Below are 121,896 nucleotides of genomic sequence, written 5' to 3' on the forward strand. Positions count from 1 at the left end.
CAGCTCCACGGCATGTGGAATCATCCCGGACCGGGACACGAACCCGCGTCCCCTGCATCGGCAGGCAGACTCCCAACCACTGCGCCACCAGGGAAGCCCTAGAATGTTGTTTTTTAAAATCAATTTCAAGAAGATTACAGATAATATGATGCTTTTCTTTATAAAACTCAAAAACAAATAATACACCACTTGGACATGGATAAAACAATTTTTATTTTAAAAGCAAGTGAATGAAAAACACAAAATTTGGGATAGTCATTACCTCAGGGGGCGGAGAGGAGGAATAAAGATTAGAGTATATTCATAGGTGTTCATTATATTATTATGCTTTATAAGTTACATATATGTCATATTATTTTGACATATATAAAACATAATAAAGAAAATAAAATATAAAAATTAAAATAATACTACATAGCACAAAATCTTAAATATCTTAAAAAATACACGTATTTATAGATGCAAAGAAAAAAAATCTGGAAGAAAAAATATCAGAATGTTAAGAGTGGTTATTTCTGTATTGTGGAGTTTGGATATATTTTTTTCTTTTTGTATAACTGTATGTTTTCTACATAAATATGCAATGCTTTATAATTAGACAAGTTTGTTTCTTTTTATCTTCAACACATATGGGATTCAACTTGCTGTACTCAGTTAATCCCCAAACCCTCTGTTCATTTCTGCACTGCCTCAGTACAAACCTTTAAAAGGATCCATTTCTATTCTCTAGAATATATGTCTCAGATGTCTTTTCATATGTTCATCAATGATAACAGTAACAGTGATAGCTGACATTTATTAAGCACCTACTATGTGCTCTTGCGTTCTAAGTATTTAGTGAATAAGTCTGGTTAATCTTTACAAAAACCCAAGAAATAGGTACAATTATTTTTCTCACTGTACAAATGTAGAAAAAGAGGTACAGCACCTACTTAAGTAGCCTGGATAAACTGCTTGCCCAAGGCCACACAGCTAAGAAGGTGGTTTCCCATGAAGAGCAGTAAAGAGGAAAGCAACATGTTAAGTCCTGTTTTACATCCTGTTTTAGGGCCCATCTTCTCAGAAATAACTTGGTGAGATTATTCCACATACCAGCAAAAAGTGGGGAGAGGACTCATGGAAAATTTATTAGATTTCCTGTTCTAATAAATCTAAAAAGCAATTGTAACTACTACTGATGACAGAACTTCCTGGCCAAAATCAATATCTGTCTAATGGGCCGTGTTTGGCTATTCTCAGTCTAATCAAGACAAGCAGAAACCTGGACGACATCAGCAGTGGTCAGAGTCAAAGAGCCCACAGCTTCATCAGGCCCTGGGGACTCCTGCAGTTTGGTTCACCTTCCAAAGAGAAGAGCCCAAAATTCACGAGCTGTGCTGTTGACTGCTAGAGAAAGTTTCAGTGGTGACTTCCTTCACTGTCCACGTGCGTATACATTTCATCTTTCATGGGGAGATAGTCAATCATCTTACTTGCCAGGTACAATGGAAAATAGATGTTATTGGGTTTTTCTGGCAACATCATGCTGGGATACTGAGGCCATATCAGTCTTTTCACCAAAGATGTTGCCTTTTCACCAAAAGTGGCCTGAGTCGTCAATCGCCAAGCAGCTTATTTAATTGTATTCTAATAAAATCCCCAAATACATCACTTACTCTACCCAAGCCTAGTACCAAGGCTCTTGGGGGCTTCATGTTTCTGTCTTCTTTTCTCTATTTTCACCTTCCTTATACCTCAGTGACAACTTAGAGTCATTGAAAGCCCCAATTTCTGTCCTTTTAAAAAATGTCTATTTAGTTTCAATTTTAAGAAAGTAAGAATGCTGTTAGAAAACCCAAGATCTCAAATCTATGACGGTACAAAACATGGGGGACAGGCTGAGCACCCTGAGTTTGGGTCTGACCAGGCCAAGAGTGACTGTGGAGGCCAGTGGCTTGGGTCAGCTGCCAGGAAGGGCAGAGCCACACCCCAGCCCAGCACCTGAGGGCAGAGGATAGTCTAGGCAGAGGAAACAACACCCAGGGAGCCCAAAGTATTTGCAGGGGTCCTTAAAAGTAGAAGAGAACATTAGAAGAGGGAGCCAGAGAGATCGCAGCATGAGATGGACTCTGCCTGATGTTGTTGGCTTCAAAGCCAAGGAGAGTGGGCAGCCTCTAAAAGCTGGAAACGGTAGGAAAATATATTTTCTGAATTGATTGTTAGGCTCTACTTACAAATATAATCCACATCCTCTTGTGAGCCATGCACGCAGCCCCTCCCACTCCCATAATTCTATTTCCTGTAGTTTTATTGTTTCTCTATTTCTCCAGATAGAGCAGCGCACAAAGGCCTTGGTGCAGCTGTTGGTACAGGCCACGCCTACCCCTCAGGGACCCTGGAAACACAACATACCCTTGGCCACGTTCTGAACTCCAAAACCCAGGGATTCCTCAACTATTTTGTTTCTCTGACTTTGAAGAACCTTAAGCCATTTAAAAACATTCTCTCCTACAAGTATTCATCGCACTTCTCTCATGTTCTAGGCATTGTGCTTATCTCTGGCAATCCAGTGGTGAGCAAGATAAACACTGTCCTTGTCCTTGGGAAGCTATTGAGGGAAAAAAGTAGTAAACGGTCAACCACATTTTTTTAGAAAAGCCAACACTTAAATAGACACAAATAGGTACTTAACACACATTAACATTTTATCTTCCCAGCAATCCTAAAGGTTGTTATTAATTATGTCCCCATTTTACAGATGAGAAAAATGAATTTCAGAGGGGTTAAGTAATTTGGCCAAAGTTATCTATCTAAATAGTAATAGAGCTAGGATTCAAACCCAGGCCATCAGGGCCCAGATTCTATGTTCTCAGTCTTTTCAATACATTATCTCTTTGTGACTCTGTGAATAAAAATATTCCTTATACTACCCATTTTTATTCTGTAACAAGATCTACATTATCTAGAGGGACAGACCAGAAATAAGATTGCTGAAAAGCAGGGCAAAGAAAAATATGATCATGGTTAAATGCCTGACACCAAGCTCAGAAGCCCAGTCTAGTTTTGGAGGAACTTGTTGTGGTCCAAGAAATTATGCCAGTGTTAGATCTCGCTAACCAGACAGCAGAACTCTTTACTATTCACAATGTCCTTGCCCCAGAGAAGTATGACTGTGCTGCAGATAACAGTTCTGGATAAGCCTGCTCTGGCCCCAAAATAGATCCCTGACTTTATCAAAACCAGATTCCATCTATTACATTCTCTCCTAGTGCAACAGCCTGGATCTCTGCCTGAGACTTCGCCTACAAGGAAATGCAACTGCATTACCTGTATACAATCACTAAGAAACCTGCCCTCAGCCGAAAACCTCTTCCCCTCCTTGCAAAACTCAAACATGACCAGCTCCATGGTGGGTACTTCCCAGCAGCATCCAGCTGCAAGTGAGATTTGAAGTGTCACTGTGAGGGGTCTCCCAGTGAAGGAGGAGTCCCACTCTTTGTGTAGGACTTTTCCTTGAGGATATACCCAGCTCAGTCTGAAGAATACACCAATGTGTGTCTAAGAAGGAAAAAGGGAATGAGACCCCTAAACTCTCCAGCACCTGCCTCCTAAGGTCAAAGAGACCCTAGCTAGATCCCTGTAAAAGATATGAACATACGGGATAAAGCCAAAATATTTAGTACTACCAGACAGAGCTTTGCTCCCCATCTTCTCTAAGGAACACTGGATGAATAGACTGGACCATATTTCAGAGGGTCTTGCTTTGGCTGGTCTAGATTGATTGATTGAGCAGCCTGATTCAAAAACCATTTGAGTGGCTTCCTTGTTCCACTGTCTCTAGGTCTGTACCCTCTCTTAGTTCTGGAGATTTCACCAGGGTGAAAAGAGACAGGGAAAGATAAATCTATGGGAAAACACACCCCAAAGAGGGGAGTCTTTCCCTAAAGGTCCCCAGTATTGGCCTAAAGCTACCTACCTAGGAGAGAGAGGAGGAGGAAGCCTCCCAAGGGGCAGAAGTCTCCAGATTCTCTCACTGCATTAACAGAGGGAGCATTCCAAAGGAGACAGCTCCAGCTAGAACACACACGGGGGGAGAACAGGCGTCAGTCTCATGGGGAAGATTCAGGAAGGAACACACCCCCTCCCCAAAGGTCTTGAACAATAAACAGGAGTGATGACTTTCTTATTTTCTATTTTACTTAATTTTTATGAAAAATAGTAATAAAGTTAGAAACAAAAAACTTTTTAAAAAAATTTAGCATCTAGGACAGTGCTTATTATTCAAATATTTGTTGGGTGAATGCATACTCCCTTCTCCCAACCTAGAAAAAATTGCCAGACTTCCAAAACAGGTTCAGTATCCTATAACTACACACTGGATCCAAAAGGCTAGCAAAATTTTGGCACATTTAGCCTCAAGCTTCCCTGCCTGTTTTGATATGGGACTTCCCATTTGGGAGTCTACCTCCAGACACCTCCAGACGCCTCCTTCTTGCTAAGAGGGCAGGAGTGACCTGACAGTTCCTCAGATGCAATAGTGAAACTCCTCCGTTATGTCCCACAATGTCTGAAACAAATCCTATAGAAGCCAGCCACAAATTCAGAGCATAGGAAATGATGCAGACTTTCCTTTATTCTTTGGAGTATTGAATATTTATGGTGTTCAGGTACTGTTCATACATTTAAACTCACTTAGTCCTCCTTGGGTCAACAAGGTCGGATCAAATGGGGGAAAAAAACTGCCTTCTTAGAGAGCAGGTATCATCATCTTAACAGGGCATCAGTGGCTTTATAAGACTGTCTCGGGGCTTCCCAGGTGGCGCAGTGGTTGAGAGTCCGCCTGCCGATGCAGGGGACACGGGTTTGTGCCCCGGTCCGGGAGGATCCCGCGTGCCACGGAGCAGCTGGGCCCGTGAGTCATGGCTGCTGAGCCTGCGCATCCAGGGCCTGTGCTCCGCAACGGGAGAGGCCACAACAGTGAGAGGCCCGCGTACCGGGAAGAAAAAAAAAAAAAAAGACTGTCTCATTTTAAGAGCGCTGTGTCCAGTTCCTGGTGTCACATTTTTAAGAAAGTCTCCACCTGTACTAAGAAGACGCCTCAGTAGAGGTGACCCCAACTCCTAGGTGAGAGAATAGACAGACTAAATGACAGCACATTGACATTGATATTCAAACAGTGATCCTCACCTGCTTCACTTTATCTTATTACGCCTACTTTCACCTCCTCTCTCTCTATGAAGGAAGAGTTCAAAGGAACTCAAGGCAAATGCCCACATATTTATGAAATACGACCTGTCTGCACTGAGCCTGGAGGGAGAATTACTTTTCCCTTTTCCTGAGGGACATCATTAGCAGAGTGATAATTAATGAAAGGCAGCAGCCAGAGTTTGGTAAATTATTAATGGTTTCAATCATCCAGACGGCAGACAGCCCCTGTGTGCGGTTGTCCTTGGCGACAGTGTGGAAGTGCTCTGGGGAAACAGGGATGGTGGACAGAGAACCAGAGCCGTGTGTGTAGCTCTGCCTTCCAGAGTCTGTACACACAGATTCAGCCTCTCTCAACCAGGCAGGCTGGGTTTTCACACAGAAGTGTTCAAGGATTACGGCTGGGAGCAGGTCCCTCTGGCAGACAGTGGATACTATCAGATTCTCTCTATAAAATGGCTACGTGGGAATTAGGCCTGGTCCCAGGGACCTGTTAGAACATGGTGGGGAGGGAGTAGTGGGTCTTTTACAGCAACCACAGATATTGGGGGCCAGAGGGTAAAACTGAGAACTGCATTAGGAAATCAGTGCCAAAGTGTAGCTGAAGAGTGTTTCAAAGAGGGTTATCAGAGCCAATGGGTTGGAAGCTGAGATACACAGACAAAAGGAATTACAGGGGGCTCCCCTGTTGGCGCAGTAGTTGAGAGTCCACCTGCCAATGCAGGGGACATGGGTTCATGCCCCGGTGCGGGAGGATCCCACATGCCGCGGAGCAGCTGGGCCCGTGAGCCATGGCCATGGCCGCTGGGCCTGTGCATCTGGAGCCTGTGCTCCACAATGGGAGAGGCCACAGCGGTGAGAGGCCCGCATACTGTAGAAAAAAAAAAAAAAAAGGAATTACAGGCAACCTGGGAAAATGACAGGGAAGAGAACCATGTAGGAACAGGTAAAAGAAAGATTATCAGGACAAATTCCCAGGGGAGAGGGATTCAATTCCATAGCAGGAATCTTTCTCCCTCCCTACGTCCACCTGCATGGGTCCCACTTAAACAGGGCCTTCTATTACATAAAAGCATAAGCTCCTTGAGGGTGGCAACTTGAATGTTTTCATCTCTGCTCTATCCTGGAGCCTATCACAGTGCCTGACACAGAGCAGGTGCTCAAAAATGTTTGTTGAAACAGACTCACAGATATAGAGAACTAGGGGTTCCCAGGAGGGAGAGAAAAGGGGGCAGGGGCAAGATAGGGGTAGGGATTAAGAAAAACAAACTACTATGTATAAAATAAATAAGCAACAAGGATATATTGTACAGCACAGGGAAATATAGCCAATATTTTGCAGTAACTTTAAATGCAGTATAATCTATAAAATATTGAATCACTATGCTGTATACCTGAAACTAACAAAATATTGTAAATCAACTATGCTACAATTAAAACATGTTTATTGAATAATGAGTAAAGGGATGAATGAATGGATATAGCTATCTTATCATGCTAGCTATTGGCTAAAGGAAAGAAATATTGATAAGCATTTTTTTCAATGAAACCACATCAATTGTTACTTTGAGAAACAAAGAATTTACTGAAGAATTCATTGGAGAGCAGGAAGAAAGGTTTCTAATATACATAAACATACAGCAAATAACTAGATAAATGTTCATTAGACATATATTTATGTTCTTCCCATAGATTCCTCTTCCAAATGACTTCTTTTTCAACCTTTCCCCAACACAGCACACAAGCGTTCTCCCTCTCTGTCTCTCCCTCTCTCTCCCCCAACCCTTACTAAGTGTAAAATAAAAACAGAAAGTTCTTTCCATATTGCATGGGGTTAAGAAAACCACTCCTCCAATCATGATGTGATTTGAAGAATGAGAGGTGCCACTCCCACATGCCATCTTGGAGCCCTTGGTACTCTTTTTCCCTTTGGGGGTGTGTGCTGAGCCTTTGAGATCTCCAGCCAGGCTTTAGCAAAGTGTGAAGCAGATAAAGCTAGTCCCAGTGTCTCCCTATGGGGCCCTGATACCTCAGTCTTTCTGCTGTCACCAAAAAAGAGGCTGTGGAAAACCCACCCTAACATAAGCATGAGTAAATGAGTGGTCTGCGTCTTTCAGGAGTATTTGCTTTTTACATCAGAACCGCAAGAAAAGGGCGTTTGGGGAAGTTTCCTTTGTGGGGACTGATCTACTGAACAGAAGATGAGTTAACTGAATAAAACCAAGTTATGGAGCTTCCCTGCTGGTGCAGTGGTTAAGAATCTGCCTGCCAATGCAGGGGACACAGGTTCGAGCCCTGGTCTGGGAAGATCCCACATGCCGTGGAGCAACTAAGTACGTGTGCCACAACTACTGAGCCTGTACTCTAGAGCCCACGAGCCACAATTACTGAGCCCGCGTGCTGCAACTACTGAAGCCCGCACGCCTAGGGCCCGTGCTCCACAACAAGAGAAGCCACCGCAATGAGAAGCCCGCGCACCGCAACGAAGAGTAGCCCCCACTCACCGCAGCTAGACAAAACCCACGCACAGCAACGAAGACCCAAATTATGAATTAGAGAACCACCTCAAATGTTTTCCCCAGGACTCAGAGGGAAAAGGTCAAGGTAAAAAGGAGAAAAGATATAGTTCACATAAACATAGATATAAGAGATTCTATATTTATGTAAAAGAATCACAGAAAGAGAACTAAACATACAGCAGATATAAGAGATTCTATATTTATATAAAAGAATCCCAGAAAGAGAACTAAATGTACAGCAGAGAAACAATAATCAAAGAAATGAGAAAAATATCTTTCACTTAACCCAAGAAAATCTAGAATCTTTCCATTGAAGGGGCTCAACAAGATTCAGGCAAGATTATGGAGACAGACCTATCCCAAGATACCCTGAGTGACATTTCTGAAGTACAAGTATAGGAAATAATCTCTACTCAGATACTGAGGGAGAGACAACACTCCAACAACAACAACAAAAAAATGACAATTACAGTGAAAGATTTCCCTTACCCCAATGCCAGAAAACGACAGACCAACAGCATGACAGGACACTTCTACATCAATTACTAAAAACTGTTTTTTGAAAAAGCAAAATAAACACAAATTCAAGTATGCGAGGATTCAGAAACACAATACCCAAGTACCCAGTCCCCAGAAAGGCGCTCGAAGAAAGATTCCCATGAATTGGAATAAAGAACTCAAAAATTGAGACAATGTTAAGAAGAGTCAATGATGAGCAATACCAATAAAACTTAGAATTAAGTCAAGAAAAGTGTTACTATTGGTTGGGTAGTTTAATGCAAATGTTAACATATTACTCCTAAGGTAAAAATATAGAAAAATTCAAATGTTAAAAACCTGGATATAAAATACTAGATTATTTTAAAAGAAACTAGAAGGTACCAGTTATGAGTTTAAGATTCTACTACACAACCCAATAGAGCTGCCGTGAGGGGTCAGGAAAAGGAGTAGTTGTAGGAGTAGCACTGACAGGAGAGGAAAACCTGGAGATAGAGGTAAACTGAAAGAAGAAAAGCTATCAATAAATTAGAAAATCTATCAATAAATTCACCATGTCAAGCAGCCAAGGTGAAGGACCGGCAGCAAAAACAGAAAGTCTAGAAAAGCACTGTTGGGAGAAATTTGTGATGGGGACAAGAGCAGAAGCAGGTATGTGGTTCTCCACTGACTGCCCAGGGTATAGAAGAATCAGATTGTAGCCTCTCAGAAAGGGATCCAGGCCCTCAGGCTGTGAGAAGTATTAGCTGCTCACCTGGCAGGATCAAGGGCTATGGCTGTAGGACACGGCGGAATCTTAGGCTCCAATCCTGATCTTTCCACCTTAGAACTCCACCAAGATTGATTGCTCAACCACGAGCATGTATCCGTGGAGTCTGCTAGAGGCTGACTACTTCTCTAGGATGTAGATTAAGTCAGATTATTAAAAGGTCAAGTAAAATATTAATAGATTAAGTAAGATAAAATGATTATTTCAGTAAATGCAGAAAAAATTCTTTGAAACTCAATACTCATTTATTTTTGAAAAAAAAAAACACATCAAACCAGGAATAAAAGTAAAATTCCTCAGTCTAAGAAAGAGTATATATTTTAATACACACACACACACACATTTCCTGTTACACTTAAGAAACACTGTCGCTGAAATCAAGCATAAATAAGAATGCCTGCTGTCACGTCTATACCATTGACACTACACTGACAGACCCAGTCAATGTAATAAAACAGTAAGAAAAGGATAAGAATTAGAAAGGAAGCGAAAACTATCTTTATTTTCAGATAACGTGATTGTCTACATAGAAAATTCAAGAGAATATATAAAAAGTACTTAAAACTAACTAATGGGAAAGTTAGAAACATTACAGGATCTCATGTTTATACATGATATGTAACATTCCTGTATAGCAATAAACCAGTTATGAAACATGATAGAATTAAAAAACATACATACTTGCCACAAAAAGATACCAAATAATAAATCTAAAACTTGAAAAAATTCTAAAACCTAGTAAGTCCAAAACCTATACGAAGAAAATTATTAGTTATTTTAAAATCCAAACTTAAATTGAGGTGATTTTAGGTTTAATCTTTCTTGTTAAAGCCTGTAGTTCAAGTAAAGTCAAAACCAATTTGGACTGAGGCATATTTGCTTTATTTCCCAGTTGCTCAAACATAGAATATTAGATATGATCAAATAAAGTAGAATTCAGTCTCCAAATACCTCACCTGGAAGGGGAATCTTAGATGTCAGCCTGTCTGAATCCCTGCAAGGCTACACAGGTAACGAGTGGCAGAGCCATGACTAGAAACCAGGCTTCCTGCTTCCACTGCAGTGCTGCCCTGCCCTTACCTCCATTCTGGTGAAACCACACCTGAACCGGAACCTAGAGCAAATCTAGAGAAGCTCCAGGTTCCTTAGAGATTCAAAACCTCACTCCTCCCCGCCCCCTGCAAGCATCTCTCCCCATGTCTCCTTTCTCTGGTATCTACCATCCTCCCAGCCTTTCAGATTCCTCATTTCACAAGTCTCCAGGAGTTCAATGGCTTAAAGATTTCCAGATTTCCAGATTTTCTAGACCAAATTTCCCCCCAAATTCTGGCATCTGAAAATAGAGATCCCAAATTTTGTTTTGTTAATGGAAACATTAGGAAAACAACCATCTATTTCCACTATCATTTCATAAAAGAAAGAACATTTTATAGAGAATGTACATTTCAAAAGGATGAATTTTATTGTGTATAAATTATACCTAAATAAAACTGACTTTTTAAACGCAAGTATGCTAAACTTTGAATTAAAAAGTTAGACATTGGATATATCTAGCTTTGGTATCCCAACTTCCATACCACTTCACCATAGAAGATAAAATAAAACACCATCACAGGGCTTCCCTGGTGGCACAGTGGTTGAGAGTCCGCCTGCCGATGCAGGGGACACGGGTTCCTGCCCTGGTCCGGGAAGATCCCACATGCCGCGGAGCAGCTGGGCCCGTGAGCCATGGCCGCTGAGCCTGCGCGTCCGGAGCCTGTGCTCCGCAATGGGAGAGGCCACAGCAGTGAGAGGCCCGCGTACCGCAAAAAAAAAAAAAAAAAAACACCATCACAAACAGAAGAGTTTTGGGAAACTACCGCTTCAGACTTCTCCTGAACGATGTCTTCTTTGTCACTCTTGTCCATCCTTACTGCTCTTATCCATCCAGGCCCTCATCACTTTTTTTCTGGACTTCTGCAATATCCTCCCACCTGCCCTTTCTGTGCCCATGTCTCCCTCTCTGGTCCCTCCATCAGTGTGCTATCAGAGAGCTTCCTAAAACACAGCCCTGATCATATCACTCTGCTACCAGGAATAAAGCCTTGGCCCCTTACCCCGCAATCTGAGCCAAACTTGTCTCCTTCATCATTTTACACCACATGGACCCAGTGCTCAAGTTATTTCTAACTGCATTCTCTTTTCCCTGCGTACTTTCATTCACACTACTTCCCACACCTTAAACAAGTTTTCCCAATCTTCACCCTTTGAAATATTACACACTCTTCAAAGAATATTCAAATACCACTTTGTCTACAAGCCTTGATAACTCACCTCTTGTGCCTTCTAAGTTGATTTTTCTCTCTGTCTAGTATTAGACGTATCATGTCTTATGGTGAAACTCTCACTTTATGGCAGAGACCTGGCTATCATCAATTTCTTTTTTTTTTTTTTTTTTTTTGCGCGGGCCTCTCACTGTTGTGGCCTCTCCCGTTGCGGAGCACAGGCTCCGGACACGCAGGCTCAGCGGCCATGGCTCACGGGCCCAGCCACTCCACGGCACACGGGATCCTCCCGGACCGGGGCACAAACCCACGTCCCCTGCATCGGCAGGCGGACTCCCAACGACTGTGCCACCAGGGAAGCCCTCTTTTTTTTTAAAATTTTATTTATTTTTTTATACAGCAGGTTCTTATTAGTTATCCATTTTATACATATTAGTGTATACATGTCAATCCCAATCTCCCAATTCATCACACCCCCACCCCCACCCCACCCCTGCTTGCCCCTCTCAGTGTCCATACGTTTGTTCTCTACATCTGTGTCTCAATTTCTACCCTGCAAACCAGTTCATCTATACCATTTTTCTAGGTTCCACACTGGCTATCATCAATTTCTATATGATGTATATATAATTATTGAATGGACAATTTGCTTCTTCTCCTCCTCAGCAGATGACTTTATATCCTACTTCCCTCAGAAAACAGAAGCCATAAATAACCACCCCAACTTCCTGCCAACACACCTACAAATTCACCTGCATCCGTGCACAACATGTTCTCCCACCTTCCCACTCCTCCTTCAAACTAATCTTTTTCTTGGCTCTGAATCCCATCCCCTCATCCCTGACAAGAGCCTTGCTTCATCAATTATCTCCTCTTTCTTCTAAATTTGTAACCTCTTCCTTTCTTCTGACTCCTCTTCTCAATAGTGCAGGGAACACCAGCTAGAAATATTTACATAAACTATTTTCAAGCCAAAAAATTTTGCTGATAGACCCTCAAGACTAGATACCCTGAAAAAAGCACACCCACACTTAGGAAGGTAAAGGAAATAAACCATAAACACACATTAGCCAGGCAAGAGAGAATTATATTCATCCATCACTGATACAAAGAAGATTAAAAGTTGATGTCAGGACAACCACCCTCCTTATTCTCAGTCCTACTTTCTCGTGAGAAATTCCTAACATATGAACATCTGTTAATTTCACCTGGCATCTGATTAAGGCAACTGTGTACACCCAACGGGGCCCTAAGAACTACTCACAGGGGTAGCCACTTGTGCCTCTCCTCATGGGGCATTCATCTGCTAAGAGTCCTTGGTCTTCTTTCAGCTCCTCAAGCATGTCGACATCTATCCTGCCTTTGAACATGCCAAACCCTCTGCCTGAAGCCCTTGTGGCAGAGGACTCCAACCACTCTGTCTTTGACATGACTGGCTCCTTATCCTGCAACTCTCAGCTCATATGTCACCTTTCCTGATCACTCATTTGATACCACAATGTCCTTCATAGAATTTCTCATGGCTTGTAATTTTTGTTTATTAATTTTCCTCACCACTAGACTATCAAGCACTAGACTATAAACTCTATGAGAACAGGAATTATGTCTATCTTACTTACCATTATGTTCTCAGTACCTAGCACATGGAAGGTAAAAAAAAGTGTGGAATGAATGAGTTATATTAAAAGCTAGCTCAGCATTGCAGTGGTTCTAGAACAGGAAGCTTAGCAGAACCACCTGAGGATCTTATTTAAACTAAACAATCCTAAACCCCCTTCCCTAACTACACTTCAAACTGTCAAAGAAAAACTATAGCTAGACAGTAGTTAAAGCCATAAAAACAGATTTTATTCAGGACTGTTGCAATAATGGAAAAGAGACCTCAGTATAAACAGGCTCAATTCCAAATACAGCATGGACAAGTAGTAACTTATGGCCAAGGGACAGGGTTGGGGGGTCTATGAATGGAAAGTTATTAAGAGGTAAAAGGGGAGATCCTGGCTAAACTGATCTAACAGGATCTTTGCTGAAGGTGGGCCAGGGTGATCAGACATCACCTCGGGGGTGGTGGAGGGTAAGGAACTTGATCATATTTGGAGAGTAATCACATGTCCAGGGTGGGAAGTTCTTGATAAACTGACTTAGCAGGGTTCTTGCTAATACTATATTTTACAAGGAAGCACACAGATGGGTCTAGGACAAGGTTCAGGAAGCTGACTAAAGTTTGGTCAAGCAAAGAATCTTTGTCAATACCTAGAGTCAGATGTGCCATTTTCAGGATTGGGAGAGGGTACAGGTACACAGGTAGACTATGTATCCCTCGTAGCCCTCCAGATTCTGGCATAGGGTGAGGGGTATAATAGGTGAGGGGTATAATATCAGTAATCACCATGGGAAGGGGAATGCTTGTATGCAATTGAGAAAAGTCCTCCAGTAACTTTCTTTTTTTTTTTTTTTTTTGCGGTACGCGGGCCTCTCACTGTTGTGGCCTCTCCCGTTGCGGAGCACAGGCTCCGGACGTGCAGGCTCAGCGGCCATGGCTCACGGGCCCAGCCGCTCCGCGGCATGTGGGATCCTCCCGGACCGGGGCACGAACTCGTGTCCCCTGCATCGGCAGGCGGACTCTCAACCACTGCACCACCAGGGAAGCCCCCTCCAGTAACTTTCACACATCATCTCCAGGCCCCTGTGAGAAACACTGCTCCATTCCTATGCCTTGTAATATTATTCCCCAGATCTTTAGATCGAGCAGCTTGTCAACTTTCAGACCCCTGATCTTTCAGCCAATCTCAAAAGGTCTCTAAGGCACACACATGGAAGCCTCCATATGGGCGACAACTTTTCTCATTTAAACTTTCTCGCTCTTTAATATTCTTGTCCTCTACCAAAGGGACCTTCAATCATTAAACATACTAAGACATTCTATTAGAAGAGGAGCTCTAATACTGATAAAATGAAAAGGCAACGTTACTCCCAACAAGCCACTTAAGATTAAATGTTGCCATCGTTAATGTAAAACGTTACTAGCACTATGAACTTAAAATCTGGGCACCCACACAAAATTTCTGGAAAAAGCCTTTTCATACCAAGCCCACAGATTCTCCATCATCAATCCTCCATAAGTCCATACTCTTTAGTTGTATTAAACAAGAAAGGAGGGATGATATAGTAGGGGTAGGGGTGAGGGGGCAAGTTAAAGGGGTTTAGAGAAATATTCTTATTCTTCTCTTTGAACTACAAATTCCTCCAACACTTCTTGCTTTTGGGTGAAACATTCCAGGGTGAAATAGGAAGCAGTTCTAAGTGTTATCCCTGAGGGTCCTATCTGTGCACTAACCAATGATGAAAGCAATTTCCTCATCTTATTTATGTAGGACTGACATGAATGGGAAGAGTTAAGGTACTCGAGAAGAAAGACAGAATTTCAACTGAAATGCTTTCTGGAAAAGCAGTGGACTATGAAACTATTAAATAACTCTTTTCAGTTTTTAAAGATTAAAATGCAACACATTTCAATCACAACTAAAGCCTGGAATTCAAATGGAAGTGTGACCCCCCAAAATACATTGGCATCCCAATGAGCTAATTTCTACTAAAGAAAGAAGAGCTTCTGGGGAATTCGGGAGTCCATACAGCCTGTTCTGGAGTGACATGGAGAGAAAAGACAAATCTCTGGTGTCGGAGAAATTAGAGCTGAGATCATGATTTAGGACTGGGTAACGTGAGCTGGTTCTGTCTCCTCTCTTGGTGTCTGTTTTCTCCTCTGGGGTGGGCGCAGAGGAGTGATAACAGTATCTTGCAAGATTATTAGGAAGACCAGCCATGATAACAGTAACAATAACACTGAAAAAGGCAGTTGTGTATGAAAATATTTTTTAACACCATACTCTAGGTCCCCAAGAATCAGTGGAGGGTCTTTATTTTTAAATTCTACTACTATGCAGGTGCCTCCTGAGTTTGCATTAGGAAAAAGCACCTGTTCCTCTCATGATGCTTCTACCTAAATGTGACTTAGTTTGGTTTAAACCCCCAGAAATGTGACCTTGGGTAAGCACTCAGAAATATTTTAAGACTCTTAAACTTTACATTTAAGATTTTTGTATTTCTTGAGTTGAAGCTGCCCCCATTAATTTTCACTTCTTGCCCTCAAAACTATTTACTGAAATGACTGTTATTCCTTTGAAGTGAGAATATTTCCAGGATAGTGTATTAAATAGTGCGAATGATTGTCTCACATCCTTAGGGCACCTGAAGTAGCTATTTACCTTCCTTTGGACAAACAACAACTCCCAAAGAGCCCACTTTTTTTTTTTTTTAACCAATGCATATCTTCTAACAAAGAGGTGTCAAAACAAAAGTCCTACTTTTTCAAATTGCTTTTAATGTGGCTAAAGTATGAGACAATTTCTCTTGTATTGGTCTCCCTGTTAAAATTAAGTATTCTAACTAAAGCGTTTAATAAACAAAATATATCAACTCAACTCCAACCATCTTCATTTTATTTCATCTCTCTCTCTCTCTCTCTCTCTCTCTCTCACACACACACACACCCCACACCACTGCAATCAAAGAAATATTGTGTACAAAAGCTTGTGTGGCAAACTCCTAATTAATGATGAAAACTCCTTGGAGCCCCGGTGCCGTTTTCCCAATAGACAGCTATTTTAAAAATATTTCTCCTTGAAAACAACAGCATGATTAATGCCACCATTCCTGTTGAAATTACTTATGCAGAAACAACAAAGTACTATGAGCAATTATGAAAAACACTTTATTACGTATAATTTGTACATGCTTCAATTTGTGATGCTTGGGGTGATTTATTTTCCAGGTTGTGATGTCATCTACCAGATTTACCTGATCTAATTTTCATCCTGTCATGCCACCTACAAAAATACAATTTTCAAAGTGAAGTTTTCCTTCTTTACTTAAATAAAAAGTAAACGCTTTTTATTTGAAAAAGCTCTGAAAAGCTTGTCAGACAGATAAAATAAGAATAGAATGCTTTGCACACGTATGAACACCATACAAGGCATTACCCTTCACACGGTAACACCTAATGTGTTCTTTTATTTGGAAACAGCAGGAAAAGAGCCCCCTTTTCCTCAGAGGGAGATGCAAACTTTGCTGCTAAAGCCAAACTCTGGGGATGAAGGTGCGGTCCTCTGGGGAAAGTGGGGGCAGGGGGACTTATGGAGAAGGGTGGACGCCTCATAAGCACTTCAGGAGGAAGGAATTGCAGGAGGTTCCTCGGGGACAGTCGCACAGCTTCCCGATCCTAGCTCCTTTTCGCACGGCGCACTGCTCACCCGCGTCACACTGCGAACAACACAATGTGTAGTCATCCTGAACACGCATGCCCATGCTCCCAACAGGCACGTCTCCCCATCAACACAAAGCCTGCCTCATGGGAGAGACAGATGAACCCTACCATCACCACCATGGGTCTAAGTATAGTCAGGCCTGAAACGAGGAGAGCCTTGTGCTTATAATTTCTGCGTGAGAACATAAAAAGAAAGAAATTTAAATTATTGAACCCCTCTTACTTTCTTCTACCTTTTGTGGGGAAGCTACATTTCCTGGCTCCTTTAATTGCTCATCCAAAAGAAAAAAAATCAACAAGACCTTTTTATCTAAGAGAAACACATTCTCACAACCCCTGCTCCGTGTCCGCCTCCTCACCCCAAGAAGAAAGATTAAAGTGTGTGTGTGTGTGTGTTCTTCAAGGAAGGTGACCAGACCTGAATCAAGATTTTTGACCCTAGAACTTAGATTCTTTAAAAACTGGCAGTGGTCCGGAAGGCAGGAAGAAAATTAGAGGAACAAGCACTGACTGGATTTAAGGGCTCTTCCAACTCAGAGAATTATTTGTGAGGTGAAAAAAGCACATTTTCAGGAAATACTGCTTTCCACAGAAACCCAAGGGCTGATTCCTGGCACAAGCTGTTCAGTCCTACGAAATGGTCGATCTACTCTTTAACCTCAGAGACCAAGGGGCAAGGGCTGATGGTAGAAACAAAGGGGAGCCCACAGAATTCTGCAAACCCATTATCTGAATTATTAGCCACATCCTGGAGAGAAGGTTGTGTAAAAGACTCCAGGTGGTGTATTTCCTCTTGGAAAAGCATGGGGAGGGGTGACCCCAAAGCCTTACCATGGGGACTTGGCCATACTTCTTCTCATAAATCGGAATACGTTTACTCTTGAGCTTCTTCAGAACTTCCTGCAGCGCTTCGATCTGCAACACACCGCCCGCAGAGCCCCAAGTTGCCGCCTTGGCTGTGCGCCCAGCCCCGGTGCTCTCTTCCAGCCCTAGTTATAAGGAACCCCGGAGCCACACACACTCCTCCCCTGGACTCCACAAAGAGGGATGTTCAAGGGGTGGAAACTTAGCGAGCGCTGTTCCACGAACTGACCGCAGGTCCAGGAGCCTCGGAGACTCCTGTTGCTCCGAGGAGCCGGGATCAGGGATTCGCTCTACAGACTGTCTGGAGCCCGTGGGCTCAAGACGTTCTTCGGGTAACAGCGGGAGCCGGGAGTCTGCGCCCACCTCCCCGGGGCCTGACTTAGGAATGGGGGTGGGGAGGCAGGGAGAGAGGAAGGACGCGCACAAAGGAAGGAACCTCGCGGCAGCCCAGGGGAGTCTGGAGCGGGCGGGGGTGGGGGATACAGACCAGCTCCTTCTCATGGGAGGCATCCTCCACGGCGGAGGAGATGTCCAGGGCTCGCGGCTGGAGCTCGGCGGCCTCCTGGGCTAGGGTGCCCAGCAGAGGTAGCAGCAACAGCAGGGCGGCACCCAGGAGGGGCAGCAGCCGCAGGCGGGGGCTCTCCATGGTGCTGAAATCCGGCGCTACGGGGGCAAACCGCGCTCCCGCCTTTTATAGCGAGCCTGAGCCTGGGCGCAGGGAAGAAGGAGGGGGCGATGAAGGAAGGGGGTGTGGAGGAGGGTCCGGGTCAACCGTCTGTAGGCAGCGCTTCGCCGCCGCTTGACGTCAATGCCCGCTGGGCTCCAGGCGCCCCGGAACGAGGCTCTGCGCACAGATGGGCAAGAGCGCGGAGAACAGGGACCCCGCGCCCCCAAGTGCTTGTCAGCCCCGCGGCAAGGGACGCTCCCCAGGGGCCTGAGCTGAAGTCGAGGGGCAAGAGGTGAGGGATGGAGAGCGGGAGGGGACTAGGAAATGGAAAATGCCTTCGAGTCAAGGCACAGACAGAAGAGTCCTTCCCCATCACCTAGCAGCCACAGCGGCGGCACGATCCACCTCCCAGCACCCCGTGCTTCTTATCCCAGCCCCATCTGTGGCAGCAAGAAGACGGTGTTGCCTCCAGGCAGGCGTGTTTGCTGAGCACCTTACGAGGTACTCTGTGGTGGAGAGGAGGCAAATCTAGTACGTAAAAGAAAGAGAAAGCACGGCCTTTCTCATGCTGGGTTCTTTGGTGGAGGCTGTGTGGTAATGAGAAGAGAAGGAAAACAGAATAACCCCAGTTCAGCGGCGGTGTGGAAAGTGCAGAGAGCCAGATTCTGGTTTCAGTCCTGGCTCTACCACTTACAAGCTGGGTGACTTTGGACAACATAAAGAACATATCTGAGCCTCACCCTTTTCTCTTGTAAAACTGGAATTTCAAAAGGTACTTCACAATGTTTTCAGGAGAATGGAATGACAGATTAGATATGTAAAACCCCTTAGCACAATGAGCACCAAGCCTCTCCTTTGAACTTTGAGGCTGACCAGACAAGTGGCTGTGTGTGCAGTATCTCGGCTTTTCCTCAGGGCAAATTCAACCATCCTCAGAACCCCTCCTACCCACTGCCCACCCCTGATATCTAAGAAGGCTAACTAGAAGGTAAGAAAAAAGAGGTGGAAAAAAATGCAACTTCCTGATTATGGAAATATCTCCAAAGATTAAAAGTCAGTGGTGAGCAAGCTCTTCCGTGACTTGTGAAGACTGTTTTTTCAGAGGTTGGAGCCCCTACAGCCTGAAGGCAAATGAAAGTTCCTGTAGGGGAGGCAATGTTTTCCTACTTAGACCTAGAGGCTTATCCCACCGGCCTGCCCACCTGGCTTCTTCTCTCACCACACCCTCTTCTTCTCAACTGCTCCGGAATCCATCCACTCTCGTCCATCCCCATTACTACCACCCCAGTCCTGGACAGCTGCCCCAACCTACTTCTTGCCTACCCCCAACTCCCACCTCATCTTTTCTTGCTTCCCTCTAATCCATAAGTCACCCCCAGCCAGAATGTTTTTCCCCTTAAAATACACTAATGGCTTCCCATTACTTCCCATACTAAGCAATGAATCTAAATTCCTTAACCTGACTTACCAAGTACTACATGATCTGTACCCCTGTGCAACCTCATGTCCTACCATTCTGCCCTCTCCAATCCCACCTCAGTAGCCTTCTTTTTGGTCCCCTAACAGGCCAAGCTCATTCCCACTTTGAGGCCTTTACACTTACCTTACCTAGAATGGTATTCCTTCATCTCCAAATGATTGACTATTTCCTGTCATTGAAATCTCAGTTTAAATGTCCTTGACCACCCCATCTAAAGTATCCACTAATATATTCTCCCACAGATTTATTGTTTAGCAGATGCTTTGTGTCACTGGGATAGTTAATGCATAATATGTGTCTAGTTATTCCATTTATCAAGTACTTAATTGTTACTCAAATGCACACTGGGAAGCAATTCAAGACACAATATCTCAAAAGAAAAAAAGAAGTAATATCTCCTCTAATAACTGGCACGCATATGAACAGCATCAAACCATTTTCCTTTGGGATAAATGCAACTTGAAAATTAATCTAGCATCTCCCGTAGCTCTGCCCTTCACACATACCTTGCAATTCTATATAATAAAACTTCAGTAGCAGCACATATTGCCACTCAAACTTTACAGACGCATGTTGGCACTTGTTGCAAAACCCATCTCCAGTGATAAAAGTATTCTAAGCTTTAGAAGAAAAACAGTCCCAAATAAGATTTTAGCCCATCCTTCGGCAAAGATGGGGATATTCCCAATGTAATACTTCCTCTCAAACTGTGATCTATCCAGACACAAACAACAGCCTTTCCTTTGTGCCACTCCTATTGGAAAAACAGCTCAAAGTTCAAGTCCTGCTGACGTTTGGTTGGTGCTATCCTCTTCATGGAAGGAGGACACCACATTTAGTTGAGGGGTTGGGAAAGGGACCCTTGGACATTCCTGTGAAGCAAGCCACAGGTCATTTACACGCTGCAATGCTTTTTTCATCTATGAATAGAATGACTTGATAACCTATCATTAGGGATCATATGGTACAATAAGATTTAGACCATTTTATTCCCAAAGATAACTTATGTAAGTTATAACAAGGGAGGGCACAAAAGCATGAGATGTTCTGCAGTCTGTATACCATGCCCTGGCAGGAGAATTTATGTATTCTTGCTACTTTCTAATGACTCCATTAGAAAGAAAAAAAAAACCACCTTTGATACCCACAAGCAAGTAAAGTCATAAGTGGATTTAATCACTACTTATCATCTCAGATATAGAAATGGGACTCAAGCCACATCTCAAAAGAGAAGCAGTGACCAGGATGTGTCTACGGAGATTTACTGTAGACAAATCTCTCAATCACTCCTCCTAAGATAGAGCAGGTCTCCCGTTCTGCTCTTTGAAATAGCTCAAGAAGAGAAATCTCATCAGCAGAGAGCTGAGAAACTAATGCCAGTAAGATCTACTTATAATGTACTGCTATCCAAATTAAAAAAGATTGGAAAAACCTCTTCTGACCGTTGTCTATCTCTTGGAGTTCTAAAATTTTCACTATAAAAAATTAATTAATTAACCCATTAATTGATTTGTGACTTGGCAAGAGAAGAGAGTCTGGCTCTGGTCTAAAAGCCCTAAAAATATAGGGGCTGGTCAGTATTACTAAATGATAACTCTGGAGCCCTAAAGTGATAAATAATGAGAAGACCATGGAGAATCAGACACCAAAATGACATTCCAAATTCCAGTACTTCCCTCTCCCTCCTTCTTTCAAATTTTGAATCATTTCTTTTCCTATATGGCCCGCAATAGCACCAGCCTTTTGAATTGTCATATTGCTCAAATGTCAGAATGCTTTGTTGTCCATTAACGCCCTCTCTACCCCCCACAACCAAGTCTTGCTCAACAGTAAAACTTCCTCAGTTTCATTAACTTCTTTTTTTTTCAATTAATTAATTTATTTATTTGCTGCGTTGGGTCTTTGTTGCTGTGTGCGGGCTTTCTCTAGTTGCGGTTGAGTGGGAGCTACTCTTCATTGCAGTGTGTGGGCTGCTCATTGCGGTGGCTTCTCTTGTTGTGAAGCACGGGCTCTAGGCATGTAGGCTTCAGTAGTTGCAGCATGCAGGCTCAGTAGTTGTGGTGCGCGGGCTCAGCTGCTCCGCGACATGTGGGATCTTCCCGGACCAGGGCTCAAACCCATGTCTCCTGCATTGACAGGCGGATTCTTAACCACTGGACCACCAGGGAAGTCCCTTAAATCCTTAAATATGTGTATTTAAGATTGTTTCTCTTGACCTGTGTTTGCTGCACTTTCCCCCCAAGTTAAACATCATTCTGTCTCCTTTGGTACACGTTTATACTCTCTCAGGTGGCACACTTTCATTTCTACATTGTCTGCTCTCCACCCTCCCTGCCTCTGGAGGAGAGATTACTTTCCATTGGCATTCATCTTCTGTTTACTGACTTTTAGTCCAGAGCCTTCCTTCCAAAGGAACTGATGTTCACTCTGTTCTGACTAAACATCTTTATCACTATGTGAAAGAAAATAATCTTTCAGGGAAGGACATTTGGTGTTGGTGCTAAATTGGGAGGTGTTGGAGATGTAGTAGGGAAGAAGATGTGCTTTACAGGCAGCCTCCGAAGGAATAAAGCAGGGGAAATTAGACAAAGCTTTTCATTAATTTTTTATGCTTTCAGTTAAAAGGCTTTCAATTTCAAGGTTTTCAATTTTTAAAAATATGAATGCCAATATGTTCACAACACTGCTAAGTCCTAGGAGGACTGCTAAGATAATCAAGACAAATTCTTGCCCTTGATCTTTGGGTCTGGTCGTGCCCACCAATACCCATAATATAAAAACTCAGTGAACTTAGGGTCCTAATAGAGAAGGAGAAGCCCAGAAAATTCAGAGATTAATTCCCTCTAAAGATAGGAAGCTTCACAAAAAAATGGCATGTGAGCGGGTCCTAGAGGGTGGGTAGAATTTCAGTGATACCAAACATCCCACTCTGGGGCCTCGGGTATGAGTAGGCTATGTAAATGAAGTCACAGAGGCAAGGACATCTCAGGGAACACTGACTGATCTGGTTTGCTGGTGAGTAGGCTACATGGAGAATCTGAGAGGTGGTAACGTGTAATAGGAAACATGACTAAAAAAGGAACTGTAGAACAGAAAAAGAACATCCAAAGCAGCAATAAATAGTTCCAATTTTGGATCCAATGAACAGGAAACACAAGAATAGATGAACCCAAATAATTCAATTTTTAAAATACACTAAAAGCAAGCTTCTTGATCTGAAAGGTCTAGCCTAAGAAAAGTAGGATATAAGGAGGAATCACTGATGAAGAGATACTTGTCCCAGGACAAAGCAAGCAATCTTTCTCTGGTTTCTTTTGCATAGCACACCTGGAACAGAGCAGATGGAGTGCCACACCTAGCCCACACTCCCTGCGCCACATCTATCCTGTCTTCTCCTCTAACTCTTCTGGATCCAGATCTCCTAAGCTTACAGGAAGTACAGGGTTAGCACTAAAGCAGTAGACTAGGATGCTCCAAGAGATGAACTCTATGACTTAATAGTGAGCAATTTGAATCCTTCAACGGCTGCTCGTTGCCTATAGATTCTAGTTAACTTCACAACAATAGTGTCAAAGTTTCTCATAATTTGGTCCTGATCCATATTTCCAATCTCATTTTTCTCCATTCCCAACAAGTCCCAGCAGATATCTTGTATCTTATTTTGCAGGCACACCATACTTATTTCTTAATTTTGCACTGAATTAGAGAAATAGACTAGGTTATGCTAAGTAACTAACAATCAAAAATCTCAGTGACTTGAAAAAAGCAGGTATATTTCTTACTCATGTCACATGTACATCCAGGGTTGATGGAGGGCTGTGTTCATGATGGTCAGTCAAGGACCCAGACTGACAGAACATTCACCATGTCTGATGTTTCTGGTTGTGTTCCAAAGGGAAAAAAGAGCTCTGGACAGTCTTAAACAAGCTATTCAAAGCTTTGGCCCAGAAGTGATATTTCACATTTGTTTCCAACTCACTATCCTGAACTAGTCACATGGCTCCACCAAGGTAAAAGGGACAAAATAAGAAGTACAGTGTTACCAGGAACCTAGAATGCATTAATGACTAGCACATGTGCTCTGCATGTTTGTACCTCTGCCTATGTCCTTCCCTATGAACCACACCTTGAACATCTAAAAAGCTCATGCTTCAAGATACATCTTACCTGAAGCCTTCCTCATCTACTGTTCCATCACACCACCAGGTTTGCCTTGCCTTTGTTTCCATAGAGCTTTGTACATATACTTATTAAAACACCTAGCCTGTATTACATAATATTATCCTATGTCTATCTCATTTTCTAGACAAGATCTTTGAGGGCAGAGAATATATCTAGTCACCTATGTATTCTCAGTATGTAGCATGGCACCTGACACAGATGAGGAGGGGAACATTAGTTGCTATGAAGTGAAAGATTACCTTTAGACACTAACAAGATGACCATCCAATAAGGTACACAATCTATTACAGAATAGCTTCATCCAAGCAGCTTAAAAGTACTACCAATTTACTATCCAGAAACACCACTGTCACCCTTGTGTGAGGGGAAAAAATGTGCCAGAAGGGGTAAAATTGTTTCACAGTAGTCAATTTCAGAAGTAGGATTTCTGAGGTTCAGACTATGGCCTCTCTCAACATTTCCTCCAATAACTCAGGGCATTTCAGTTGCAAAATGGAAAATTTTTCTCAAATGCAAAACTTGCTTTGTCACTAGGAAGAAGGATATTGTCTCCATGCTCTTCTGATAGATTTCTACTTCATTGCTTTCCCCTCACACTCACCATGGTGCAATATGGAAAGAAAACTGGAATAGGATCAATCCTAAAAAAATTCTTATGAAGTTTAAAACCTGTCCCTGATCACCAATCTCCACATCAGGGAGACATGAAGAAATGACTTCTGTGCTGGAGAGGGGTTTGGCTTAGACGGCATCTAAGGTCACTTTAAAAACGACTAGTCTGGGACTCTTCTATGCCTCCTTCAGAACTCATCAAAGTGAAGTTTATTTCTTTTGACATAAACTATAACCTCAGGAGAAACAAAATACCATCTGGCATGATCCAAAGAGGCAGGGCCTGAGGGCAAAAGTATATTTTATAAGAAGAAAGATTTTCAACAAGTTTCTCCTCTACTTTTTAGAAGCTCTCTGGCCCTGACATTTCTCCACTGCACATCAACAGAATTTTAATCTGGTTCTGGTTTTAACAGTACATTCATCACATTGGCTTGGCTTACCAGCTAAGTCAGACCCCACTTTTCCTGTTCTGCAAGCTAGATGTATTGACATTCAGGTCTCTGTTCTTCCCAACAAACTGCCTCTCTAAAGCCAGACTGGCAGCCTCTGAGATGGATGGGCTAGCAAGCGTTCCTTAAGCTCCTCCAACATTTGCAGGACGTCCACAGGGACTGTGCTTATTACTCAGGAAGGGGAGATTAGAGTGGGCTTTGAAAAGACTGCAATCCAGAAAACGCCAAGCTTGCCCAAGGTAACATGTCAACATTTTCCTCTCCTATTAATGATTGCTGGAAGACAGTTGTTTGAAAACCCAGTTTAACTTTATGAGCAGTATTATAGACACGGAAGGTTCTTATATTTCTATACAAAAGAAGCTTAGAGACTTTAGGGAAGGCAATCCAGTTAGAAGAGTGGGGGCAGAGAGGCGTGTCTTAAAGCTGCACTTGCCAGAGAGCTGACTGCTTTAGGGGGATGTTAGAGAGGTGAAAATGAAGATTATAGACATGCTTAAAAACTTCTCAGCTTTCTACACAGACCTACTTGAGAATGGACTTGAGGAGATGGGGAGGGGGAAGGGTAAGCTGTGACAAAGCGAGAGAGAGGCATGGACATATATACACTACCAAATGTAAGGTAGATAGCTAGTGGGAAGCAGCCACATAGCACAGTGAAATCAGCTCGATGCTTTGTGACCACCTAGAGGGGTGGGATAGGGAGGGTGGGAGGGAGGGAGACGCAAGAGGGAAGGGATATGGGAACAGATGTATATGTATAACTGATTCACTTTGTTATAAAGCAGAAACTAATAATAAATAAATAAATAAATAAATAAATAAAACTCCTCAGCTTTCTTCAGTGCCCCATATTCCCTTACTTTTCCCCCCTTCTCTGGAAAAGAGAGCTCTTTAATAGTACTCTCCTCTCTTAGGCTCTGGGGCCTCTACGCCCATTCATCTGAGGATGTGAGCTATTCCTTCTCTTTTCTGTATATCATGGCAGTCTGTGGCTATCCCTCTCTCTGATGGTATATTATACATTGTGTTCCTGTTCATGATTATTTAGTGCTCCACCCTGGGGTAGGATTATACTTTGGGTCCTGTTCAACTCATACGTGACCACATGACTTGCTTTGGCCAGTGAAATACTAAGCAGAAGTATGATGTGTTGTTTTCATGGGGAAGGTTTAAAAGTCAGTACATACTTGGCCCTGCTCTCTTTTTCCTCTTCCATGATGACTGGCAATGTTCCAAAAAGGAGCGGCTCTGTCAGCCTGGGTTATGGAGAGTTTTGGAGGGAGGAAAATATTGAGCACAGCTACAACCAACCTTCAGTGGACACAGAGTGTGATCAAGGAATAAACTTTTGTAGATATGAGCCACTGAGCTTGGGGGGTTATTTGTTACTGCAGCATAATTTAGCTTAATCTGACCTGTTCAGGTAGACAGACTACCATATCCATCAACACATCTCATAGATAATATTAGTTATCTATTGCTACATAACAAATTACCTCAAAACTTAGTGGCTTAAAACAATCCATGTTTATTATCTCACCATTTCTGTGAGTCAGGAATGCAGGTGTGGCTCAGCAATGCAGGTGTGTCTTAGCTAGTTCCTTCAGGGTTTGTTATAGGGCTACAATCAAGGTGTCAGCCCAGGGTCTCTCAGAAGGCTGCAATCAGAAGAAGTTGAGGCTGCCGTCATCTCAAGGCTCAACTAGAGTAGGATTCACCTCCAAGATAACTCAGTGGATGTTGGTAAGGTTCACTTCCTCAAAGACTATTTTACTGAGGCCTCAGTTACTTGCTGACTCTTGACTAGAGGCCACCCTCAATTCTTTCCAGGTAGCCCTCTCCATCAGAGCAAGCATGTGAGAAGAGCCTGAAAGAGAATGCCAACAAAAGAGCAGGCCCAGTCTCTCCTATCCTAATCACAGAAGTGACATCCCATCATTTTTGCCAAATTCTATTCACTGGGTCCTGCCCACACTCAAGGGCAGGGGATTACATAAAGGTGCGACTATCAAGAGGCAGGGATCATTGGGAACCATGTTAGAAACTATCTACCACAATGACTCTGTCAAAAAAGAAAAAAAAATGATTAACACAAATTGTGCAAGAATCTAGGCTTGACTGGTGAGGTAAAGAAGAGAACTGCAGAATTTAACAACTGGGCTCTGAAACCCAAGAAGTCTAAATATCTTGCCTAAGATATACAGTTAGAAGTCAAGCCAGAACTAAAATTCATATCTGTATTATTTCCACTAGACAGAGATAAGTGAAATATTAAATAGCAAGACAAACTGCATTCAACTGAAACAGAAGCTAGCCATCAATTGCTAATTGATTGTCAAATAAATCATCTAGACAATGAGTGAATAAGAAGTGCGCGGAAGGAAGACAAGCTCTTTAGGCTGGAGCAATTGGAAAGGTAGGTCAAGGAAGGATGGAATGTTTGAGCAGAGAAGAGGGGAAAGTGTTCTTGGCAAGGGGTTGGTCAAACTGAGGGTTCTTCAGGGAATGCTAGTGTCATTGGAAAAAGTTGCCCCAAGTGATTCTGATATAACCTGAATGATATAACCCCCTGGTTGAAGAGCATTGCTCAGGGGATTTTTGCATCATCTAGTGAGGTGTCAGGAAGCACGCTTTGCCCTACAAACATCTCCAAGGCCAAATCTTTTCAAGATTCCAATACACTTTGTTTGCAAAACATGAACAGCTATATAGACTCTACCCAGTATAGATGGGTAGAGTCAAGTCGCTGCCAGTTCAGCAAAGACTTCCATGGCCCCCTGATCTAATGGATCATGAACACGTCTCAAGGGGCTTTCCAAGAGCTCCTAGCATGCAGAGATAAGCCCCCAAAATATAATAAGTAATTAAACCTTGAAGAAAGACTTATTTATATCCACCTTGAGCAGATAGTGTGTTCCCAACTCTGTAGGCAATAAAATTGATAATTTAAGTTACTGGATCCAGGTCCCCAAACAAGTGGGAAGGAAGTTGGACCCAAATCCTCTGAAAAACTAGTGTTTTCTTATTTATACCTTCCTCCCATTTTATTTAATCAACTTGGTCATTTTTGTAAGGGGGTTAGAAAAAAAGAGGGAGCAAAACAGAAGGAGAAAGTAAAACTTGAATTCTAAAATAATTTTTAAATACAGTAGAAGGCAGTGCCTAATGGTCAAGATTCCCCCTTGCTCCCTAAAAAACCAACTCATTTTCCACTGGAAGCTGAAAAAATGGCAGGTTAAGTCTCCAAGTGCAAGCCTTGACTTTCAAAATGTGAACTGGGACTGGCCATGTTATGACAGAGACCTTAATGTCAGGTACACGAGAGGCCTTAGGGCCTTTTAGCCGTTGGAAGAGCAAAGATCTCAGCCTCTGAGGACACAAAACCCCGCATGTCTGACTAATGAGGAGGGGGCCCTGCGGAGCCACAGCGACAAGCATTTCTGATGCTTTGTACCCAGATGCAAATGTCGTTTTCCGCCATTTGCACTCTTGGCCAGGGTAGCCCTGGATGAAGACATCGCTGATGGACATGGCCTTTGCCCAGTGCCCTGCAGTGAGGGCTGGAATGGACAAAATCTGGAGCTTTGCCCACAGCAGCCACCAGATAACCACAGAGACCAATGTCCTCCAGTGTTTGCTAATGAAATTTCTCCTTAGCGGATGAAAAGAACTTCAAAGAAACCTGTCCAGTTTATTGTATTTTTTTATTATTATCTTTTATTTCTGAAGCCAGGGTGAACATAAAAGAGCAAGTAGCTTCTAAATGCTTCCTCTTTCCTAGGAATCTTAATATTTGCCATAAGATAGTCTTGATATTTGAGCATTTCAAAGGAAGACTCTGAAATAATTCTTTGTTCCTTTCTCATCTTCTCTCTTTCTCCAGAATTCTATAAAATCTTAGCACTGGAGGTGCAAACATAAAAGTCAAAAGAGCCCAGTTACACGTGAGTATATCAGGATGAGGTGAACGGGGCTGCCCCGGAGGTGCTGGGAGACAGGTAAAAACAGCAACTTTGATGCAAGATTTCATAAGCCCATTTCTCTGACATAGAGACCTGAGGCTGGAGTGCTGCTTATGGGCAAGCCCTACTTATTGTTCCTAACTTGGCTGCAGATTAGAGCCACCCTGGGAGCTTTTCTAGTAATACCTATCTAGGCTCAGACTCTGATTCAATCAGCCTGAGGTAGCGCCCAGGCAAGCGCCATTTAAAAGCTCCCCATTCATCTGTCAATGGACACTTCGGTTGTTTCCGTGTCTTGGCTGTTGTGAATAGTGCTGCTATGAACATAGGGGTGCATGTGTCTTTTTGAATTATAGTTCTGTCTGGATATATGCCCAGGAATGGGATCACTGGGTCATACGGTAATTCAATTTTTAGTTTTCTGAGGAACCTCCATACCGTTTTCCATAGTGGCTGCACCAACTTACATTCCCACCAACAGTGTAGGAGGGTTCCCTCTGACATTTGTTATTCGCAGAATTTTTTTTTTTTTTTTTAGCTTGCAAACTTGTGTTTCCAATTTTTTTTTTTTGCAAGACATTTATTGAAGTAAGAGCTTTGGGGGTTTTTTGTAGACGTTTTAATGATGGCCATTCTGACTGGTGTGAGGTGGGTACCTCATTGTAGTCTTGATTTACATTTCTCTAGTAATTAGCGATGTTGAGCACCTTTTTGTGTACCTATTGGGCATCTGTATATACAGAATGGATAAACAACAAGGTCCTACTGTATAGCACAGAGAACTATATTCAATATCCTATGAAAAACCATAATAGAAAAGAATATTTTAAAGTAGACATATATATATGTATAATTGAATCAGTTTGCTGTACAGCAGTAATGAACACAACACTCTAAATCAACTATACTTCAGTTTAAATAAATAAATAAATAAATACTCCCCAGGTGGAAGCCAGACATATCTCACTCTTACAATGATCAGATGGCCTTCTTGGTGCCTACACTGAACTAGTCTTTGGGTCAATTAGCTTTGTTCTAGCCTTGGGGCTGCAAACTCAGATATCTAAGAGGGCCAGTAAGGTAAGGCATGAAGAGGGCCATATACAAGGCAATAGAGAGTGGTAGAACTTCTGGTTTTTCAATAGATGGAAATTTGGATTTTTACATGAAACTTCCTGATTTTAAAACGTTGACAACTGATTTCACATGAAAGTCTTTTAAGGTACACAAGGCAATAGCCTTGGTTCCCCTTCACAGCAGTTCCTACAATGGGTCCTCAGATGATCTGGTTACCTCTTTCTTTCCAGGATAAACTAACAAAATTAAGGAAAGAGAGAGCAGGTCTACAGAGCTTGATTGCATGACCTGGTAAACACTGGCCCCCATCAATATGGGGAAGAGAGGTGGGTTCTCATTTATACCCTTGTACCTTTAGTTGACATTTAATAAGACTGTGGTTACAGAGGAAGCACAGGAATATCCCCATAACCAAGAGGGGTACCTCTGAGCCCAAGGCTAGCCCTTAGGGTAACCCTAAGCCCAGGCCTTAGACAAGGAAGTGCCACTGGGTCCAGGACTTCAGAAGAAACTCAACAAAAATAAGATGGGGAATAACTGAACCCCCAAAAGATCATTGTCGAGCCTTTTTGTTAGGATCACCAATAAGAGAGTGTGATGTATAGGAAAAAGCACAGGCACTGAAGCCAGACACTTATCCACTGTATGGCACTAGACAAACCAAACCATCTACAAGACTCCACATCCATAAAATGGGCATAAAAATACCTCCCCCATAGAGCTGTAATGATGACATAAAATGAATGTAGGGCACTCAGCACAGTGCCTGGCACATAGAAGGCACTCCATAAATTCCCAGTCAGAAAAGGCAATGATTTTCATCCCTTCGTAATCGAATTAAAGCATCTCAGAACACTTACAGTTGGAGAGCTCTTCCAAACACCCAATTTAATTCTAAATTCCTTTTGTTTATCTGCAACAGCTGGCAAATACATGTTCCTTCCACATATGGAACACAGGTAACAAATGTCCCCTCCCTTCACAGCTCTTTTCTCCTTCCAGCATTTTCCCAAGCCTCTAGTGATTCCTGTTGCCCTCTGAATTCTGCCTTCCTTCCCACATACCTCAGGTACGTCACGTATTACTATATCTACTACAGCACCTGCCAATCAATTCACCAGGATGTGAAAATGCCGCACTTTAGCAGTCTGCATACAGTCTCCCAACAGAATTAACCTTAGGGGTAAGACTGTGTGCTGTTTACCTTTTCATCCTCTTCAGATACAGAAACATCACCCAGGAGACCAAAAACGTCACCCAGGGCACCTTCTCCCAGCCTCTTTCTGCAAAGCCTTATCTTGCCTCCAGCACCCACAGCCAGTTCTGAAATTACATTTTCCATCTTGGTGGGTTTTGCATTCCGCAAAGCAGCTACATTCATGGTTCACAACCTTCCACGAAATCTGTTTACATACAGTTTAATTTACAAACATGTAGTGACTTCTATCTCCAACCACTCTACTAAGGCCTTGAGGAGGACAAGCTGAACAATACAGAGTCCTTTACCCGAGCTCCCACATTATAGAACAAGTTTTCTTGAGGAGATGACATCCCATCAGTGGTTAGGCAGCTTTTTATTAACACTTCTCTGCTCTGTATCTCTTTACCAAGATATCCACCTCTGATTCAGATTCCCTGGCCCAGAAGTGGAGTGGGTATGACTACTAACTAATATAACTGATTTTTTGTTAATTTATTTTTATGAAGGTGACACTGGTTTGCAACATTATATAAGTTTCATGTGTACAATGTTATATTTCTATTTCTGTATACGCTACAGCATGTTCACCACCAAAAATTTAGTTTCCATCCATCACCACACAGTTGAAACCCTTTAGCTATTTTGCCTTCCCCACCCTCCAACTTTTCCCCTCTGGTAACCACTACTCTGTTCTCCATATCTACATGTTTGTTTTTGTTTGGTTTGGCTTATTCATTTATGTTGTTTGTTTATTTTCTTTATATTCCACATGTGAGTGAAATCTTACAGTATTTGTCTTTCTTTGTCTGACTTATTTCACTTAGCATAATACCCTCAAGGTCCATCCATGTCGTGGAAGATGGAAGAGTTCAGCCTTTTTTATGGCTGAGTAATATTCTTTCTATATATACCACATCTTCTTTATCCATTCATCCATTGATGGGCACTTAGGTTGTTCCCACATCTTGACTATCATAAATAATGCTGCTATGAACACTGGGGTGCATACATCTTTTTGAATGAGCTGTAACTGATTATTTAAAATTAAGAGATTTCGGGCTTCCCTGGTGGCACAGTGGTTGAGAGTCCGCCTGCTGATGCAGGGGACATGGGTTTGTGCTCTGGTCTGGGAGGATCCCACATGCCGCGGAGCGGCTGGGCCCGTGAGCCATGGCCGCTGAGCCTGCGCATCTGGAGGCTGTGCTCCACAATGGGAGAGGCCACAGCAGTGAGAGGCCCGCGTACGGCAAAAAAAAAAAAAAAAAAAAAAAAAAAAATTAAGAGCTTTCATATGCAAATTGATCTGGAAGGAGGTCAGGGTATGCTACCCCACAATATGCCACTTTAGCATAAGGATTATTTTGATAAGAATTTGAGCTGAAGGCAATTGAGAATCAATAAACACAGAAAGAGTTCTCTGCCCTCCCCTTATCTGCCTATAAGCAGAAAATAATTTTTTCTTTGTGAAGGTATCCCCCCTCCTGTACCAGAAGAGGAGAGTGACCCTTATCACCGAAGACAGAGACAGCAACAAGTTTTGCAGAAACAAAGCTTACTAAAATAGCCCTCCTCTTCCATTAGTTTCCCCCATGTATTTCCTTGCAATTTATTTTCACCTGAAGCTCAAACCCTCTTTCTTTTGTTAAGAAGCGTATATAAGCTCCCAAGTCTAACTGCTTCTTTGAGTTTTCACTTTTTTTTCTGTGAAGTCCCATGCATGTAAATATTAATAAAAATTGTGTGGTTTTAATCCTGTTAATCTAGCTAATGTCAGTCAGATTTGCAGGTCCCCAATCACTGAATCTAAGCGGCTGGAGGGGGCTTCCCTGGTGGCGCAGTGGTTGAGAGTCCGCCTGCCGATGCAGGGGACACGGGTTCGTGCCCCGGTTCTGGAAGATCCCACATGCCGCGGAGCGGCTAGGCCCGTAAGCCATGGCCGTTGAGCCTGCATGTCCGGGGCCTGTGCTCCGCAATGGGAGAGGCCACAACAGTGAGAGGCCCACGTACCGCAAACATAAATAAATAAATAAATAATAAAATAAAATAAAACATAAGCAGCTGGAGGAAAAGATTTTCCTCCCTAACAATTTCCTTCAAAGCAGACATTCTTGGAGACAGTATACTTACACTCCAAACCTAAACACCTGCACCCCCTTCTTGGAAGATTCACTGTAGTTTATTTAATAAGCAAACAACTGTTGAGCCCTTATGCATTCAGGGCTGATGGTGGAGAATTATAAACACTTAATGGCCCTTAAGCCATGGGTAAGCTACTGGAGGTGGGATGAGGGGACATCGAACAATTCCAGTACAGTGTGAGATGAGCTATAAAAGAGAAAAGCACAGAACACTCCAAACTGGAACTCGAAAGCTGTGCTTCTAGCTCCTTCAAATCCCTTGCTCCATCATAGCAGCCATAGTGATCTTTTTTACACATAAACTGCGTCTTGTTCTTCCCCTGCTTAGAGCCCTTGAAGGCTTACTTTGCAGTTTGAATTCCTAACTCTTTTCATGGCCTACAAGACGCAGAGTGATCTGGTCCTTGCTGCCCTCTCCACCCACATTCACCGGTTCTTTGAGCATCTACTAGGCTGTGGGCCTCCGCTCACCTCATTTCAGGCCACTCCCCTCGACCCGCACCTACTCCTGAGTGGTCTCTTCTCATCCTCTAGGTCTTTTGCTCTAATGTCACCTCGACAGCCACTTAAAATAGCTGCCCTTTGTTATTCTTAATTACAGAACTCCATTTCCTTCAGAGCACTTATCACTATCTGAAATGAATTAATTTGTTTCCTTGCCAAAGGTTTATTTTCCTCCATAGATTGCTAACTCAGTGGGACGAGGTTCTGGTCTGAGTGAACCAGCACCAGGCACAGAGTGTCTCAGGAATGAACAGTTCTTTTTCTTTCCTATAAATTTAGGTATGTATGTATGTATGTATGTATGTATGTATTTATTTTTGGCTGCGTTGGGTCTTCGTTGCTGCGCGCGGGTTTTCTCTAGTTGCGGCGAGCGGGGGCTACTCTTCCTTGCAGTGCGCGGGCTTCTCATTGTGGTGACTTCTCTTGTTGCAGAGCACGGGCTCTAGAGCATAGCCTCAGTAGTTGTGACGCACGGGCTTAGTTGCCCCGCGGCATGTGCAATCTTCCTGGACCAGGGCTCGAACCCGTGTCCCATGCATTGGCAGGCAGATTCTTAACCACTAAGCCACCAGGGAAGCCCCGGAATGAACAGTTCTGAATGAGGCAACAAGCGGAAGGTCAACCTTCTGGGCAGCCCCACGCCACCCCCTCCCCTGCCATGTGGAGCTCATGCTATCTGCAGTCAGCCATGCTTCACCTGCCCACGGCCAAACTGGTGCGAATGCTCCCACACACCTGGCACGTCCAGCAATATCTCGGGGCCCCTTTGCAGCTGTGCTCCTGGTTTCCTTCCCCCTCCCCACCCCCGCCCCAGGAAAGCCTTTGGAAAGCAGACTGGATGGAAATAGAAGCCTGTGCCTCCCCCTCCCTCCTCATCACACCTCCCATGCAGGCACTGTCACTCACGCACTCACATGCACTCACACGCACACGCACACACACCCAGAGAAGCATGACTAGGTGTCTACAGAGGGAGACACAAACTGCACAACTGGTACAATTCTGGCTTTCTTCTGAGACCTTAAACTCCTGGCCCCTCACCCCCAACTTTCTTCCCAAAGCGAGTCTTTGCTGGGTCTTTGCTCTGGGGCTCCTGCTGAAACCCACCACAGGTCAGCCTCAGGGAAGGCTTTGCCGCTGCTGCCCAGGACATCCAGCATGACCAGAGTTTGGGACGGTGCCAGTCAGTGACTGTGGGCACTGGGTGACATCACACATGACCTGGCACTGGACTTCCAATGCTGCACAGCATGAACTTCATCATAAGAATGGGAAAATACTGGGCTTCCCTGGTGGCGCAGTGGTTGAGAGTCTGCATGCCGATGCAGGGGACACGGGTTCGTGCCCCGGTCCGGGAAGATCCCACATGTCGCGGAGTGGCTGGGCCCGCGAGCCATGGCTGCTGAGCCCGCACGTCCGGAGCCTGTGCTCCGCAACGGGAGAGGCCACAACAGTGAGAGGCCCACGTACCACAAAAATAAAAAAAATGTTTAAAAATTAAAAAAAAAAAAGAGAATGGGAAAATACCGATTTGATGCCTCCAGAAAGAAATGGCTAGGATCTCTTTTCCTAGGGATCAGACAGATCAAGCTGAAATGGCTGTTGGTAATACCCACTGACTGCATCATCTCAAGGGCCATTTCCCTGAACTAAGCCTGGGTCTTGTCGTCAGACAGCTTATTCCTTTATAGCTGCATCTGCTGGGAAAATTTTAGTTCTAAAATACATTGCATTAGAGAAATGGAAAAAACCTTTTACAATTTTGTAGTGAAGAGGAGGGGGGCATAACAACCTAATTAATTTTTAGGAGAGCATAGAGCTTATTGAAGAGCAGCTCTGAAGACAAGATGTATTAGTGTCTTAGGGGATACACTCAATAGATTTTGACATCAGAACCCCGCCATGTATGCTAATGGAGCCCTTACTCTGGGCCAGGCACTGAGCAAAGCACCTGACAGGCATTTCTCATTTAAACTGAGGATCAGGAATTATTCTCCCATTTCCACATGAGGAACTTCAGGCTCAGAGAGGTTAAGTAGTCACACAGCTTGTGAGTGGTGAGTCTGCCATTTGCCACATGGCTCCATCAGTTCTTCCTGCCACCACCTCTGTGCTTTTGAACTCAAGGGTCAGTGAGAAAGCCACGGGAGGTAACCAGCTTAAAATCCACCATCCACTGCCACAGTGTCCACTTCCTGTCCCCATCTAGGTGGCCTCATCACCAGCCGCCTTAGGCAGACGGCTCTCAAGGCTGTTGCTTGGAAATTGGACCTGCGGGAGCAGTGAGGAGAACAAAGGGCCGGAGGGCAAAAGCCTTGAGACCCTCTCCTGCCACCTACTCACACAGCCCCCAGTCACCCACATCCAGCTCCCACACCACACAGGATACTGATGACGTGGCTTTCAAACAGTAACAGTGCTCAGCGTGAGTCACCACATTTCTGCTGAACCTGAAAACAATGTGCTTTCAATAAGCTGCTCTTTCAAAGCTCTAAGACAGAGCTGAATCTAGTGGGTGCCCTTTAAATATAATCCAGCATATATTTCTTTCCTGATAATTATTATTAGTATAGAATTATTATTATAGAATTTTCGTAGAATTATATAATAATAGTAATAAATGGCTACTGCTTACTGAATATCTACTATGTGTCAGATGAATGACATAGATATTTCTCTTAAATAGCTGTATCATGAATAACGTACACTGTACTAATATTTTAAGTTATTAATTTAATAGTTATTAATAGTATCTAATAGTATGAATTTACTATTAAAGTATTTTATTTACCCACTTTAAATCATTTGCAAAGTTAATAATTTCATTCTTTCAGACTTTTATAGCAATTACAGTTTAGAATAGGGCAGGCCCTATAAAGATTAATTCATTTAGTTCTTCTTAACAACACTATATATTATCCCATTTTTTTGCAGATGAGGAAACTGAGGCCCAGAGAGAGTAAGTAATTTGCCCAAGGTCACACAGCAAGTAGGTAGCAGAGTTGAAATTTGAACCCTAGCAGTCTGATTTCAGAGTCCAAGCTTATGGCCTCTACTCTTTGCTGCTACAAATGAGCCCAATGGCTAAACTCTTGAGAGAGCAAATGATAACTACATAAAACTAATAATTGTAAAAAAAAAAAAAAAAAAGGATTAGTAGATTCAGACGAGTTCATCCTGTGACAGAGTCAGAATCACATACATTTCATAGAAACAATTTTACACACTGAGTTGAGATCACAATAAATAGTAAGTGCTTAATGTTACATACTACAGAGATTCTAATTTTTTTAAGATTAAGTACATAAAGACTTAGAAATGCTTATAACACTTATCAGCATTCCTAACTGTAATTTGTTAGTGTCACCATTTATAACTCAACAGGAATACTGTGTAATGTGTTCATTGGATATTCATGCCATCAGTGGATGCTCAGCTAAAACCCACATGCAGGTGAATCTTGGGGAAACATACTTAATTAGTTGGGTGTGTGTGTGTGTGTGTGTGTGTGCGCGCGTATAACATACAGTAGCCTGCAAGATTTATTGGTGGGAAACAGGACACTCAGGTAGAATATGTAATGTGTCCACCATCACACAGCTGGATGAGTGGTGGAGCCAGGATTTGAAGCAGATCTGATGCAAAGCCCACATCCCTTCTACTCACTACACTGCCTTTCTGAAAAAATAGGATGAGAAGGGATTTCAGCTATGTTTTCCTATAAAACCTTGAAAATATGTTAAAAGCTATTCATCAAGAGGAGATAAACAGACCTAACTCTCATAAAGTATAATTTATCTGCCATTCTTTGATCTATTTATTTTCTGTCCTCCATAGATTCTGTATCCCCAGGGTGTTTCATAAATCATACTGGTTGTCATTAAAAAGATTATTTAATTGATTGTTTATAGTTTAAAATTCTGTAAAGTAAGTTTGCTATAAGCTGGGAATTCATGTTTTACAGTATTTCTTTTTAGTGTACCATAGACTAATTGTTCCTTTCTTCCTTTTTTCTAAATGACTTATTTTAACCCAAAATAATAGCAACGGAAACCAAGGAATTTTGTGGGAAACATAACTGTGGATATTGTTATTATTTTGGTGTCTATTGTTACTCATTGAAATCATGATCCTTATCACAATGGTGACAGACAGGATAATTCCTGTAACGTATAATGTAACATTATAATGTATAATGTATAATGTAACATCATACACCGTCTACAAAGAGGGTGAGAAAAAAAGGGAAGAAATGAGAAAAATGGTTAGACCTCATCACAGCTGGGTCACGCACACAGAAGAAAATGCCTGTAAGCTGTTTTTCCTTAAACTGCTTTATTAAAAAGGACAGTTTGCTTTTTTTGCCTTTAACTTCAGCTTTGAGGCAAGTTTCTACCCTTTGCTTTACTTCAACTAGCTAGCTAACCCTGAGGTCATTCAAGATAACTTCCCAAATGTCAGGCACACACAGAAAAGGATAAGGGCTGTAAGGTTTAAGACACAGGCTCCTGACCAGAACCAACCTGCCTGGAGTTGGGGCGGGGGCTCCAGCTGCCCCAGCCCCCCACCAACTCAAAGAAGTAAGGGGTCCACTTAAGGCCTGTCGCCTGTGAGTGTCTCCCAAACTACTTGAGAGACCAGGGTTAAGGTTAGGGTTGCGGAAGGGCATGAGCGCAAGCAAAGCCCTGAATGTTCACAGGCTGAGGCTGCTCCCCTCTTCCTCTGCAATCACACTGAAGTGCTCTTCTTGTGTCCTGAGGAATCATAATAGCAGAGTCCTTTCTCGACACCGTGCTGAGTCTTACCCACATTACACAGCAACCCTATGGAGTGAGTGCTATCATGTGCATCCTTGCCCAGAAGAGGAAAAGGAGGTGCAGGCTGGGACTACAAAACCCGGCGAGCCAGCTGCAGAGCCCACTGCCAAGGACCACAATTCTGCCAGCAGGGCATCCCCGCACCTCTGCAGGTGTCTTGACGCATTAGGTAGAAAAATGGGGAGTAGGAAGGCCAGGGACTCGGGAAGAGAAGGGGAAGCCCAGAACAGGGGACTGAGGACTGAGGGAAAGGCTCAACACCTGCACGATGTCCTCCACTCCCTGGGCCTGGAGAGGCGAGCATAAGCTTCCAGACCCACCTTCGGGGCTGCCATCACGGTCCTCAGAGGCCTGAAGGAGAGGAAATGGGGCTAAACCTGAATTTTCAGATTTCTTTTTCAGCCTGTTAAAAGCTAAGAAAAGTCTGCTTGAGGGAGATTGTAGAGTCTGTCCCTCGAAATGGACTTTACAAGAGAGAATGGACAGTCCTCTCTGCTGCGTACTGAACGGCCTTCCATCAAACCAGGATGTTCTGCTACTGCCCCAACCCCACCCCAGTGAAGTCCTCTTTCTCGTCTTCTCTCTGCCCCTTTCTTTCTCCTTTTCTACCAGTCTTCACTAATTTGACATTTTGAAATACTCCACCTCTTAGCCACACCATCTAGTAATTTCTTGACCTCCTTGATATATGGACAACTAAATAGTTTTTGGTTCAGTAATAAGACTATGTCAGACTGAAAAAGAAATAACGTCTACACAGGGAGATCAGCTCGGCGCTTTGTGACCACCTAGAGGGGTGGGATAAGGAGGGTGGGAGGGAGACGCAAGAGGGAGGAGATATGGGGATATATGTATACACACAGCTGATTCACTTTGTTATGCAGCAGAAACAAACACACCATTGTAAAGCAATTATACTCCAATAAAGACGTTAAAAAAAAAAAGAAAGAACGTCTAAAACATCTTGTCCCCACAAATCACCACTCTTTCAAGTCTATAGCAAATATCTACAATTAAGTATCAAGTGAATAAAGAAAATTAAAATTTTGTTTGCTAACAAACCCTGATTCTTGGATCAATAAAAACTGTTTGTGTGACAATATCCCTGTAGATCTTTTTTTTTTTTCTGTTGGTCTCACGTGTTCACATTCAGCTAAATGTTCAACGTGGATTCATTTATGGAGCGAGGAGATTTTTTTTTTTTTTTTTTTTGCTGTACGCAGGCCTCTCACTGCTGTGGCCTCTCCCGTTGCGGAGCACAGGCTCCGGACGCGCAGGCTCCGCGGCCATGGCTCGCGGGCCCAGCCGCTCCGCGGCATGTGGGATCTTCCGGGATCGGGGCACGAACCCGTGTCCCCTGCATCGGCAGGCGGACTCTCAACCACTGCGCCACCAGGGAAGCCCCGAGGAGATTTTTAATGTCTCCCTGGCCAAAGACCCCTCTGGATGACTGCTGCCATTGCCTCTCGGGACAATGTTCACCTCTGGGGGAATTTTCCATTGGTTGTGGGTCATTACCATTCTCAGAATGTATTGTTTGTCTCTACCTAGGACCTTGTAAGTGAGAGAAACATAACTGAGGGCTTTGGCGTTAAACAGGCCTGGGTTCAGTCCCAACCCAGCAATTCTGTTCTCTCCCATGTGCACAACGCCCCATGGTCGTGGATGAACATTGCAGCACTGCGTTTAGTAGAGAAACAAAGGAGACAACCTAAATGCCCACCCCAAGGAAATGTACTGCTCTGCTGGAATACTACACAACAGTTAAAAGAAGTCATCTAGATGTTTACAAGACTGTACATTTATCAAGTGCTTACCATGGAATAACTGGACAAATTTCTGTTCTATGGCTAATGATTTCAAATCCACCCCCCATGCGGCAATGTTGGTAATGCTTGCTTGAGAACATAAGAGGGATTCTGTGGAAATCTGTATCAGTGATAGAAATAAATAATTCAGCATCTTTGTCTTAGTGGTGGGCAGCCAGGGGCATCTTTCACAACAGCAGCAACAACAAACGGCAGTTACTGAGCTCTTTCTGTGTCAGGCACTGTTTTACACGCTTTACACGTTTAACTCAATTTCTCCTCCAACAGCTCAATAAAGTAAAGACTACGAGAACGTGCGTGTCACAGATAAAGAAATTAAGGCACAAAGAAAATAGGGAATTTGCCCTAGGTCACACACTAGTGATGGTAGGACTGGAATGCAACCCAGACAGGCTGACTTCAGATCCTATGGCCCTAACCACATTGCTGCCTGTATTTCTATTGGAATCAAAATGGATAGATTTCAAAATAAAATGTGAATGGGGAAAAAAGGATGCAGAATTTTATATAAGACATCATTTATGGAAACTTTAAGAGCACATATGTATTATAATAATACCACGTACTAGCTACTAGCATATAAATGTATTATGTAAAAGTATTTTTATGCGGATTGGAAGAAGCTACACCTAGCTGCTGAGAGCAGTTCATTAGGGAAAGAGGGGGAAACAAGGCCTCAGGAGGGGGAGGGGAGAAAAGAAATTGAACAGAATTGTATCCCTAATATTTTATCTAATATTTTATCTCTTTAAAAATTTTTCTTCAAATTTGATTAGTATGTGAAGTCAATACACTGCCCTTTTAGTTTTCCCAGTACTCTTACAAAATGTCTCATTTTTTCCTGTCATTCATATTTGCAAAGCCCAGAATCCATGAACGTGCTTTAAATTTAATCCTACCAATTAACATTTGTATTATTAGGAGACAGTTTAAATGACATTTACTTTTATTGAGTTATGCATTTTAATAGTATGAAAAGATTTGAAGGCAAAACCAAATAGGTTAAACAAATAAACTTTACTTCCTAATGATAAAAGTGAGGCAGGTTCATTTTAGAAATTTTAGAAAATTCCAATATGCAAAAGGACACTTCATTGAAATACCACTGTTTACAGTCCCATGTATATTGGTCCAGGGTTATTCTGTGATTAAATATACATACATAATTTTATATAAAATGACATTATACTGTATATCCATCTCCATAAACTGCTATTTTCCACTTAATACACAGCAAATATCTTTAAATACATTTCTGCATTAAACAGTTTCATATATTTGATTCTGTGGATGTATATATTTAACCAACTGTTATTCCCCCCCTCCAAGAAAAAGAAGTTTAAATAAAGACATTTTTGGAAAAATGAAAGCTGAAAGAACTTGTTGCTAGCAGACCTACACTACAAACAAGTATAAAAAAGAAGTTCCTATGGCTGAATGAAAATTATTCCAGATGGAAATTCAGGAAACTCTTCAAAGGAATGAAGAGCATCAGAGGTAAATAAGTGAGTAAACAACTTTTTGTTGTTGTTTTTTTTACATTTCTATAAAAGATAATTTAAAATTTAAAGCAAAAAGGAATAACAGTGTATTGTAGGTTTTATAACAGAAGTAAAATTAAAAGATATGACAATAATAACACAAAAGATGGCAGGAGAAAATGGAAGCAAACTCTGGTAATGTTCTTATATTATTCAGGAAGTTGTACAATATTATTTGAAGCAAAATGTGATAAGAGGCACATTGTAGACCCAAGAGCAACTACTAAATAATTAAAACAAAAAATATGAAACAAGACAGTAATTATATGATTCAAAGTAATAACTGATATTTAAAGAAAGAGAGAACTTACTTAAAAGCTTTTACACAGCAAAGGAAACCACTGACAAAATGAAAAGACAACTTACTGAATGGGAGAAAGTACTTGCAAATGATATGACCAATAATGGATTAACAGCAAACATATATAAACAGCTCATACAACTCAACATCAAAAAATCAAACAACCTGATTAAAAAATAGGTAGAAAAATAGACATTTTTCCAAGGAAGACATGCAGGTGGCCAACAGGCACATAAGAAGATGCTCAACATTGCTAATCATCAGAGAAATACAAATCAAAGATATCACTGCACCTGTCAGAATGGCTATTTTCAAAAAGAACACAAGTAACAAATGTTGACAAGGATGTAGAGAAAAGGAAACCCTCGTACACTTGATGGGAATGTGAACTGGTGCAGCCACTGTGGTAAACAATATGGAGGTTTCTCAAAAAAACTAAAAATAGAACTACCATATGACCCAGCAATTCCACTCCTGGGTATATATCTGGAAAAAAAACAAAAACACTAATTTGAGAAGATACATGCACCCCACTGTTCGCAGCAGCATTATTCATAATTTCCAAGATATGGAAGCAACCTGAGTGTCCATCAGCAGATGAATGGATAAAGAAGATGTGGTATACACACACACTCACACACACACAATGGAATACTACTCAGCCATAAAAAAGAACAAAATTTTGCCATTTGCAGCAACATGGTTGGACTTGGAGAGCATTATGTTAAGTGAAATAAGACAGACAGAGAAAGACACACACTGTATCTTATCACATATGTGGAATCTAAAAAATACAACAAACTAGTGAATATAACCAAAAAAAAGAAGCAGATTCATAGACATAAAGAACAAAATAGTAGGGGCTTCCCTGGTGGCGCAGTGGTTGAGAGTCCGCCTGCCGATGCAGGGGACACGGGTTCGTGCCCCGATCCCGGAAGATCCCACATGCCGCGGAGCGGCTGGGCCCGCGAGCCATGGCCGCGGAGCCTGTGTGTCCGGAGCCTGTGCTCCGCAACGGGAGAGGCCACAGCAGTGAGAGGCCCGCGTACAGCAAAAAAAAAAAAAAAAAAAAAAAAAAGAACAAAATAGTGGTTACCAGTGCAGAGAGGGGGAAGAGAGGCAACATAGAGGCTGGGGAGTGGACATACAAACTACTGGGAGTAAGACAGGCTACAAGGATGTACTGTACAACACAGGGAATATTACAATATTTTGTAATAACTATAAATGGAGTGAAACCTTTAAAAATTGTATACAAAATTTTTTTAATTTTTTAATAAATAAATAATAAAAAGTAAAGAAAGGAAGGACTCATCATTGAGAGATGCAGGCTGACTTCCCCATTTTCACCTGCTGCTCTTCCAGGACTAAAAATATCCTCTAACATTTTGACTCTGGTCTACTTCCTTAGTCTCACCTTTCAACTCAAAATATGGAGGCTGGGACTTCCCTAGTGGTGCAGTGGTTAAGAATCCGCCTTCCAACGCAGGGGACATAGGTTCAAGCCCTGGTCCGGGAAGATTCCGCATGCCATGGAGCAACTAAGTCCGTGCGCCACAACTACTGAGCCCGCGTGCCACAACTACTGAAGCCCGCGTGCCTAGAGCCTGTGCTCTGCAACAAAGAGAGGCCACCGCAATGAAAAGCCCGTGCACTGCAATGAAGAGTAGCCCCTGCTCACCATAACTAGAGAAAGCACACACGCAGCAATGAAGATCCAACGCAGCCAAAAATAAAATAATAAAGTAAATAAATAAATTTTTTAAAAAATATATGGAGGCAACCAAACCCACCTGAGCAAACTTTTAGAGAAAATAGACATAGGCAAATAGTCCATAGGGGTCCATGGAGAGAATTGAACTAGATGAGAGCCAGGTATCCTCATCATGAGCCCGTGACTTAACCAGAGAAGCTTGGGTCCTGAAGCTTTGACATTAATCACTTTTATTTCAATTTTAACAATGTTTATCACCACTGAAGAAATTTTAGATTCACTTTTTAATACATTTTAATGTCTGATACCCAAAGTGGAAGTCTGCTGGCATTTTCAATACCAAGGGATAAATTTTTCTAAGACTCAGTTCCTTTTTGCATCCACGTGTCCACAGAGACAAAACACAGTGACTTGGGCTTGAATGAGCCCTTCAGGAACAGCCAGCTGTTGATGCCAAATACATCGGCGCTTGGGTGATGGAAATCAAACAGACTTTATGAATCATCCCATTCTGTTGCCTGGATCCAGGCACAGCTCTGCATATGCCTCTGACAAGTCCTCTTGTTTAGTGAGGTGCAGCCAGTGGCTGCAGGCCTCTGGCAGCTGGGACTTTTTTTAATGATTCATCCGTCTCAAAGTATAGTAATCACTCTAGACCCATCCCAGGCTTCCTTTGTGGCTATGGGCAAACCACCTGACCTCCTAGAATCTTGCATTAGTCACTGGTAATTATTACATTAATAAAACCTAATACTTAGGCCTTAATATGTGCCCTGAATGGGCTCTAAGTGACTATATAATACATATGTATAATAAATAATACATACATATATATAATAATATAATAAATAGTCCATATTCACTTAATCCTCACAATAGATAATGAAACTGAGACAGAGAGAATTTGAGTACCCTCCCCTCAAATACAAAATGAAGAAGTGACAGAGCTGAAGCTTCAAACCCAAGACTCAGCTCCAGCTCTTCACCTTGGTACCACGCGGCCTCTGGTAAAGGAATGGTGAGAGGCTAAGCCATCCCAAAGTCAACTCATTTTTAGCACCAATTTCAAGGTGACAATAGACAAACACTGGGACAGAACACAGTAACCTCACTTCTTACTCATGTCCCTACCACTAATCCGCTGTCCCCACAGCCTCCCTTTGACTGCCCCAAATGTTCATCTTGGAAACACTTCCCCCAAAGAGTTAGAGACAGCTCCCCTGCAGTCACTCTGGAGGGTCCACCTGTGTACCGGATCTCGCTCTAGTGCTGACATGTCAAGCCAAGTTGGCTTTCTTACCCTTAACGAATGAACTCATTTGTTCATTAAACAAATATTTATCAAGCACCTGTTATGTGCCAGCCCAGGCACTGTGCCAGGAACTGGGAACACAGCGCTAGATAAATAGGCACAGCCCTTGCCCCTGCAGAACATACAACCAAGTAAAGGAGACAGATAGTGAACTCATAATCATTAACTGTTTGAAGAGGGAGGGGACATTTAGGGGAAATGTAATAGAAGAGCTGACATTTGAGCAGAAATTTTAGGGTTTAGTGGGTGTTTGTCAGTCAAACAGGGAGAATAAAATTCCAAGTTGGGAGTGAGCACGTGCAAAGGCATGAAAGAGGGAAACAGATTTGAGGGTTCCATGACTGTGGGACTATGGGCAAATGATGGCCGAACAGGAAATCAGGTGAAAGAGATTAGGCAGGCTTTGACTGAAGAAAGCAAACTAAGCCACGACATGTGTCTCCTCGCCCCCTTTACGTGCCAATAAAATCACAGAAAGGAGCACAAAAGGAAGAAGCCAACAAAAACAAAGATATAGAAAGGAGGTCATCAGTGGATGCATCAAGGTGGAAAGCACTAGAAACGGTGTTGACTCATGAAGCAGAGTAGATGACAGACATCTAAGTTTGAGGTTTCCCCAGAGCAGACCCTGAGACAAAGACTTGTGTACAGGTAGTTTATCTGGAAGGTGATCCCAAAAAAGCATAATGAGGGAGATGGGAAAGAAAGGGAGAAAAAGCCAATCAAGTGCATGTTAATTTGAAGGTCATTAGTAGGCAACTAAGGCTCCATCCCAGTGGGGATGTAATGCACCTCAGAGCTGGAGTATTTATCCAACAAATTCCATCCCTCACTGGTTGAAGGCTGTCCCTGGAGGCTTAACCCTCCAGCACTTTCAGGCTGCCCTGCTTGCTGAGCCAAGCCCTCCTGGCCCAGGAGAAAGCCTCCAAGCAAGGAAAGGCAGGTACCTGAAGTAGGAAATTGTTGGTATCTACAGGAACTGGAACTGCAGGTGAACTCAGAGGTGAGCTGCAGGGATGTGGTGCCAGGTATCAACAGCTTCTGCTACGTACAATAGGCTCCAAACTCAGAATGTGTGAAGGACAGCAGGAAAGGGGCGGGGCTTAACTGGAAATTAGCTGACATTCAGTTCACCAAGCAAACATTCTCTCACAACACCATGCACAGTAGACTCTGCAGCCAGATCATTACCCTTCTCTTGCTCTATTATTCATCCAAAACTGAAGAGTGACAAAGGGTGGTAATACCATACTCAAATACGTTTCTTCCAAAATCCAAAAAGTCCTACCAAGGGCTGTGCCTCCTTTTATTGGTAGACAATGAAAGATACAGCAACCTGTCTTTTACCTTGCAGGAGCTGCTTCAACTGGACCCCCAGAAACCACTAGGGAGACAGACCACTAAATGTTCACAGGCTTTATCTCCCACCTTGGGTTCACATATGTCTCATTAAGGCATCTTAAGTGCTTGCTACTTCGTGCTCCTCAGATCTAATTAATATTGGCATCAAAATTGTGGTCCGTTATATAATGTTGCATGGAATGTCAAAATGTCCAAGGCTTTGGTGGACCGTATTATAACAGAAGGCAGAAGAGATTGTGTAGACCCGAGGCAAGACTGGGGAAATATACGGTTGGTTCTTTTGGGTAAAAGCAATTTGTGTCCGGTGATACAAAGTAGTAAAGAGAAAAAAGCATTTTCTGGGTCAATATCTGAATACCAGGTGCCCAGGGCTGTAGTAATTTGCTCCAGCATGTACACCATACCTGAAAGAGCATGTAAAATTGGAATCAAGTTTACAATCATCTACAGTCATTCTCCAAGATTTTTCTGCCTTCTTCAAAGGCCAAAGAGGAAAGTTGAATGAGGACGCAGCAAGTCGCAGCAGCTCACATCTTTTATGTGTTCAACAATAGCAGTATTAGCTATTTCCTCCCATGTCAGACTTTGTGCTTGTCAACCTAATTATGGATCTAGTGACAACAAGGGGAGATTGGAGTGGGTCTTGACGATGATTGGCATCCTCTTGTAAGGCAACTTCCCCAAGTAAAATTATTACTATCTCCAAGCTAGAGAAGACTAGTCTTCTCAGATGCGGAAGGGTAGCCTGCTTCCACCAACAAGGGAAGCTTGAAATGACTTGGGGATTTGAGATCCTCAACTCTACCTGAGCCCATAATACATCCCCATCCAAGTCTTAAGATGTCATTCCTTCTCAATGTTCTGTCACAAGAGAGACATGGCAAAGCTGTGAATTCAGTTAAATTTTGTATTTCGTTTTCAGCTAGATTGGCTCTGTGGCTATAAGAAATAAGAGATTATTTTACGGCTGCCCTAGAAGCTCTCTGGTTCTCTATAACTAGAGCTGAGAATGTAAACATCTAAGCTTGTCATTTTCTTTCTCTAAATGCTCCCAAGTACCCAGAAGAATCCACCCCAGGCTATTGTCCTCTGTAGCCATTATTACTGCCACAATGGTCAAATGCAGTAGCCACTTGTTCCCAAGGATACTTGCTTCTGTAGATGCTTCATCACAATTGACCACACATGAGATAGCTTAGAGATTAAATTTGCCAGCAAATGGGTTTTGACACCAAGATTTAAAAAAAAACAATCTTTCAGATTTCATAGACTTTTGAATTTTAAAACTGTTGATAAAAAAATTATGACCTTGTGATAACACAACTATACTGAGGGGAGAAAAAGAGGAGATGGGGATGGCTGTGTAAGAGAGCTAAAATTTTAATTTATTATAGCAAGAACGAAATAGATGATTTCTAAAGCTGAAAAGCAAAGAAATATTAATATAAGCTTTTAAATAGGGATATCACCAAAAGAACAAAATAGAAATGATTAAAAGTGGTTGCTTCTACGGATAAAGATGGATGAGAAAAGTGGATCAGGGGACTATTATGAGACTGCTTGTTCTATTTATTTTAACCATTTGTAGGTATCATTTGATTTTTTTTTTTTAAAGAATTTAAGCCAGGCCCAGAACACTCAAGGATACCAAGGAAAGACATGTAACTTTTATCCCTGAGTGACAGAGAACCAACAAAAGTATTTAAGCAAGAGAATGGTATCATCAAAAACTGTTTTTAAGAAAGGTCTGGGGGCTTCCCTGGTGGCGCAGTGGTTGAGAGTCCGCCTGCTGATGCAGGGGACACGGGTTCGTGCCCCGGTCCGGGAAGATCCCACATGCCCCAGAGCAGCTGGACCCGTGAGCCATGGCTGCTGAGCCTGCGTGTCCGGAGCCTGTGCTCCACAACAGGAGAGGCCACAACAGTGAGAGGCCCACGTACCGCAAAAAAAAAAAAAAAAAAAAAAAAAGGTCTGGGGGCATCTACAATGTGAAGAGTGTACTATATGATCTCCTTACATGTGGAATCTAAAAAAGTCAAACTCATAGAAACAGAAAGTAGAATAGTGGTGACCAAGGGCTGAAGGGTGGGAGAAATGGGGAGATGTTAGTGAAAGGGCACACACTTTCAGTTAGAAATGAGTACATTCTGGAGACCTAATGTACAACATTATGACTATAGTTAATAATAATGTGTTGTATTCTTGAAATTTGCTAAGAGACTAGATCTTAAGTGTTCTCACCACACACACAAATGGTAACTATGTGAGGTGATGGCTATGTTAGCTCCACTGTGGTAATCATTTCAACAATGTATATGTGTATCAGAACATCATGTTGCACACCTTAAATATATATAATTTTTATTTGTCAATTGTACACAATAAAACTCGAAAAAATAAAGTTTTTTTTTTAATGTAAAAAAAAGAAAAGAGTTACTTTCCACACTCATGGTTCCCATAGCTCAGTAGTTCAGGATCTATTTCACTTGCAATTTCAAGTTCAGCAGTGAGAATACATAAGCTCATACTTCACACAGCTCTCAAATAGTAGGACAGCACGCGGACACAGGCTTTTTCATTTATTCTATCAGTTATCATTACTTCCTTGCAGTATAAAGAGTTATATATGGCCCCATATTGTACTGAAGCCTGATCTCTGGAGGTTTAGAAGAAAAAAATCTTCCACTAAGAACCAAAGGGACAAGATGAATTCCTGGGGTTTAATGGCCATGGGATAAAGGTGAGAACAGAACGAGGATGTGAATAGCACCCTTCAGATGCCTCAGGTACCTCCATGCCCATTTCCCTGCTGGCACGTGTGGGTGGGACTTGGAGAGGGAGACGACCAAGAGTTAACATACTCAGTCTTTGAACTGATCCTGAATTTGCAAATCATATTTGAAAATATTCCCCATTAAAGTTTAATCCAAATATTTATGTGGTATGAATGGACGAAGAAAGAGAGGAGGGAAGAGCTTCAAAATGGTGGTTCTGTGACTCAATGATGTGACCAAGGACACAGATCCTTTCATCCTGCTCTGCCACACACAGTGTCAGCTTCAGCCTTTGATGGGCAGCAACAAGTCTCCAACCCCAGAGCCCCATCCCCACAAGACAAGATCCAGAAAAAGAAAGAGACCAAATTTCTGGCTTTTCCCTGGAGCAAAGAAACCTCTCCTAGAACCACCCCTCTACAGACTTCCTCCCATGCCAATTCCTGGGCTAATCACTGGGAAAGAGAATAGGAAACCTGTAAACCAGGTAGGCCCCCCTGGAGCTGAGCGCTGACCGGCTTCGCTGAGGGATGTGCATGCATTCGTAGGTATGAACAACTGAAGAAAAAAACAAACAGAGCTCCACAGGAGAGAAAACAGGAGATGGGTGGTGGGCAGACATCCATTAGCATCCATTACAACATCTCAATGGAAAACTAACTTATGGGGTCAGGAAATCAAACTATATTAACTGGTAATTTTGTTCAAAATCAGTAGAGAAAATATCCTGATTTTGGAAGGTGAAAGTAAGAAAATGCTAACAGTAAGGACATAAGACCCATAAAAAAGTAATTCCAGTTAATCTCACAGAAATCTGGGAGAACACCTGGCCTCTGAGATCGCACAGGCACACTCCGTGGGCAGAGCGCTCAAGAATCGTCCAAAAACATAGGAGGCCCAGGAAGGGTAACAGTGCAGAGCCCATGCATGTTTAAATGAATAATAAATATAATAACAGACAGCATTCCTCAAGCACTTGCTCTACACTAAGCACTTTACATACACTAGCACACGAAATGATCGTAAAAACTCAGCGAGGGGTTATCAGAGATGAAGAAAATGAGGCTCAGGTGGGTTGTTACTTGCTCAGCTTCATAATCCTAGTAATGAGGAAGGCAAGACACAAACTCAAGTTTATTTGATTCTGAAGATCATGCTCTTGGTCACTCATCTACAATAACTAGATTCTAGAGAATTGGAAGAAGTAAGCTAAACAAGTTAAAGCATGGTCCACACCAAAAGTTCTGAAGGATACCAGTGTAGTTTTGGTAGCGTGCTTTCTCCATCTTCAATTAACGAACCATTCCTAAATACCCACTCTGCCCTGAGACATCCTCTAGGTCATCTGGCCAACCAGTACCAGCATCCCCTACAGTCTTCTAGTAGAGTGTGGCCCACAGACCAGAAGTCTTGGCAGCGGTAAAAGCTTGATAGAAATGCAGAGCCGCAGGTCCTACCCCAAACCTAGTAGTTTAGAATTGCATTTTAATAAGATCCCCAGGCAATTCATAGGCACATTAAAGTTTGAATTACCACCCTACAGCATCCCTGACATCTGGGCCCCTCTAATCTTTCTTGGGACAGCTAGGTCCATAACCACTCAGCTCTCATTATTAGTAAATTCTTACTAAAGCTTCCCTGATCATTCTACACCTTCCCCTCAGGCTGCCATCCCAACTTGCAAATGGCAACCCTTCAGATTTTGGAAACACCTATTACGCTTCCCCATAGTCCTCCCTCTCTAAGTTCCTTCAATATTTTCCAGATCATACTGTTTATTTCCTTCATATCAGTGGTCCCTGACCTAATATGTGCATTGGAATCACCTGGGTAGATCCCAGGAATCTGTGTTTTTTACATACTCTGCAAGTTCAGCCAACGCCCAGTTCTATGCCTCAGAACCACTGCTCTGCATGCCCTCTAGTTTGTTAATATTCTCCCTAGAATACAGCTTATGGAGCTGAAGACGATGCTTTGCCTTAAATATAGGCATTATTATGGCCCATAATTAGAGCAGCCTAAAGTGTGACTAGCTGCTATAAGGAGTCTCATCATACTGTTAACCCTTATTAAGCCTGCCGATAACCAAAACTTCAGGGTCTTTTTTTTCCCATATGAACTGCTGCAAAGCCAGGTTTCCCCAGTTCTATACATAAGCTCTTTATCCTCCTTTAGAATTAGATGTAGGACTATGTACTTACTACTCTTAAAATTCCTCTTGATGTTTTGACTCCTTAATTTCACCTGCCAAGAGTCTTGAATCTTTAGTCCATCCTTTATTGGAAGGCAGTGGATGGACTGGGGAAAGTTGGGCTCTAGAATCAGACATGCTTGGGTACAATCAGATTTATGTTATTGAGACAAATGGCTCAAATGGCTATACACAAGGCTCTGTAACTTAAGAGGCCAGCTCAATGCCTGACAAGAAATGTTCGTGCAATATAATATTTGTTGAGTGAAATAATGATGTAATGACTGAAGGCAGTGATAACCAGGGAGACTGGTTAGGAGGCTCTGGTACTGATACAGGTGAGAATAGATGGAGGTCTGAACTGAGGCTGGTTGAGTGATAAAGGAGGAGGATTTAGGGAGCTATTGAGAGGTAGACTCAATAACATTTATTGGGCAAGAATAAGAATGTCAGAGTAAGGAAGAGGGAAGAATCAGAGTGACACCCATGCATCTGGACTGAGCAACTAGGAGGATGCTGGTGCCTGGCGCAGGACCATCTCATATACTGCCTCAGCCCATCCCACATGGTTGCCTGAAGTCTCCAGGGAAATAGGAGTATTCTCCATCACCTGCATGTGTGTTTAATTGAAATGAGGCTGATACCTTTATGGACTTAACTCAATTGCGGCACGGATACAATTGATCAAAAATAATCTCCGGATAGCCTTGAAGATATTATGCTAAGTGAAATAAGCCAGACACGAAAGAACAGATATTGTGTGATTCCACTTATATAAGATACCTAAAACAGGCAAATTCATAGTGACAGAAAATAGAATAGCTGTTACCAGGGCCTGGGGAAAAGGGAAGAATGGGGAATTATTTTTTAATGAATACAGAGCCTCAGTTTGGGATGATGAAAAAGCTCTGGACATGCGTGGAGGTGATGGCCACACCACAGTGTGGATATACCTAATACCACTGAATTGCACACTTAAGAATAGTTAAAATGGAAAATTTTTATGTATGTTTTGCCACAACAAAACATCTTTTAAATGTACCTCAAGTTATCAACCATCCATGTGGATGAATATTCCCCTTTTTATCTAGTTACGGTTGGTTGGGAGTGAGGAACTGACAGAAGTCCTCAGAGGCTTAAACCCTCTGTTTAATTCACTAAGAAGTTACAACAAAGGCACTAAGGCATAAAGAATTGACTCAGGGCTTCCCTGGTGGCACAATGGTTGAGAGTCTGCCTGCCGATGCAGGGGAGATGGGTTCGTGCCCCGGTCCAGGAAGATCCCACATGCCGCGGAGCGGCTAGGCCCCTGAACCATGGCCACTGAGCCTGAGCGTCCGGAGCCTGTGCTCTGCAACGAGAGAGGCCACAGCAGTGAAAAAAAAAAAGATGTCAAAATAAGGCAAACTTCTATCTGAGCTGTGAGCTATACCTAAAACAAAAGGAAAATAGGATCTGAAATTTAAGATTGTAAATTTATGAAAGTGTCTTGAGATGCACAGTGGCTCCATTTTGAAATCTCCTGATCTAGCCTTACCCTGTGAAGTGACTCTCAGCCTTGGCCACACACTGGGATCACTTGAGGCAGCTTTACTAATTGCATCCTGAGCTGAAAGAGTCTGATTTCGTTATCTGGGGTCCAGCCTGGGCAGCAGAATTTTTCGTAAGCCGAGTTCCTCAGGTGATTCTAATGTTCAGTCCAGGCTGTGAATCACTGGCTTAGAATTTAAGACAAATTCACCCTACCCTGAAAATAGGAGAGCGAGAGAAATGTACCTAACCAAAAACATACAAGAATGATCATATCACCAAAGCAGAAATTGATCTTAGAATCCTAAAACTTTAGAAGGAACTTCAAGATAATCTAGAGCAGTCAGTGGTTCTCAAAGCACAATACTCAGATGAGCAACATCTGCATCAGCAGGAAATGTGTTAGAAAAGCATATTCTGGGGCCCACTCCAGACCTATGGAATCAGAATCTGAGGTGGAGCCCAGCGATCTGTATTTTAAGAAGTCCTCCAGGCCATTCTGCTATCAGCTGAATTTGAGAACCATTGTTCTAGAGCAGTTACAGGGAGCTTTAAACAATATCCCATCACGCCGGGAAGATTCTGATTCAAGGATTTTTTTTTAAACCTCCTCAGCTGTTTCTAGTGGAAAACCACTAATCTAATCCCACCCCGATATTAAAAGAAAAGGAAAGACTAGCCCGAGATTAGACAGCTAGTTAGTACCACCCGCTAGAAAAGAGCCGAAATCCCTTGATCCCAAATTGAGCTCTCTGTCCAGCAAGCAATTCAAGTTCTCCTACTCAGAATGCTAGATCCATTCTAGTATAGATTTAAATTGTGACCCAGTCTGAAGACTCCACTGTCCCTTTACTTATAGGGCTCAGTTCTAGGAACCTGATCCTCTGGTTACTTTTCCTATAACCCTCATGGTAGAAGGAGAAGGTTAGAAGGCAGGCCACATTAAAATCAAGACAAAGTAGGAATAAAAGAAAATAAAAATACCAATAGCTCCAAAATAAAAAAAGGAGCCTCAAAAATACTTGCAAACATCCATATAATAAATGCAAAGTGTTTTCGTTTCAGAAGGGATTATGGACAATATATTTACCATTCATTTAAGACCAGCACTGTGGTCTTAAGGCTACCCAAAAGGTCGCTTAAGGCTATCTACGAAGTCACTTACTTCTACTTTCTGTCTCTTGGTATGGCTTTAAATTAACCCCAATGGAAGATTGTCAGATTTTTAAACCAGATTGCCAATTAAAAGTAACCTAAAGTCTTATTCAGTGACTTATTTCAGCAATCAAAATGTTGCAATAAATTGAGTTTCCCTTGGACTTCCCCAGTGGTCCAGCGTGTAAGATTCTGCACCCCTAATTCAGGGGGCCTGGGTTCGATCCCTGGTCAGGGAACTAGATCCTGCATGCGTGCCACAACTAAGAAGCCCACATGCCGTGACTGAGTCCACATGCCGCAACTAAGAGTCCACATGCTGCAACTAAAAAAAAGATCTCTCATGCCGCAACAAAGGTCTTGCATGCCACAACTAAGACCCGGAGCAGGCAAAATAAATAAATAACAATAAATCTTTAAAAAAAAATACAAAGTAGAAATCCTCAAATAAATCAGTGTTCTTAAAAATAAAAAAATTGAGTTTCCCTTGTGGCAATTTAAACACCCAATCCAGCCTCACTATTGACGGCGGTGGGAAGTTACAACCCTCCTTTGAATGTTCTGAGTCTGAGGGTCAATACCTTCAGTTTACTTTTCTGTTTACATTATCTTTTTTACTTGGTTTCAGTGTTCCAGTGGTTTCATTTCTGAAAAGTCTTGTTTTTAGTGCAGGCAGTAAAGCTTTCACCAAGTTGGAAAATAGAGAGGAATTTATTTTAACCTATGGCTTGCAGAACACGCTACCAGTTAGTGTTTGTTGCTACAAGCTCTGGAGCCTGACGCTGGCAAATTTTTTTCAAAGATTGTTGGAAAAATGTAGGATGCCAGGATACCCCGGGCTCACAGAGTCCAGCAACCAGGTTAGTGCCAGGGAGCCCAGAGCAAGAATGAATGAACAGCCTCATCAACTCCACTGGAACAACTCAGGGCCAGTCGCCTTCCATCTTTGTCCCTCTGCTCAAGAGTTAAAGCACTAGAGAGAGTCAGCCTGGCCAAGCCTCGGTCATGTGTCCAGCTCTCGGCTAGGGACCAGGGCTCTCTGCTTGACGTGCTCACCAAGATCGCACAGGAGACGGGTAGTTCCCAAATGAGAATGAAAGTGCAGAAGGAGCTGAAGGGGTACTAGGCAGGTGGAAAGACCCTTCCAAGTCACTGCCTCACTGCTGCAAGAGGACAGGGGCCGTGCTCTGCTTACCTTTGCATCCCATCCCAAAGCCAGACACACAGTAGGCCTTCAGTAAGTGTTTGTTCATTTGAATAAAATAAACTCTGACAAAAGCTGACAAAGCTGAAGAATGCATCATCATCCTGCTAAATGTTCTCCACCATGAGTCTCACCAAGCCAGCTAGTGCATACACTTACGTGTAGAATTTTAAAAGTCCTGGAGGGAGACGCCAAAGGGAAGGGATATGGGAACAGATGTATATGTATAACTGATTCACTTTGTTATAAGGCAGAGACTAATACACCATTGTGAAGCAATTATACTCCAATAAAGTTGTAAAAAAAAATAAAAAAATAAAAAGTCCTTAGCATGCCCTTTTTGTTTTCCCCTCCAGCTTCACTTCTAGTAAGTAGTTCTGGTCATGTTTTCTCTTCAGAAAGTTCTCCATTAAATCCCCACCTTCTAAGACCTTCCCTTCCCTCAAATCCTCACCTCCTCTGCCCACTTGCCCTAGCACTGGCAGAGATAAAGGGGACCTGAGGAGGTGGAAAGAAAACTTGGGCCTCTGGAAAAAGAAAGAAAACTACTAGGTCAGAGAGGCTGATTTTGGTCCCCTGCCATCTTCCCCAAGTTCACACAACTTTTTAGTAGCAGAATTAGGACTGAACTGGGTTTCTCCCAGTCCTTCTCAGTCTAGTGTTCCTTCCACGACCATGACGCCTGCCATGCATTTATGCTGAGCCTTCACAACTTGTTACTGATGCAACATTGTCACCTAGACGCAATTTTTAAAAATTAAAGGAAACACTCGGTTTGTAAACCATTTAATTCTACTAGAAGCTATTTCAGTATCTGAAAGCACCAGGGTCGTCATTATATCCAGCAGTCCTTGTACCATAAATGTACATTTATAGAGCATAATTTAGCAACATGCCTTAAAAGTCTACATACACTTTTGGGAATTTGACTAACAAAATAATCACAGTCATATAGAGAAACTACAAGATATTTGTTGCAGCATTATCTATAATAGTGGGAAACCAGAAACAACCTAAGTATCCAACAATAAGGGAGTGGCTAAATCAAACAGGACATCTATACAATGTAATATCATGCAACAACAAAATTATTGTAGAGGAAATATTAAATGACATGAAAACATGTCAACACATTTATACTACATTAAGTGAAAATGCAGATTACAGAACAACCTTTTTGTGAAAAAAATTCCTACAGATAGAAAAAAGAGAATAAATAGTATACAAGAAAATATTAATAGCAGTTATTTCTAGGTGGTGAAATTACAGAGAATTTTCACTTTATTTTCTTCACTGTCTCTAAATTTTTTACAAATAACATTGTTGGATTTTTAATTATAAATAATTTTGCAACAAAAGTTATTTTTAATTATCTTACAGCTATAGGAATGTGATGAATAGAGCTATGGTTGAAAATGTCAAATACATCTTCTACAGAAACCTCTTGACACTAGTCCGAGTTCTCCAAAATTCTACTTGTTCACATCTTACAATTAATATCTGCTCAGTTACACATTAAAACAAAATGTCTTTTCTCCAGCTTACTTCTGACAAGTAGTTTGGTCACGTTTTCTCTTCAATAAGTTCTCCATTAAATCCCCACCTTCTAAGACCTTGTCCTCTCTCAGACACTCCTCTCCATTAACATAAGCTCAAACCTGTGATTTGGGTCATCTTTGTGAAAGAAAAAGCTTCCAGACATACTGAAATGCTGGCTGCCACAGAAAATCAAATTACCCCTGAATTATGGTAAATTCTCCTCTTGAGTCAACTGCATAGCTCTCTAGAATGTTAACGCATATCATGTGTTTGATATCATACTGAAATCTATATTAAAATTTACACATCAGGCAGACAGCTTCTAGAAGCTGAAATCAGCAAGGAATTAGATTTTCCCCTCAAAGCCTCAGAAGGAATGCAGCCCTGCCATTTTGATTTTAGACTTCTGATCTCCTGAACTGTAAGAGAATAATTCTGTTTTAAGCCACTAAAAAGCTACAAAGCAGGCCCTGGTGGCGCAGTGGTTAAGAATCCGCCTGCCAATGCAGGGGACACGGGTTCTAGCCCTGGTCCAGGAAGATACCACACGCTGCAGAGCAACTAAGCCCGTGCGCCACAACTACTGAGCCTGCACTATAGAGCCTGCGCGCCACAACTACTAAGCCCGTGCGCCTAGAGCCCGTGCTCTGTAACAAGAGAAGCCACCGCAATGAGGAGTCTGCACACCGCAATGAAGAGTAACCCCCACTCACCGCAACTAGAGAAAACCCATGCGCAGCAATTAAGACCCAACGCAGCCAAAAATAAATAAATGAAGTAATTTTTTTTTAAAAAAAGAAAGCTACAAGCAGCTATCTGGAATACTGGCTTGTAAGAATTATCAACACCTGATGTGTAACATCAGAACTCAGTCCGTGATAGTGAGTTACAGAGAGAGCAACCATACATCCCAGGCTGCCTGGTCAGTCCTGGCTCACACCTGTTTCCCAGTGTAATTATTAGCAGTAGGGCCCTTTCACTCTCAAGTGGCCCAGAGTGGATGGTCAATTATACAGTTACGTTGATTATAAGCCTCCTCATCTGGAATGCACATTTGCCTACAAAGGTCAAAGGCAGACAGAAATTTCATTTAGCTACAAGAACAACCTTATCCTTAGCATCCTGATTCCAGATACAAGAGAATCCGAGGCACATTAAATAATAAATTATTTTTCAGTGTTTGTCAAAAGGCTTTTTTTCAAAACAGAAAAAACAATGTCATCATTAAATATTAGTTGTATTTAATTTCTACCATTTATAAATGTTATAAATGACAGGAGACCATAAGTGTCTAGTTCATTTTCTTGCCATTTTTCTAAATACTGAATTTCAGAGCCCATCATTAGAGATCCAGTTTTGATCAGGACAGTCAACAATCATCCTTCCAGAACACCATTATCAATACATTTTACAACTAACGAGAACTACGTGATCTCCCCTCCCAAAAGTCTTATTAACGAATCATTCAAAAACCTGCTCTTGCCCCTGTAAATGTAATATACGGCCTCTAGTCGTGAACCATGCATGTTTGGTGAATGATCAGTTTTTCACTTGCACATTCAATAGTGCCTTCTGCTAGTGTGCCAAATTTTCATTTGAAAACATTTTTCTTGAAAAGTGAAAAACAGAAGTAATTTTGTCTTTCATTCTGTAAGTGCCCAGAAGGGCTAATTTAGAGACTAATTAGCTGTATATTTCTCAAAATTCTAAGGTACACATATTATCCTGGCTGAAATTATTTTTAATAACTAAAATGTTTTAAAAATTCTCATTAAAAAAATTAGTAGTTACGTGAGGTGATGGACGTGCTAAGTAACCATATTGTGGTAATCACTTCACAATATATGTGTACCAAGTCATCACGGTGTATACCTTACAGTTACATAATGGTGTATGTCAATTCTATGTAAATAAAGCCAGAAGGGCAGACAAAAAGGCTGCCTATTTTGGTAAAATGTTATAAATGTTTTTTATCAGATAAAACATACAAAATAATTTAATTAAGTGTGGTGCCAGTGATGACCGTGATTTTTCCTAAAGAGAGAAAGGTAAAAACACTCCTAAAATATCCATGAATCTTTGACTTGTGAATGGCTCCTACCCATGGAATACCAACTAGTCTTGATAAAAAATCATTTTGTTTTCTGACCTGGTTGTAAATGTTAACCGAAATTTTAATATAATTTACTATTTAAAAATACTCACTGTGTTCCTTTATTGGTTGGCAAACTAGCCGCCATATGCGCAGGGCCAGGAAAGCTGAGGAAAGAGGGAGTCGCCCCGGATTGGGAGGTGGCAGTTTAATACGCCAGGGAACTCACAAACGAGGCTTGGCGCTGGCAGCCGCAAGACGAGGGGCTCTCCGCGCCCGCCAGCCAGAATCTTCAAAGTTTATACAGAGGCCTTATCGGGATTTAGTCACGTATTTAGTCCAGGTGGTCTCAGCAACACCTTACTCTCTCAAGGCTTCATCCTGCAAGCTATGGGGATGGTAGGCCGTAGCGGGGACAGGTGGGGGAGGGAAGCCAATGATTGATTGGCTGGTTCCGGGTCAGGGGTCATCTAGTGGGTCAGGGGTCAACTGGCGGTCACCCTCCTCAAACATTCTTCTGAAAATGCAACTTACACCTGAATTGTGATCTTCTATCGATATACTTCTCAAAAAACTAAACTGACTTCCTCTTTTTTTTTGCGGTACGTGGGCCTCTCACTGCTGTGGCCTCTCCCGTTGCGGAGCACAGGCTCCGGACGCGCAGGCTCAGCGGCCATGGCTCACGGGCCCAGTCGCTCCGCGGCATGTGGGATCCTCCCGGACCGGGGCACGAACCCGCGTCCCCTGCATCGGCAGGCGGACTCTCAACCACTGCACCAACCAGGGAAGCCCTAAATTGACTTCTGATACACACTGCAGGCTAAACTGAACATCACACGCAAATGTTTGAAATATTAATTTTATTAGGAAAGCATTTGATAGTTGTTTTAGATCATATAATCAATCACTTTATTTTAAAATGATGTGGCCTGAGGATACAATTAAAATATGGACTTTTCATTCATTCAACAAGTATTTGAGCATCTACAAGTGCCAGGCATTGGAGATACAGGCCAAACAGGAGGATCCCTGCTCCCACAGAGCTTACATTCTAACAGGAGGGCAATATTAAAGAAATGTTTATACTTCTTATAAACATATAAGACAGAGGAAGTGACAGAGGAAGAAGATGGTGCGCTACAAGAGCACACAACAGGTGTCTAACCCAGCCCAGGGAAATCACAGAGACAAAAGATAGGTGTTTAAGTAGAAGGGAGAAGAGAACAGTTCAGGCACAGGGAACTTTGTAGACTCTAAGGGGGCAAGGACGTCGTAGGCTTAAGGAACTGGAAGAAGTCTAGAATGGGTGGAGCACCCAGTGTGAAAAGAGGAGTCAGGGAGATGAGACTGAAGAGCTGAGGATCAAGATCCATGGAGGCCATTAGGGGTTTGGCACTTCAGGGAACCAGTGAAAGAAGGAAGGAAGGAAGCAGCATGACAGATGTGCACCTTAGAATGGCCATTCTAATTCCAGAGTGATGGAGAGATTGGACAAGGTAAGACTGGATGCAGGTAGACCCCTTCTAAGGCCTGCATAAAAGACAAAAATGGTAGCGGAATTCAAGAGACAGTTAGGAGGCAAAATCAACAGAACTTGATGATTGAGTCTGAGGTTCCTTAGACCTGTTAGATAGACAGGTCTGGAGCTCAGGGGAGAACTATGTTAAGAACTGTCAAGACAGGAATCATCCCCATTTAGATGGCAACTAAAACCATAAGAAGGGCTGAAATGGCCTAGCGAGAATAAATCAAGCCATGTAAAACACATACATTCAAGAATGAGGAGGGGGCTTCCCTGGTGGCGCAGTGGTTGAGAGTCTGCCTGCCGATGCAGGGGACGCGGGTTTGTGTCCCAGTCCGGGAGGATCCCACATGCCGCGGAGTGGCTGGGCCCGTGAGCCATGGCCGCTGAGCCTGCGTGTCCGGAGCCTGTGCTCCACAGAGGGAGAGGCCACAACAGTGAGAGGCCCGCATACCACAAAAAAAAAAAAAAAAAAATGAGGAGGAATAAAATTCAGCCATAAAAAAGCATGAAATCTTGCCATTTGCAACAGCACGGATGGACCTTGAGGTCACTATGTTAAGTGAAGTAAGTCAGACAGAGAAAGACAAACACCATAAGATCTCACTTATATGTGGAATCTAAAAAACAAAACAAAGCAAAACAGAAAACGAAGCTTATAGATACAAAGAACAGATTGGTGTTTGCCAGAAAGGAGGGGGCGTGGGGTGGACAGAATGAGTGTAGGGGGTCAAGAGGTACAAGCTTCCGGCTACAAAATAACTAAGTCCTGGGAATGGAACGTACAGCATGCTGACTATAGTTAATACTGTACTGCATATCTGAAAGTTGCTAAGCGAGTACATCTTAAAAAAGTCCTCATCACAGGAAAAAAAAAGAAAAAAGTCTGTCACTGTGCTTGATGATGGATGGTAACTAGACTTATTTTCGTGATCATCTGCAGTGTATATAAATATTGAATCATTATGTTGTACACCTGAAACTAATATAATGTTATATTCAATTATATCTCAATTTAAAAAAAAAAGAAAAAAGGAAATGTGCCAGCGGCAGGGAGAAGAGAGAATGGGGAGTTATTGTTTAATAATAGAGTTTCAATTTGGGATGATGAAAAGTTCTGGAGATGGATGGTGGCAATGTAAATGTACTTAATGTCACAGAACTGCACACAAAAAAGTGGTTAAAATGGTACGCTTTATGTTATGTATATTTTACCACAATTATTATTTTAATAAGAACAATTAAACAATAAGGAGATACTTTTGTGCTATTTGTATCTTTCAGAATAAGAATGCATTCACATATGACTAATGAAAAATCAAGACAAATGGTAAAGGGAAGGAGGAATGAGCAGAGGAAGTGGGGCCTGCAAAGGAAACTGAACAAGAATGGCCACAGAGGCTGGCGGAAAACCTAGAGTGTTACAGCAATGGAAGCTAAGGACAGAATTTCTAGGAGGAAGTGTTTGACTGATTTGAATGCCCCAGAGGATTAAATCAGGTAAAATCGGAAAAGGACCCACTGGTTTCAGGTACATGGAGGTTAGTGGTGACCTTGGAGAGGGCTGTTGGCAGTAGAAGCCAGAAAACGAGAGGGTGAGGAGAGAACGGGTAGGAAACAGAGCCCAGAGTGCAGACAAGAAGTCTGACAACTATGGAGAGGAGGACGGTGGTGGCTGGAGGGAAAAGTAACAGATGTTTATTTTTAAAAGTACATTAAAATATCACCATGCATAATCTGCAAAGCAATCAGTTCAGTGGAAATACAACTTTATGTTAAAAATCTCAACAATACCTGGAATTTACAGATTACAGAACTTTTCATAGTACTTATGGCTTAGAAAGGATAACTCTAAGTTATTCTCTTCCTTTTCAGGGTGGTAAAGCTGAGCCATAGAAAAATTTCTCTAAGAGAATTTACAAGGAATTGAGCTGCATCAAATAAATATCTTCACTGATTCGTTTTTTAAAGGTAGAAAAGTATAATGCACTGTGTTAAGAAAACAATTTTACTGTAATAGCCACATATTGAAAAAGTCTAAAAATTTAAGGCTACTAATTTATTAATTTTTGGTACATGTCCAATGGAAGATGCTTTATATTCCAATTACATCCTCAAGATACCGAAGTTAGTCTTCTGGATGGGTGCGTTGAGGGCTGCACTAAGACTGAGACCCAGGACCAGCCTGGTGTCCACTGGATCGATAATCCCATCATCCCACAGCCTGATAAAAGAACAAAAACACAGTGATTAGGAGTCCACCACCAAACCACCAGTTATACACCCTATGCCCAAAAGTGCCCAGGAGGTTTTCCTTCAGGTAATATGTGGAACTACTGATTAGCTACTATAATCTCACAATGGAAACAATGTTCAAGAGGGGAATAAAGAGAGAAAGAAAAATAACATGACTCTTACACAGCTTTAGGAACAGCTTACTACAAGGAACTTCAAAATAAACCCTGGTTTTATTTATTTCAGGAAAAACCTTCCTGTCCCTCCACTGCCCACACAAACATACAAGTCAAGTTGATATATTACTGTTATTATTATGAAGAGTCACATAAACCAAGGTAACAGTCTCCAACCAAAGTCCCTACTAGAAAAGGTATATTCCCCCAAACTCCCAAACTCTTAAGAAACTATGAAAATTACTGAATAGACTTCAGTACATTTTATTAATAAAATAAATACCTTCATATGTAGTTCTTTATTTTTTGCTACAATAAGAAAAACAAGTAATGGCTTTAAACTACTTTCAGAAGAAACTCAAGTAGAAATCTTAGTTTGCTTTTCATGGACAACCTCACATTTATAAAAAAAAAAATGAGTAAGAAATATTGTTTTTTAAAGGTCATTAGTGGGTGGCAGTTTTGCTTTCTTTAAACAAACTGCCTTCAGTATCTGGACATAGCATCAATTATTAAACCATACTTACATCAACAGACCATGAATGAAATCATTGCTCGTAAAATATTCATAATAGGGCTCTTAAAGTATCAACAGCCAAAAAAAAAAAAATATTACTCTTGTAGTTTGTAACCCGGTCAATTGATTACACTCCCTTCTGAAGCCTACAGCAGAGTAATATAGCAAGCACGATGGTGCCGGGGCTGTTCCAGGTAAGAGGCCCTAATCAAATGTCTGGAAAAGTTTGATTATAAAAACAACTGAGCAGAAGAAAATTGGCATGCTGCACATGTAACATGTAAGGATTAAGAAAAACATAGGAGGCTACAGTACTGTACAGATGATGACAGAGCTCTCCGAAAAGACAGGTCTAGCCGTGTTAAAGCCTAAACAGACCACAGAATTTTATTGTTAAGCTGAGATTTATGAAACCAAAGGAAGGTGCCATAAACTGGCTTGAAAATCCTTTCATCTTTGAAACAAAGTTGGTGTCTCCATGCCACCAACTGTTTCAACAGAAGGGCTAAACATCTATAAATTAAAAGAAAAACCTTGTTGTTTTTCAATATTAATTTCCAAAGATAAGTCTATCTGGGCCATATGCTCTCCTGTCTTGAATATAATCCACTAAAAACAATAATAATCTAAGTATGAAAATAATAAAGGATTCAGTCTTTCTTAAGAGGTGACTTAGCCAGGGCTGAAAAACAAATTAATGGTTCACACAAAATATGCTATTTTTCAAAGTTTAATACTCTAACTGTCCTTGTGAATTTCAAAGTCTAATGTAAAAACAAACAAAAAACTATAGGTGAGCTTACAATGTATATTTTCTCTTTAACCTTTTATATGATTTTCTATTTCCTCTTTGCTTCTACTGGCTACTACGTAAGCCTATTTAAGTGATGGTAAAAAGAATGTTTATTTCTTAAATTAAACACTACAAAATATTTTGTTCTTAATTAAGAGAATCAATGACCTGCCACAGCAAAATATACCTGTACATTTGCTTGCAGAAACACATTAACAAGAAGAGAAACATGCTTTTCAAAAATCCCAAATGGTATTAATTGAATTTTGAAACTAATTATGCTCTGAGAAATAAACATGTTCAATCTTTCCTGCCCCTCAACATCAGGAGCAGTGCCTGCCACAAAAGATGCATTTGAGGAACTGACATGGATTTTAACTTTTGATTTTCTTTTCCCCCTCCTCTCCAGTCTGCCTTCACAATAAATGGCATAAATCACAGCATAACCCAATTTTTAAAGGACACAAATAGTTATTTTCTTTTTTCCATCTGCCCAAGGGATAAAAGAAAAACAAGAAGCTTCAATTATTCTTCAGAATGTAGAACACTGAAGTTGTTGAAAAAAGAGGTATGAAAGCACACGCATGTCTCCAACGGGGACAGCTGTGATAATTTATTACCTCATTTAAGTGGTGTAAGAAACAAACAGAATAAGAGCTGCCATGGTGTGTGAGGTAGTTGCTTAGTGTTGACATGTGGACCCTGGCTATGAATAATCACCTTCTGAATGCACAAGCTCACTTGTTAACAAGTGTCAGTAAGTGTTCAACCATTTTCATCTTTAAATGGGGTAAAAACAAAATAATCAGAGAGGGGGATGACAGGAACCCATTACTGCAGAACTAATTCCTGAAAGTGATACAGCCAGGACTATAATTCTCAACTTCCCAGCCCCAGTGCGGTCCACCTCTGGCCACAGTGCTCCTGCAGGCCTTGGACCACTTCAACTAGGAGCGGGATAAGGGAAGAGGGGTGGAGAGTGGCAGAATCAGACCAATAGTGATGGATCCAAAGCCCAGCCCGGGAGAAGGAGCGGCATTTCAGCAGTAAGCATTCCCATTATAGAAACAACAGTAAAAAATTGTGTCCAAATGTTATTTTTTGGTTCCCGTGAGGGTTGGATCATGCCAACTGCTCAGATCTCTGTAAAACTGCTGCCCTGACTGCCAAGATGTGCCCATCAAGGAGTCAGTTATTCTCTGGCTCTCACCTTGCACTGGAATAGTAAGGGTTTCCTTCCTCTTCAAACCTCTTAATGATGGGCTCTTTTAAAGTTGCTTCATCAGCACTGGAGAACTGAAAGAAAAGGGACAATGAGTAAGTCCACTGCAGGGGAACAACAGATCCACTCAAGAGAACCTCAAGAAAAAAGGGGCAACAGATTTCATGAACGATAATGTTACAGCCAACATCTGCACATTGATGTATAGATTACATGTGATGCTTTAACATACATGATCTCACCTGAGACATGAGTATCAAATTAGTGCACTGTTATATCTCCCTTATCAGAGCCAATGTCCTGAGGCTGTTTAATGTCAGGTCAAAACCAAAGGTATCACATACTCCAGCAGGGTATAGCAATGGATGTGAATTATACAATATAACAAAGGGCTATATTACATCTTGCAGTTTCTGTATAAGGAGGTGGAAAAGTAGGATATTTTCATTCAAAATACTTAAAATTTTAAACATTTTAAAGCTTAAAGGGATAAAACAATAGGCTCATTTTAAATAACCTCTTCAATTTCCCAGATGGCTGAGAGAGATTTTTCCCTAATTAAAAATTTAATGGCTTGCCCATCCGTATTGCCAGAAACAAGTGATAATTCAGATGTCAAAATCTTTATGCAAACTAATTTTGAAATCCTGAAAAGTATTTTCAACTTAAAAAATATTCCACACCAAAAACCAAGTGATTTTTTTTCAAATTAATCCAACCTTTTATGTACTTTCATCGTTTAATATCATTTGTAGGTCCAGAATTTGGAGGGAGAACCACTAAAATCCTATACTTTCCTTTCACATATAAAAATAGATGAATTCATATATCTGTATATCAAATTAATCAAAGCACAACTATTTAATAAGATATCGCCATGCTGGGCTAGAATTTAAGACAAGCTTTCAAAATATCAGGTAGAATTTCATACCCCCACTCCCCACTACATACACACAAAAGTAAAACTTTCCTTTTGCTTGGATACTAGTTAGTACTAAAGTGCATCTGAAACTTCAACTTAAGTCTGCAGAGTTACTGTTGCTTAGAAAAGATAGCTGGGGATGTGAGGCATGAATGAGATGCATTCAGGGAGGCAGGAACCACCCTCTGGCTTTATATTATCCCCACGCCACAAACTAGGCGGTTGACCAGATGATCAATCTCTAAATGGCAGAAGTGAGAGCCTGAGAAGGCAGGGCCTCCTCCACATTATGCCTTGTTACGATGAAAGAGTGCACCCAAGCAACTTTAGGAACGTGCACCGATCATTTCATAGGCCTGCTGTTTACATAAAATAGTTGTAAGTTATAATAAAATGTAATGCAAAATTTCAGATGAATCTCTAACAGAGACGCAAACAAAAGAATCCATCTCAAAAGCAGCTATTTGCTGATTTGCTTTTCATTAAGCTTCCAGTGCCCTTTCCCTCCTTCTTCATTGATACTTTCACAGTATAATAATGGTATTCAATTCTCATTCCACAACGGGGCCCTCCCACTAGAGGTATCCTTAACAACAATCTAAAAGTAAAATAGGAAACACAAAATTCTGCTGCTTTAGGTCATAAAATCAAAGCCATTAAGTCAGATTTATTTAAATCTCACTAACTGCAAATGACGAAGAATCAAACATCTTTATGCCTCAGGCACCCAGAGACAAAAGAGCTTGTTAAGTGTTTTCTTGGAGATTCTGAAAAGTTTGTAAATTACCACAAGAAGGTACTTCAAAGTGAAATGGCTCTAAAAAGAGAGATGGAGAATGTGTAAGTCTAAAACAATTTCCAGGTCAGCTACTTCTAGATAAAGCCAGGCCCTGAATGTTGGAATCCTAGCCACAAACTTGGAGGGGTTTTGGGTATGCTGCTCCCTGGCTCCACAGTGTTCTGGTGAAAGTCAAACCTGGAGACAAAGAAACAGCATTTACCTGTTTCCCTTCCCGTGCTCTTTGGTCCTTTGCTACTGTTGCTAGCACATTAGCTGCCTGCTCTCCTCCCATCACTGAGATGCGAGCATTTGGCCACAGGTAGAGAAATCTTGGGCTATGGGGGGAAAAAGGAAAGAATGACCAAATGAATTCACTGTACTACACAGAGATTTTCAGAGGCCCATGTTTACCTTTTAAATCAGTGGTGGTTCATTCTGGCTGTGCATTACAATTATCTGGGGATTAAAAAAAAAAACAATGCCTAGAACCCACCCCAGAGTAATCTCCAGCAGTGGGGCTTCAGCATGGTAGAATTTTTAAGTTCTCCAGGTGATTCTGATGTCTGTTTTGATATACAGTATTTTTCCATTTCATCCAAATTTACTGGGCAAAGAAGTATTCAAAATATCCTATTATGTGCAGTTATGTGCTGTTTTCCATTCCTAAAATTAGTGATATGTGCCTTCTCCCTTTATTTTTTAGTTTTAACAGGGGATTCTCAAGTTTGTTAACCCTTTTAAACAAAGCAACTTTGGGCTTTCCTGATTCTTCTATCATTATAATGTTTGTACTTTATTATGTCCTGTTTTTATTTTTCTTGCTTTAATATGCTGCTCTTCTTTGAACCTCTTCAGCTGGCTGCTCCGCTCACTGATTTCCAGCCTTACTTCTCTTCCAGTATATAATATATAATTAAGTCCACACCTGTCTCAAAGCAAGACTTTAGACACATCACACAAGTTATGACGTAGTATTTTCATTATCAGCCATTTCAAAATATGTCCTGATTCCCACTGTGGATTTCTTCCAAGTGGTACTTTTAGCATTAAATTTCATTTCACCCCTCCAGATGATACAAATTATGGTATAACTGATTAAGATTTGTAAATGTCATTCTATATTTCAAATAGCCTTGAAATAAACTGGTAAACTGACCATTCATAATGATACTTGAAGTATGATACATTCTTTCAGAGAAAACCATGACAACCACCTACCTAAATGCTCTGCCACACATCCCATAGTTTCCAGCCCCGTAAGAGCCCCCGATGATGACAGTTATCTTCGGCACGTTGGCACAGGCTACGGCAGTCACCATCTTGGCGCCATCCTTGGCAATTCCTTCAGCTTCGTAGTCTCTACCAACCATAAATCCTGTGAAAAAGGAACAGAAAGAGAGCCTCAGGGTGATGAGATTAGTGTGCAGAAGTCATTTTCACCAAGGTACTAGAAGGACATCTTGTCAACCTTATATTTTACCACAGGCCTCTCACCCTAATAAAATATTTATATGTAAAATATGACCCCCACAAATTTGCATTAAAAGGTAAAATGAAATTTTCTCTAATCATTTAAAAAATTGTTTAAATGGTTCATCTGGATGCACACAGAGATCCTCAAACAAGATAAGAATGCAACATATCTTCCAGAAATTATCTCAGAACAATAGCTTGGTGATGAAAGAACAGGATATGGCAAGCTAAGGAAAAAGTACTAGGGCAAGCCCAACTGTGAGGGCTTTAGGATTCACTGACCTGGTTTAAAATACAGATTATTCCTTCTGAAGCACTGCTTTAAAACTTTGATGAAATAAAATTAATGTTTCATAGAGATGCTGAGTCCCTGTCAGCGACTCAATAGCAAGATAAAAGAATTCTCATTATAATTATAGGATCCTTCTACTTCTCCAAGCTCCCAGCTCTGCTGAAACCGGTCTGCAGCGTCACTGCGCTTTCCAGGCCTTGGGGTTCTTCCTCTTCACCTTATAAACGTTGCATCAGGCTTCATTTGTCTCCCTCCGCACCCACAGACTCACATGCCTACGTGGTGGTCGCTGTTCTTGCTTTGCAAATCTCCAGCAGTGGGTAATCCAATTCAATTAAACCATTTTTTATGGATCACCTGTACTTGCTGTGGATACAACAGTACTGATGTAACAAGCCCTGCCCCCACCAGGCACCATCTGTTTCCTCTGGTCACCTCCCTGCCCTCTGAACTGGGCCCTCAGAATAGCTCAGAGACTCCTTTATCTATTTTATCTCGACTCCCTGTAACATTCCCACAATAGCTATCTCAAATATCGACTCTCTTTAAAAGCCCTCACCCACCACCCACCACCCTATCACCCCACTGTGCCTCTAGTCCCGTGAGTGACTTTGCCTTGAAAAAGAAGACCGAGGCCATCTCACTTGGCTTTCTCTAACCCTTCTTTTTCTCACCATAAAGAACAACATAATCACGCTGCCTTTCTTCCTTTACTCTCATCTCTGTGGAAGAAATTAGAGTTACCCAAAGATTATCCCTGAGCCCTTTCTCTTCTCTCTGGGTGTTATCTATTCCCACAGCTTTAAACACCATCTCCATGTTCTAAGGATGTCTCCACGTTCGCCTCCAGCTAACACACCCCTTTGGTGCTCAACACTTCTCAACTGCCCACCATATATTTCCAAATGGATACATTTGAGGTCCCTCAAATGCAATGTTGCAAAACCAAACTCAAACTCTGCTCTCTGACCCCAACCCAGCAAAAAATAAAGCACAGCGAAAATGTAGGAATCTTCCAAGCACGCGGTTTAACTTACTGGTGGTTAATAAATCATGAGTCATTATTAGAAACAAGGTCTCTGGCCTAGTGAAGCTTCAGAGTACTTTTACCTGCCCTCTTAAAAAGTTTGCCACATAGGGCCCTCTCTGGCTGCCACCTGGATAGAACTCCTCTCAAGAGTCATCTAACCATGCAGAGGATACGGGTTCGTGCCCCGGTCCGGGAGGATCCCATATGCCGCGGAGCGGCTGGGCCCGTGAGCCATGGCCGCTGAGCCTGTGCATCCGGAGCCTGTGCTCCGCGACGGGAGAGGCCACAGCGGTGAGAGGCCCGCGTACCGCAAAAAAAAAAAAAAAGAGTCATCTAACCAGATATCTTAAACTTAAGAACAGCACCAGATGAAGATGTTTCAGCAACAGTGCTATGTAAAGCCCTGCTGACTGTCGAGGCCAAACTCCTTCTCAAAAAGGCATGCCTGATCCAAACAACTAATTAAGGACTTCTTCCTTTGAACCTGAGATAACCACACATGACTTAGAACAGTGGTCCCCAACATTTGTTGGCACCAGGGACCAGTTTCAAGGAAGACCATTTTTCCACGAGCAGGGTGGCGGCGGGCAGGGGGAAGGCTCAGGCAGTAATGAGCCATGGGGAGCAGCAGAGGAAGCTTCACTCCCTGGCCCACCTCTCACCTCCTGCTGTGCGGCCTGGTTCCTAACAGGCCGTGGATCAGTACCAGTCGGCGGCCCGGGGGTGGGAACTCCTGACTTAGAAGACTGGGGGAAACTTTTTTTTTTAGCTAATCAACATATCAGAGTGCCTCCTATCTGTCAGGCACCATGCAACACACAAAAAGTATAAATAGGAGAATCATAGAATGCCAGGAAGAAGAACTCTAGAACCCTAAGAGCCCTTAAAAATCATTTCACCTGCCATGTTAGGATCACCCATGGAACATGAAATCAGACAGTTGACATTGGTCTTATCATTCTTCGGAGTCAAAACACAGATCGTGGAACTTCCCTGGTGATCCAGTGGTAAAGAATCTGCCTTACAATGCAGGGGATGTGGGTTTGATCCCTGGTCACGGAACTAAGATACTACATGCCAGGGAAACTAAGCCCGTGCACCACAACTACTGAGCTCATGTGCCTCAACTAGAGAGCCTGCATGCTGCAAACTACAGAGCCCATGCACTCTGGAGCCCATGTGCCACAGAGCCTGCACGCCACAACTAGAGAGAGAAAACCCCCCGCCACAACTAGAGAGAAGTCCGCGCGCCGCAACGAAAGAGCCTGCATGCCACAACTAAGACCCGACGCAGCCAAAAATTAAATAAATAAATAAACAAACAAACAAACAAATAAATAAATAATCAAAAAAAAACACCTCAAATCCCAGACTTTCGTTCAGGATATGCATGTCCATTTAAGATGTTGCTTCAGGTAGAATTAACTGCACGATGAAAGATAAGGAAAAGGGAGGACCACAGCATGTACTTAAAATCCTTTATGGGGAACAAAGTACTGGGAAAGAGACCATGGGTCAGATAACACCCTCCAGCACTAATGAGAGTGTTACTGGCCGAGAACACTCTGCTGTTTTCTGGGTGGGTGGGTGCACATGTGCAGGAGTAAAGGAAGGCCACTCAAATGTTTGATACACTTGAAACTCAGAAATTGCTTCACTCAAAAACATGGATAAATTCCCCCAAATATTCAAGATTCTTGAAGTATTAACCTTTAAAGATAATCTAGAGAGAGCATGTCCAATAAAGCTTTCTGTTATAATGGAAGCATTCTATGTCTGCACTGTCCAATAAATGAGCCATACTGGACACTGCAGCTCTCGAATAAATGCACCCAAACTGGTTAAGCTATTTTCTTTTTCTTTTTTTTTTGGCTGCGCTGGGTCTTTGTTGCTGCGTGCAGGGTTTCTCTAATTGCTGAGAGCAGTGTCTACTCTTCGTTGCAGTGCATGGGTTTCTCATCGCGGTGGCTTCTCTTGTTGCGGAGCACGGGCTCTAGGTGCGCAGGCTTCAGTAGTTGCGGCATGGACTCAGTAGTTGTGGCTTGCAGGCTCTAGAGCACAGGCTCAGTAGTTGTGGTGCACGGGCTTAGCTGCTCTGTGGCATGTGGGATCTTCCCGGACCAGGGCTCGAACCCGTGTCCTCTGCATTGGCAGGCGGATTCTTAACCACTGCGTGGCCACCAGGGAAGTCCAAGCTATTTTCTTACCAGTAATGTTCTGAAGAAACAGCAGAGGGATATTCCTTTGGCAGCATAACTGGACAAAATGAGCTCCCTATAAGCAAATAAAATAAAAATCTTTTTAGTGGGAGGTTAACAAATTTAATCATCATTTACCTTGCAAACAACACACTTGGGTCAAAGAAAGAGTACCCCTTGCTTGGCTAGTCTGACCTTATAGTAACAGTAATAATAATACTACCATGGGGACCCACTGTCAATGAAACATGTGGTTACAATTTGCACTGTACTTGTTTTGCACAGGCACCTGTGTGATCACTGGCACATAACTGTAGGCCAACTCCTGTGTCAGAGATGAAGTCAACCACTAATATTCCAAACAGCAAGTGAAACTTCAGGAACAGAGAAGAAGGAATTGCTTGTCAATGAGAATTTCTGAGCCTCACCATAAGGCAATTCTCTGGTTCTCCACTTTAAAAAAGATAGAATGGGGCTTCCCTGGTGGCGCAGTGGTTGAGAGTCCGCCTGCCGATGCTAGGGGACATGGGTTCGTGCCCCGGTCTGGGAAGATCCCACATGCTGCGGAGCGGCTGGGCCCGTGAGCCATGGCCACTGAGCCTGCGCGTCCGGAGCCTGTGCTTCGCAACAGGAGAGGCCACAGTGGTGAGAGGCCCGCGTACCGCAAAAAAAAAAAAAAAAAAAAAGATAGAATGTAAACCCTTCTGGGATACCTACGTTTTGATGATCACTTGAAATTCTTTCATGCACCAAGATTATAGTGAAATATATCTTTCTTACCAACATACTTGAAATAAAGGGGATTTTTTTTTTTTTTTTGGCTGCGTTGGGTCTTCATTGCTGCGCGTGGGCTTTCTCTAGTTACGGCGAGCGAGGGTTACTCTTCGTTGTGGTGCACAAGCTTCTCATTGCAGTGGCTGCTCTTGTTGCAGAGCACAGGCTCTAGGTGTGTGAGCTTCAGTAGTTGTGGCTCGTGGGCTCTATAGCGCAGGCTCAGTAGTTGTGGCACACGTGCTTAGTTGTTCCATGGCATGTGGGATTTTCCCAGACCAGGACTCGAACCTGTGTCCCCTGCATTGGAAGGCAGATTCTTAACTACTGTGCCACCAGGGAAGCCCAAATGGGATTTTAGATGAGTGCTAGACACCTTTTAACCTTGAGTTTAGGAAATTAGTTATTTAATGACACAAAAATATAACTATTCCTTTCCCTATCTTCTAAAGATTATGTGAGTAAGAAAACACTTAAAGCTGTTTCCTTTATATTTTACTCTCTATTTGCAGATGCCTTTAACTTAGCCGGAAATGCCTTGGCAAGTACAAGATTGCAAAGCAACTGCTCAACCTCAAATACGAGAATGAGGAAATCACACAGACTTGTGGGGCTTACTTCAACAAATGAAATGTCAGACAGAGGCCAAACATAGCTCTCCTCCCGGATTTATCTGTGACAAGCCAACAAATAAAACAAGGCGGCGTTTGTTGGCCTCAGTCTGACATACCCTCTATTGAAATAAGTATATTATATAGTCATTAAAAGTCAGTGTATTAGGGGCTTCCCTGGTGGCTCAGTGGTTAAGAATCCGCCTGCCAATGCAGGGGACACGGGTTCGAGCCCTGGTCCGGGAAGATCCCACATGCCACGGTGCAAATAAGCCTGTGCGCCACAACAACTGAGTCTGCGCACTAGGGCCCACGAGCCACAACTACTGAAGTCCACACGCCTAGAGCCCGTGCTCCGCAACAAGAGAAGCCACCGCAATGAGAAGCCCGCACACCGCAACGAAGAGTAGCCCCCACTCACTGCAACTAGAGAAAGCCCGCACACAGCAACAAAGACCCAATGCAGCCAAAAATAAAGAAATTAATTTTTTTTTAAAGTCAGTGTATTAGAAATATTTAATATTTTGGAAACGCTCACTATACATACTATTAAGTGAAAACCAGCAAAACTTCTCTATATATGGCAAAACCAATTTTGTTTAAAAAAGAGGGGGAATAGAAAAAACTAAGGAACCATAATAACATGTTACTCAAGGTTATTTCTGGCATGAATGTAGGTGACTTCTATTTTCTTTATTTTTACTCTCTTATTTTCATCTTATAATCTCAGTGGGGGAACAATAATGAATAGCAAAATCCAGAAACTAACTTTACTAATAAAACATTCTGCCAAAGACAAATTCTTCCTAATTAGGGTAGGAAAGTGCTTAATTGCCTGTTACCTGCCTCAGTAAGAGAACTTTTACCTTGTTATTCACTCTATCATTTGAAGAGGAAAAACAGGGCTAAACTTTTTTATTTTCTTAAGAAAATATTTTATCAAATAAATACACGAATTACATTTATCCAAGTTTAGGTAAATCTGAGACAATGATGTATGAAATTGAATACTAAGCCAAAATATATTCATGAATTCCCTCTTTTAAAACCAGAGCTTCAGTAACAAGACTGACTATCTTTCCGTTTCCAAAAAGTGAAAATATAATCAAGTTAAACTGATTATGGGATAGAATAGAGCAGGTCATGTCTCAGAACCATATGAATAGTATGTTTGAACCCCTCGAATGCATGAAGTACTTTCAAGACAAGTATTCCTATATTCTTAGAAAATGTATACATCATCCACAGCAGTTATGATTCAAGTATTAAACGAACTTTCCTAAAACAAACATTTGTATTTTTAACAGTGCTCAAGACAGTTCATCATATTCACGTAAACCTCCCTAAAGCTGTTTCAAACATTTAACACACACACACATACATGTTCACACGTATAGGCACACAATGTTCTGTTTGCTAAGGCATCTGGCTAAATATTTTAAAGCTTTTATGCAATAATTTTCATTCATTACTTGATAATGTTTAAATTAAAACGAAAAACCTTGAAACATTTTTAACAGTACTTGCCTTTTTTGCAGATTCAGAAAAGAGAACTCCATTGTTTCCAACGATACCTATTGGGTATCCATATATTCTAGCAAATCCTCAAAAGAAAATTGAAAAAAAGATGTATGTATTTAAGAGGGCTTTTAATTCACAACGAACAGACATATTTATACATTGTTTAATTTCAAACCAATGTTTAAAATGTAGAGAGATTTCGTCTATGGTACAAAATAGCTCATGGCATAATTTATTTCTAAGGTACTGGAGTCTGGGTTTTTTGCTTTCTTGAAAGGGGTGTGTTACATATAAAGTTATCCACTTGTCTGACCAACCAGTTTGGTTAGATGATTGGATTAGTGTCATCCATTCATTCATGTAACATATATGAGTGCCTACTATGTACCAGACACAAAGGGTATTCTGATATAGAACAAATCAGAGACACAGATCCCTTTAAAGGTCAATGTTCAGAGCCATCGGCCAGTTTCAGGTGACTACTTGCCTTAAAACGCCTGAAGTAATGACAGGCCCTTGAAATAAAAGGGATAAACGCAGCAAAGACAAACTTTTTTAAAAAGCAGGAATGCAGTCAAGCCTGGTGGTAACCGAGTTCAAGGTAAGAAATCCAGTTAAGCTTAGAAGAAGAATAAATCACTACACTTTCGTTTTCTCTGTGTTTGCATCTTTTTCTTTCTCCTTTCCACAAGTTTTTTGTCTCACTATCACTTCCACTACCACTCTCCCCCCACACACACACACACGAGAAATAAGAGAGAAGAAAAAGGGGGAAGAAAACCCTGTTATTTTGTGAAGTAGACACTTTAGGTGATTCCAGGAGGCTATTTTGCAAATATGAAGAACGTGACTAGAGACTTTCCCGAGAGTGATTTTCAACAAACCTACTTGACTATAAATAGGTGTCAAATACTTGGAAGCCAAGTGTCAACAAACTGTGCTTGTGAGAGGGGTCACAGGAAGCTCAATGCCAAAGTTCCTGGACCCGGCTCTGTGTCCAAGCTCAAGCTTGGACAGGCTGCCACTAAGACCCCTGGCGTGGGCCGCCCCACACAAAGCAGGTACTCGAAGAATGAATGGATAAGAGAGAATGTCAACCTACTGACAAGCCAGAACACCGAATTTTTTAACTTATTTTTGTTCTTTACTCTGGTTTTGTCTTGATTTATTTTTTTAAATCCCTATGTTTATTTAATATGTTAAAATGAAACACTGATTTGCCGGTCACCTTGATTTCTCTTGGTCTTTCAGACCTAAAATCCCAGCCAAAACCCTAGGCTACACACCCTAAATGGCACTGCCACTTACAGAGGCAATTCAGAGACGGGCAAACATCCCCAAAGTTCTAACAATTCACTCTGAGTCCGGACCCATCCCACAAAAAGAGCTGGGAATCCGGCACGTGTCTCAGCAGCACGGTGCTACCCCTGAAGGTGTTCTGCCCTGTGAGCTGTTTAAACTCTCCATCCACCCTTAGTCCTGCTGAGTAGGGCGCATGCCCCACTACACTAGGGTCACCCGTGGAGGGAGCGCCTTCACCAACTTCCTATCGGCCAAACAAGAAAGCAAAATGTCTAAGAAACTCCTAGGCCTACCTATGGCAAGTGCGGGGGCAGGAGGAAAGCTGTAAGAACTGCCAGAGACACCTGATCCTTACAAAACTCTGTCCTTCCCCCTCCTCACTCCCACTCAGGGCCCCCGCATTCATCCCTCCCTCCTCCTTTCATGCCCCCTCCCCCTCATGCCCCCTTTCATCCTCTCTTACTACCTCTTCACCCTCTCATCCCCCCTTCGCCCTCTCATTCCTCTCTTCTCCCCCTCACTCCCCACCCCACTGCCTACCCAAACCTTATTTGAATTCCAGTACAGACAAGAAGAGATGGAGATCTACCATCTGGTAGGTCTACCCCTGGTATTTTAGGGGGCAAAGGTACCACAAGTATTTTAGCAAGTCCAGGGAAAATACATAAAAACAGATGACAAAGACAGCCCATCCATCTCTGAGAAAGAAGCAGAAACAGTTCTGACTTGTTTTAAACTGCTGCACAATGAGGGTTACATCCTGAACTATTTGGGGACAAATCCTGTCTATATATCAAAGAAAAAGCTCTTAATCACTTAAACACCTAAATACAAACACATAAATTCCACGTCCAGAGTGAACCCTTCTCTTGCTCATAAATCAGACCAGGAGAAACTGCTGTGACTTATCCTTAAGCCTCAATGTATATTTGCAATTTGGATTTTTGCAGCTAGTTTTTTCTACTCTGATATGCTGTCTTCAGATTAACTACTACATTTTGGAGCTTCTTTAAGACCAAGTAAAATGCCCAAATTTGTTTTGCCATTTGTCCAAAATAGATTACTATGGACCTGGTGTCTATGTTTCAAATATTTCTTCAAAGGCCTACAAATGTAACAGTTTAGGTGAATGAATTAACTTTTATAAACATTCTTATTTTGTTTTTTCAGACTTGGTATTCTGTCCTGTAGTCTCAATCTAGTCTTTGTGTGGACCATAAGACCTACACAGAGGCAGTGAGAAGGTTTAACTCAGTCTACAGTCTTCTGGGAAACTAAAACATCACACGAAACTTCACAGTTGAATTGAAGACTAAAGAATAAAGAAGACAGTGCTGAAATTTTCAAAATAATTATAGCCATCCAGAGAAATTTTTAAAACTACAAATATTTTTGTTAATTTTACTATAAGAGCCTTTTTATACAGCTAATGCTACAAAGTCACAGAATAATGGTCTGGACCAGAGCATCTTGCCCTCATCATTTTAAATTCTGGATCCATGAAGGCATTCAGCTACAAGTGATCTTTACAAAACAGCTCCTTTTGAGTACTGACTCACACGTTTATACCGCTCTAAATAACAAAGCTCATGCCAAGTGCATCAGGGCCATGAGACAAGAGATCACTTATTTTCAAAGCAGCATAAAATGTTCACATTTTCAGTTCTTCATCTTTATACCTGTAACTAATGTGTCTCCATATAAGGCTTTAAATTCATTGAATCTGCTTCCATCCACGATTCTAGCAATGACCTAAGAGGAAAAATAACAATGTCCCTGAGCAATTATATTATAAAAGAATTTTTGCATTCAACTTATTTGTAAGGAAAACAAATTTGTAATGAATTTGTCACTTTCACAAAATTTCACCCTACTCAGAAAATCTTCTCAATAGAATTTCACTTGATATGCATGGTTAATGCCCTGAAGTCATTCTGGGCCCTGATTTTACACTTCACTATAAAAGCAACAGCTCCGGGCTTCCCTGGTGGCGCAGTGGTTGAGAGTCCGCCTGCCGATGCAGAGGACACGGGTTTGTGCCCCGGTCTGGGAGGGTCCCACATGCCGCGGGGTGGCTGGGCCTGTGGGCCATGGCCACTGAGCTGCGCGTCCGGAGCCTGTGCTCCGCAACGGGAGAGGCCACAACAGTGAGAGGCCCACGTACCGCAAAAAAAAAAAAAAAAAAAAAGCAACAGCTCCATGTTGTATACCAGAGAAGCACAGAGACTACATGGGCTGGTTGCTAGACTCACAGCTTCAGGGGCTGTCAAATGTATTGGCCGAGAGTCAGGGATTCAGTCAGAAAGCAAGGTCCTACTACATGTCACAGGGAATCATACTCAATATTTTGTAATAACCTATAAGGGAAAAGAATCTGAAAAAGAATATATATTATATATATATTTATATATAAAACGGAATCACTGTGCTGTACACGTGAAGTTAACACAACATTGTAAATCAACTATACTTCAATTAAAAGATTTTATTAAGAAAAAAAGAAGAAAGCAAGCAAGGTCCAGCCTTACAGCCAGAAGACTTACGCTCCAACCTAGGGTATAACATATGAGTTATTGATTTATGTGTCCTGGAGTAAGGCATTTAACCCCTCTGAGTCTAGGGTCTCACTTCTGCAAAGATGGAACAAAGCTGTGAAGATGTGATGAACTAGTAATAAAGGAACCTAAGAAAATAATGCTGAGATGAAGAACCAGCTCTGACTCCCAGCTTCTCCCAGCTCTATCACTGGGAAACTAGAGTCACAGCCTGGTTACTTAAAATCCCTGAAGCCTCAGTTTCCTCATGTGTTTAAAAAAAAAAAAGTAATAACAATAATAATAATACTTAAGAGCTAATAACATTGCCTGGTACTCATCAAAAGGTAGCTATTATTATTAAGCCTTCAACAAAGGTTCACTGATTCTGAATCTGATACACACACACACACACACATATAATTAATCTACACAGAGTCAAAGTTACTAGTTTATCCTCCATCTTCATCATTATACATCAGGACTATTTCAAAGTGTTCTAAACATGAAGCATATTCCAAATTTTTTCAGAAACTATTTTAGATGCTACACATCATTTTTTCTATCCAGTTTGAGCTTCCTTTTTCCTGTTTACCACATCAATCAAAGCCTTATTTTATAAGCTGCAAAGGCTGAAAAATGAGTGAATAGCTTACTTTGAATTATGTTTTACTTTCCTAAAAGGTCAAATAATATAATGGGGATATAACAGTTGTCTAAGTGCTATGTGGCTCCAAAATTACACCTTTTGAAAAACAAACACATAGCAACGACCATTCTTCCACACAAAGATAAAGCCACTCAAAAGGTCAGAGCAACCTAGGGCCACTTAACGTGAAACCCCCTTCTATTTGCTTTACGATAAAGTCCACTCAGCCACATAAAATATACTAACTCATCTTCACAGACTCAAACTTTAGGAAGCAGACATATCATATGGCACTACTCCTATTTCTAGGAGCAGAAATCAATGCTCAGAGAGGTTCAACCCCAGTACCACTGACTAGGGAAACAAGAACTAGAACCTGGGCTTTTCAATTAATATCTCAGTGTTGTCCCACAGCTCCATATACTAGTAAGACCTCCATACAAGGCTTATTTGCAATTACAGAAAAATATAATAAATTAACATCACAATGTTGAACATGAATCAGCAAAAGGTAGAAGTCCAGGATACAATTTAAGAAGGCAGAAGTCTATCTTTATAAAAAGATATCCATTAAAATGAAATTGAACTACCATGAAGGCATGGATTCACATCTGTTTTGCTCATTCCTATACCCCTAGTGCCTGAAACAATACCTTCATGGAAAAAGCACTCAATAAATACTGTGGAATAAATGAAAAAAGTGATTATGCTTGAAAGAATGAATCCTTAGCCACCTAGAAAACTTGACTATTAGAACAACTCATTTTTCAGGCACATCAGATTGTAAGTGCCATTTTTTTCTATGCCTGTAATTAATTAAAAAGTCAAACTAAAAACCTAATCCTAGGGGCTTCCCTGGTGGCGCAGTGGTTGGGAGTCCGCCTGCCGATGCAGGGGACATGGGTTCGTGCCCTGGTCCAGGAGGATCCCACATGCCGCAGAGCGGCTGGGCCCGTGAGCCATGGCCGCTGAGCCTGCGCGTCTGGAGCCTGTGCTCCACAACGGGAGAGGCCACAACAGTGAGAGGTCCGTATACCGCAAAAAAAAAAACAAAAAAAACCTTATAGTTAGCTAAATTACCTTGCTAAAGTGAAGTACCAGTTGAAGCTCCATTAAAATCCAGCACTTAAGACCCTCTAACAATAATAGGGTATTGCCTAAATAAATATTTGTACATATCCATAAGTGGGATATTACATTCATCAATTCATCCAAAAAAATATTTACTGAGTGTCTACCATGTCACCAGGTACTAGTATAAGAATCAGGACCTAACCACAAAAAACATTTCATGAAGAAGTTTTAAATAATGGGGAGATGTTTATAATTTAAACTGGAAAAAGTAGAATTAAATATATATATATCAATATACGTATGTATGTATATACTATCTGAACTACATGAAAATGTATACATACGCACTAAGCCAAAACACCAAAATATTGGCTGCTTTCTCTGCATGGTGGAATTACAAGCAATCTTATGTTTTTCTGTATTTTCTATATTTTTCACAGTTAGTACATAATAGTTTTATAGTCAAGGGGAAACATAACAAAATATTAAGGCACAGAATCTGATATTAGGACAATTTCCTAATTTAGAAAGTATCCTACCAGATATGGATACTGAACAAAATAAAAGACTACATGCTATATGCAAGCACTAAAAATTGTCAATCTAAACTACAGAAGACAATCTGTAACCATAGCAACATCTTCAACTGCAATCAAATGTCTAATCTTTGCTCATGTCATATTGATCTAATGAGGTATGTTTTTTCCTTTCAACAACTTACTGACGTTTCATCCATTTCCCTAAATAAGAACCCAAAAAAGAAACAGCTGGCAATTATAAAGTTGTGCTACATCATTCCTAACGTCCACAGGAACATGGAGTACTAAATATGGACAAAGCAAGCTTAGTCATTGTGCAATGAAAACTTTCCAATAATTAAGGGGTTTTCCGCCCTCTCTCTTTTAGTAAAGATATCTTTCCCTTATATGTCATTCCTTACTGAGACCCACAACAGTCCCTTAGTTTAGGGATGAACATATCTAAAACAGACTTCAGCTCTGAAAATGGATACACACAGCTTATAGTTCAAACAAAGTTTAAACACATGTCATAAACTATGATGGCATAGCTTACGGCTCACAGTTCCACTTTACACACCTCTCGGACATCAAAGTTCCTCTTAAGGTTGGCACCAACTATTCCATACAATTCATCAGCAGGAAATAAAGGATCTTCAGAAGGTTCAATGGTAACCTGCAGAAATATAGAACAATCACATTAGCCTATTTAAAGACATTATTTCAAGGTGACATAAGCCAAAATGCTTTGGGAAAATAAAAAATATAAGAACAGATCCAACTCACATCCATTTTCTTCTGATAATTTAGATTCCTTACAATCTTCCTAGCTAAGTGAAGGGCATGATTATCATCCAAAGCGTAGTAGTCACTTACTCCAGACTTTCTACAGAATAAAGCACACTAAAAGAATCAGAACAGGGAAAAGGAAAATAATTAAATATCTTAAACCCCAAGTATCTTCTCTCATCTAAGGATGACGTCTCTTTACTTCCAAAACACTTGAATAACTGTCATCTAATTTGATCTCCATAACGTCCCTGGCAAAACAGTATTAACCTTGTTTTACAAACAGGAAAAACTGAGGTACACAAAAGTTAAGTACCTTGTCCTAGGACCACCAGTACCTGCATAAGAACCTGCAGCTTCTATTTTTCAATCTTGACCTTCTTCTACTGGACCACAGGGCCTTATTTAATGCTCATCCCATACACCTCAGACAAAATCGTATATGATAAAGTTCAACCACAGCTGGCACGCTTTCGTGATGTAGCTGGTAACAACAAAAAGTGTTTGTACCTCACTGAGATCCCAGTGAAGATGCCAACTATGGCCTCTCATTTCTGAGAGACTGCTGAGGCCTTCCTTACCAAGTTACACCCCAAGAATAAGCTGCTGCAGGTAGCACACATGAAGGCTTAAAAACGCTGTTCCTCAGATCAATGGTGAAAATGGGTATTGATAATATGGAACTGTGGTAAGGGCCTGCTCAATTTCAAGTTCAACGTGAATAAAGCATGGGCGTGCTCTGGTTCCAATTAGATGGCTTGTTGTTCCACTTGTAGATGTACTATGACTTTCTAATAAAGTATTTAAAAAAAAACACTATGAAGTCAGGCAAAAATATACACCTAAAGGGACTTCCCTGGCAGTCCACTGGTTAAGACACCATGCTTCCACTGCAGGGGGCACGGGTTTGATCCCTGGTCGGGGAACTATAAGATGCCACGTGCCACGCAGCACAGCCAAAAAATAGAAAAAATATATATATATATATATGTGTGTGTGTACACACACACACACACACACACACACACACAAAACCCCTGAAAAAACAGAATTTTAGTTCATTTTATGAGCAAGAACTAAGCTGCCTCAATCTAAATTTTGAAGTATTGTCTAAGGAAAACACCAAATCCTTAGATGTCTTAGAACTGGGTTCTCACAGCGGTTTCATGTCACTGTCCACCTCGGGCTTGGGTGTTCCTCAAGAAGAGCAAGGACCATGTGTGCTCCTCTTTATAGTCCTCCAACCCTTTGCAAATAGCAGACCCTTCAGTTTCTTTAATTTAGTAGGACATTTTACAACTGACCCTGTCTTCCAAATGCTTCACAAATACCAGCTACAATTGCTGACTTCTAGCTACACTGTAGTAACTCAGTAAGCAAAGAAAAGCAGAAGAGACTGCTTCCAAATCAGTAAATATTTAAAATAAAATGCCGCCTTTTTAAAAAATTTTTTATTTATTTATTTATTTATTTTTGACTGTATTGGGTCTTTGTTGCTGCACATGGGCTTTTCTCTAGTTGTGGAGAGTGGGGGCTGCTCTTTGTTGTGGTGCGTGGGCTTCTCATTGCGGTGGCCTCTCTTGTTGTGGAGCACAGGCTCTAGGTGCGCAGGCTCAGCAGTTGTGGCTCGCGGGCTCTAGAGCGCAGGCTCAGTAGTTGTGACGCACAGTCTTCGGTGCTCCGTGGCATGTGGGATATTCCCAGACCAGGGCTCGAACCCGTGTCCCCTATATTGGCAGGCAGATTCTTAACCACTGCGCCACCAGGGAAGTCCTAAAATGCCTTCTTTTAAAAACTGTCTAGCATTTACCAAAACAACAGGAAAGGGAAAACTTTTGATAAGACACTCTACTATGTAAAGCTTTGTGTCAAATTAACTATGAAGGATGACGAATCGGAGATGTACAAATACGTATTCACAATGACAGAGAGAACCCAAAGCAAGTCGTCCCTAGTAAATTTTATGACACTGTTCCCAAAAAAGCCATCACCATCTAATCACTGTCCCCTGATTTTAAACAGGACTCTATGAATGATAATAACTAAAAGTAATAGAGCGCTTATTATGCCACAGACACTGTGCTGTGACGCAGGAACTATTCATATCTTCATTTTACAGATGAGGAAATGAGGCTCTGGGAAGTTATGTAGTTTGTCTAGTCACAAGGGTAACAAGTGAGGCAAACAGAAGATGAATCCTAGAACCTACACGCCTAACCTGATATACCACCTACAGCTTTTATGGGCACCAGATGACTTTTTTTAAACTGTCAAAAAAATTTTTTAATTAATGCTCCTCAAATACTATCTTCATCTCCTTCCCCTGGTTAAGCACCTACAAACAGTGGCAGCCCACTTTGTCCTGTTTCTATTCTACCTGCATCCTCTCTCTCTCCAGGCTGAAACATCTACTTCACTGTCTCCCTGAAATGGTTGGTAAATGACCAGATAAGACAGAAATGCTGCATCTCTGCTCACATTAGTGTTCACCGAAATAAGCAAGTCTTCTGTTTAAACCCAGGCAGAAAACTCAAGCTCTCGAAGCTTTTCTCTGCCTACCTCAATTCTGCTCCAGCTCTTCCGTTAATCATTCCTCCTTTTGCCTCTAGTTGTAAAACTGGAAGCATAATAGCTTATTTGTTTTGTAATTGTTTTTTAGTTCATTCATTTATATCTCTTATCTGCTGAGTTAAATTATAAATCCTTGAGGGCAGGGACTAGGTCTGAAATTTTTCCATATTACTCATAACACAGTACAATCAATCTATCCACAAATAAGTGCTCAAAAAGAAAGGAGTGAAAAAAAAAAAAAAGAAAGGGGTGAATGAAAAACTGAGGCAAAGGTAGGTTCCTTAGCCAACTCTTCAAAAGGCAAGGCAGTGTTCTTTGATAGGAGGGTGGAAATGTTGTACCTATTTTCCAGCTCCCACCTACTAGACTGCTCCCACAGTCACCTGCCTCCCTGGTTTGTGGTTTGGCAAAGCAAAGAAAGGTTTACTGCACCTCCCAGGCCACTGAGCTCAATGATTAGATCTACCTGTCAGTTATGTCTGGGTTCTTTAGGGTCTAGTCCTGGGCCCTCTTCCTTATCTACACTCACCTCAAGGTGAGCTCACCTAGTCCTATGGTTTAAATTCCACCTCCATGTTGATGGTTCTTGAGCACGGATCTGGGCTCCAGACTCTTACAGTTAACTGCCTATTCAGCATCTCTGTTTGGATGTCTGGATCATCTCTAACTTAGCAGGTTCAAAAGCAACACTTGATCCCCCTGCCCTATCCCCAACTCTGCCCCTCCTCCCATCTTCCCAATCTCAGGAAATGAAACCATTTCATGTCATCATCTTTGTCACCTCACTTTCCTGTGCCCCATATAGGAAATCCATCAACAAGTCCCTCAATTCCACCTCTAAAATAGAGCACAAATCTGATTCCTCCCCTCCTCCGTTCACTACCACCATAATTATCTAAGCCACCGGCACCTCTCAGCCAACTCTAGCAATAGTTGTATGCTATTGATACAACCACCCAACTGGTCCCTCACACACACTACTGCCAACGCTCTAAGCATTCATTCTCCATTTAGCAGACAGAGGGATTTTTTTTTTCTAATGAAATGTTTAATAATAGCACAAACTCTCCTTAACACTCTTCGATGGTTTCCTAATTGCTCATAAAAGAAAAAGTCCAAAACATTGAATGACCAATTATGATGATAAACAATAATAATAATGGCAGTTAACAATTACAGGTACTTATTTTAAAGCAGGTATTGTTTCAAGCAATTTACACATACCATCTCATTTAATTCTCACAAAATTCTAGGAGGTAGATGATCTCCTTACTCCTGAACTCTAACCTGAAATGGGAAGACCAGCAATGTGATGGAGCGTCTCATGCCTGACTCACAAGGGCCAACTGTGTGTATCTCTTCCTGATTCCATGTTCAGTGGTGTCCCGCTGGTAGCTTAAAATCAGCTATGGCGGGATAATTCATACCACAGATTTTGGCAGATGCCACAAAGCAGGACATTTTCCCTCCTCAGCTAAGCATTTACCTGCTATTGAGCATTTAGCTAAGGTATTCCCCAGCATTGCAAGCAGCCTGCATGGACCTTAAATGGACACTAGCCCCTCAAGCAAGCCCTAGATAGCAGCTCAGTCATAAGCAAATGTAAGTCCTCATAAAACTTCCCCAACAGCCCTTAAGATCAACAGTCTCCCCTGCCTCTCTGCACCTGTATGCTTAGATAAAATCCCCATGGAACTTACCAATACCCCAATCTTCTGGTTTGATTGACCAATCCAGCTGTAGTCAGGGGACCCCAAAGCACTCCAACTATGGACCCCAATAAAAACATGTACCCCAGGTCCTGTCTCTCTCTCTGGGCACTCTGCCTAGACCGCCTCATGTGGCCCCTCAAGGTGTGCTGTGTACTTCCTCCAGGACCTGTGACTGATAAACTTCTCTATTTCAAATTCTCTTGTGGTCTGTTGTTGAACCACGGCTCACCATCCAGCACCCTGTGCTCCACTTAACAAGTGTTAATTAAACAAAGGCATAATGCCTGCACATCACTGGGTTAGCCCCACCTTCTATATGCCTATACTTCTTTGTAGCCCTTATCATGTATACATATTTATATAATTTTTTGTTGATTATTTCTTTATTGAAGAAAATAGACTAGACTATAAGCTTCTTGAGATCAAAGACAATGTTTATCTTATTATCTCAAATACCTAAACAGTGCCTGGCACATAACAGGTGCTCAATGGATGTTTGTTAAATAAATAAGAAAACTGTTTCTCCCGTCTTTCTAGGCTATAATGAAAAAGTTGATGTTCTTGCTTAGAAATGGAACTCTAAAGAATTGGACCCTAAAAGAGCAGATCTAGAACAAATAAACTGGTTTGATCTGGCAAGTTTAACACCTGGAAAAAATAATTTAACACTTCTTTTAAACAAACAAGTGACAATCAATCCTGAAAAGAAACAACTGCTTCTGTTTCACCTGCAGTGAAGATCAGCACCTCCAAGATCCTCAGCTGACACCTCTTCTCCAGTGGCTGCTTTAACCTACAACAAGGATAAAAGTCAATGGTGAGTTTTCTCCATCAGAGATACAGTAAAGTCTACAAACAAACAAGTTCCGTTCTGAGAGCACGTTCGCAAGTCCAATTTGTTCGTTAAGTCCAACAAAGTTAGCCTAAGTATCCAATTAACACAATCGGCTATACAGTACTATACTGTAATAGGTTTATAATACTTTTCACACAAATAATACATAAAAAACAAACACAAAAAATAAAGAAAATATTTTTAATCTTACAGTACAGTACCTTGAAAAGTACAGTAGTACAGTACAATAGCTGGCATACAGGGGCACGTTTGCATCTTCAGAAGTTCTCAACTTGAAGGTTTGTATGTAGGGGAATTACTGTATTAAAATGCTGTCCTACACACCTCCTAACCTAATTATATCTACCATTCTTTCTTCCATAGAACTAGACATTTTGTTTCTCATCCCATCCACCTAGGTAAACCTAGATAATATTGTCTCTAGTCTACTGACGAGAAATGTGAACCCACAGTCACTAAGGAACTTGCCCACAGCCTCTGAGCAAGGGATGGAACCTGATCTGAACCCAGACATTCCTGGTCTGAAAGCACTCTTTCCCCTACATTATTCTGCCTCCACACCCATGTTAAAGCCTTTGTGTCTGTGCACATGCTGATCCTACTGCTGGGCTCCCTTCTCCCTCTCACCCACCCGGTGAATCCCCAATTATCCTTCAAGCCCTATCTGCTCTGTGTGGCTTTCCCTGACCTGCCCAGGCCTTTTAACCATTAACGACACTCCATGGTTTTAACAGAGCAATGTTTGCTCATCTGTGGTTCAAGAGCATTCCACCTACACCTCCAACATGGCGCCTACCAGACTATATGTCAGTAATTTGCATGTGTCTCTGTCATCTCCTCTATACTGTGAGCTCCTTGATGGCAGAAACTGTGATTTATTCATCTTTGGACACAATACATATATTGAAGTAATGCTACTTTTTCACCTTTGCTGAAAAATTCCAGTGACTATCAAAAACAACTCTTAAAGGTATAATATCTTTAAGATGGGGGAAAAAAATCTCCATGACTACCCACATCTAAGATTCAGCATAATATGACTAAAAAGAAAGAAACCTTAAGTAATAAATTAAGAATGACTTAATTATAGGGACTTCCCTGGTGGCACATGGGTTAAGAATCCACCTGCCAATGCAGGGGATGCGGGTTTGATCCCTGGTCAAGGAAGATCCCACGTGCCGCGGAGCACCTAAGCCCGTGTGTCACAAATACTGAGCCTGTGCTCTAGAGCCCGCGAGCCACAACGACTGCAGCCCACGCACCTAGAGCCCATGCTCCGCAACAAGAGAAGCCACCGCAATGAGAGGCTCGCACACCGCACAGAGAGTAGCCCCCGCTCGCCACAACTAGAGAAAGCCTACGCACAGCAATTAAGACCCAACACAGCCAAAAATAAATAAATTAATTAATAATAATTTTAAAAAAGAATGACAATTATAGCCTGAGAAATTCGAACAAGAAAAAGCAAGAAAAATCATTTAATGCTAAATGCCAACCTGATCCCTTAGGAATCATTTACTGATTCCAACTTCTTTGGGTTGGTCGATTTGTTTCTTTTTCAAGTAATAAAAGAAAAGCTTTTATTAGAATAATGAACACTAATCTAAAATACAGCATAGAAAAGACTTATTCATTACATCAAAAGCTCTGTCTTAAATAAAATATTATTCCACAGGGAGAGGTAATTAAATTTTTCACCTCCAATTATGCACCCCCAGAACTAAATTCTTGATTCTCTTCTTCCCAAAAAATTTGGTGTAAAATAACATTCAGTCCAGGCAATAACTACTTATAAGAGGTGTCTGGATATTTAAAGTTGTAAAAATGAATAAACGTCTGATATATGGTAATTCATGTTCAGGGAACTGACTGATATCAACTGAAAAAATAAAGATTTGTCATCAGTTAATATTTATGGAACACCCACAACATGTTTGAAACTGTGATATGTATAAAGATGATAAAAGTCCAAGAGAAAATGAAAACTGCTCATTCTATTAAATAGTAAGTTCGGATGATAAACAAAAGGTAGGAGAACAAAAAAACTCCTTCAAAAATTTGTCTTATTCCACAGGGAACTTTGCTCAATACTATTTAACAACCTAAATGGGAAAAGAATTTGAAAAAGAATAGATACATGTATATGTATAACTGAATCACTTTGCTGTACACCTGAAACTATCACAACAGTGTTAATCAACTATACTCCAAAATAAAATAAAAAATTTAAAAAAGTTACCTTATTAGTATGCATTTTTTTCCAACCACGTTAAACTACTGAAAGCTACAACCTCACACTATGTGTGAAACCTACAAAGCCTTTTCTCAATTTTCAGTGAAACAAGCATCAAAATTTAGAATTCTCAAGCAGGTAAGGCTGCTGCTGCTTCTTTTTCTACCTGTAAATACAGCCTTTTGATGGTAGACTATTGAACAAGGTTTAGTTCTCTAACAGAACTGCAGACTTCAGCTGCTACGTCGCTTTTTTCTAAGGCACAAGTTAAATCTGAATCCACTGAATAGACATTGTAATGCTGACCTTTAGACAAAATCTTCTCTTGAAAACAGTTAGCATTATTTCAGTATTATGATACTACCTATATTCCCAAAAAGATGTTTTAAAATTTTAGTCATATCTTTACTTATTCTCCAGTGAAAAATAAACAAGAATTACCCAGGAAAGTTTACTACACATAGGTAAATTAACCAACGATTGCTATCACACAGAGCTAGAGAAATACTGAAGAATAATATTTAATATTATGCTGTAGGGGTTTTGAATAATGCCTTGAGACTTTTAATTCATTTGAAAAGGCAGCTCTTCAGGCTTATCTGATCCTCAGTAAAAGTTATTAAAAATTAACACAATCATTTGGAAAATACACTTATTTAATATCAAAGTATAACATCTTTTAATATACTTTTTAATAAACTTGGGTTAATATTCCAAAACCAGATAATTCTTTGACAGACTTTTGAAGCAATAAACTTACTTTTTAAGATATAGTTCACATACCACAAAATTCACCATTTAAAAGAATACAATTCAGTGTCTTTTATTACATTAACAAGGCTGTATAACAACCATGACCACCAAATTCCAGAACATTTCTTCGCTCCCAGAAGAAACCCCATACTCATTAGCAGTCCCCCCCCATCCTACCCCCTCCCAGTCCTTGGCGACAGCTAATCTACTTTCTGTCTCTATGAATTTGCCTATTCTACATATTTCATAGAAGGGTAACTATACAATATTTGTTCTTTGTGTCTGGCCCAATGTTTTCAAGGTTTATCCATGTTGTAGGATGTGTCAAAACTTCTTTCCTTTTAATGGCTGAATTACTCCACTTGTAGGTTTATTATAGCTTTAGAAGTTCCTTGACTTTATTCTTTTTACCTATTTAATATTCTTGGATTTTACTTACGTAATGGGATGTTTTGCTGTAATCAGTAGAAATTACCTGTGTCTTCATCCAGCCTCTCTTTATCACTCTGAAGTCTAGGATCATGTTGTGACAAAAGCAAAGCAGGGTGACAACTGCTCTCCTGAAAATCACAATGGAGATGTCCAAAGGAGAGCAGAGGAAGAGCCGAGGAGGCCACAATCCAGTCCTCGGTGCCTGCATCACGGGCAGGTGGCCAGTGAAGTTGCACGGGGTCCCACTCTCAGAAGGGCCCTGTGCTTGGAGTTTAATGCTCAGTGGTCACCCTAGTGAAAGTCTAACTAACTTTATCTTTGCATTTGTGTTCTGTAAGTGAAGTCTGATGGGACAATGGAGCATGTGTGTTGAGGTTTAGAGCCTCAGATCTTGTGCGGTCTGCCTCCCCCCCATCTCCCTGGGATGGGTTCTTGGCTCCCTGCTTCCCTGCTGACTGGTGCCTGGGCCCTGGGTCCTGCCCTACCTTCTCCTCCCCACCCCTGCCTAGCACCTGTTACACCCGCCCCCAGTGGGGGCCTGACACAGGTATAGGGAGAATCAGAGGTAAGGTGTGCCCCCCATGGTGTCTCAGGGAAGAGCATGGCAGCCCCATCACTGTCCTGGGCTGGCAGTGCTGAGGTGTGCTCTCCAACAGGCCACTCTGCGTGTTGGGGGAGGGGGGGCCGGGGGGGATGCTAAGGGCTAGCCTTTTGCTCATTCCCCATCTGGGTACCAAGCACATTCTCACATGGAGGCAGCACATCCTTGGGGACATGGTGGGCCCATGGGAAGTAGAGATGCCTGGCGGGGGCGGGGGCGGGGGTGGGGGTGGGGTGGGACCTGTTGTTAAATAACAAATAAAAACACCATGACTGGTAGACAGACCACAGAAGAAGGGAACATGTTTCATATTTTAGTATCTTTTACAGTAGTTTTCTCCTTTTTGAACAAAGGGTTCCATATTTTCATTTTGCACTGGGGTCTGCAAATCATGTAGCTGCCCCACCAGTGATCCATAAAGCTTGCTAGTATTAAAAATTTAGAGCACCACTCATAGCTATTCTGACTCTTTTTTCTTGGGGGGTGGGGGCACTTAACCTTTTGAAAAGATGTTTTCACAAGACTCGGAAAGTCAAAGGTCTCTCTCTCACCCGGCTTCATCTCCTCTGCGTTTAAACAACATTTACTCTATCCTTTTCAGTTTCTTTATGCATATACAAGCTTACAAATGCATAATACCCCCCCTCCACTTTACGCAAAAGTTAACACACTATGTGTAAGCACCTTGCTGTTTTCACTTAACAATTTATTGGTTTGTTATTGACCTTGAGTAGAAGAAAAGATAAGTAAAAGTATTCTTCTTCAGCCAGCACCATTCAAGGGGGAAAGGACAGTCCTTTCAACACATGATGCTGAGACAACTGCATGTCCACGCACAGAAAAATGTCGAACCCCTTCCTGAAACCGCACCAAAAAACAACTCAAAATGGATCACAGACCCAAACGTAAGAGCTAAAATTATAAAACTCTTAGAAGAAAACAAAGGATTAAATCTTTGCAACCTTGGAATAGGCAATACCTTCACAGATAGGACACCAAAAGCACAAGCAAAAAAAAAAAGAAAAAAATATAAAAATTGGACTTCATCAAAATTTAAAATGTTTATGCTTCAAAGGAAAATACCATCAAGAGGGTGAAAAGACAACCCATAGAAGAAAATATTTGCAAATCATACATCTGATAAGAGACTTGTATCCAGAACACATGAAGAATTCTTACAACTCAATAAAAAGACAAGAGCCCAATTACAAAATGGGCAAAGGATCTGAATAGACAGTTCTCCAAAGAAGATATACAAATAGCCAACAAGCACATGAAAGATGCTCAGTATCATTAGCCATTAGGGAAATGAAATCAAAACCACAGTGAGGTACTATGTCACACCCACTATGATGGCTACCGTCAAACAGACACACAATAACAAGTGTTGGAGAGAATGTAGAGAAATCAGAACCCTCACACACTGCTGGCAAGGTTGTAAAATATGCTCTGGACAATTTGGCTGTTCCTCAAAATGTTAACCTTAGAGCTACCATATGACCCAGAAATTGTACTTGTAGGTTTATATCCAATAGAAATGAAAACATACCCATATAAAAACTTATACATGAATGTTCATAGGAGCATTATTCATAATATCCAAAAAGTGGAAACAATCTAAATGTCCATCAACCAATAAATGGATCAACAAAATGCAGTCTATCCATACAATGAAATATTATTCGGCCATAAAGAGGAAGGAAGTGATTCCTCCAAAATTTAAACATAGAATTACCACATGATTCAGCAATTCCACTTCTGAGTATATACCCAGAAGAAATGAAAGCAGGGACTCACACAGATATTTGTATACTCATGGTCACAGCAGCATTATTCCAAATAGCCCCAAAGTGGAAGCAACCCAAAAGTCCACTCATGGATAAGTAGACAAAATGTGGTATGTACATACATTGGAGTACTATTCAGCCTTAAAGAGGAAGAAAATTCTGAAACATGTTATGACATGGATAAATCTTGAGGACATTTTGCTAAGTGAAATATGCCAAACCCAAAAGGACAGATATTATATGATCCCACTAAAATGAGGTTCCTAGAGTAGCCAAATTCATAGACAAAGTAGAATCATGGTTGTCGGGGCAGTGAAGGAGGTGGGGAATAGGGAGTAAGTGTTTAATGTGGACAGAGTTTCAGTTTGGGAAGATAAGAACATTCTGGAGATGGATAGTGGTGATAGTTGCACAACAAAGTGAATATACTTCATGCCAGAGCACTGCCCACTTAAAAATGGTTAGAATGGTAAATTTTATATTATGCATGTTTTACTTCAATCAAGCAAGTAAGCAAACAAGACTATGTTCTTACCAAAAAGAAACAAACAAACAACTAGCTTCTTACCAAGGGAGGTCCTCCCAAGAAAATGGTACCCTGCTTGCGTACGATGATGTTTTCATCAGCCATCGCAGGCACGTAAGCTCCTCCTGCTGTACAGGAGCCCATGACCACTGCTATCTGGAATCCAAGCACACAAGAAACTCATGCAGTACAGCTCAGACAGTGAATTTACACAGTCCCTGGATCTAGAGTTCCACAAACACTGCAGGACCAGGGGATATTACTAGCTTGTACCCGTGTTTCTCTCTTTTCTTCTGGCTGTGCCGTGCGGCTTGTGGGATCTCAGTTCCCGACCTGGGACTGAACCGGGGCCACGGCAGTGAAAGCCCGGAATCCTAACCACTAGGCCACCAGGGAACTCCCTGTGTTTCATTTTTAAAATGGAGTCCTCTAAGTGTTTAGAATAGTTTCCTAACTTTTGTATCAAAGCATTTTGAAGGACTTATGTCACACTTTACAAAGCTTGTGGACAATCTCCCTGTTAAAGAGAAGACTGGCCAAACAGACCTTTACCCTGAGCAACTAATGGAGAGAAGAAACTCACAATCCATCCATAAATTAGCAAAATTATATTAAAAGGACAACTTTTAAATCTAATAATAATAACAGTAATAATAAGTCCTCTAAACAATTGCCACTTACCTCAAAGGAATACTGAAATAATTCTCCAAATGAGTAATGTTAATTTTGTGTTACCCTGAACATAAGACCTTCTAAATATAAAACTAATGTTAGCATCACAATTGAAAATCTTGCTAAAAAGGAAGTCCATTGTGTTGAAGCTGGGTGATGCATACCTGAGGGTTCACAGTACTATTTTCTCTACTTTTGTGTGTGTTTGAAATTTTCCATGATAAAAGCTTAAAAAAATTCTTGCTTAGAGATTAGTATGACACATAATAAATATGGGTTTTGCTGATTACCCCTAGATAGGAATAAACAATATCACAGAGAAAAATAAGAGAAGTATGTGGTGAATATTTTCTTAAATTATCACATGAAAGTAGATTTTGCTAATTCCAATATGCCATCAGTTTTCCTTCTAGTCATACAAGTATCTGCTCTGAAAAAAAAAAAAAAGCCACACTAGTATTAATCCAAAAGTGAAAGGCAGCATGAGTTAACATTTTTCCATCTAAATGGCTGTCACAAAAGGCATTTTCCCCTATTTCATGTAACGTTATGAAAAATGGCTGCAACATTTCTTTGTCAACATACTACAGAAGAGTTTATCACGGTTTTGCTTATCAATCACCCAGTTTTTTTCTTTCAGTTTTATTGGAATATAATCGACATACAGCACTGTATCAGTTTAAAGTATATAGCATAATGATTTGACTTACATATAGCATGAAATGATTCTTAGTAAGTTTTAGAAAATATCCATCAGGGACGTTGCTGGCGGTCCAGTGGTCAGGACTCCACACTTGCACTTCAGGGGGCTTGGGTTCAATCCCTGGTGGAGGAACTAATATCCCGTATGCCGTGTGGCAAGTTAAAAAAAAAAAAAGCAGAGCCTAACCACTGGACCGTCAGGGAAGTCCCCAAAATTTTTAAAATAGAAGAAAAATGTTTTTCTTATGATGAAAAAACCCCTTAGGATCTACTCTTAACAACTTTCATATATAACATAGAGCAGTGTTCATTATATTATTCACATTGCACATTACATCACATTACTTATTTATCTTATAACTGGAAGTTTAAGATACCTTTCGACCTTTAAGTACCTTTCGACCTCCTTCATCCAAGTCCCCTTCCCCCCATCCCTCGTCTCTGGTAACTACAAATCTGATCTCTTTTTTTATGGGCTTGTTTGGTTGGTTGGTTTTGAAGTATAGTCAACCTACAGCACTATGTTAGTTACTGTAATACAACAGAGGGATTTGATATTTCTATACATTTCAAAATGATCACCACAATAAGTCTAGTTACAGTATGTCGCCACATAAAGATATTACAGGGCTTCCCTGGTGGTGCAGTGGTTGGGAGTCTGCCTGCCAATGCAGGGGACACGGGTTTGAGCCCTGGTCTGGGAAGATCCCACATGCCGCGGAGCGACTAGGCCTGTGAGCCACAATTGCTGAGCCTGTGCACCTGGAGCTTGTGCTCCGCAACAAGAGAGGCCGCAACGGTGAGAGGCCCGCGCACCGCGATGAAGAGTGGTCCCCGCTCGCCCCAACTAGAGAAAGCCCTCAAAAAAAAAAAAAAAAAAAAAAAAAGATATTACATAATTACTGACTATATTCCCCCCACTGTACATTTCATACCCACGACTCATTTACTTTACAACTGGAGATCTGCACCTCTTAATCCCCCTCACCTATTTCTCTCCCTCCACCCACACCCCACCTCCCCACAGAGTCTGTTTTGAAGATATCTATGTCTAGAAAAACTCTTGCCCGCAAGCACAAGGAAACATTCATCATAGCAGTGTTCATAATAGCAAAATATGCAAATAGCCAACATGTCCGTCAATACAATATTTTGAAAGGGATACTGTGGATAAATAAATTCTTTAAAAATCTGGGGCAAAAAATAACACGGGAAAGGTTAGTACTTCATAAATCCAAGTGGAGGGTACATGAGTGTTCTGGTCTATTATTCTCTGTACTTTCTTCAAGTTTGAAATATTTTATGGCTTTTTCTTTAAGTTTATATCAGAAGCAAAGGACACAATTTCACCTTATCACCCTGTTCTCTGCACTAGAACACTTGAATCCACTATCAAAAAAAGAAGTCAAGGAACTAGAGAAGAGTCACAATGATGTAAGAATATGAAAGGGGACAATTTTCAAAAGTAAGCTCTAAAGAACTAAAGAGGCACAGCAGGGTTCCATGAAAACAACTACTGAGCAAAAGGAGAGAAAAGAAAAGCAACTGCCAGCAAGTGGTGTCCCAAGACCAAGGACTGGGGGTTGGGGGGTGGGGATGGAGCAAACAAAGACGAATTATCCTGTCAAAATGTCACAAGACAAAAATGAGGGAAATGAAACTAAATGTCATCCTGTCATCTCAGGGTGGAGAGAAAAGATGTATCAATTTAGCAGAAAAGTCTCTCAAGTGAATAGCTGACAAATTATTAGCACATAAGGCAAACAACAGTCTCTCCAGCCCTCAGATCTTCCAATGTCCGTCTGAGATGGGCAGTCAGGGTTTCGATCATGCTGCAGCCCCTTTGTAACCTGCAGCTCCAAGGGGCAGTGTTGCCGGGCTCCACGTCAGGGACCCATTTAAACCCCAGTCCTACCTACTTTGATTCTTCTCTGTCTTGCTGGCTGATCTTCCCCCATCTCTGAACCTAGACTTGGCGGGGGGGTGCGGGGGGGAGAGAATACCCAACTCACTTTGTATTCTCCCCTATCTTGTTTTTAAAACTTATGGTTTGAGGGCTTCCCCGGTGGCGCAGTGGTTGAGAGTCCGCCTGCCGATGCAGGGGACACAGGTTCGTGCCCCGGTCCGGGAAGATCCCACATGCCGCGGAGCGGCTGGGCCCGTGAGCCATGGCCGCTGAGCCTGCGCGTCCGGAGCCTGTGCTCCGCAACGGGAGAGGCCCGCGTACCGCAAAAAAAAAAAAAAAAAAAAAAACAAAAAAACTTATGGTTTGAGACCTCCAAGCCCCTTTTTAACTATCACAAATGCTCTCACAAAATGAATTTTACCATATTCCTAAGAACACTTCAGATGCCTTTTCGCCACAGAATCTCCGCAATCAAGGAAATCAACAATCCACTTCTCAGACACCAGGTGAGGCATCACAAACATATACAGAAGACTTCTGCTCAGTAACAGAGGAGGAGACGGTGGTAGGCAGCTTCTAAAACGCCACCCACCCCGCCCCCTGTCATCCTAGACTCTTGGTATTCACTTCCTGTATGATCACGTCCCCTTGAGCATGCATCTGGTGACATGCTGGTAATGAATGGAATATGGCAAGTGATGGGACATCACTGCTGTGCTCAGGGTATGAGGGGCCGTGTCTTCTGTCTTGATGGCCCTCTTTCTCGCCCACCTGCTTGCTCACTCTGATGCAGCGAGCTGACATGCTGTATGGAGAGGCCCACAAAGGAAAGAACCTACAACAGTTCATAAGGAACTGAGGGGTTTCTGCAAAGAACTGAATCCTACCAACAGCCACATGAATGAGGTAGGGGGCGGAGCCTTGAGAGGACTGCAGTCAGTCACATGATCCAGCTAAGTGCAGAGCTCATGGATCCAGCTAAGCTGTGCTCAGACCCCTAACCCACAGAAACTGTGAGATGATAAATGTTGTTTTAAACTGTTATGTTTGGGGGTAATTTGTTCTGCAGTAATAGAGAACTAATACAGAGATCAAAAACCATCTCCCTTAAGTGACTGCAATTGAGGCCCATCTGAAGACCTAGGATAGTCTCTGAAGTGCTTTGTTGTTGTTGCTCTTTAATGTATCTGTGAACTATTCCTCTAGTCCAGAGGTGGGAGACAGACCAGCATTAGCATTCTGTACCATCCCAGAAAGTGATGAAAAACCAAGAGAAAGATGTGGATAAACCGTGAAGCCATTATGCTAAGTGAAAGAAACCAGGCACAAAAGACCACTTAGTACAATTCCATTTATATGAAATGTCCAGAATAGGCAAATCCATAGGTTACCAGGGGCTGGAGGGACTGGGTAAAAATGAGATTAACTGCCAGTGGGTATGGCATTTCCTTCTGGGGTGATAAAAGTGTTCTAAAATTGATTCAACCCTGTAAATACCCTAAAAACCATTGAATTATACATATTAAATGAGTAAATTTTATGGTATGTGAATTATAGCTCAATAAATTATACCTCAATAAAACTTATAAAATTAAAAAAAATACAAGAGCTAGAGTTACTAAGTATACAGGAATCAAAATTCTCAAATTTTTCATCAATAAGAAAGAGAGGCTATTCTAGTTCCACCAAGTATCTAACAGACACAAAACTTAATACTGCTAAAGCAAGGACTTCCCTGGTGGCGCAATGGTTAAGAATCTGCCTGCCAATGCAGGGGACACGGGTTTGAGCCCTGGTCCAGGAAGCTCTCACATGCCACAGAGCAACTAAGCCCGTGTGCCACAACTAATGAGCCTGCGCTCTAGAGCCCGTGAGCCACAACTACTGAGCCTGAGTGCCACAACTACTGAAGCCCACGCACCTAGAGCCCGTGCTCTGCAACAAGAGAAGCCACCGCAATGAGAAGCCTGCGCACCACAACGAAGAATAGCCCCGCTCACTGCAACTAGAGTAAGCCCATGCACAGCGACGAAGACCCAATGCAGCCAAAGATAAATAAATTTATAAATAAATTTATAAAAAATATATATATATTGCTCAATAGAAATAAAGGAACACAGTTAAGTCACCACTGTCACGCAATCTCCTCTTCCGCATTTAATTCTGAGCCCTTCACTCACAAAATAGAGTGAACGGGCACCAAGAGCTCCACCACTGTGTCTACTGCTGCTTCTCACAGAGCATATGGGGACCTCAGGGCCCAAACAGCACCGATGACTTTCCACATCCCAAAGCATTCGTCTCTAGTACAATGAAGACCTTACACTGGGCCACACTGGACAAATGATTCAGAACCCCAGAAAGATAATTCTGCTGCTCTCTTCTACTAAAGGGACATTAAAGGGACATAAGGAAGCTGCGTGACCACAAGCTGTTCTGACCATGCTCAGAGTACAGGTTTGGCTGTGTGGGCAAATCCCAGGCACTATGTCAGGAGAGACATGACTGCGCCCCTCATCTGCATCAGAACAAAAGACAGCTCCCACGAGTTCCACTGAGAGGCCACCATCCACCCTGTCACCAGAGAAGTGGGCCTGCTCTGTGACAAGGACAAGCCAAGAGATCCCTCTTGCAGGGTCAGGAGGCCCATGGCAACTCAAAAACTTGAATCCAGAGAAAGAAAACAGCAAGTAGGCTAAGAATGATGTGTAACTGACAGTAACAATCTTTGTCATCACTGGCACAGACGGCACAGCAAAAGCTGGAAGTGAAAGGAAACGAGAGGCTACAAAGCAGAGGTAATGGTCTGGAAAAACTTTGGACAAAATTTCATTACCCTCCAGGTCTTGCCTGCACAAGTAGAGACTGGTTCTCATCACACCAAAAACAAATTACATATTGTAGGTCAGCAGCCTGCCCTATGGAAGGGGTGTCTGAGAGGGAGTCACGAGGTTTTATACCCAATTCTGAGAAGCTGTGTGAACTTTAGACCTCCATCTTTCCACTGAAAAATTGCAGCAGACTATCTAGTTCAAAGGCTCTCTGTGATAAATGTAATAGAACGTGGGGAGGGAGATTTCCAGTTGCTTGGTGGAAAAGCCATTAAAATTATAATATGTTTTTTAAATCTCTCATCTTTCTTCTTTTTCCATTCAAAGTATTGTAGAAAGCAAATACTGCCTGTATCACTTTTTTCTTCCTCTACCTAAAGAGTCACCATTAAAAAATAAAAGCCATAATATACACGGACAGCCATAATATACACGGACAGCCATATTCAATGGCTGTCCAGAATTTAAGAACATTATCAACTATACCGACGATCACACTGCTGATCCTAGAATGTGCATGCTTATCCGTGTTCACTGGATAGGATGAAGTGTACACAGAGAACAAAAAGTCCATCTCACCCAGAACATTCTGTTTCTTCCTCAATCTTTTTATCAGAGAGCCTCAAAACAAACAAAAAAAAGAGTGGTTTCTTCTACCCCGACCCTATCTGGCTTCATGAGCAGGTTGAAATGCATTTTAAAAATAATAATATACAGTGTTTATCCTAACTAGGACCCTCAAAACAATTACCAAGGTCTGAAGCAAAGAAAATAAATTTCAAAAATAATGAGCTAAGCCAAGGAGGGAAGAGGGAAAAGTTAAGAAAAGAGGAAGGGAGGGACACTTGAGAATAATTTTAGGCACATCTCCAAAAAGGAGAACAAACAGGCAGAGGTGCAAAGAAGAAAAAAGGGGGAAAGGCCTGAGGAGCTGCAACTAAGCATAGCTAGGTGAATAACACTATTTCAGAAGAAATAAACCGTGAATAAAAAACAGAAACATTTGCTGCTGGTGTGGTAAGGATCACAGTAAAATGAGGAAGAGAATTAACGCATCAGAGCAAAACCAGTCTAGCAAAACTAGACTCTCACTAGACTATAAAAATTAATGGTAATGTAAGCCTCGAAGAGAACAAACACCAAGATCCCACTTCTGTAGAGAACTATAAGTCTCACATTTAAAAAGCCAGCAACATGGGAACCACATCAGGAAAATAAAAGAAGCACAGCCCCAAGATCATCACGGCATCAGGCATGGATTTGGAGAAGGACCGGAGAAGGTATCCTCGGGACATGAGGCTCAGAGAAAGACCACTGGACACCAATACGCCAAGTCTTTAAACTTCAAAACAAACCAGGGTCCTAAAACCTACCAGAAAGTAAGGAAAAATGAAACAGGAGAGAATACAAAGGTAACTACCGAGTTAACTGTTTTTTCTCAAGTGCAAAAACAAAATTGTTGAACCTGGGAGGTCTGCAGGAATCTGGCCACATCTTTACAGCTGCAAAAATATAGGAAAACTACTGAGCCTGCGCGTCTGGAGCCTGTGCTCCGCAACAAGAGAGGCCGCGATAGTGAGAGGCCCGCGCACCGTGATGAAGGGTGGCCCCCACTTGCCACAACTAGAGAAAGCCCTCGCACAGAAACGAAGACCCAACACAGCCCTAAATAAATAAATTAATTAATTTAAAAAATATATATATATAGGAAAAAACAGAGATATGGTTGTCAAGAGACATACTTCTTAGAAATCAGTGGATAAATGGACTTACAAAGGGCAAGGTTAATAACATTAAATAAAAACCAATCTTGGGGAGGAACAGTAATTGAACAAGTAAGGGAAGCTAGTGCTCACTATCAAAATGCACACATAACATAACTGCAGTTACAACGGTTATTGCTTTATGTACAAAATACAAAAAATTGTTAAACCAAAGTTTAAACCACCTAAACCAAAGTCTTAAATAAATAATAAAATATATTGGAAATTCCCTGGCCGTCCAGTGGTTAGGACTCGGCACTTTTACTGCCATGGCCTGGGTTGAATCTCTGCTCGGGGAACTAAGATCCTGCAAGCCATGCGGCGCAGCCAAAAATAATGATGATGATGGTAATAATAAACATACATTAAAATATAGGAAATAGAACTACTCAGTATGTTAGGTATCACTTTAATGGTTATGAAGGAGTTTCACTTAAATAATAAATTATTAAGTAGGTAAGTAAATGCATTGGGATATAAACAATCCAATACTGTCTCTAATCTCAAGTGGCATAGAGTCTAGTAAAGGATTAGTCAGGATATGTCTAGATAAAAGGGATAAATGCCATTAGTAAGGTATAGCTCAAGAATTATGGGAGGTGGGGGGGGAGATCACTTCCGGTAAGGGATTCTGGGACGCTTCCCTGGAAAAGGTGGCATCTGAGATGCACCTTGGAAAATGGATTGGAGACTCAGATCAACCCATATGGAAGGACTGGGGGAAAGAGAGTCCGGCATGGACCTGAGCAGAAACTCATGAAGGTCACAATGCACATGAAAAATAGCAAGTCCTTCAGACTGACGGCAGTTTACAATGCATGATCAGTAAGGCTAGAAAGTTAGGTTGGGGCTTCCCTGGTGGCACAGTGGTTTAAGAATCCGCTGGCCAATGCAGGAGACACGGGTTCGATCCCTGGTCCGGGAAGATCCCACATGCCGTGGAGCAACTAAGCCCGTGCGCCACAACTACTGAGCCTGTGCCCTAGAGCCTTCGAACCACAGCTACTGAAGCCCGTGCGCCTAGAGCCCGTGCTCCGCAACAACAGAAGCCACCGCAATGAGAACCCACGCACAGCAACGAAGAGCCAACGCAGCCATAAATTAATTAATTAATTAAAAAAGAAAGTTAGGTTGGAACCAGATCACACGAGGTCTTAAGTATCAGGCTGTGAAGTTTAGTCTGGAACAAGGGAACTAGATAAAGAATAACCTTATAGTAATGTGTACAATAGACAGAAAATGCCTGAACTAACTATGGTGATGGCAGTAGGAATGGAGTGGAGAGGACCAATCCAAAGGTAAAAACCAACATGACTTTATTCATCAAAGGTTTACTATGTATTGATTATCTGCCCAGCATCAAAGGAGCTTCCAGGGGTACAAAAATAAGGAAGATATATATTTCTGACCTAAAAGGATTAAGTAGGGAAAAAATCAGAAGAGAATCAATGATGACATCAAAGTTTCAATCCTAGAGAAAAGAGCAAGAAGAAAGTACCAGCAATAGCACACAGAAACATGGGTGAAGGAACAAATCAGCAGGGGCAGCTAAATATAAATGTCTACTCTGAGCCTCTGGTACCAGCAGGAAATCTAACCAAACAACAGAACCCCAAGGGTAGGTGGAGGTGGAGGGAGGCCAGGACCAGAGAATGATCATGGAAATGACAGGTATGTCATTAGATTTTATTAAACTACTAAGGACAAGTTCTTGAATGGGGTTGGGAGGATTAAATGAAGAGAGTGGGAGAAGAAGGAAACCAGTGGCACGAAGCCTAAGGAGAATTTCAAGAAAGGGAACAATAACAAAACCAACAGGTTGTACAGCATGAGAATCTCTAGGAGGTTAAGGTTAGCGGGACCCTCCGAGGGCAGCAAGGTTTTTAGGAAAGTGAGTGGTCAGGAACGAAGATGCTGGGCCAATCCTTAAGAAGTCTGGTAATCCAGGGAGGGAGAGAAGCTTCAAAAACAGCAGAAGCTAGAAAAGGTCCTTTTCTTTGTGCATCATTTTTTGCTACTTTTTCCTTTAAAAAAAAAAAAAAAAGGAAGTCAACATGATTATTGGCTGTGAGAAAAAAAATTAAGTGGATGTGAAATATTAAAGCAAAAGAGAGAAAGAGGATTGATGATGAAGCACAAATGAGGCATCAGTATTAAGATTATAAATGACAAGTCTAGTCTTGGAGAAGAGAGACAATCCTTCCTGGGATTAAAAAAAAAGACAGAGTAAGCAGTATTGTTTTTAATAGAACAGTGCTCACACATGACTTCCTCAGTAAAGTACGAAGCAATAGCTTCAGTGGCGATAACAGGTTTATAGTTCATATATTGGGGAAAAGATGAGAAGAGGCACCATGGACACTAGGATACAATAACAATTAGAGTTTTTTTTTTTATTTCCACGAGGTTCATGAGAATATAAGAAGGCAAACCTCAACCACAAACTTCCTAGTGGGGTGAAATAGAAAAAATAAATGCTGAGAAGTGGCTCAGTTAAAGAAATACTGATGTTAAAATTTTTAGGAAACAAAAATTAAATAGGCAAACTGAAGGCATTCAGTCAAATGCCCCTTAGATATTTTAGATTTTTTTATCATAAGCAGATATTGCTTATTCAAAATTATAAGGACACTTTTAAAAAGACCTAGTTCTTAAAGCACTTCAAGCTTCAGGTTCCAAAGGAGCAGAGACCCTACCTGGTTTTGTTCATCTAGTACAGGGCCTGGCTTAGAGTAGCTTCTCCATAAATATCGGTTAGATGTTGTCTGACGTTTTATATAGTCCCACAAAAGCTACACGAAGAGAAAGACAGAGCATAGAATAAGCATGCAAGGTGGCAGAGGTCTACAGTGAGTTGAATGGTGCCCCTCCACACCCCAAATTTGTCCACACCCAAATCTCCAGAACCTGTGAATGTGACCTTACTCGAAAAAAAACAGGTCTTTGCAGATGTAATTAAGTTAAGGATCTTCAGATAAGATCACTCTAGATTACCCAGGGGCACCCTAAATCGAGTGACAAGTATCCTTGTAAGGGAGAAAGGGCACAGAGGAGAAGACCATGGGAAGACCAAGGCAGAGATTGGAGTCACATAGCCACAAGCCAAGGGAACGCCTGGAGCCATCAGAAGCTCAAAGAGGCAAGGAACGGAATCTTCCTTAGAGCCTTCTGAGGGAGCACGGCCCTGCCGCCACCTTGATTTCAGACGTCTAGCCTCCAGAAACGTGAGAGAATAAATTTCTGTGATTTTAAGCCACCCTGTTTGTGGTAATTGGTTACGGCAGCCCTAGGAAACGAATACAAGTTTCATATAGCTATATAAACTATAATACCAGGTTAAATGGGCTAATTTCCCCATAAGACAAAAGATCACAATAAGAATTTCATAACAGATGCAAGGATGCAAGGGCCATCTGTACAAAAGTGAGCAAAGCTGAAGTTTCTATTTAGATAAACAAAGCAGAGATATACGCAAGGTCGCCACATATCAGTAAAATATATAATAAATAATAACAACACATTGTATTGGTAGATTATAAAGAAGAGAGATAATAATTGCAAGTGATGCCTAATTAATTAGAATACTAATAAAAATACTACAAACTTAAGAAATTCAATAACAAAACAAAAACAAAGGAGTTGCAGCAGTATTATGAAGTATTTCAAACATACAAAAAAGATTAGAATAATAAAATAAATATTCCTTACCTAATACCCAGTCTTAATAAATCTTAACGTTTGGTTAAACTTACTTCTGAATTTTTTTAAAGGAATAAAATATTTCAGATACAGTTGAAGCCTCTGTAGACCTCCTACTTGGCCTTTATTTCTCCTCCTCCCTCCCACCTCAAAGGTAACCACTGTTCTAAAGTTGAGTCTATCATTCCCAAGTACCTGTTTATACATAATAGATTATTTGATATATTTAACACTTGCATACATAGCAATTTGCTATACATTTATTCTACACTTTTTTTTTACCCAACATATTTTTTGAGGCTTATTTCTGTTGATGCACACAATTCTAGTTCATTCATTTTAACAGCTAACTATTATAACTCTCCTATGAATGGGCATTTACTTTGTTCTTTAACTTTTGCTATAACAATGTTACAAGGAACTTTCTTGTACATGTCTCCTCATACATATCCTAGAATTCCTCCAGAGTATAGTCGTAAAAAAGCAATTTTACTCAGCGTTCTTTCTTTTTAAAAACTCTTTTCCTTTGGTAAATAACCTTTATTATAGCATGACAGTATTCCCATATTTAGCAGATGAATCTGACTGGAGATATCTTTATGATGTTTTCTGTGGAAGAAGACTAAATTCTGTATTAAATTCTGTTCAGGAAATTCCCTGGCGGTCCAGCGGTTTGGACTCCATGTTTTCACTGCCAAGGCCCTGGGTTCAATCCCTGGTCAGGGAACTAAGATCCTGCAAGCTGCATGGCACAGCCAAAAAAAAAAAAACAAACAAATTCTGTTTTAAGTCATCTCAGAATACCTGGTTAGCAAAGACATTTGACACAAAAAGCAATACATCTCATTAATGAGAAATTACCTGTATAATACTTTTAGAAGACATAACTGCCTGATTATAGAATATGCGGCCAAAGTGATCTCGATCTGGAAATACCTCTGCTTGTCGAGGTAAGTTTGCTCCTCCCGAATCAACTGAAGAGAAATAAGTACATCTCAATGAACAAAACATGCTACACACAGGAAGACTTATCTCAATGATAACATCAGTTCTTTTTTTTTTGCGGTACGCGGGCCTCTCACTGTTGTGGCCTCTCCCGTTGCGGAGCACAGGCTCCGGACGTGCAGGCCCAGCGGCCATGGCTCACGGGCCCAGCCGCTCCGTGGCATGTGGGATCTTCCCAGACCGGGGCACGAACCCACGTCCCCTGCATTGGCAGGCGGACTCTCAACCACTGCGCCACCAGGGAAGCCCAAACATCAGTTCTTAATTACATTCGCAAAAAACTTGCCCTATCTTTCTAAACTCTTCTACAGCCTCTTTCTCCAATCCTTCAACACAGCCCCCCAAAATATACTGTTTTCTTCAAACACATTAGGCTCTCCTACTCCTGTGCAGAATTCCACTTGAAATGTTTAGGCCATTCTCTCCCTTGAGGATTAGCCCCAGAAACACCAAAAGTCCTTAACCAGTTCAGCTAAAATTGGATCTTTCTCTCTTTTAAAACAATCTGAAAATCATCTACAGAATTCATGTGATAAGTTTATTGCACATTGCCTCTGGTACTCTTTTTACTGCAGATTACAGTGGTGGATAAGAATGTCAGCTGAGTTCAAAACAGAGCTTCATTACTTCACAGCTGTGTGATCACAGGTGTGTTTCCGAACCAGTCTACTGCCTGGGTCTCCTCACCAGTGAAACGAAGTGGCTATCCCATAGGGTTGTTATTGGGATGACATGAAATAGTGTATGTGAAGCACTTAGCTCAGCACATACTGTGAGTGCACAGAGTGAACGTTACAAAAAGTTAGCTAGTCTTATACCTATCACTCTTGCCTGCAACCACTAAGTCTTCTATTGATATTTAATACATTAAAGACAGGGACAACACAATACTCTTCACTGCATCCCTACAGTGTTGGGCACAGCACCTGCAAGCAACGGGGCCTCATTTGCTGTTTTCTATACGTGCAATGCAGTTCACACTCTGAGTCAATGAGGTAAATTCACTTTCATAGGAGAAAAAAATCTCATCAGTACCTGTTCAAATATCCATAAAAATGAACAGTATATACTGGTGTCTTTACAAACTAAGCCAATATCCAGGAAGTACCAATTTTAAACTGCCTTGCTTTTATGTTCTTTGAAAAATATCCTTAGATTTAAATGTACTTTCATTCCAAATATAAATTTACTTTCACTGAATATTAAATTTCTTTAAATTACGTCTGCTCAAACTACGTACATAATCAAGCATTTAACCTAGTACCTGGCACTCAAGAGACCCATATATATTAGCTATTATTTTTTCATGGTTTGAACCCATTATGGTGAACAGAAAAACAAAATACTGGGCTGGTCAAAAAGTTCATTCGTTTTTTTCCACAACATGGTTCTAACTAGTGCTTAGTTGACTTTAACTTCATTCGAAACAATTTTGTTAGACTGTATGGTGACAGCTGTCATATCAGCAGTGCATTTAAAAAAAAAACTTATCAAAATTGGTGAATTTTTGTGTAGCCATTTTAATACTGAAGATGGAAGAAAAAAGGCAACATTTTCGGCATATTATGCTTTATTATTTCAAGAAAGGTAAAAACACAACTGAAATGCAAAAAAAGATTTGTGCAGTGTATGGAGAGGGCACTGCAACAGATCAAATGTGTCAAAAGTGGTTTGCGAAGTTTCATGCTGGAGATTTCTTGCTGGACGATGGCCCATGGTCAGGTAGACCAGTTGAAGTTGATAGCAATCACATCGAGACATTAATTGAGAGCAATCAGTGTTATACCACACGGGAGGTAGCTGACATACTCAAAATATCCAAATCAAGTGTTGAAAATCATCTGCACCAGCTTGGTTATGTGAATCGCTTTGACGTTTGGGTTCCACATAAGTTAAGTGAAAAAAACCTTCTTGACTGTATTTCTACATGCGATTCTCTAGGTAAACGTAAAGAAAACATGCGATTTTTAAAACAAATTGTGATGGGTGATGAAAAGTGGATACCGTACAATAATGTGGAATGGAAGAGATCGTAGGGCAAGGGAAATGAACCACCACCAACCACACCAAAGGCTGGTCTTCATCCAAAGAAGGTGATTTTGTGTACATGGTGGGATTGGAAGGGAGTCCTCTATTATGAGCTCCTTCTGGAAAACCAAACGATTAATTCCAACAAGTACTGCTCCCAATTAGACCAACTGAAAGCAGCACTCTAGGAAAAGCATCCCGAATTAGTTAACAGAAAAGGTATAACCTTCCATCCGCATAATGAAGGACCCCATGCTTCTTTGTTGACCAGGCAAAAACTGTTACAGCTTGGCTGGGAAGTTCTGATTCATCCACCATATTCACCAGACACTGCACCTTTGGATTTCCATTTATTTAGGTTTTTATAAAATTCTCTTAATGGAAAAAATTTCAATTCCCTGGAAGACTGTAAAAAGCACCTGGAACAGTTTTTTGCTCAAAAAAATAAAAAGTTTTGGGAAGACAGAATTATGAAGTTGCCTGAAAAATGGCAGAAGGTAGTGGAACAAAACGGTGAATACATTGTTCAACAAAATTCTTGGTGAAAATGAAAAATGTCTTTTATTTTTACTCAAAAACCAAAGGAACTTTTTGGCCCACCCAACATACAGAAGAAAAAAACACCACTCATGTAGAGAAAAAAATGGCAAACACCAAAATACTGTCAGGGATTCTTCCTCAGTGATGTTATTATGGGTAGTGCTTGTTTACTTTTTCTCCCAGAGTTTTTAGCAAAGAATATGCATCTCTTTTGTAATTATAAGAGAAGCCAACAGTTTTTTTTAAATATCCATTGATAATGTCATACATATATAGCCTTCTAAACAATCTTGTATTTTTCTAGCTAATAAGTTTATTTTACTTGCCCAAGTAAATGCAGGGGAGCCTGTTTTGCATCGCAATTTCTTGTGCCCGTAAGTGTTTCTTCACAGTCACCGGGTAGTAGGTACCTCCTTTGACAGTGGCATCATTGGCAACAATAATGCATTCTACTCTGAAAGGCAGAAATTTCATTGGAAAGAGAACATGAGAGAGTTCTTCAAAGTAAAGACCAATTGCATCTCATTACAAGACACTCCCAATACAGCCTGGCAATTTCTAGTACATATCCCCAGTGACAGCCATTAGTAGACAATCTTATGATATAAAAGTCTTAATCACTGTTCACATATTTATTTATATAAAATGAATCACTTTTAATAAGTTTACAAACTCTAACTTGATTTTTAAAGAATCATCACCCCATATTAGTAGAGAAAAACTAACAACCTAAGCCACATTTTGTAATGGTTCTTTGAAAGAAGGGGTCCTAACAAGATAATGCAAGATAATACAACAGGGCTTCCCTGGTGGCGCAGTGGTTGGGAGTCCGCCTGCCGATGCAGGGGACAAGGGTTCGAGCCCTGGTCCGGGAGGATCCCACATGCCGCGGAGCGGCTGGGCCCGTGAGCCATGGCCGCTGAGCCTGCGCGTCCGGAGCCTGTGCTCCGCAACGGGAGAGGCCACAGCAGTGAGAGGCCCGCGTACCGCAAAAAAAAAAAAAAGATAATACAACAACAACAACAAGGAATCCAAGTCTCGGGGTGAAAATATCCCTCATGATAAACCTTCAAAATTTCCCTTTAGGAAGGTAATTTTCAAAAAGGAAAACTGATCCATCAAAAGTATTTATTTTTCATGTCACTGCCATATGCTTTTCTATAAAACTAAAAGAAGTTTAAAGTACAACACTTATCTTGCTTAAAGTAACAATAGGTACAAACTTTAAAATAGTAGTCTGAAAGCATATACTATAATGAGTCATTAGTGGTGCCTTTTCTCACCAAAACCAGCTTGTCAGGTACCATGGCCCACAAGTAACACACAAGAAGCAGGGAAGTGAATGAAGAGGGCCAGTAAGGGGGCCTGCTTAGTATTGCCAGGAAACCCGAAGATCAGAGGCTCACTTGAAACTGGAGAGAACAACAGTGTGGTCTTCACAAAATTTAATCTTTATATTTATGATGTTTTTGTTACCTCACTTTATATTCGCTAGAATTCTAAAAAGAAACTTATTGAATCCTTGCTGAAAATGAAGTAGAGAACAGCAACTGAGCACACAGCCTCAGGTAGCGTTGTACGTCTTTTATTAGGGTATGTGGCTCCTCTCCTTTGAGCAACAATTTTTTTCACTAGGTTATATATAAAGCCTTTTTCCACTTTATATTTAACATTTTATAGAGTGGGATGTACGTTTTTAATGACTTTAACATTGAACAAACTAGACTTCAAAAGGAATTTAGGCTTTGGCGGGTGCTGGGCCATTACCCCACACCTCCAGGGTATGGTCACTCCTCCGTCCTGGGGGTGCTGCACTAGAAAAGCTTAAGAAGCTCTGGTACAGGAAACAGCCCAGGCTATGAAGTCAGACAAAGCTAGGCTGAAATTCTGACTCTGCCACTTGGTATATATAAGACCTTGGACAAGAGACATAACCATTTTTACTTGTCTTATTAAAAGGTCACAGACATGTTACAGAATGAGAAATAAAATTAGTCCACAAAAATACTGTATTAGACATCTATTGGTTTTGCCTACCCAGCATCTATTATTTTGGCAACAAAACTAAACTTTCTTTCAGAAACTGCCCTTTCTCTATTTTTGATCCCTGAGGTTCTAGCGGGACTGACCCCAAAGCCCATCTTCAGAGGTGAGCACAAGGACCAGGCCTTTCTACTCAGCGTCCATGCTGTGGGCTCAACAATGGGCTCTGGTCCCATGCCTTCACCCTCAGGAGCTCTCAGCCCACTGCAGCTGCTAAGCTTAGAGCGCAGAAGCCGGGGATGCCTGTGGCCAGCTCGGCCTGCCTAGGAACAAAACCAAAACCCAGCCTGTGACCTGGTAACACCGTTTGTGCTCCTCGACCCAGCTAGGCCCAGACTTATCAGTTAAGAGAGACAATAAATTCTTTTTTGGTTTTAACTAGTTTGCACATCTATCATCTGCCAGAGAAAGAGTGCTGACCATATTCAACCATATGATTATGTAAGAAAGGTCAATTTCAATTACTATGAAGTACTACTTTAGACCTTTTAAACGAGTGAATTCTTTTTCAGTCATACTATCCAACACTAGAGCAGCTCTAGTGAAAAGATAAAATCAGACTTGCCCTGGCCCTTGCCTCCATGGAATCTCAAGAGCTAAAATGCACACACTCCACAGATGAATCTAACACGTCTGGGTAGGAAGCCTCAGTCCTAAATAACATCACGAGCATAAAACTCACATGCTCATATGCAGAGCAGTGAGTGCTGGACACCCTGCCTCTCCGGCCTGCTTCCTGAACCACATGGCTGAGTGTGGGCAGAATACTCACCCTGACACTCTCCCAATGCCTGTAATAATGCCACCGGCAGGGACCTCCTCATCACCATACAACTGGTAACCGGCAAATTGGGATAATTCCAGGAATGGAGACCTGAACGGAAGAAAAGATGTTGCTTGAATTAATGTCGTTTTTCAAAAAATCATATTTAAACAGTTAACACGTGGAAAAGGAAATTTTTTTCTTTAATGGGGCAATGTTTCAAATATGCGTGTTGAACATAAAATCTACAAAAACAATGTCAAAAAAAAAATCTAGGGGACTTCCCTGGTGGCGCAGTGGCTAAGAATCCGCCTGCCAATGCAGAGGACATGGGTTCGAGCCCTGGTCCAGGATGATCCCACATGCCGTGGAGCCACTAAGCCTGTGTGCCACAACTACTGAGCCTGCGCTCTAGAGCCCACAAGCCACAACTACTGAAGCCGGTGCGCCACAACTACTGAAGCCCATGTGCCTAGAGCCCGTGCTCCGCAAGAAGAGAAGCCAATGCAATGAGAAGCCTGCGCGCCGCAATCAGAGAAAGCCCAGGTGCAGCAATGAAGACCCAATGCAGCCAAAAATAAAGAAATAAAATAAATTTAAAAGAAAAAAAAAATCTAGTGTGACCACCCTGGGGATTTATACAGTATAGCCATACAAAGGAACACTAGGTTCTTATTTTTAAAGATGTTGTACAGGTGTGTTTATTAATATAGAAAGAGAATAGCACCTAACACTTACATAGCACTTACCACATGCCAGCCTCTCTCCTAGGAGCTTCAGAAACACTAACTCAGTCATTCCTCAGAACTACCTCCTGATATGGATCCTATTATGATCCCCACAGACTGATGAGGAAACTGAAACACAGAGATTAGGTCAGTGGTCTAAGGTCACACAACTACTAGTAAGTGGCAGAGCTGGGTTTTAATAAGCTCCGTAATAAGGGACCAGGCTCTTAACCACTGTATTATTCTCTCACTTAAATGTTCAGGATACACGGGGGTGACAGGGGACAGGGGCGGGCGGGGAGTTATAAAACACCACATTTAGTATGATTCCATTTTTCTTTAAAAAAAAAAAAAGTGATTCACATTTGCATAAAAACAGTGTAGAAGGAAACACACTAGGTGTTAGCGGTGTTTGTCTCCAGGTTGGGCGTCTGTGTGCATGGCCCCTGAAACAATACTTTTGAGCCTTCATTTCTCTAACTGGTCTTTTTTTTTTTGCGGTACGCGGGCCTCTCACCACTGTGGCCTCTCCCGTTGCGGAGCACAGGCTCCGGACGCGCAGACTCAGCGGCCATGGCTCACGGGCCCAGCCGCTCCTCGGCATGTGGGATCTTCCCGGACCGGGGCACGAACCCGTGTCCCCTGCATCGGCAGGTAGACTCTCAACCACTGCGCCACGAGGGAAGCCCTCTAACTGGTCTTTTTTTTTTTTTTAATGATTTATTTATTTGTTTGTTTGTTTTTGTTTGGCTGCGCTGGGTCTTAGTTGCGGCATGTGGGATCTAAGTTCCCTGACCGGGCCCCTGCATTGGCAGCGCAGTCTTAGCCACTGCACCACCAGGGAAGTCCCTCTCTCTAACTGGTCTTGGTGCTTCCACCCTCAAGGCCCACAGTCTACTCACAAGACAACAGCCAGAATAACTTTTTAAAACCTAAGTCAGATAAGTCCTACAAAATCTCCCCATTTTTGTCAGAGTGAAAGCCCAAACTCTTACACTGGCCTACAAACCTCTTACCGAAATCACCCGTCTCCTGCTACTCCCCCGTTCACTCCCGTCACCCCACCACCTTCCAGTCCCTTCCATATCAGCATCTGTGACCTGCCCCCACAGCAGAACCTTCACACTGGCCAATGCCCTCCGCCTGCAACGCTCTCTCCCCAGATATTTAGAGCCCATCTCTCTTCACTCCTTCCAATCTTTGCTCAAATGTCACCACCTCAATGAGGCCTATTCGAACCACCTCATTTGAAACTACAACTTGACCTTCATCTTTCTCTCCCGTACTCTGGTCTACCTTTTTCTTTTTCCCATGACATTTATCCCTTCTAACACTATATAATTTATGACTTATCGTTTATTTTCTATCTCCTCCTGCTACAAAGTAAATTCCAGTAGGGCAAGGAACTTTGTCTATTTTGTTCAGTGATGTATCACTAGCACCTAGAACAGCACCTGACACATAGTAGCCTCACAATAAACATCTGTTGTTGAATCTTACGATAAGAACCAGAATTTAAAATCATTTATTTATAAAACTATCTAAGATGGGAATTCCCTGGCGGTCCAGTGGTTAGGACTCTGCACTGTAACTGCCGAGGGCCTGGGTTCAATCCCTGGTCAGGGAACTAAGATCCTATGAGCCACGTGGCATGGCCCAAAAACAAAACAAAACAAAACAAAAACAAAAAAAACTATCTAAGAAAGCACCATGGAATAGAGAACACCCTGAGCAAGCACTTGGGTATGTACCAACCCTGGGTCTATAAGATTGTCAACTCTTTCTCTTGGTAACAGTTTTCCTCTTGATATGTGACGTGCTCGGGCTTTCTCACCACCTCCTGTGATAAAAAATATGATTAGATGAGATGAATTCATTATAAGGTCTCCATTTAACTTAATACCAGAAAAACATATAACGCTTAATCCAAAATATGGTACTTTAAAAAAAGTTTAACATATCCTGTGAAAAACAGCTGATTTTTCAGATCATTCAAACTGGCATTTTTTAAAATCAATCTATCCCTGAGCCCACAGTATATTATACATTTTCTAAATTCAGTAGTAATTACTTAAGGAAATAACACAGTACTTTTCTCTGCATCTCATACATTGCAAATACTGTCTCATCTCCACCACACTTATTACACCTACTATAAATACTAGCACTGTCCTATATGTTATGTGAAAGTTGAAAAGTTCCTAACTTCATTTGTACCAGGTAAAAAGCATTATTTTAGAAATGATTTTCATAATAAGCACAACAAAACTTAGCTAAAGGTGCTATTTTTAGGCCCCCAAATAGGAGAGAGTTGAACACCTTATATAGCAATTAAAAAGTCCCCTTTTGTTAGTATCCTGAATCAGAGATGATCTTCGGTGTTTCCTGACATTGCTCCAGACTAAAGGAAATTACAATTGAAGAGTCCGCTGGGGTAACCAACCCAGTGAGGCTGCTTGAGGTGAGGGGTACACCAAACCTCACCCAGCCTGAGAACGGCTGGGTTCGGTACCTGGGGAATATCCATAACCCACTCTCAGCAAACCAAGGGAAATAATCAGAACAGATGATCAAATTGTACCTTAATATGTTTACCTTCACTGTTGCCCAAGAATTCCATCTTAATATACTCCTTGTCTGCTGAAATGTTCAGCTGTTGAAGAAAGCTATTTGTTTTTTAGGAGAGAAAATAAGTTCATACAGATTTCAAACAAGCCTCCAAGTAGCACAACCTTATTTTCAAATCAGGACTTTCCTATGTCTAAGGGGATTTTTTTTTTTTTCTGAAAAGGTAGAGGGTATATTTTTAAGACTAAATCTGCCTTAAGGTAACCAAGAAAATCATAACATACATCTAATCTTTTAAAATGAAAATAATTCTGGGAGGGAAAGCCTTACAAGATAGTATGAATTAAATCAAACAGCTTTCCTCTTTTCTCCCAGCCACCAAGAACTGAGTGTCCTACTGAGGTGTGTATAGTTATAGGAGAGAGGGAGGACGAGAGAGTGACAAAGGGCAGAGGAAACTTCTGAGAGTGACACATTCATCGTCTTGATTGTGGTGACGGTTTCACGGGTGTATACATATGTCAAAACTCATCAAACTGTAAGCTTTAAATAATGCGGCTTATTGTATATCAACTATACCTTAATAAAGCTGTTTAAAAGTAAGTATTAAAGAAAAATAAACCTAAGACACTGCAAAGAAGACCAGGCTTGGGTGAGGGTCTTTGGAGAGTTTGACGACATAAGCGTCCACTAAGGGGCTAGCAGGAAAAAGCATGGCAGGGGAGGGTGGGATGAAAAAGAGATAAGAAAACATATCTGTGTTTTGGGGTTTTCTTTAGTACTTAGAGCAACATTATTCTTAATTCTGCCTAGAGCTTCACTTTGCTATTCCGAGCACCTAGTGAATTCTGTTTTTATTAGGAAAAACCAGAAAGAGTGCTATCCTTGATACAGATTCTCAGGTCACAGAATTCAGCTCCTCTGGCATTTAAACTGGCCTAGGATATGTGGACCACCACAAAAAGACAGAATGTCACAGCACCTTAGTTTTCCAAGGATTACTCTTAAAAGATTTTGCATTAACTATCTCCACTCCCACAGACTCAAAGCCAGAAAAGCCTGATGTTTTCCTTCTATCTCATTTACCATATTGCACTGATTCTAAAACACACATTTTGTTCGCATTTTAACACCCCTAAAATCAGGAAGCATTTTACAGTTTATAGCATCTTTTCATCTCTGTCACCAGGGGGCAGTCGCGACATAGCTGTCTGCCTCTGGGTGCACAGCTCAAATGTCTAACTGTGGTCACTTCAATGGTGCTATACGCGTTGCTGGAACTACCTGCATGCAGTTTAACAACCTGCATGCAATTTACAAAGTTTTTAGGATATCTCATTTATTTAATTAGCAATAAACCCATATAGAAATTATTTCCAAATTACATGACACAGCAGAAAATGCACAATTACGCAAAATGTAGTATGTAGTATGAATATGACTAATGAACAGAAAATGTTTTAGTTGCTTCAAGTGAAACAAAAATTTCAGTGTGATGCTGTGGCTGAAATAAAAACCTTAAGAAGAAATAGTTTTAAAAATTGATGAGCGGGCTTCCCTGGTGGCGCAGTGGTTGAGAGTCCGCCTGCCGATGCAGGGGACACGGGTTCGTGCCCCAGTCTGGGAAGATCCCACATGCCGCAGAGCGGCTGGGCCTGTGAGCCATGGCCGCTGAGCCTGCGCGTCCGGAGCCTGTGCTCCGCAACGGGAGAGGCCACAACAGTGAGAGGCCCGCGTACCACAAAAAAAAAAAAAAAAATTGATGAGGGAGTTCTCTGGTGGTCTAGTGGTTAGGATTTGGTGCTTTTACTGCCGTGGCCCAGGTTCAATCCCTGGTAGAGGAACTGAGATCCCACAAGCTGCACAGCGCAGCCAAAAAAGAAATTGATGAACCTGAATTTCTACTTTCCCCCAAATAATGGCAGTGCTGTAAGAGCAGAAAAACTGGCCAAGTAATAGGAAAAAATCAGATGTCTGCCTGCCAACAAATGCAGTTTTTTTTTAATTAAAGTATAGTTGATTTACATTATTGTGTTAGTTTCAGGTGTACAGCAAAGTGATTCCGTTTTTTTTTTTTTCAGATTATTTTCCTTTATCAGTTATCACAAGATAGTGAATACTGTTCCCTGTGTTATGCAGCAAATCTTTTTTGCTTATTTATTTTACGTATAGTAATTTGTATCTGTTAATCCCATACTCCTAATTTATCTCTCCCCCCTTCTCTTTCCCCTTTGGTAACCACAAGTTTGTTTCCTATGTGTGTCTGTTTCTGTTTTGTATATAGATTCATTTGCATTATTTTTTAGATTCCACATATAAGTGATATCATATAATATTTGTCTTTCTCTTCCTGACTTACTTCACTTAGTATGATATTCTCTAGGTCCATCCATGTTGCTACAAATGGCAATATTCCATTCTTTTTTATGGCTGAGTATACACCCATATATTTATGTGGATATATATACCACATCTTAAACCAATAGCCTCTTGATGGACATTTGGGTTGTTTCCATGTCTTGGCTCTTGTAAATAGTGCTGCTATGAACACCGGGGTACACTGTATCTTTTTGAATTAGAGTTTTCATCTTTTCCAGATATATGCCTAGGAGTGGAACTGCTGGATCATATGGTAGCTCTCTTTTTAGTTTTTTAAGGACCTCCATACTGTGTTCCATAGTGGCTGCCTCAATTTACATTCCCACCAACAGCAAATGCACAGTCTTGAAGAGTCAAAAGCTTGATGCTACTAGTTTTTCCTAAAATGAATAATTATAAGGGACATCTTAATTAAAAGCATAAACTGAAGAATAAATGAGTGCTTACCCAGTCTGATGTTCTGTGCTCGTTCATGGAGTTGATTTACTAGTGCTTTCATCTGCTCGTAGTTTTCCTAAAACAGAAGCAAAGAAAAACAGGGAGAGTATTATAGGAAAGCAATGATTTTTTTTACCATAATAAGGGTTAAGGAGAACAGCATTACATGCCAACCCCATGTGGCCTCCACACTGGGTCACTTTGCCACCCGTGTGGCCTCCGTGCTGGGCCAACTCCAACGTGTAAAAAAGATTAATTCGTGCCTCTCTGTCTTTGCTCAAGCTCTTCTGCACTACCACCCCCCTCTCTGGTCCATCTATCCAAATCTCACCCCCCTTTTAAAGCCTAACTGATGTTCCATCTCATCTCCAACACAATTTCTGGCTACTCCCACTCATTTTAACAACTTCCTTCCTTACACATCTACAGAACTTAATTGATCTCTAGTATTTGTTTTCTTTTGTCAATGAATATAAGCCCTTTGAGGGTTAGAATGCCATCTTATTTTTTCTGTCCCCTCAACCACTATCGTGAGGAGATTCCAACCAATGCAGAAATACTTGTTTTACACTTACTGACAAATTACACTTAAAAACAAAGCCCGGGGGAAAATGGATCCTATTTTATGTTTAAAAAGGAACAGGGGGGAATTCCCAGGTGGTCCAGTGGTTAGGATTCCAGGCTTTCACTGCCAATGGCATGGGTTCAATCCCTGGTTGGGGAACTAGGATCCCATAAGCCACACGGTACGGCCAAAAAATAAAAAAATAAATTAATCCCAGCCTCCTTTTTCAGACAAGTGTGGCCATGTGACTAAACTCTAACCAATGAGATATAAGCAGAAGTTGTTAGGTATGACTTCTAAAAAGGCTCCTTTAAAAAAAGGACAAGAAGGTGAGGGTGTCCTTTTACCTATTCACCCTTTCTCCTCCTTTGCACGTGGAACTCAGACATAATAGCTGGAGCTTAAGCAGCCATCTTAGACCATAAGGTAAACTGTACTACTTATTTTAAATTCTTCCTTCCCTCCCATCCTAGCCAAGGTTCACTATGAGATTATACTTCCCTACCCCACAGTCTCTGAATCTGTCTGTATTACTTCTTTGATGAGTGGAATGTGGGCAAAAGTGACAGTGTACCAATTGCAAGAAGAGGCTTTAAGGACAAAGTGTTTCCATGCTCTCCTCTTGTGCCCCAGCCTTCCATTATGAGAGAAGCACCCCACAGCAGCCACTGCCCCTTCATTCTGGGTCCTGGAATAAGAAACAAGTAGAGCAGACCTGAATCTACTACAGTCCTAGAGCAGAACTGCCACAACCAACCCATAGATCCAAGCACAAAAAATAAATACTTGTTCTTCTGAACACTGAGATCTTGGGATTGGTTGCTACTCAGCATTACTGAAGCAAAATCTGGCTAATATAGTAATTAGTCCAAGGTCACTCAGCTAACAAGTAGTAGAATTAGGATTTAAACCAAAATTCACCAACTCCAGAAACTCGCTCTTCAAGCAACATGCTACACTGTCTCTTCTGCCCACTGAAAGGGCCACTGTTGACACTTTAGCACATTTCCACCAGGTCTTTTTCCCCCTATGGAAATACGTTGCCTGTTAGCTTTTTAACATACATGAAATACTAAGCCAGTGCTTTTTCCACCATAGCACAGCTACTTTCTTATTCTAATTACTGGCACACAGAATGAACCAGAACATAAAACATTTTACATAGAGAAAGAAGTTATAATCTCAGGCTCACACTCCCTAAGCCCTAGCTAGCAGCCACCATCAAATACATCAGCCGAGACCTGACTTCAAAAAGATGGCAGGGCTTCCCTGGTGGCGCAATGGTTGAGAGTCCGCCTGCCGATGCAGGGGACACGGGTTCGTACCCCGGTCCGGGAAGATCCCACATGCCGCGGAGCGGCTGGGCCCGTGAGCCATGGCCGCTGAGCCTGCGCGTCCGGAGCCTGTGCTCCGCAACAGGAGAGGCCACAATAGTGAGAGGCCCGCGTACCGCAAAAAAAAAAAAAAAAAAGATGGCAGAGCAGGAAGCTCCAGGCCCTTATTCCCCCACAGAGCCATCACAAAACAACCCAAAACTGGCTAAAGTAACCTTACAGGAGCTCTGGAAAACACTCAGAGGTCTACAGCAACCAAGAGAACACCCAGCCAAGAAACCATATTGAAAAAGGTGGGAAACCCATTCTCCACACTGCAGCCACACTGATTACCCTACCATGTCCATAGGATCATGCCACTTCTCTGTTTAAATATCTTAGCAGACAGACTGCAAAGTGAAATCTAAATGTGGCTTCTACACATGGCTTCCCTCCTCCACCTGGCTGCATAAGCAATCCCATCTACTCCATGAATTCCACACCCTGGCCAGGACTTCCAAGTTCTCACACCCACTAACCACTTTCATAACTTGGTACCTATGTTCTCATAACTCCTTTAGTTTGTATAATCTTGCCTCCCATTCTCCGTCCTGAACCTGGCCAGTTCTTATCCAACTCAAGATCCAACTCACTTACTGCCTCCTATCTGCAACCACCTTTTTTAAGCTTTAGACATCACTCATCACAATGCATTGCTTTCTTGTCGTCTCCCCCACAAAATTATGATTCCATTCCTACACATCTATTCCAAATACCTAAAATAGTGGCTAGACCACTGTAACCACTTAATGTTTCTGAAATAAACATTCTCTCCTGATCCCAGGACATCTAAAGACTTTTGGAAGTCTCCCATTGGATACTGTTTCTGCCTCAGCCTGCTGATTTCCTTTCAACCTCCTTGTTTTCCCAAAGGCAGGAATTATTTAAAATGTGTTCTCTGAGGGACCTTCCTGGCGGTCCAGTGGTTAAGACTCTGAGCTTCCAATGCAGGGGGTGCGGGTTCGATCCCTGGTCGGGGAACTAAGATCCCACCTGCCGCAGCGGCGCAGCCAGAAAAAGTCTTCTCTGAAAGTTATTTGCACAATGTAAATGTTATCTGTACAGGCTTAGAAACCATGGGACAGACTGAAAACTTCCAGCTCTGATATTTCACAAACCAGGAGTTGTTTCTTTAATGTTGTGATACCTCCCAATTCCAAGAAAAGTCATTTAAAGGTAAATATTTTCTATTAACATAACCAACCATTTCAAGTCTGGTAAGCACAACCCAGGGTCAGCTGTGCTAGGCCAGTGGTTCCCAAAGCTGGCTGCCACCAAGGCCCTGCCCTCCCCTCTCACCAACTTCATTAACAATGCAAACACCAGGACCCCACCCCAGAGACGGAAAAGGTCCAGGGTGAGGCTAAGGCAGCCGTATATTCAACAAGCTCCCAGGTGACTGCTAAACCAGAGAGCCACTGGTTTTGAGAACCACTGATTTTAAAGATACAAAGTACAGTGCCAGTGCTAAAAGTGAACTAAAATGTACCTGATTTGGAACTGTTTTCTTTTTCAAACTTCACGACCCCCTGGTGCGTCCCAGCATCATGACTGGGGATCCAGAGAAAAGAGCAGCGACTGTTGAAGTGCGCCTACCCTGTACCTGCTTCCCAGTCTGGCCAACGCCTTGTGCCGTCGGTGAAAAGGAATCACTGACTCGGGCTGGGTACTCCAGGCCCGGGCCGCTCACCCGCCCTACCTGGTAGATGGCAGAGCTCGAGTCCGGTTGGGTGCCCAGCGTCGCCACAGAGTCTCCATGATAGGCGCGCGGCGCGGGGGCAGCGGCGCGAGCGCACGGCCGCAAAGCTAATCTCAGGGCGGCCCACATGGCAGCAGGCACAGAGGCAGGAAGGAGCGTGAGAGAGCGGCCTGCGCCGGTCCGGGGCCGAGGCTTTCCCCTCCAACTGCCACGCTTCGGGATATAACTCAGCGCCGGCCTTTGCAGTCCCAACCCGCCTGCAACCTCCCCGATTCTGAGGCCAGCCTCGGCACGTGCCGGCGCACGCCGCCCGTGATTGGTCAGCGCTGAGCACCACGCCCCCCGAATTCAGCGAATAAGGGACAGAGGTGCAACCCCGCGAGGCCTGTCCCATCGCGAGCCCCGGAGCGTTGCGGTTCCCGGGGTGGAGCGACCCTTTTGCAGCCTGCCAGTCTCCCGAGATGCTGAGCTTAGGAGCTGCGGCTGAGTTTCCTTGCTGTCGGCCTCTGTGCTTTTACTATGTGCTGTTTTCTTCTTCCCCTGCTGCTAGAAAGGGTATTCCGGGGCTTGAAAAAGCTTATCCTTATATGAGAGCTGGAAACTGAACAGGCTTATTAAGCTGTCCGAAGAAACTCTTTAAGGGGATAACCATTCATTAATCAAATATGTCTTTAACGTCCCCTATCAGGTGCTCTTCTGGAGCAGGGAATACAGTGGAGAACAAGCAAAG

The 121,896-nt window shown here is 41.7% G+C and overlaps 2 protein-coding genes across 5 annotated transcripts; both read right to left on the reverse strand.

The window, feature by feature from the left end:
• Nucleotides 1-16,445: 16,445 nt before the first annotated feature.
• Nucleotides 16,446-18,067, reverse strand: CARTPT (CART prepropeptide; the record flags this gene model as incomplete). The annotated part of the gene is made up of 3 exons (XM_082621472.1): nucleotides 16,446-16,553; nucleotides 17,389-17,472; nucleotides 17,909-18,067. The coding sequence occupies 3 exons, from the start codon at nucleotides 18,065-18,067 to the stop codon at nucleotides 16,446-16,448; spliced, it is 351 nt and encodes a 116-aa protein (XP_082477598.1).
• A 41,872-nt stretch (nucleotides 18,068-59,939) lies between these two features.
• Nucleotides 59,940-121,429, reverse strand: MCCC2 (methylcrotonyl-CoA carboxylase subunit 2). Of its 4 annotated transcripts, none has more exons than XM_082622818.1 (18): nucleotides 121,167-121,429; nucleotides 117,539-117,605; nucleotides 113,900-113,984; nucleotides 111,426-111,527; nucleotides 108,937-109,064; nucleotides 105,899-106,011; nucleotides 104,035-104,130; nucleotides 93,507-93,620; nucleotides 87,005-87,069; nucleotides 81,991-82,090; nucleotides 81,785-81,880; nucleotides 78,109-78,181; nucleotides 75,134-75,210; nucleotides 72,234-72,300; nucleotides 68,450-68,606; nucleotides 67,452-67,566; nucleotides 65,517-65,602; nucleotides 59,940-62,809 (listed from the first exon to the last, which is right to left on the reverse strand). In XM_082622818.1, the coding sequence occupies exons 1-18, from the start codon at nucleotides 121,293-121,295 to the stop codon at nucleotides 62,692-62,694; spliced, it is 1,788 nt and encodes a 595-aa protein (XP_082478944.1). In that variant the 5' UTR covers nucleotides 121,296-121,429; the 3' UTR covers nucleotides 59,940-62,691. The 4 variants fall into 4 exon arrangements, with proteins under 4 accessions (XP_082478944.1, XP_082478945.1, XP_082478946.1 ...); XM_082622819.1 differs by having other exon boundaries at nucleotides 72,234-72,296; nucleotides 75,130-75,210; XM_082622820.1 differs by lacking the exon at nucleotides 104,035-104,130.
• Between the last annotated feature and the right edge of the window lie 467 nt (nucleotides 121,430-121,896).

The sequence above is a fragment of the Mesoplodon mirus genome (genome assembly GCF_964341445.2).
Source record: "Mesoplodon mirus genome assembly, chromosome: 5".
Taxonomy (NCBI): Eukaryota; Metazoa; Chordata; class Mammalia; order Artiodactyla; family Ziphiidae; genus Mesoplodon; species Mesoplodon mirus.

Excerpts from the sequence above, each read along its gene's own strand:
- MCCC2 (XM_082622818.1), bottom strand. The coding sequence starts at position 121,295 with ATGTGGGCCGCCCTGAGATTAGCTTTGCGGCCGTGCGCTCGCGCCGCT. Across the intron at positions 78,182-81,784 it reads GGAACTTTGATGTCCGAGAG|GTCATTGCTAGAATCGTGGA; the intron begins GTGTGTAAAGTG and ends TTTTCCTCTTAG. Across the intron at positions 68,607-72,233 it reads GTTTCTTCAGAACATTACTG|GATTTATGGTTGGTAGAGAC; the intron begins GTAAGAAAATAG and ends CCTTTTTCACAG.